Here is a 108,215-nt window from a genome sequence, read left to right on the forward strand (position 1 = left end):
ATAGGCACTTTGAGTCTGGGACGGTCTGGACATAGGCACTTTCCGTCTGGACCTGTCTGGACATATCCACTTTGGGTCTGGGACCTCAACCTGGGAACCCTTTGGGTTAAATTTTAGCATTCAGGACAGTTTCACTTCACAAAGACTATTTGAAATCAAAACTTAAAAATGGCTATATATATATATATATATATATATATATATATATATATATATATAATATATATATATATATATATATATATATTTAATTGCAGTGCCAAAGTTCAATGTGACCAGGGATTTTTTAGTGCATAAAATTGATAATTCTGTAGCATTAGAAACACTGGATGTACACCTCTAGCCAATCCGAGACCGAGAAGACACTATTCTCTTTTATATAGCGCTAATTCCACTAACTGTAGTCAGTCTATTACAGTAGTTGCACGATGTATGTACCTCTTACTCAGGTGTTAACTTCATGATACATCGTTATAATTGAAGTCTATCTTCAGTGTTTTATAGAGTCGGTTAGTCTGAGAGAAATAGATAAATCCACTTCGCGCGTAGAACTAAGTAAACCTATATCTTTACACCTTGAGGATCTAAAAGGAGCCCACATCGGGTCTGCCTTAACTGATGCGACCAGTGAGATAACAAACTCTAACCGTAAATAAAAAATTACTCAAAACACAACCCTTTCTCTCAATAGAGAAACTTATAGCTAACTTTTATATCTATATGGCCACATATACACTTATATTTAAAGAAAAATGAAACCACAATTCCAACAAGACAAAATACAAATTAACGAACTAAAGTAACACCACTAAAATTTAAAAAAAAAATGAGCTGTCACACTGGCCAAAGATCATCTCAATTGGACATGCATTCCAAAAAATTAAAGTTAGGCCTCCTTAAACAACAGAACAAACATGTTCTGAAAGATGTTGAACCTTTTAAAATCGCACAACTTCAAAGCGCGGATGATGAAAACCAATTATTAAAAACAGCGTTACAACTTAAATAACACTTTTTTGGTGTTGACCAACAGCTTTTTTCTCTCTGCCACAAAAGGCTTCACAAGTCTCTCGAATAGCTTTTCTTTCATATCTCACAGAGATTTATGGAAGTCAACTCACAAAAAACACAAATGTCTTGATTTTTGGCCCTCTCGCGGATAGATATACCTCACTTGTTTACGGCACTTTATTTAGTCCTCTATCATACACACTATTTGAATTTCTCAAAGGAGTATACACGGAATTACACATTACTGACCGGAGACGTGCATTTAGAAAATCCTCAATTGAATTTCTAAAACGCTTTGCATCAACACTGAATACCGCTGCTATTAAATCCATAGGGGCCAAGGGCCAGAAAAATGTTACTCAATGATGACAACCAAAAATCTTTAAAACCTGACGGAGATCAGGAACATTCGTTAATAATAAATTGTGTACATGAATTTACGTAAGTATTGACATGAATTTTCGTATTCTCTGTTTCAAGCAACTTTTTAGGTAACAAGGGTAGCAAGATTTTGCTATTAGAAGCATTTTTATTTGATATTAGGTTTGAATTTTAGTGTTGTTCTTTTGAATTAAATGAGTGGAGCCCCAAAATTGACTGATCAAACAGAAGTCAAGCTATCATATAAAATTTTCCTATTAATGTAACTTTTCTGTTAGATTTTTATATGTCTAAGTGCATCCTCTCGTGCGAAATCATTGTCCAAAATACGGTGACGAATTTTCCCCGGGCAAAACACATCATTGATCTGAATCAATAATGGTGAAATCCCAATGGTTGGTTACTGGAATTTTTAATCGACAAAGAACACCCAGGCTGAGGTCCAATTGGTTTTCATCGATAGATCTAAAAAATTTATTTGATATATCGAAAAAATTTCAATAAAAATTTTTTGCACCAATGATTCATGGCAAGCCGAAATTCCGCTAGATAGATTATAGCATAGTGATTAAAGCCGATATTCCCATCGATGGATCATAGCTTTTTCCTTGCAGACGAATTGAGCTTCAATGGATGTTAACGTCTCTTTAGTAGCCAAAATTTTCATCGATGAATCATAGTAATTTCATAGAAGCCGAAATTCCTATCGATGGATCATAGTAATAACATAGAAGCATCTCCTATTGATTGAAAACTTACAAGCATTATGCTAAGCTACACGCAATTCAGTTAAACAATAATTAATAAATTTAGACAAAAAAAGTTTATGGCGTAGTGGAACCATATAGTTGACTCTGTAGCCACCGAGTTCAAGATGGAATAGGAATACAAGAATGGGAGTTTTCAAAAATTGCAAAAGAAGAAAACTAGACTGTGGGAGCAAGAAATTTAAATTCAATGCTGAGATTTAATTTTATTTATCTAAGCAACATCGAGAGACAACCAACCGTTTTCTAAGATCAGAGAAAAAGTGGTAATGATTCATCCATGATCCACTGATGTACTTTCTATGAAACAACGATGGTCTAGCAATGAAAATTTCAACATGGGCTATTCCAAAGAATGTTTGCAAATAAGGTAAGATTATCGATCAAATTTGCTTCCTTTCAGAAAATTAAAGATATTCGCTTACCCCAAGTTCACGATGTCTCTGAGACGAGAATAATTGAGGTTAGCTATTATTTTATATTGGACCTAAAGCGGGTTTTAAAAAATGTGTTTCAGATGTTAACATTAAATGAAAGACTGAGTCAGACAAAAACAACCCTCCGTGTTTTACATGAGATTAGTGTAGGGACCAAGGGCCAGACAATTGTTCGCCAATGATGACAACCAATATCATTCAAATCTGAAGGGGATCGGGAACATTCTGCAAAATTGTCGGATCGGAATGAGGAACTCTGGGTCTGAACGTTCTCAATTCCTGAACTGCATTGAATTTTAGTAGTTCTGGAACCCGCCCGAAGATATCGTATCAATCCAAATTTTCCTATTAATAATTATCAAGAAAAAAATTGGAACGACAACTTAAAACCAAATTAGTGCTATAGAAAAAAACTACGGCTGCAGATGTTTTCTCATAAAATTGAATTATTTGACAGAATAGCAGTTTGCTTCAGAATTAAGTATGCAAGTGAAACTTGATGTAAAACAATTGCAAAAGGAAATAGATTGATTTTTTTCTGTGAGAAGAGTTCAGACCGATGACTTTCCAAAAAAGTGCCTTTAAAAGTGAAAGTAGTCTTTGAGATTCATTTTTCGGTTTGATCTTGAATCTTGCTGTGCTAGCTTAAATAATCCGAGAAAAATGGTAATAGTATGTAATATCATCTAGTACGATTTTGACCGAATCTTACAACAAAAGCATTCGTCTACAAGGTTCTCAGCCTCTTACAGTTTTGTCATAAAAAAGCTTTATATGATACAAGGCAGTCTTAGATCCTAAAAAACTCATAGAAAGCAAAGAATAATTCGCACAAGCGATCCAATGAGTGTGGAGCTCAACTGGAACCAACCTATAGGAGTCTTACAAGACAGTCGTCATTCATCTTTTACGATCGTACGAGATAACATACTTTTTTAAGAAATGTGTGAGATCTTATAAGAAAATCGTCTTTGGCAGGAATCTTGTAAGGTCTTATAAGATAAATGTCCCGTATTGCCCCAAGAATAAACTACAAAAAAATGTTTCGCTTGGAACCCTCATGCAAAAAATTTAACGAAATATTACAATCTCCCCTGTTGTCTTGGTTGCAAAGAGTTTTTGATTAAATAAATGCACCACTAGAAACTTTGCTCCCATTATCATTGACGCATTATCATAATTTTATGTTTTTTTGCTCAGTTGACTGAAACCCCCACCTTTTAATATACATTACATTCAAATGTGTGAGAACATAAAAAATCAAAAACAAACTGTTAATTAAATTTTCTTAGGTTTTGAAGAGCATAATTAAAACTTTTCAATAATATATCAAAAAAATTTCATAAAAAATTTTTTGCACCAATGATTCATGGCAAGCCGAAATTCCGCTAGATAAATCATAGCCTAGTGATTCAAGCCGATATTCCCATCGATGGATCATAGCTTTTTCCTTGCAGACGAATTGAGCTTAAATGGATATTAACGTCTCTCTAGAAGCCAAATTTTTCCTCGATGAATCATAGTAATTTCCTAGAAGCCAAAACTCCTATCGATGGATCATATTAATAAAATAGAAGCATCTCCTATTGATTGAAAATTTACACGCATTATGCTAAGCTACACGCAATTCAGTTAAACAATAAATAATAAATTAAGGCAAAAAAATTTCATGAGAATGTGGCGTAGTGGATCCATATGGTTGACTCTGTGGCCACAGAGTTCAAAATGGACCACAAGAATGGGAGTTTTCAAAAATTGCAAAAGAAGAAAACTAGACTGTGAGAGGTAATGAGCAAGAAATTTAAATTCAATGCTGTGATTTAAATTTTTTGTCCTAGCAATTTAAACTTGCTGTAAAACAATTGCAAAAGGAAATAGATTGATTCTTTCTGCGAGAAGAGTTCAGACCGATGACTTTCCAAAAAAGTGCTTTTAAAAGTGAAAGTAGTCTTTGAGATTCATTTTTCGGTTTGATCTTGAATCTTGCTGTGCTAGCTTGCATAACCCGAGAAAAATGGTAATAGTATCTAGTATCATCTAGTACGATTTTAACCGAATCTTACAACAAAAGCATTCGTCTACAAGGTTCTCAGCTTCTTACAGTTTTGTTATAAAAAAGCTTTATATGGTACAAGGCCGTCTTAAATCCTAAAAAACTCATAGAAAGCAAAGAATAATTCGCACAAGCGATCCAATGAGTGTGGAGCTCAACTGGAACCAACCTACAGGAGTCTTACAAGACATTCGTCATTCATCTTTTACGATAAGTACTCCCAATTTGTGCAAATTTTTCTGTAAAGAATGATTCAAACTTAGTGTGCAAACTTTCTTGAAAAATCAAACGTATATTCTTCTTCGCTATGTATAAAGATTACCCATATCTCCAGGACCAGTTCGCAGCTAAGATGTTTTCTATTAAAATATTGCAAGTACTAGGCCGTAAATGGGAAACTAAGGCTTTTGGGTGACCTCTGAAACACACAGCAACACAGGCAGGAAAATAAAAAAATTTAGAGGACTCTAGCAAAGTTTGAAGAGGCAGAAAAATTCTATATTGAAGGTTGGTTGAAAAAATGTGAGCATTGATTCAGCTGTATATTGCTCATCTAAATAAATCGAAATGAATTAAAGATCTCGGGCCCAAGCTACACAGAAAAGTTTAGTGGAAACTTCCGACCAACTCAAGGAACAGATGTTCTACTCGAAAAGTCCAAAAGCTTTTAGATCTAATTTTGAGAGTTTTGTAACCATCTTCAAATATAGCGAAGAAGAAAAAAATCTAGTCTGCATAAAACGTGACACAAATGATTTTTAATCTGACATGTAAAAAAGAAGAAAATTGGCGCAAGGAGAAGCAACTTTCATGGGTAAAAGCAATTTTTAGCAAGTATTGGTGTGCATTGGGAAATCTTGCGAAAGATTGTCGCAACACTAAGCAACCAAAGCGGTTTCTGCAAACTAGATATGTATTGCGGAAGACAAATGAGATGAAGAAAACAGAATCTGTATTTCGCTATTTCAAGTGGACACAAAAATTAAACAAATGAAGTGGACTTATTACATAGTTGATTCCGGCTGCACTAGCTACATTTTTATCAACCGAAAGTTTTCTGCCATCTTAGATATAAACTGTACCAAAAATTACATGTGCAAACAATACGGAAACAAAAAATGGAGGAAAAAGTAGTAAGCATAACAGCAAAACCAGAAAATTTTACTTTGTCTGAAATGGTTTTGTACCTGGTTTTGGTGAATATTCGGTGTTCGTTACTCTGCTGAAAAAATTTACCAACGAATTTAAGATTAGAAAAAAAGATCGAATGAATACCTTTCAATTTATACACAAACACAACCTTTATAGGTGAAGTGGCAGCTTATGTGAGGACATAAAATTTGCGACTTTGCTGGAAATCAGAAACAGATGAAAACATCAGTTTGAAAAAATTGGCTCGATCGATTCTGACGCAATAGCTACTGTGATCAAGTAAATTGGAAAACAATGGAGATTATTGATACTAAAAATGTTGAAAAGCATTGGTACACTTGCGATAAAGAACGAAGCGTTAATTTTTGCCTAAAGATTGTCGTGTCAGAGCAAACAGCATTCTTGCTATTGACCATTCAGATACTTTTGGTCCTATAACTCCAGTATCTTTTGATGAGAATAAATACGTAATCGACTTCACTGAAAGTTTTCTAGATAATAAAAAGTTAACATCCTGAAAATGCGTGATCAGTACTCTTATTTTATAAGAAAAAAAGTGTTTTGCTCTTGTTGGTGTACCTAAAAGCAAGAGTTTAGCTCAAAAAACTTCTCTAAGAAATTTCTTGAACAAATATTGTAAATTCAGCATCGCGTACGCTCGAGAAATTGATACGCCATGAATTCTGCTTTCTGCACAAAAACTTTTTGCATCAATTATGCAAATAACAAACCCCCTTTATGAAAAAATATATTGTTCAAAGCTTTCGGTCTCTAATGAACCTATTTGGAATACCTATAGTTTTATAGAAGGACAAATTTGTGCGAAAACTGACCCCAGAACAGAACGGTTTTCCAAAAAAATAGAACATCTATAATTGGTTTAACAAATAATTATAGAAATTTTGATGTTAGAATATCGATCAAACTATAGTCTTAAACTTAGTGAGAATTAGAAAGAAAGTTTGACTTACTAGATTAGAAAGACAAGCAATATGACTTCGATCAAAGAAATTATATAAATGAATCGTCAAGAAATGGTGCTGAGAATCAATATTCGGTTCAAATTGGTGAATCTAGATAACTATCATTAGAGTTAGATTAAGTGATGTAAAATCTTCCCAGCATGTATTAAATGATGATGATATCTCCGGAAGTGTGAGTGAATTCTTAGAAAAGTGCAAATGCATTCCATTTATGGTTCCCTTTGCGACTGATTTGCAGAAGCAAACCATATTGGGTAACCTTTGCGACCCCCACTATAAATCAGGGTGCTAAGATTAGTTGTGTATCTTGACTTTTTCAAACTGATAATGGGTATATATACAGCTGATTTTTGAGTCCTTTTTGCATCCCCAAATTCAAATCACCATCTTGATCTAATAATCGGATCTCTCCTGTAAATCTCTAAATTCTACTGTAAAATATCATTTTGTTATTCTCTCATTTTTGAGAAATTAATTCTTTTACTTAGTTAAAAACGCTTTTTCTTCCACTTGCGAAAGTCCATAACCAAACAGGTTATGGGCCCAGCAATTTTCTAAGTCATAAAATTGATTTCAAAAACAAAACCAATTTGTTGTTGACAGTCATAATCCTTTTCTGCTTAGTACCTTTTCTTTTCACAATTGTTTTGCCTGCTCAAACTTCAATGGATCAACAGACAGTGAAGCTACTGACCTACACAGGAAAGGCACAGGACTTTACAATCTGGAGCACAAGATTTGTGGCGATGATGCAGACGAAGGGACTCTACAAATCACCACTGGGGACAGAGGAGCAACCCAATGAGCCTGCGCCACTGGCCAATGGGGCAACCAATGATGAGAAGAAGAACCACAAGGTGCTGAAGGATGCATATGAGAAGGAAGTTGCAGACATCAAGGAGAAACGGAACAATGTGTGGTGCCATCTGGCACTGACTCTAGATGCAACAACCCTCATGCTGATGAGACATGACTGTGTGGGAGATGATGGCATTGGAGATGGAGCAAAGGCTTGGAAGCTTTTGCAAAAGAGATTTCAGAGTGTGGAGACGCCGACAGTGGTGACTTTAGTGGCACAGCTTGCTCGACTGCAACTCGAGGATTCTGAGGATTTGGACAGCTTTTTCATCAGAGGACAGGAGTTGCTCACAAGGCTACAAGATGCAGGGGAAGCAGTCTCGGAGACCCTCTTCAACGCCTTGGTCCTCAATGGTATGCCAATGAGGTATGAAAGTTTTGTTATACAGGAAAGCTTCAACCCGGCAACGAACTTCACAGAGTTGAGGAAAAGGCTGCCGAACTTTCATGAGAGCACGGTGCAGAGACACAAGGGACAAAGTGGTTCAGTGGCACTGGCAGTGAAGCGTGACTTCAAGACGGGACCCGGGAAAGGAAACTGCTTTGTGTGTGGGATCCCTGGACACTTTGCCAAGGACTGCAGGAATAAGGAAACAGCACAATGCAGCAAGTGTGGTGAGAAGGGTCACCTAGACAGGGCATGCAAGAGACAAAAAGATGGAGGCAAACATGAGTCAGTGGCAATGGGTCCAACATTGGCTACACCAGACGAGGAATGCTGGGCAGCTCTTACCCAGTGGAAGACAGCAGGCATGCTAGTGGACAGTGGTTAAACAGATCACATAGTGACGAACATCGATGCGTTTCTGGACTTTGTGCCCATTCAATCAGTGGTCAGAAATCCCAACGGAAGGGGGAGAGGCTTCCAGAGTGGTGGGCAGAGGCTGTGTGAGGATCAGCATACCCTCAAACAAAGGGGAATTCCAATGCGAACTCAAAAATTGTCTGTGTGTGCCGGACTATTCTTCAAACCTCCTATCAGTCTCAAGATGCACGGAGTGGGGACATAGCTTCACTTTTGAGAGAGGAAACAGCTGCATGAAACTCCAGAAGGGAACTCGGGTAAAACTAACACAAGAAAATAATTTGTTTTACTTACCCTGCAGCGTTCTAGAATTCAAGATGCGTTCAAACAGCGTGAAACTTGACAGTGCAAAGAAGTGGCACAGACGATTGGGTCATTTGAATCAATCGGATGTGGTCAGGAATGCACCAGAGACAGTGGGGGAACTCGATGATGTATGCAATGTGTGTGCATTGGCCAGGATCACAAAGACTCCAGTACCAAGAGTGGCAGAGACCCAAGCAGAAGAGAAGCTGGAGAGGATGTTCACAGACGTGATGGGACCTTTCAGAGTACAGTCACTGTCAGGGTTCCGGTTCTGCATTGTGTTTGCAGGCCAGTACACGAAGTTTGTGTTTGTGGACTTGCTGAAGGCAAAGAGTGAAGCACTGGCCAGCCTGAAGAAATTTGTTCTCAGTGTGGGGACGCCCAAGAAGCTGAGGCAAGACAATGCCAAGGAGTTTCTCTCAGAGCAGTTCAAGACGTACTGCTTAGATGCAGGCATTCTACAGGAGAAGACCATACCAGAGACGCCACAACAGAATGGGTTAGCTGAGAGGTGCAACAGGACACTGCTGGAGATGGCAAGATGTTTGCTCATTGACTCAGGACTTCCCAAAATGATGTGGGGAGCAGCAATTCTTCACGCAGCAAGGATCACAAACTTGGTTGTGATACGAGGAGAAGAAAAATGCCCAGCAGAGCTGATGAGAGGTTTAAAACCTAAGCTTCCAATTAGTAAATTATCTATTTTTGGTTGCACAGTCTTCATGAGGAAGAGGGACAGAGAAGTCAGCAAACTTGAACCCAAGGCACTGGAAGGAAAGTTTGTGGGTTACACTGAAGGAGAAAACGGACCTGGTGAACATACCCAACACACGCAAGGTGATGGCAGTTCGAGATGTGATCATCAAGGAGTCTGAAGTGGGCTCAATCCCTGACAACAAAGAAACGGCTGACCTACTAGATGATGGGTCGGAACTGGGAATCTGGCACCCAGATGATGGTCAGCAAGACGATGACAACAGAGAACGACAGGACACATCTACTACAATAAAGGAGGAGTGGCATGACGCAGGGAGCAAGAATACTCTAGAAACAACACTGAGACAAGAGGCCTCGGATGTTGGAGAAACAGCACTAGATGAAGGATCTACTGCAACAAGAGGGAGTCACAGAGACTCAGAGTCACTGGAAGACAGTGATACAGAAGACTTCTCACAGTTAGAGACAGTTGGCTTCAATGAATATGCACTGGAACACGCGGACAGAGCAGAGCCCAGACGAGGGACACGAGCAAAGAATGTTCCGCAATTTTTTTGGAGAAGTCAGGACCCATCTTGTTGTGACTGAGGGCGACTATGTGGAACCCAAAACAGTCTACGAAGCCAAGAAACGAGACTTGGAACCTAGTGAGACCACCCACAGACAGGGACGTCATACCGGGCAAATGCGTCTACAAAGTGAAATTGGGACCCAGTGGTAAAGTGGGCAAATACAAAGCGCGCTATGCGGCAAAAGGCTTCAAACAAGTGGAAGGACTGGACTACTTTGAGACTTTTGCGCCTACCTGTAAGCCGGAGACATTCAGGATTCTACTTCAGCTATTAGCGAAGCAGGGCCATGTGATGCGCCAATTTGATGTCAAGACTGCTTTCCTGCACTCACCAATCGAGGAAGAAGTGTATCTGGAACAGCCACTGGAGTTTGTAAAACGCGGATCAGATGGGGAGAAGTTAGTATGTCGACTAAATAAATCAATTTATGGTTTGAAACAGGCTGCTAACAACTCGTACAAAGAGCTGGCAAACTTCCTACTGAGACAGGGGTTCACCAGAAGCAGGAACGATCACTGCTTGTTTGCAAGATCAGAGGCAGAGGATCACACCTTCATCTTGGTCTGGGTTGACGTCATCATAGTAGCATCAAGAAGTATGACAGTGGTCTCTGATGTCAAGAAGGCACTAGAAGCAACCTTTCACATGGAAGACAGAGGGAGACTACACTGGTTTCTGGGTCTAAGAATCAGACGAGAAGAGGGCAAAGTCACAGTCGACCAAGAACGCTACATAGAAACAATGCTTGAGCGGTTTCAAATGGATCGATGCAAACCCTCAAGAACTCCAGCTGATTTGAATTTGAAACTTCAGACAGCACAGAACGGAGACGAGGAAGTGGACCAGAGGATCTACAGAAGCTTGGTTGGATCACTTCTGTATCTGGCCGAACAGACGAGGCCAGAAATCATGTTCACAGTCAACATTCTGTCCAGAGACATGAATGCACCTACCAATCAACACTGGATGTGCGGAAAACTACTTCTGCGATATCTTCAAGGTTCAAAAGGTTTAAAACTTACTTACACAAAAGAGGCTAGTTATGATTTATTGGGGGAAAGTGATGCAGACTGGTCTGGAGACGTGAACGACAGAAAATCAACTACGGGCTATTACTTCAAGCTCAACGGACGTGGCGCAGCACTCAGCTGGGGTGTCAAGAAGCAGGCCACAGTTGCTCTTTCTTCATCAGAAGCAGAATATCAGGGCATGGCAGCAGCAGTTTAGGAAGCACTCTACCTGAAACAACTTCTAGAGGATTTCGGTATCCAACAGAGACGTCCAATAGCAATTGGAGAGGACAACCAAAGTTGTATCAGACTTTGCCAAAACCCAGTCATGCACAAGAGGAGCAAGCACATCGAGACAAAGTTCCACTTCATTCGTGACAAGACGGAGGATGGGACTATTTCAATTCATTACGTTCCTACAGACAAAATGGCAGCGGACATCTTCACAAAGTCCTTACCCGTTTCCAAAGTGGAAACATTCAGAGCAGTTTTGATGGGAACAGACTCTACGCAATCAGCTCAAGTGTGAGTGAGGGTGTTAGAATATCGATCAAACTATAGTCTTAAACTTAGTGAGAGTTAGAAAGGAAGTTTGACTTACTAGATTAGAAAGACAAGCATTATGATTTCGATCAAAGAAGTTATATATATGAATCGTCAAGAAATGGTGCTGAGAATCAATATTCGGTTCAAATTGGTGAATCTAGATAACTATTATTAGAGTTAGATTAAGTGATGTAAAATCTTCCCAGCATGTATTAAATGATGATGATATCTCCGGAAGTGTGAATGAATTCTTAGAAAAGTGCAAATGCATTCCATTTATGGTTCCCTTTGCGACTGATTTGCAGAAGCAAACCATATTGGGTAACCTTTGCGACCCCCACTATAAATCAAGGTGCTAAGATTAGTTTTGTATCTTGACTTTTTCACACTGATAATGGGTATATATACAGCTGATTTTTGAGTCCTTTTTCATCCCCAAATTCAAATCACCATCTTGATCTAATAATCAGATCTCTCCTGTAAATCTCTAAATTCTACTGTAAAATGTCATTTTGTTATTCTCTCATTTTTGAGAAATTAATTCTTTTACTGAGTTAAAAACGCTTTTTATTCCGCTTGCGAAAGTCCATAACCCAACATTTGACATAAGTAAACTGCGAAACAACAAATTTCACGAAAGTTTTTGTTCTGCAGAGCACAAAAAACTATTGACTTTTAGAGATTCTTCGGCAGTAAAACCTTTTACACCAAAGGATGGATCAGCTCATAACTCTTCTGAAAGGAGGCAAATCCAAAACATGAAGCAGGAGGTTGCCGTGTTTCAACTTTTGTCTATATAGCTTTGAGTTCACTGCTGAGATGAAAGAAATTGTTTCTGATAATACTAGCTTGCCAGAAGCCTTATCTGAAGCATCATCTTTTCCTGATTGTCATGGTTCAATGCAAAAAGAGATTGATATGCTAGTAAAAAATATGTTTGGAAGTTAGCCAAATGGCCGTGTCAAAATAATTGAGGTAGATGGCGTTTTACGAATAAAACGTCAGCAATAGAATTATGTTCAAGCAAAAAAAAACGTCTTGTAGCCAAGGGGTCGATTTTAACGAAGTTTTTCCAACTTCAGCTGGGTTGATCACCTGTTGATTTATCTTTCAAAAATCTGTAAATTGTATACATGCTTCAATCTGAAAGATTCGAGATATGAGTCTAATGGTGAAAAATGATTATGCAATTTAAACAAAACTTTTTTGATCTGAAACAACTGGGTCGAATTTGGCAATTTATCCCTAAGAATAATTTGGAACAAATTGGATTTAGAGCTATTGGATATCGCCATCGTTTTTTCTTTCAAGATATGGAAAAATCTATTGGCCTTAACATATGCCTGTGTTGATTATATAAAAAATTTTCGCCCTGTCACGATTTTTTTGTTTTTGGTCTGAACCGGAGGTTCTATTAAATTCATCTTAGGCAAAAACTCATAACTGAATTGGCAAATATGCATGAAGTTTGACCTGAAAAATGATGAAATAGCGATCATTCAGCAGACCTTTATTGTCAAATTTAAAATTAAATGTGGCGTCTTTGAGTGAAAGGCAGTTTCCACACTGACCGCAGGAAAACAGAAGTTCCAAAATTCTACTGAAATTGATGTTAAAATATTTGGTAGTAATACATATGGTCTCATTGGTAGTCGGGAAGTATTTAGAGATTTCGCCTAGATCAAATTTTGATCAAGCCACTCTGCTTTATGTTTTTTTTGGATTTGCCAATGATTGAACATTGGATACCGGAAAGACAATTATTATGTTACTTAAAGTTCATGGTCTAATGAATATGAATTGACATTTATGAAAGCAGTGGAGAAATACCGTGACTTGATGGGATACAATGATTCTGATTGTGGTGCTCGTCTTGAAAATCTCGAAAGCAATATGGGTTCCGGTTTTCAAATCTGGAATATACCCGGTGCTATAAGTTTGTTTAGTACAATACATGCTACTTGCAAGGTCAACCACTGATTCCGGGGTATATGCGCGTATGTCTGCTGCCCACGAAATGATGTATCTCAAAGGTGTTTTATTGTAGTTAAAAGGTACTGCTAACAGGTACTGAGTTACAAAAAGTACTGATTACTCTTTAACTATTGTCTATTAAAACAACTAGTAGATGACGTGAAGAGCTCGTCGGTGTTCACTCCACAACCCAACCAGACGAGTATTAACCAACTTGATAGAACGTTAAGACATTGCCCATCAGGTACTTCAGGTTACTGCAGACCTTTTTAATTGTCTACTTGGTTCACCATTCCATACTACATGGGTTAACTTAACTTGCCAAGTCTTCTATGAGCAGGCAGGCCTACCCTCAGAGTGGCTTCACTATGCGGTCTCCTGGAAGGAGCTTGGCCGATTAATACTCTGAGAAATCAATCGTCTTGATGTTGTCCTGGACTCGGTGCTGTCCTCCAGTCCGTTAACCTAACTTAACCTAATTATTGATTGGTTGATCACTACTTTACTAGTCACCAAACTAATTTAAATCCAATAAATTGAAGCTAGATTGAGTATGATTTCAGATCCTTAGAGATGCATTGTGAAGTTACTAAAGTTGTACAAGTACGCTTTTGATTAACAGAAAACCGAAAGAAACGATTAAGTTTTACCCAGTCCTAATTATTACAAGACTATGATTCCTTCAAAACAACTAGTTACAAATGCCTATGAGTGCCACGTATCAAAGTGTTTAACAAATATCTACTAGATACCAGTTTAAACTCTACTAATTTATAAGAAAAGGTCCAAAAAGAGAAAGTAGTTGAAAATTTGCTAAGTTAAATTAACGAAAAGTATAATTACCAGGGTATACTAGTTTCAACAATTATTACAAGTTCAGTACCACGACAGAGATCTGTTAACTCACTCCGAAATTTCGATTATCACGCCAATATAACTGTTTTCAGACTGATTTTGGTTACAAAAATTGGCTAAAATTGAGCCGTATATATACTGCTAATCTATGATTGGTTATGATAGTTTAGTCCTATTTTTACCAAATGTTCCGAATCTTTGTGACAAAAATAACTTTTTGGGAAAAGTTTTCAGAAGGTCATTCATGACTTTGATAACTTAGGCCGCTAATTTGGGTTTCTAATCCAATATTACGTGGGTGAGAATTTTGGTGTTCAATCCATGATATAATCTTTATCAGAATCAATATTTACTTATTCAACCATTCTCATCAGTTTAAATTTCTTTACCATTATTATCTTTGTACAGTTTCAAATTTAGAATTCGCTTTTGTGTTGGGAATAATTCAAGGTCAGTATTAATTTGGTTCTTTTCCGAAAAAGGCTTAAGTTTAACTTTCCATTCCTACATCCCACCCATCCGGACTAAACTATTCTCCTGAATAGTACAATAAAGTGAAATTAGAGTATAATTATATGAAAGCACCATCACCATATTTTGGTACGACAGTCTTTTTTCTTTTAATCAGCGCTTGTCTCCTCATTTCGCATTCTCTCAACAAAGTTTAATTTCTCCTCAAACTGCATGTCAGTTCCGATATCTCGTTGATCATCGTTGGGCAAATTATGAGTATGTTTCGTAGTGTTCTTGGACTGGCAACACTTCTTCCCTGTCCAGACAGCCAGAAAGACAAAAGCAAGACACCATAAAGAGAAACCAAGCAGACCAGCCAGCTCTTTAAATGTATGCAGTGTTGACCCATGGCCAAAGGATTTGACGTTGTTTTCGTCAGAAAGTTGTTGATGGATTTTGTCTACCATCTCACTGACTAATTCAGGCGTGACATCAAGCGTAGGGACATCCTTGACTGCCGATCTGATCCTATGCAAGATCAAGTTCCGACTCTCTTCTGTAGGAGTGACCGCTGGAATGCTCGGGATGTCGAAAGCGGTATCCAGTAGTTCGGGAGTTGTGATTGTTGTTATTAGTCCACTGTGTTGAAGACAATATGCTGGATCAGGCAACATGACCAGTCCATTCTGCGGGTGAACCAGTTTTCCATTGCAGGGGGATGCACTAGGCAACTTTTACAGGCTGGTATACGGTTTGAAAACTTTCTGCCCCACTGTACGTTATGTTATAAAGAAATTGTTGATCGTCTGCCGCGTTGAGGAGGTACATAGAGTTCCCAAGGTAGATTGATGTCGGTAAAATTGGCAATTCGGTTACTTCTCGTGTGCAAGTCTTCAAAGCAGCCACCTCGTGATTGTATAGGAGTGAAGTCAAGCAGAGTTGATCTTGCGCGCTCACTAACGCTACTGGCTTAGTGCAAAGTCTAAGCAATTGTGTCCCCCAACAAGACAGATATTCCTCACTCTTCATTTCGGCATAGCTTTCTTCTCGCCTTGATACGATCAAATAGCTCCTTTCTAATTTTAGAGTTGCGGCCGTTGTTGTGTTCTTGATTGGTTTCGGCAGAGGGATTGCTTTGTAGGCATCGTGGATTGGTTCACCACTGTACACTGGCACCTCCATTGTGATTAACAGTCCGTGTGGATTGGAAAAAACATTTCTCACTAAGGGCAGGCTGTAAAGTAAACTTGAGTGGTCGTATGGGATTGAACACTTTTTGTCTCCCAGCGTCAGAGTTGTAATTATTTTCCGTAAATCCTCGTAGGGTACTAGTGCGGTTGGCAGTGTTCCTTTGGATAACACTCCAATGCTTGTAATAAACATGTTTCTCTGTTCCGTCAAATATAGTGTTCTTGGTTTCTATAGTTTTCTTCAAAGTATAGTGTACTTGCAACTCACTGTGCATAGCATTGAGAGTCCACGATACGTTGTTAATTGCACTTTGGGCGCGAAAGGCATACATAAAAACGTCAGACCTTCGATGATCACAGGCTTGGGCTTGTTGTATTTCTTTCATTGTTTTTTGAAGCATCTCCAGGTTTGTTTGCAGAATCTCAAAGTTATCCTTTGAATAGTTTAGCATTTTTCGTGTGTCTTCATGAAGCTTCAAACTACTGCTGGCCATGACTTGAATAGACTCTTTTTCTTCGTTGAGCAGGTGAACCATTCTTGATTCCAAATAGTGCAACCGTCCTTCCAGTTGTTCCATCTTTTGCTTGGAGCTTTCACACAGACCAAAAATTGAGAGTAGCCTGCAGCCTGCTTTTTCCAATAAGGGTTCCAAAGTTATCGCCGTCGCAGCTCCCATTGCAAACAGCATTGGTGATCGTCTCTGTCGCTGAAGAGTGATAGTCTGGTTTACAAACGATGCTACTTCTTTGACAAGCTTTGTCCTTTCTTTCTCTGCTCTTTCGTATTCTGTCTGAATAGATGAGATTATTCCGTCAAAGTGGTGCTGTAATAGTGCGCTTATTTCTGGGTTGTTGCAAAACTGGGAGCTCTTCCATGTTTTCTGTTCCAATTGCTGAAGTTTTGAAGAGAATTTATAAATTGGTCGGAGATCCACGTTCAACAGCTTTGGAAGTGGGACTGCGATACCCACAGTCAGATATGAGTCAGCCAATGAAACTGGAGTTTGAGGTTGGAAGAGAACATGCGCAGTAGTTTGTGCACTCTCCGCTGTTTGCTGTCGTACCGCAAGTATTAATATAAATATCACAGAGTTGTACATCTAAACACTACTATAGTTAATTACTGCGCTAAACCTAGATAGCATTTTTTCTGTACTAGAAAGAGTGCTACATTCTACAAAAATTCCCCCAAATTCCCTGAAATGTATTCGAGCTAATTAGTTCTTTTCATAATACCGGTGTTACAATAACTTGCAAGATAGTTTTTTTTTAATTTGGTGCTATTCAAATATGTTTTACGATTGCCCCCGTCGTTAATAGAAACTTCGGCTCATCTTTTGATCTTTACATTTTTTTTGGCAATGCTATATAGAGAAACTTAATCAAGTTTCTTTTCTTTTTTTAAAAGACATATATATATATATATATATATATATATATATATATAAATATATATAATTTTTTTTTATTCGTCGTCGATTCCGAATCGTTTTGGGTATTTCACTGCGCGTCTTTTTCGGGTTTTAGCGATGGAGTTTACTGTTTCGTCAGTTTTGGTTCCCAAAAGTTCTGCAAATGTTTTTGGTTTGCACATTTCCCTTTTGGCGCTTGCAGGTGTTGACTGTATTTCACTGAGGTCCCTCAAGACATTTTTTGTCTTGTGTGGTCGTTGGGGCAGTGGTGTAGAGTCAATCTCTTTGGCTGGGGTTACAAAAGGAGTCTGGTTCTCTTGGGTTGTTGCTTGTTCCGGAGTGTTCGGTTCTGCTCCTATGTTAGTCTTAGTGGGCCTTTTAGTTGAATGTTCTCGCTCTGCAAAGAGATCGTAGAAAAAATCTTCATCTTCGTCCATCCATTTGAAGGGACTCTCTTGTTTGGGTCGTTTTGATATAACTTCTGGAGTGAAAGTTTGATTGTTTACTTCAATGGGAACTTCCTGGTCATTTGTATTCTGGCGGCTGGGCCATTTCTCCTGATGTGATGATCTCGTTTCCATTGTGGGTAACTCGTCTTCCTCCTTCACAGGCTTCAGTCGATTGTAGTGGACTATCTGCCATTTCTTTGCATTCGCATCCTTTGAAATTTTGTAATTGACCTCTGACGTCTCCTCAATGATGTTGTACGGTCCGTCCCATGGAAGGAAGAATTTTTTTGATTTCGCGTTGTGGGGTGCAAAAAGCCAGACTCTCTCTCCCGGCTTCAATTCCTCTCCAAAAACGTTTTTCTGATACATATCTTTCGGTCTTTCTTGCTTGTAACCAAGTGTCTCTCTAGCATTCATATGTGCTTCTCTGAATTGCTCGTTGAGCCATCTTGCGAATTCGTATTTGGCAATTTCGTGACCAGGTGCTTTCGGGAGTAGCAGGTCAATCGGGTATTTGCATTCTTGTCCAAACACAAGGGAGAATGGAGTCTGTCCTGTTGTTTTGTGTACGGTCGTATTATAGACGAAGTTGAGATAGGGAATCATTTGATCCCAGCTACTTGGAATGTTTGCGCAATATTTGGAAATAACATCCGCAACAACTCTGTTGTGACGTTCTACCATACCATTTCCCTGCGGGTGATATGGAGATGTTCTTGTCTTCTCTATTCCAAAAATTTTGCACACTTCTAGTAGCAGTTCGCTGCAGAAGTTTGATCCTTGGTCGGTGTGTAGGCAATCAGGTGCTCCCAACGTCAAAACCCATTTCTCCACAATTGCTCTAGCAACATCTTCGGCCGTAGTTCTTTCTAAGGGAACGCAAACCACGTATTTTGTGAAATAGTCCGTCAACACGGGTATGTATTTTGCACCGCTTGTCTTCGCTCGGGTAACAGGACCTAGGATATCTGCTGCCACTTTGCTGAATCGGATCCCAACGTTGATGGTCTGGAGAGGGGCTATTCTTTTCTTTCCAGCGGTACTTCGTGCTTGACACAGGGTGCAGTTCTCACATTTTCGTTCAATTTCTTTTCTCATATTGGGCCACCAAAACCTCTGTCTTGCCCTGTCCAAGGTTTTTTGAAAAGCAAAATGGCCTCCACTGAGTTTTGAATCGTGAAGTTGTTCCAAAACTGTCTCTCTGAGTCCCTGCGGTACTACAAGTTGTTTTTGTGTTGTATTGCTTCCTTCTACATGCCACTTCCTGTACAGCACGCCATCAGTCAGTTCTATCTGGTCCCAAAGGCCCCACATCGCTACTGCATCTTCTCCTTGTGCTATTGCGTTTGCCTTCTTGATTTTTAAGTCTCTCAGCGGATTTTGGTCTGGATGTTTCTCAGCGTTTGCCCATTACAAGATGAGACGTAAGCAGGGATCGTTTCTTTGAGCCAGTCTAAGTGAGTTTACGTCTTCTTGAAATTGGATACTCATTGGTTCGTTCGTGTCCTCTGCTGTACCTAAGTTAATTCTTCCGAGGGCGTCTTCCAAAGAGTTAGCTGATGGGCAACTTCCAAACATATCCAGTCTCTCAGCTTCAGTTAGCTCAGGTGTGATGCTGCACTGTCTTGACAGTCCATCTGCATTCCCGTGCTTGTCTCCTGTCTATTTACTACTTGAAAATCAAACTCTTGCAGTCTTTGTAGCATCCTGAATATCATCCCGTCATTGTTTTGTCTAAATAACCACTGTAGCGATGCATGATCTGTTCTGAGCACAAATTGAGTTCCCCAAATGTAAGGCTTGAACCATTTCATCGCCTGAATGACTGCTAATGCTTCTCTTTTTAGTGTTGAGTGACGACATTCTGCTGGGGTCAAAACTCTGCTTGCGAAAGCCACTGGGTATTCTACTCCATCGACAATATTCGAGAGTACTGCCCCAAGACTGTTGTCACTTGCATCCGTGTCCACAATAAAAGGAGAGTTGTAGTCCGGATGCTTGAGTACTGAGCTATCAATCAAAGCCGCTTTCAGTTTTTCGAACGCATTATGGCATTCAGGGTTCCAAGTGAAACGGCTGTTCTTTTTGTTATCTGGTGAAGAGGTTTCGCTATCCCAGCGAAGTCTTTGATGAACCGTCTGTAGTAACTGCAAAATCCAATAAAAGACCTCACTTCGGTAACGTTTTCTGGTCGTTTCCAGTCCCGTACTGCAACGAGTTTGTTTTCATCTGGTGCATTTCCCTCTGGGCTCAGTTTGTATCCCAGATAGGTTACGGATTCTTGAAAGAGGCGGCATTTCTTGGGTTTGAGTTTAAGATTGGCCTGGCGAAGAGCGTGAAAAACAAGGCGCATGTGTTTTTCGTGTTCCTCCACATTCCTACTAAACACCAGAACGTCGTCCAAGAAGATGAGGACGAACGAGAAGAGATATTCATTGAAGATGCTTGTCATAAGTCGCTGGAAGGTTCCCGGTGCATTGCAAAGTCCAAATGGAAGTCTGAGGTACTCATAGTGTCCACCATCGAGAGTGACGAACACAGTTTTTGGTATAGCACTCTCAGCTAATGGGACCTGCCAATATCCAGAGGCTAGGTCGAGGCTTGAGAAAATCGTTGCTCCGTGAAGATGATCCAGTATCTGGTCAATTCGCGGAAGGGGAAAAGCGTCTTTCTTTGTTACTTCGTTTAGTCGTCTGAAGTCTGTGCACATTCGATTGCTCCCATCCCTTTGTGGTAACGAGAACGATTGGTGCACTGTACGGGCTGTTTGATGGTCGGGTAATGTTTCGTGCCAACATGTCCTCAATCTCCTTCTTAACCACAGTGATCTTTCCAGGTGCAAGTCTATGGGGTGCAAGCTTGATGGGCAGCGTATCAGCTGTGTCAATTTCATGCTGAACCAAGTGTGTCTGTCCAAGTTCGTTGTCGTTCATTGCAAACACATCTCTGAACTCTCGTAGCAGTGTTCTTCTGTCGTCAGTTTGTTGGTTCCTGTCTGGAATTGCTAAAGAACAAATCTGTTCCAGCTCTTCATCGCATGATAGGGTTAGGTTTGTTTCTGCAGTTGCCCTGTGCTGTGTTTCTTCCATTGTTTCAATTTGATCAAGACCAGATTCTACTTCCGTCTCACAAAGATGTACGTGCCTGGGAACTTCAGGTTTATAGGCAAATTGCAAATTTACAACATTGCTTTCTTTCTCCATCATGAGCTGCTTAGAATGGAAGTCGATTGATACTTTATTCTCCTCCATCACCTGGGTTCCAAGTATCAAAGGCACGACTGTGTTTGGGGTCACCAGGAGATCGGCTTTTACTTTTACCCCGGTGTCGAACGTTATTTCGCCAGTAAAAACGCCAAGTATTTCGAAAGGATCATTGGTGGCCGAAAGAACTTGTTCTCGGAAAGGTCTGAGTTTGGAACGCTGTTCGTACTGTGAGTAAGCTTTTTCTGATAGATTGTTCACATTGCTCCCAGTATCCACTAACGCTTTGTGTTTATGTCCGTCAAGATCAACCATCACGTAGACTGTAGGTCCAAAGACTGCTTCCGCTTGAACTTTGTTGATACTGCTCACTTGTTCTGGGTTCGCTCTCTGTAAAATGCTTTTTACGATTGGTTGTCTATCGGTGTCCAAGTTTGCGGATATACCCGGTTGTATTGTTCCTTTCTGTGGGCACTGATTGGACAAGTGCCCAAACTCGCGGCAATTATAGCGCTGCATCGCAGACGTTCTGGGTCGAAAGCCTTCCGGTCTTCGCGGACTTCTACTCTGAAATCTGGGTTGACTTGATTCGGATAGAAATCATGTTTGGGTCTCAAGAATCTTCTCCATGATCTGTGTATGTCGCTCTTGCTGCTCCAGCATCTTATTGAAGCTTCTGGTCTGAAACTCGATCATTTGATTGAAACCCGATGACAGACTGGTGTTGAGTGCTCTAAAGTCAGCTGCTACTGACTCATCATGATCTTGTTCATCCTTTGTCCACCTCACATGTCCGTTTCTTTGTCCTCGCAGTCGACTGAATTCCGCTTTACTGATGGCGTCTAGAGCAATGGCCCGTTGTGTAGCTGCATTGAAGCTTCCCGGTTCTTCCTTCAGGAGTGTGTATCTGATTTCGCTGTCCAACAGTCCGGCTACAAAAGCATCTTTGTTAGCTTCCTGTCGTCCCGCAACATCAAGATGAGCATTGGCTGCCTCTCCTAACTTACGAACTCGCCTTGAGAACTCTTGGATTGACTCTGATTCCAATTGTTGAAGATTTTGGAATTCGGTGCGGGCACTCCTTGCGTTGGGAAAGTCGCCGATCCTGTTGTTAAGAGCGTTCAGAACTCTGGTTATGGTTGGGGCTGGTTGTCCTTGCACTTGTTGAAAGTAATGATTGGGGAGATTGTAATACTCATCCAACGCATAACTGTTCAAACACGTGGGCAGGACCTCGCGTTGTCTTTGGTCATCCCAATTATTGGCATTTGACATGGATTCGAAGTGTCGAACCCATCTTTCGAAACTCTCGAAGTCGCGGCTGGGGTATCGGAGGGGTGTGAGAAGGGGTGGTGCTACGACTGTTTGCTGCTGATTGTTCGCTTGGTTCTGTTGTTGCTGTTGCTGGTTGTTTGGTGCGTTGTTCATTTTTGGTAATTGAAGTAATTTTCGATGCAAAACCAAATGACACAAAAATATATATAGATGAGTTTTACCTTTGGAACGTATTCCAAAGATCTAATTCATCGGTTCTCTAAAATTCTAAATTTTTGTTTTTTTTAAAATGCAAAACCGCCTTCTAATCAGAAGAATCCCTCTGTGGTCGCCAATATAGAATCTGAATATTTAGGGTAGAGGTTTTACCCTATTCACAATTCCACAATTAATCCTAGAATCTATCTTAGAGAAAACTACTGGACTGGATAGTAACTTCATAAAATCTACTACTCTTAACTAGACTGAAGGGTTATACCGGGCCCTCCGTTCAAGTCCTAAAGAAAGTATTTTCAGGCGCTATAGAACTGTAGTCCATTGCTAATAATAATGTTATTAAAATATGTTGGTAATGCCTTTCTTTGTTATGTGATATTTTAGCTTCTAAGAAAGGCTTTACAAATTGAAATAAACTGGTGACTCTAAGATTGAGAATTATACCAGGTCCTCAATTCACTTTCTAATTAATCGATCAACCAATATACTTAAAACAACTAGTAGATGACGTGAAGGGCTCGTCGGTGTTCACTCCACAACCCAACCAGACGAGTATTAACCAACTTGATAGAACGTCAAGACATTGCCCATCAGGTACTTCAGGTTACTGCAGACCTTTTTAATTGTCTACTTGGTTCACCATTCCATACTACATGGGTTAAATTAACTTGCCAAGTCTTCTACGAGCAGGCAGGCCTACCCTCAGAGTGGCTTCACTATGCGGTCTCTGGAAGGAGCTTGGCCGATTAATACTCTGAGAAATCAATCGTCTTGATGTTGTCCTGGACTCGGTGCTGTCCTCCAGTCCGTTAACCTAACTTAACCTAATTATTGATTTGTTGATCACTACTTTACTAGTCACCAAACTAATTTAAATTCAATAAATTGAAGCTAGATTGAGTATGATTTCAGATCCTTAGAGATGTATTGTGAAGTTACTAAAGTTGTACAAGTACGCTTTTGATTAACAGAAAACCGAAAGAAACGATTAAGTTTTACCCAGTCCTAATTATTACAAGACTATGATTCCTTCAAAACAACTAGTTACAAATGCCTATGAGTGCCACGTATCAAAGTGTTTAACAAATATCTACTAGATACCAGTTTAAACTCTACTAATTTATAAGAAAAGGTCCAAAAAGAGAAAGTAGTTGAAAATTTGCTAAGTTAAATTAACGAAAAGTATAATTACCAGGGTATACTAGTTTCAACAATTATTACAAGTTCAGTACCACGACAGAGATCTGTTAACTCACTCCGAAATTTCGATTATCACGCCAATATAACTGTTTTCAGACTGATTTTGGTTACAAAAATTGGCTAAAATTGAGCCGTATATATACTGCTAATCTATGTTTGGTTATGATAGTTTAGTCCTTTTTTTACCAAATGTTCCGAATCTTTGTGAGAAAAATACCTTTTTGGGAAAAGTTTTCAGAAGGTCATTCATGACTTTGATAACTTAGGCCCCTAATTTGGGTTTCTAATCCAATATTACGTGGGTGAGAATTTTGGTGTTCAATCCATGATATAATCTTTATCAGAATCAATATTTACTTATTCAACCATTCTCATCAGTTTAAATTTCTTTACCATTATTATCTTTGTACAGTTTCAAATTTAGAATTCGCTTTTGTGTTGGGAATAATTCAAGGTCAGTATTAATTTGGTTCTTTTCCGAAAAAAGCTTAAGTTTAACTTTCCATTCCTACATGCTGCCCACGAAATGATGTATCTCAAAGGTGTTTTATTGTAGTTAAAAGGTACTGCTAACAGGTACTGAGTTACAAAAAGTACTGATTACTCTTTAACTATTGTAGACAATCAAGCTCGTCATGAACTCATTGAGCGCACTTCTCACCATAATAATACCAAGCGTTTTTCCATTAAACTTTACTACTAGCGTGACTTATGTAAAAAAGGGGTGCTTTGAAGTTGAAAAATGTTCGGGTGAAAAGCAAATCGCTGTTATCCTCGCAAAAAGCCGCGTCGAAGTTGAATCACAAGAGTTAACTCATTTTTCCCGGGTAAAGTATCTCATAAGGTTTTCTACGATAAGTGGCTGTATTAGATTTTTTTAAATTCCAGATGTTCTCTTTTAAAGAAAGTCATAAATGCTTTCTGAGTTTTAAATATCAGAGCAGTTTGCTGAAAATAGTTGAGTCGCAAGCAGATACAAAAGTTGATAGCTTGAAATCTTGAATTAATTGCGTTCGATATACGTTATAATCATTAAGTTGTTTTTTCTAAACATTTTCTTTCGCAGATGAATGTCTTGGACCCTACCGTCGAATACGTTTCGAAATTTTTAAACGAGTTTTTTTAAGACACACCTGCACTGCCCCAATTGAAGTGATGAGGGCAATTGTACAAGACAAAACGTTTGAACTTCGTGAACACTTCAAAAACAGTTTGGGATACTCAATAGCTCCCTTCCTTCAATTTTTTTTCGAATTAGGATGAAATCGTACTTTAATTTGAAGTGATTTGATAGCGAAAATCTTCAACAATTTTAGTTTTTCTGGCAATTTCCCCTATACCCGCATTCATTTCCTCTCAGATTTCATACAACTCAACAGCAGATGTTTGATAAAAACTGATTAAAATACACAGAACCGTTTTTTGTTCAAATGAAAAACAGTATAAAAGCTAATGATCTGCTACATTAGTTATATCTTCAACGAAAACTTCGAAGGATATCACTATTTCAGTGATTCTGTTTTGTGAACGCAAACACGGAGGCCCTCTAAGACGCAGGGCAGCTTCGATGTTTTCCGATACAGAAATTTTCATTTAAAATTTGCGCTTTGTGGAAAAAGCAGCCCGGTATCCCTGATATCCCGAGGAGCCAGCTCAAAGACAAAATAATGTCTATTGGGCTCACCATCTGGAGCATAAACTGATAAATCAGCAAGATTTCAGCCGTAATTTTTTTCGGTTTTGTTTGAAGCGAAAGTATACAAACAAGTAGGAGCAATACGAAGAATATATATATATATATATATATATATATATATATATATATATATATATATATATATATATATTTGCCCTAAAGAGTGTAATTTTGATTGAATTTTTTGTCAATATTTCAATCTTTGCATTTGCCAGCTGACACTAAGAACCTTTAAGAACATATATCACATAGATCTCCAAAATTTTTGATGCGCTCATCGTAATCTGTTCCGTTGTCAAATTGTAATAAGTCTTTAAGCATATCGGGGTAGGTATTTCAAACTACCGCCCGTTCATGCATTGACACTCTTTGCATATTTTATTGAATATTGATTGCATTAAACTGATATTCGACGGAAAAGCATATCGTCTCGCGAGAAATCGGTTACTGGTAGTATTGCGGAGGCTACAGCTGGAGAGGGCTTTGAATTTCCACTGAAGTTTTACTCTCTTTCTGACTTTTTACTTGCTGGTATCCAATGGGAGCACTGTGATAGGGCTCGCCGTTTAAGTGGAACGTGCCAATTTTAGATTTGATATTTAGAGCAAGTCGAGACAATGTATACTTGTGCGGATTGTAATGACTGAGTCCTTTTTATGTTTTGTTCACCCCTCCTGAGTCATTCAGCCCCATTTTAATCTCTATAATTAGGGCTAATTAGGACTGATTTATACCTAATTCTCTTCAATAGTCTTAGATTGTGGTGAAACAGTGTAACAGAAGTTACTGCAGTGTTACATAATATAGGGTATAGAAAATTAAGGTTAAATTATATGGTTTTAAAAAATGGGGTTGAAAAAAAGCATCATCAATAAATATCAATAATTTTGCAAATTGAGTGGCATATCCACGAGAATTGTAATTCAGATGAACAGATACAGGGTGTATTTAAAACACATATTTTATCATACAAACTGAAAGGAAACTTCCAAATTCGCATCAGATTTCGAGGGAGATTTCAACAATTTGTCTGGACACCCAGGAAGGTTCTCAACCCAAAACGGGCATGGGCTAGACGGGCTTGGGTACGGGCCAAGGGCGTTCAGACCAAACAGACCCAAGGTTAAGTGCGGGCCAGTTGGCTGTAATAAACGAAATTCAGAGAGATATCAGTTTTGCCAACTCGATTTATTTCTGATGGCTCGCTCCAGTACTTAGCTCATTATTTATGTACTAAGAAGAAGATTGAAAATCACGAAGAAAAAGTTACCTTGGCTCTATGGTTAGTCTCATAAAGTTTTAACGCAAGGCAGGGTCTGAAAACCTCCAGGTATGAAAATGAGCATCGACATGATGATATCTGAAATGTTTGCAGATGTCTTGAGAAGCTAGACCTCTGAAACGTTCGCTACCGCTGCCACCTTATGCGGCTCACCATATTTAGTAGCCAAGAAATGCAGAAATGAGAATGCAATAAAATCATGTGAAAAAAAAACATTTAGAGGTTGATCAAGAGGCGATTGATTTTAAACTGAGATTATCTGACCAGAATTTTGTCCCTCAGTCTCAAGAAAGATGACCGGTTTTAAGGGCTGCTTTACTTGATGACCGATTCAAATATTACCGTAACTTTTTGAAGCATTTGAATTCTTCCCTTGTTCACCTGCAACAAATTTTGCAAAGTTTTGACTTCTTTGATCACTGACGAGAGCTTTCAAGGTTGAGTAAAGTTAATGTCAGCATCATTTGAGGATGCACTTTATAGTTAACTAACAATTCTGGCAAATATGAGTTTTACAAAAGCTAATAAATTAATGAGCACTCGAAGACTGTTTGAACATTGTTTCCATTTATTATAGTTGGTGGAAGAACTGTTTAACCTCTATACGGTCTACATCCATCGAGATATGACTGTTCGACACATACTTTTTATATTTTTCATTTCAACTTTCTTAGATATTGCTTGTAAGTATCCATTATTTAATTTATTTTATTTATTTTGCTATTTTTCCATTATTTTCACTTAATTTTCATTATATTTTGCAATTTTTATTTTTCGGCCGATTGATTCACAATTTGATTTTTAAACCAGTTTAAAAAGAAAAACAAAAATGACTTCATCTTTGTCTTTCAATCTAGAAATTGATTTATGGTTTACATAATCTTCAAATTGAAACCGCAAACTACACTTAACTGCCTCAAAAGTAGGATCCGTTGGCTTAATATATCATCAGTTATAACTTAGCCTCTTCTAATTCCTCACTTGAAGGCCAAAAAATCGAATCACGCAGAATAATACAAACAAGTCTTCCAAAAAATTCTTTCTCGCAATTTATAAGACAAAAATTGAACTTAATTGCTGCGAGAAGCACTGATGGCCATATCTTTTCTATTGCTTTAATAGAGGGTCGAATCAATTTCGCGATAAAATATGATTTTATTTTCGCAACAAAAATAATTGAAGAACGCTCTTTGCTCAATTTGTTCATGCATACATGGTTTTCCGACATTTTTCTCGCCCTTCCGTAGTCAACATTAATTCTGCTTGCAACACTTGTTTGATTTACCCTTATAAGGTTTACACACTATTTATCAGTTGCTGTCCTTTTTAAGTTTAAAAAACTCCCTAGTCAAGAAGACACAAATAGAGTAGAAGGGGGTCGGTCAGCATTGACCAAAATTACACAGTACAGCTTCCTAGTTAAATTCCAGCAAAGGTAGTTTCTTGGGTCGAGCAAAAGTTTGTCGTATGAGATTTTAGGACAAGCATGGTCTTTTCATAGGCTTCTTGGGATAAGCAGAAGAGCTTTTCATAAGTCTGCGTTTTGCAAATTTGGGGAACAAAACAATCTTTTCTGTTTCTTTTGCTGCTACACATACTGAAACAGCAAGAGAGCCGGAGCAAGACTAATCAGCACAGCAGCAACTAGAAATAAAGCTGGTAAACTGCCAAAATACTTCAAAACTTTTTAAATTCTTAAAATAAAGTATTGAGGCTGGAATAAATTGCTGCATTACTTAACTGAATCAAACTAGGCAATTTATTTGTAATGAACTTCTTCCCAAAAACCGTTATGAAAGTGCGGCACTATTCAGTATTTCTCCCTTCCAAAGAATTATCGATTCTTAAAAGAATGCAGATTTTCAACGGATTAATATTTTGTCAGAATCGGAAAAGATGAAAAACCATACATGCTGACTACCTTACAAGCAACAGTGAGCAATATTAATACGCGTAAAATTTATAAAGGAAAAATGCAAATTCACGCAAAGACTTTTGCTTGACCAATGTTTTTACAAAAAAATTGACCTGGTAAAAATAGACCAATGGGAAGAGATTATGTTGATTTCTTGTTGACGCAATTTTTTTTCTCAATATTTTTGGTCCAAGAAAAAATCCAGAGCCCAAATTTAGTCGAAAAAACTCCAGCCTAAATTTTGGGTCAAGCAAGTGTCCAGAGTGACAAAATTTGAGTCGAGCAAAAGTCCAGTTAATTAATAAAGTCTAGCAAAATTTTGTCATGGCTCTCTGGGTCCAGTATGGTCTATTCTTAAACTTTTTTTGTCAAGCATGGTCTTTTCATAGGACAAAGGCATGCGTTCTTAGGTCGCTAGAACAAAACCGTACCAACACCGAAACAAAAAGCGACTTCGATTATAGCTTGGCTGTTTTCTTTTCAAAGTAGAAGGTCTCAACTTTTGCAAACTAATACACGCACCAAATAAATTACCTGTTGCTGATAAAAAGATTAAACAATCTTTAAAATGACTGGGTTTTTATCAACCTTATCCCTCCGTATGTGAATAATTAACTTTTTATCTTCTCCTTTATCGGTTTTGCTTTCATTAGTTTTCCTGACTTTTATATAAGCACATTTCACCTTAAGATTTTTGGCAAGCGTGTTAATAATGATATATCAATCAATTAGTCTAACAAAACACAAAACCATATGAGTATTAAAATAGAGAAGTGTTTTTTTGTTATAGAAGCTTTTATACTTAAACAAATGTTTTTCCAAACTTAATCATTCTTCCAAAGTCATTTTTTTTAATAACTGTCATGTCCGATTTTCTCCCAACATGATCGCCTCTACACTTTATGTGTAGCTAAATTGCATTTTGCGTTTCAAAAAGAGCAGGCATAAAAGTTTGTAAAGAGCAAGATCTCAATTTTTTGAAAGATAAGAAAATATAAGAAAAGAGCTAGGAAAATTCTGCTGATTTTTTATTGTTAGGATTTTGTATCAACACCGAGCTTAGCGTTATTACTCAGTTTACCAACAATTTAAAGAACTTAGATTTCATCTCAATTTTTTGAAACTTTTTTCATATAAAGATTCCGAATTCGATAGACGATCAGAACAATTACCATAGAGCAAAATCAGAGGAACAAAATTCATTTATCTTTCTACTCTTATTACAGTTTGTGTAGTTTCTAAATTAGAGTTTTTTGTTTTGTTATTTATTTGATACCGTCAAAAATAAAACTGTTGCAAAGACCTAAATGTCACCCATTACGGTTAACTGGTAAGATTTTGTTTAGGCACGGATATCTTGTACAAATCTTCAGGAGAACATATATCAGCACATATTTTCTGAGAAAAAACTAATGTGTCAGTTTTTATATAACTACCCAGAAAACTTTGCAGGAATTCCATTCAAATATAATAACGAAAGTGCTATATAGTGGTTTTTCATTCAATTTGCTTGTAAACAACTTTTTGTCAGCAAATGTCTTGTTCTTGTTTTTTTTTACAAAAAATTTTAGAATAAACTATTGAAGAATATGAGAAACCAGTGCTATTATACCAAAAAAATCAATTCTATTTTAAGATTTCTTTCTCTAGTTTTATGGTCCGAGCAAAAAGCAGTTACAGCGAAAGTGAGTTTTTCTAGATAATACTAGCAACTTCTTGGCCCACAAAACATTGATATCAAAATAGAAAAAAAGTACTCTTGAAAATATGTCAGTGGGCATAAAGAGGTTCCTAAATATAAATATAGTTTTTTTGGCCCCAAGCCATCAGTACCAAAAACTTGACTATGAAATAGGTCTCAGATGAAACATTGCAATCTAACTAAGGAAAACAAAAATATTAACTGATTGATTTGCATAACTTTACAAAGTCAATTTCAGTAATTTCAACAATTTCATAAAACTACTAATATAACACTTAGTTGCTTCCAAGAAGTTTTCTGCCTCAAAATATTTTTTTAATGGGTTTTCGTAGTATAATACACAGAATAGCGCATTGAAGAAGTTATCGAACCAATGTCATTATTTCCAAAAAAAATCATTCTTCTTTACTGCATTTCTTTTCATTTTTTCAACGATTCCAATCTTACTTCTGTAGGCCATCTTAAAAGCCAACACCCAGTTAGCACTTTATTCGATATTGCTATGTTTTGCCCAAATATTACTAATTACAAAAATTCATTATGAAAGACTTCAAAAGCTGTCACTGCGGTTTAATAGGAGCAAACGTAATTTCTTAATTGTTTCATCAGACAATAAAATTTTGGTATGAACAAGGTTCAAGAAGAACCATCGCAATTTAACTAAATGATACAAAGAATCTCAACCGATTGATTTTCATTATTAGAATTTTTAATGGGATGAAGTAAATAGTTTACTAATTTTGTATAATTGAAGAAATCTGCGCACATTTTTTTTGTCCTCAAATGCATTGTCTCACTTTTCTGTGGTACGTTACTATATACAGATGAGCTCCTAGGAGAAGATATCGAACCAGTGCCAATATCCCATAACAGCTTTTTTTCGGTTATTTTTCTGTTTGTTTGTGCTGTTGTTTACTTAAGTGTTCAATGCGGCCAAACCTCTTTGGTAAAATTCAAAGTGCGCAGGAAAAACGGTCAACATTATTTATTTTACTGATATAGAAACGTTTTACTGAATGGCTGGCTGGCGGTACTAAACTTCAAGTCAGTTTCAACAGGATAAAAATACTTATTTGCTACTTTTTTTACGTGCATTATTTGCAAACTATGTTTGGTTCCTCGGTATCTTGTCTCTGTTACTATTGTATAAAATAACTCTTAACAGCCTGTTGAAAAAGTTGACTCATTGCCATGATCCTGTGAAAATCACATTTCTGTTCATTTCTAGATGATGATATAACTCAATTATACAAGCCTATTTCTCTTTCTGTACAATTTAAAATGTTACGCTGACTTGTTATAGCTCTGCTTATCGGCTTATAGATAGCACATAAGGTCCCACTCAACCACAATTTTGGCATAATTGTCAACCAAATGAGGAACAGATAGAACACGCCCAAAAATTCAAGTATTTTTTTTTAAAAAAAAGGGGTATGAACAAAAAGATCGCGACTGGGTAACAAGTAGACAAAAAAGACAAAAGGGCAAAACTAAGTAATACTATTTTATTTTTTGAAAAAAATTATTTCCAAAGACACGAAAGCCATTAGCTACAAAATGAAATAATTAAATAGGAACCTTTATTCGTCCAAAGGATGCCGCTGAGACCTGTAATTTTTCAGAAAATGTCACCTCTACAAAAAAGAACGTCAAATAAGAAAAAAGTCAAAAATTAATTTACTTTTTTGTGCAAAAATCCCGTTTCGAAGCCAGTAAAGTCATAACGAAATCCTTAAATTATTAGATGTGACACCAATCTCTTGTGACACCTTCCCGTGACGTCAAACAAAAATTTCATATATGACCTGTAACTAACGAGACTAGGTAACAAATAGACAAAAAAGAAGAACAAAATTGCGAAGTTAAAAATGATTTTTTTAATTTTTGAAAACAATTGTCTTCAGAGTCATGAAAGCCATCAGCTACTAAAATCAGAATATCGGCTCATCTATATTTTTATAAAAAGCCAAAAAAAATTGTCATTATTCAGAAAACTTCATACCACTAAAAAGAAAAATAAAAACGATAGTTAAAAACAAAAGTAAAACATTCAGTCAAATTCTTCGAGAAAGTGGTGTCGAAGCCCTTAAAACAAAAATTTATACATTTAAAGATTTTGACATGTTCAAATGTTTCTTCTTTTGAACACCAATGATGTGATATGTTTACTGCCAATAATGTGATAATGTGACAAAACGAGAAAAAACGTGAAAAATGGGGAAATGCCTTATAATAAAAAAAAAATTGTGAAATCAAGTAGTATCAATGCCAGACAAACATAACTTAACGCGTAAAACCGCAATAAAGATTAAATTTCATTTCAGTAGAAAGAACAAGCATTCTTTTTTTGCTGACACTAAGCTACAAGTTGACATAATTAAGAAAACAAATTGAGGCAACGTTCAAAGAGCCATTGTTTATAAAAAAATCAAATTTTTAAAAAACTCAAATTGACCACAAGCTTTCAAGTAAACAACTATATACATTAATTGGGATTTGCTTAGAAATTTGGTTGTACCTATCAACAGTTAGCTTTGATTTGCGTGGTTCTGTTCTTTAATTAACATAAAAAAGATAAATTTTTTTAAATAAAAAGACGACTGGTTACAAACTGACTCTTTTTGGATAATAACAGTCCAGGATTAGTCCAAAATTAGCCCTGCTAATGCTTTTCTTTCTATAGGACTACTTAAATTTTCAAATATTATGGATATAGATAATTTCTTAGTAAAAAAACCAAAAATAAATGCGTTGTTTTTGATAATCATTGAGTAAAATTGGCAAGAAAAGGCAAATTTTCATTTACAGAGCAGTCTTAATGGAAGTTGAAGTAGAATTAGCTCATTTTGGAGTTTAAAAGGGTTGTGTTTTATGGTTTTTTGGTGGGTAATTCCTGCAAATTAAATCAAAGTGGACTAAAGAAGCTTATTTCGTGCTTTTTTGATGAAAAAGGCTGATTTTTGAAATAATTAGCCAAAATGTTTTGCAACAAAAATTTAAATCAAACAATCAACAATGGTTTCTGTCTTTAAAGATAAAATCAAAAACACTATTTCCAACAATTATAATATTTTTTAGCAAAATGGACGAAATTTATGTAAAAATTCCGGAAAAAGTGAATAAAAATAACGCAAATCTGTCTAATAATCACAAAAATTTAAACGTCCATAACTCGCTCTAGAAGCTACATTTCCAAAAAAATCTTTTTAATTCCATATTTTACTCTGAACGGGCTTCTCAATGGTACCACTCACACCTCTTTACGATGAATATATCGATCGGTCAAAATTGACTGAACAAAAAACCGATTTCAGTATATAGTTCCTCCCCCTTCAAGAGGGGTCGGAACAATTAAATGTAACTCAACAGGTGTTACTGTGGCTTAACCGAACCAAATGTTTTTTTTTAAATTTAGGGGCACCAAATTTTCAGTAGCATACACATGACTATAAAAAGAATCTCTGGAGAAACATCATTATCTATCTAAATAATTCTAAAATATCAACTGATCGATTTGTAGCACTTTAAGTATGATGTAGCCGGAAAAAATTAGCATTTTTAGTTCCTTCAAAAAAGTTGCAAACGTTTTTCTGTCCCTTAAAATCATTTTTTGTTCTTTTGTAAAAAAAAAAGTAATGATAAATGCCTACTGAAAAAGAAATGAAAGCACTGCCATATTTTTCGCTTATTTGTGTACTTGACAACTTGAATTCTAGCTAATAAAAAGTAGCTATCAATGTTATATCTCTTCCTTTTTAAACAAAATCTTACAAGAAAGACTGTTATCTTGTGAAGAAGATAGTAGTATTGCAAGATTCTTGTCAAAAGACTGTTTGCTATGTTGGAAGATCTTGCAAAAATCTGGCGATGCTCTAGTATGATTATGTATAATCTTGCAAGTTTTTCACAGGAGTATTGCTACATATTGCAAGGTAAGCGTTGGTTTTGGACTGGGTAAGGGTCGCAATATTAAGTGCGAACTCACATTGCCGGATCCTCTTCTCGTATTGTAAAAAAAACATCTAAAGAATAAAATTTATGTCAATTGATCTCTAGATTATAGCAAAAATTAAACAATCGAATTTGAAAAATTATGCTACTAAAACTTTAAAATTGTACGTTATATCATGATACTAATGTTGATTTAAATACCAAGAATTTTGACCAAGAAACAGCTTCTTTTTTTTTTAAAAAAAAAACTCCTTTCATTTTTAAAATTATTAACATCTTTATTTAGAACTTTATAAATTCTTAGGTTGAATTGAAGTAGAAGTTTTTTTGAAAAAAAACTAGCGTAACACTTGTTTCTAACTCTGCGTTTTCCATCATTTTAGTTTCATCGCTTTTTGAATATGGTGAGGTGGATAAACCTGCGTGGACATCTCTCATCTTCATCATTCCAAACCACTGGACTTTCTATGGCAGGGATTGCATAATTTTCAGGTAAATTCATTAGCAGACTGTCTTTGAGTATCCTATCTGGTTCCTTTTCACTTCTATAACATAATTCTTGTTAGAAGTGATAAAAATTCGTTCACAAATTAAGCGCATTTTCAACGCAATTCTACCACAAATTTTAACGCAGTTTAAGGGCGCTTCTTTCCTCGTTAGAGCCAATTAATTTTTACAGTCGATTTCCAGTACTTTAAATAAGTTCATGAACTTTTTAAATGAGTTAATAAATTTATGAAAAATTACCTTCTTTAAACAAAAACAAGGTAGACTTTGAATCACTCAGTTGTGCAAAGATTGTGAAAGATGTTAGACCTAATCCAATAGTTCCTGCCTTCAAAGTTTAGGAAATTGTTTGCGTGTCCGGTTTCAAGCGTAGGAAATTGTATGTATGTTTGGTTTAATCGTAGAAAACCGCCGGTATGCTTGGTTTCAAACCACAGCAAATCATCAGAAAACAATTTGTATTTGGTTTCTCGTGATCATATCAAAGCAATGTTAATGTTAACCAGTGAATTGAATGTTCAACAATTCTGCTATATCTTAGACTAAAAAATGCTGATGTAAAAAAAACTCACGGAAATTCTTCGGATAAAATATTTTTACAAATTTTACAAAAGTGACATTTGTAAAAAATATTTTATCCGAAGAATTTCCGTGAGTTTTTTTTACATCAGCATTTTTTAGTCTAAGATATAGCAGAATTGTTGAACATTCAATTCACTGGTTAACATTATGCCCAAATTCTAATCAAAGACAATATGACACTTCAGAGGAACGGCTTGAGACATTCGGCATATTAAAATGTTTCAAGCATTCGAATGGGTTTTTCTTATCTCTATATTACAAATGTTCAAAAAAAATAACAAAACAAAATAATTTTCAAATTATTCCAATATGTTGCTTCCTTCAAATGATTTCACCTTGAATAGAGTGTAACTGATTATTTTTAATTATGAAAAATAAGGCAAAATTGTCCAAGATAATGAAAACGTTATACAAAGTTAATCAGTTTGTATCAAAGATGACGAAAATTGATGACATCTCTTTACTATTCGGTCAAATTGTGGAAACAATTTGTTTATAATACAATTTTCTTAAAAGGAAAAAAAATGTTTTGTGGATGTGAAAAAATTAATCGATACAGGAAAACTCTTGAAAACTAACAGATAAATTTTAAAGATGACAAAAAACTGCAAAAAGTCAGACCTCAAAGAAATAAAACTTTAAAATGGACTGTGGAATAAAAGCCGTTCACGAGCACGCAGCTAGTTTTTTTTTAAAAAAAACCTATATTTTACCATAATGAAAACAAAAACCATAAAACCTAAAAGGTGAAAGAAATGAACTGTATTTAAACGTTTCCAAAAAAATCAACTTCAAAAGAAGTGGTTGAACGGCTATACAGAAAATATAAACCAGTAAAATAGCAATTGGTAGCTCAAAATTAGTCACACTTACATCATATCATTAAGATAACCAAAAAATGAAAGTGAAGAAATTTCGAAAACTACAAGAAAAAACACTTTTGCGGGCCATTTATTTTAGGTCAGTGACAAAATTTACAGTCACTCTATGAGGTTAAAAACAATAGTTTGCAATGAGCAAAAAAAAATGTTGAACATCATTTCATTATTTTGTTTCACCTAGACTCAATTCAAAATAAGCATAGCATCAAAACTCATTGAATTAATTTTTTGCAGCAAAATTTACACAAGCTAAATGTCGCCATCAATTGCAGTTTAGATAAATACAATAATCAACGTAAAATGCAAAAAAAATGAAGAAAACAAAGGTTTTTCACAAAAAAAAATTATTATTGATGAACCCAAACGGCTAATAGTGACAATTGAAATCTCAGAATTTTAACTTGAATCCTTCCTCTCAACAATTTCTATTTTTGCTCTGGCCATTTGACACTAACAGATTTTCTGATGACAGTTGTGTAAAAAAGGCAATGCGCAGTCATCGAACATCTGTACAACTTTTAAACAGATTCATTTCTACCATGCAATAAGCAAAATGACTGAAAAGAACCCTAAGAAATCAGTTCCTCTTAAAATTTAAAACAAAATGTTTGGTGAAATTTTTCGTCATTTGTTTTTGAAAAGACTATTTCTGGAGAAGTTCATGTCAAAAAAGAAACCAGTAGCTAAAAGAACTGAAAAATTGGCCTAAAAAAATCTTCAGGGGAATAAAAATTGACAGAACAGCTCGCAGAGGCTGAACAAAGAAGGTATAACTGGGTTTTGCAACTAAATTGTACGCATGAACATGTATAAAAGCAAATGATAACAACATGACTTATATCTCGCAACAAAGTAACAAAAGACTTTTGACATTTTAAAAAGTCTCGGCTTTGATAATAATGCTGGAGTTTTTACTAGTGACCTCCGTGTTGCTTGAGTATTAAGAGCGTTGACAGTTTATATCTAATTTTTTGCAGAAATTTTAATTGAAAACAAAATCTTAGCTAATTTTTAAGTCTATTTCTTAAGATATTTAATACCCTTGATCATGTTTAAATTTTTATAGTTTTTGATAGATTAAGTGTCATCTGTTTCTCGTCGGCAAACCCGTCAATTGCAAAATTTTTGACTGGTTTTCACTGCTCGTTGCCGGAAAATAAAATTACAAAATTGCAACAGATAAAAGAAAATTTTCTGTCAAATTCCTCACATTTTATTGAGTTTTCTGAAAACGTTGTGAATTTCGCAATGAGAGAAAAATATTGTAGACAACTTCCATTGTCAGCAAAAAATCAGCTGCATTTCAAACTAGTCCTCTGTGTGTAGGAAATGGAGGTAAAAATAGCTCGCATATCGATTTTGTTATAGTTTTTTTTAAATCAAATAGCAAAAATATTGAGAAATCCGCCTGTGTTTTATTGAAGAAGTGTTTAACAATACATAGTACTCATTTTGGATCATACTTCCTTTTTAAAAAACTAATACAATATTGGAAACTAATTTAAACACACACCAATAAAACATAAACTTTTTGAGTGATAAAATGAAAACAAAGGCAAAGGCAAAAAAGTAAATGCCACAAACTTGCTGACAATTCGAGAGCACAACGAACAATATCTATTAACAGGACAGCAGGCCATAATAAAAAAAAAGTTGGCTAATTCGTACCAGTATTAATTGTCAAACAATGGAGATCAATTTTCTTATTATAGTAAATTTTTAAACACAAATAACTCCTATAAAAGAACGAAATGAAAAATTTCTTTTATGTAAAGTTTCTATCTTGACGGGCTCTCTAATGATACCACTCATGTCATTCTACGTCAAATATATCGATCGGGCAACTTCTAATGAATAAAAAACAGTCGCGCATATAAACCCACGGTCATATAATGTAGTTTTTACCGTTCATGTACTGTAGACAGATAAACGTAAAGAAAAATACTGTAAGAACAAATGTTCAGACTAAGGTGAAAACTTTGGTTTCCACAAACCGGGTCAGCAATCAAACAGCGTTTCTTGTTATCACACATAGCCAGTATTAAATTTTTGTTAATTTTAGTTTTAGTTTCATTTTAATTTTGATTTTAATCATTTAAATTCAAATTGAGTTGCTGAGTTGATGGAATCTGCAACTTGAAAATTAAACTTTCTTATTGAAGAAAGCTTACACACCTTTGCTACAACCTGTTTTTTCGAGGATTGCAATTGGAGTGCAGTTTCTCTGGCTCTACTGGGGTAAGCCGAAGTATTTAATATCAGTTATCCAGTTAGATCGTTCCTATGTTTTCAGGGGTGGACTAACTGTGAGAGTAGCTCAGTCTGCCCCTTCAGTTTTCTGGGGCGGTTTGCCTGTAAAAACAATTGAAACCAATCCCCAACGTCCATTTTTATGCACAAGTCAGAAGTGGGAAAAGAAAGGTACCGAAACAAGTAACCACGCCTCTGATAGTTTTCTCTACGGCTCCTGCAATTTAAACTGCAAAAACTACTGCTTCAACAGATGTGTCACCTGAGAGGTTCATGGCGTTGAATAAAATAAATGGTGCTTTTTGGGCCTGCGTTGCCTGTAGAGAAAACGTCATAGATAATCAAAACAACGAAATCGAAAATTTGCAAAGTGATTTTCAACAAAGATTACTGAGTTTAAAAACGAAATGCTAAACAACATAGAAGAAAATATATTGACGCCTAAAATTCACGACACGAGACTGAATCTCAACAGATAACTGAGAATTTAGGACTCAATGTTGATCTAACTAATCAAGCCATTTTTTTGAGTACAAGAGAAAATAAGCTATGCAATTGAAACGTATTGGACAAAATAAATCATGACAGAAAAACCGTTGAAGAAATTGGAGTCCAGGCATTAAATTCTGAAGACTTTTTTCGTCTTTTAATTTGCCCCAACCCACACCGTCCGCGACCGCTGTTTGTGAAACAAGGATTGCAATATCATATTAATGTCAAATTCAGAATTGAGGGCCGACAATTTTAAAAAAACGGTTTCTATCAAAAATTTGAGTGAGACGAAGACAAAGTCTAGAGATTCGCGTTAAACTTGCCCAATCCATAAGCATCAACCGGTCAGACATTAAAATTAGATCAGCCATTTTTCAAAAACAAAATGATTGATAATAACATCTATAGAAGAAAATAGTCGCCTAGTAGCAAACTCTCCTGATTCCAGTTGACTACCTTTAAGTAGGATTTTGCGTGCACTATGATTGAATTGTTGTTCATGATTAAAATTGGATAGACGAGTTGAGTTGGATACCCTCCTGGAAACTATTAATCCCTACATTGTTTGCCTCACAGAAACTTGGATAGACCGTAATATTGGAAACCAAGAAGTCTCAATTATTCAATCTTATTGAATTCAGTCGCGACCAGATAGAAAAGTTGGAACACATGGAGGCACCCTAATAGCAAATAGAAACACATTATATTTCAAAATGGAAGCTTTGAGAACAAATTCAGATTTTTTTTGTCATTGTTTATATGTCTACAAGGAGGTTACAATCGTTATTCTCACCTTAATAATTTCCCAGCTGACAAATGTGGACTCAGTGCAATCTTGTTACGCAAAACAATTCAGAATATTGCACTAGATGTCCAGGAAGATTGAAACCATTGAATCCTTCACTTTCTTTCGGAGTTTTGACATTCACTTCACTTACACAAATTGGCATACATTAAGTTAAAATTCCTCTTTCGAAAAATCAGACTTGAAGGAATTGAAGGAATCGTGATCTAAGACCTCGTTCTCAAATCACAAATGTTTGTTTGCTTGTCTTTCGATTAAATATGCTGAGCAAAAGTTGTGCCAAAAAAAAACGTTAAAATATTGGCAAAGCTAAAAAATTGGGACGAATTTACGATAAATTTTAATTTTCCGATGTCTTCAATTAACTCAATTGACAAAATTATCAATTCATTTTATCGTAAATTAGAACTGGCGTCTTCGATTAAAAATCCAACAAAAACGTCTAGAAGAATCAATGCGTCTTTTTACATGTCCTCTAACAGTATCCATTTTGAAAATAAAATCAGAACAACTTTTGAAAAGTATACCAAAACGCGGAGAAAATTTCACGACTCAGTGAACAATTATCCATTTCTCTAAATAAAGACAGGAAAAATTTCGTTGAGAAAAGCAAGCAACATACGACGGATATCAAATATGAGACAAACAACAAAAAAAGCAGGTTGTGCCAAACGAAACGGTGTTTTTATACGATATGGTGTTCATAGGAAATGAAGTTTTTGGATATAAGAGCATTGCAGAATCTTTAAGCAAAAACTTTGCTTCTGTTTTTGTTCAAGATGATTCTGAGAATGCCATTTTATTAAATCAAAGTCCAGAAACATTTCTTGGTTGATGATATTAATTTAGCGAAGAGGCTGTGAATGTTGAAATCAAAAACATACGTAGTGGTGCTATTTGATGGAATCAGCCAAAAAAATCTGAAATCTTCTTTTCTGTATTTTTCGTAATCAATTTTCATTTGCTTTCAGTTGTGTCTAATCAAATGTAAGTTTCTCAGTTTGTGGGAAACAGAGGATGTACGACCCCTTTATTTGTTAGATCTTGTTCTTGTACGAGCCCCTTATGATGTCTAAACAGATCTTGATCTTGCAGCAACAAAATTTTGAGTAGAGCAACATGGTTTTAGGAAAAATTGTACAGCCATCACTCAATTGCATCTCTACTGCCACAGGTTGTATGAGTTACGTGTGGCGAGCAGAATGTCGTAACAGTGTATCTCGTTATAGCAGAAGCTTTTAATACCACCAATTTTATTATCCTACATTTAAAATTATGCCGAATGGGATTTGATAGTGCTTTCTTCAGTCTTTTTGCCTGAGATTTGAGTGATCGAGAGCAAAGGGTTTTGATATCTTGGGGAAAATTGGATTTTCGTCCAATCACCAGCGGTAGGCCTCAAGGGTCAATTTTTACAGGGCTTCTTTTTTCCATTTTTATAAATGACCTACCCAAAACAATTGTCAATGAGTGCTATTTATACGCAAATGACACAACAATCATTAGCACTGTGAACAATAAATTCAGCTGGATGATAAAATAGTCATCAGCACTTCTGGACAATAAATTGCAGCTGAAAAAAGGTATAAAAGTTCCTCTTTTAGATTACACATGCGATCTATTCAATTTAGTTGACTTTTAATATTTTAACTGAAAATTTTGGCACCATTCAAAATTTCATGCGCCATAGAGTAAGGACTTCATGAAAATTCTTATAAGTTCAGTCGGTTAATTTAAGATTAAATTACGTTGACCGACTGAATTCATGGGAACTTTTACGAAATGGTGTTCATAGGAGAAGAAGTTTTTGGAAAAAAGGGGCATTGCAGAAAGTTTCAGCAATTATTTTAATTTTTTTTGTCCAAGACGGTTCTGAAATTGTTATTTCATTGAACCAAAAGTCCAGACATTTTTTTTGATGATAATAGGTTTAATGAAGAAGCACTGATGGTTGAAATCAAAAACATTCTTAGTAGTGCTATTTGATGGAATCAGCCCACAGTTTCTGAAGTCTGCTTTGCCGTATATTTCGAATCAAATTTTATTTGTTTTCACTTGCTGTCTTGGCAAAGGTAAATTTTCTAGTTTGTGGAAAAAAATACGAGCCCCTCATGGTGACCGGACAGATCTTGTTCTTGTACGAGCCCCTTATGATGTCTAAACAGATCTTGTTCTTGGAGCAACAAAAGTTTGAGTGGAGCAGCATCGTTTTAAGAAAAATTGTTCAACCATCACTCAAGTGCTTCTCTATTGCAACAGGTTGTATGGGTTACGCGAGGCTAGCAAAATTCCGATAACAGTGTATCTCGACATAGCAGAATCCTTTGATACCATCAGTTTTAATACCGTACTTTTAAAGTTAAGCCGAATGGGATTTGATAGTGCTTTATAAAAGTTGTTTGCATTAGATTTGACTGATTGAAACCAATGAATTTTAATATCTTGGGGAAAAATGGATTTTCGACCAATCACCAGCGGTTGGCCACAAAGGTCAGTTTTTACATTGTTCGTTTTTCCATTTGACTGAAAGCAATGAGTTTTAATATCTTGGGGAAAATTGGATTTTTGACCAATCACCAGCGGTGGGCCTCAAAGGTCAGTTTTTACATTATTCGTTTTTCCATTTATGTAAATGACTTACCCGGAAATAATTGTCAATGAGTGCTACTTATACGCAGATGACACAACAATCATAAGCACTGTGAACAATAAATTCAGCTGGAAAAAGATATGTAAAATTGTTTTTGTTTGGAGCAAGGAGATTTGGCCAATTATCAATATCGAGAAGTTCAAAAAGAATCAAAACACGCAAACTTTGCGTCTTCTCACCATTGGAACCATCTGACAAGAAAGAAACTTGAGAGACCTAGTTATATAATTTTCAGAAATTTTATAGTGGTGTTATATCTTTAGTTTTGCTTTACTGCAAGGTAATCAGAAAATTGCGTATCTAAAGAGATCAATTCAAAGCAAAACAAAATTGTCAGTAAAATGCAAATTAATAAAACTTAGGTTATCGGTTTTTATGGATCAAATATTTGGTATGCCAGTAAAATTATCATCAGGCAAATGGAAAGTCTCAAAAGACGAATTTTAAAATGAATACAATCAAGCAGTCATTTTACAAAAATAAGAACACAATGACTTTCATCGATCAGTAAATTTATTTCCAATCACATATCACATTCATCTTGAATATCGTGGTTTTAAACGAAAAAAACTTGACCAGTAAACTTCCCCTTAAGGCATAGCAATTTTGGCAAATGAAAAATGAACATCCAAAACACGATCTAACAAAAAAAGATTCTTTTTACTCAAACAATTGTAATCCCCAGCGTTGCCGACGTAATTTTTTCTACCGAGTTACAAACTACAACGATTCGATGTCACTGGTGCTGTGATTTTCCCAATTATGATCCATATTCAAGTCCTCCCAATTTTATTAGAGAAGTCAAAGAATAACTATTTGATTTAGCTGAGAAGAATTTTAACTACAAATCATAACCATATGAATACCCAACATCCAAGCCCCGTTAAGGAATTACTAAGCTTGGTGAAACCAAGTTTGCTGAAACTCATATATGACTTTCACGGTTTCGTGGTTGCCATCACGAGATCATGGAACATTTGAGGAAAAACAGTTAAACCAAATTTATTTTCATGTTGCACGTTAAGAGTCCTCATTCAGACTGCACATGCGATCTTTTCAGTTTAGTTGGCGTCTAACCTTCTCTGAAAATTGTGGCACCAGTCAATATTTCATGTGCCATAGAAGAAGGACTTGATATAAATTCTCATAAATTCATTTGGTTAATTTAATACTAAAATACGTTAACCGACTGAAGTTATGGGAATTTATACAAAGTCCTTCCTCTGTAGCACAAGAAATATTGACTGGTGCCACAATTTCCAGTATTTTGTATTAGATATCGACTAAATTGAATAGATTGCATATGCAGTCTAAATGATGGCGCTTAACGTGCACCATGAAGATAAATTTAGTTTTATACCTAATTAGAAATGGTTAAGTGCAGAAACATGTTTTTTTTAATTTAACGTTTATAGGTACAACAATGCTGCATAAATTAAGATAAATTTGGTCATATACATAAATTTATTCTGATATTTAGCATGCATCTTTTCACCACGGGATCTTTTGGTGGATCACATGGTGATGACAGGGAATCACAAAAGCGATGCCTTATGAATATATATGAGAAACTTAAGTTGCTATGGTAAAAAAAGTCAAATAATCAAACTAGGATCATAAGTAGTATACATATCTGCCATGTTACTGGAGGGGGGGTCCGGAACCCCCCCTCCCCCCCCCCCCCCCCCCCCCCCCCCTACAAGAACTCTCACCACCGAAAAACTGATTTTCTCTTAGTGAAAGCAAGTTTTTTTGTTAAGTTTCGCCAGCCTGGGAGAAGTTCTTGGGTTAAGTTGACTGGCCTAACTTAACCAAAAAACTTGTTTTCACTAAGAGAAAATCAGTTTTTCGGTGGTGAGAGTTCTTGTAGGGGGGTGTCCGGACCCCCCCCCCGCCCTCCAGTAACATGGCAGACACCGGCTGCTCCAATGTGTATTTCCGAAGAGAGAATGCGTAGTACGGAGTGCTTAGACTATGGTTATAGCCTGATGCAGTAACCTTAATTTTTTTTTCAATTTGAGACCATGAGAGGCATACTTGAAAAACTTTGAAAAATTTTCAAATTTTTTTTCGAAAAATTTTCAGAGTTTTCCAAAGTCCTAAAATGGTCTGAAATGGATTTGGCGCTATGAAAGAGCACTCAAAAGAGTTTTTTGTTGACTTCAGTTTTTTCACCTATGCAGTATGGGGGTCGAAACATACAAAAATTTCAAAAATTTTTTGAAAATTTTTCAAAGTTTTTCAAAGTCCTAAAATGGTCTGAAATGGATTTTGCGCTATGAAAGAGCACTCAAAAGAGATTTTTTGTTAACTTCAGTTTTTTCACCTATGCAGTATGGGGGTCGAAACATACAAAAATTTCAAATTTTTGAGAAAAAAATTCCAAAATATTTTAAAGTCCTAGAATGGTCTGGAATGGATTTTGCGCTAAGAAATTGCACTCAAAAGTGATTTTTGTGGACTTCATTTTGTTCAACCAAGTAGGACCAAATAACTCAGTTTCTGAAATAGTCTGAAATAAGTCAAAGAGGAGTCAGAAGCAGTTTTTGTTGACAATACATTTGCAAATGTACAGTGTGATAAGGAAAGCTTGTCTTTATTTTTTTATATACATGTGTAACTATGTATGTTTACATCAAAACAAGTCCGTATATTTGCTTGCATGTGTTCAGAAAGGTAATTTTTACCTCTGAATGAATATATGAAAGAAAGAAAAGAATGAAAATTTTAAGTATAAAATCATGCGTATTCATGTGTATAATAATGAAAGTATATATGAAAGTGTATATTTGTTCAAAAATAAGTATAACTGTGCTTAAGTTTAGTAATAGGTTTGTATGAGTATAAGCTGAAATGTATGTTTGGGTGTAGAAATTGTAAATGTGTAAATGTCAAGACGTTCTTGGTTTTATGTATGTATGTTTTTTCTATATGCATACAGTGGAATGTATGTATATATGTCTTAATGTGTTTATGTATTTATGTATTTATATGCTTGTAAGTCAGACGAAAGGAGAGGGAGATAAGTCCCTGGAGGGCAATTTGACTGTTTAGAAGAATGTTGTTACTTGTCTCCACGATCCAATATTATTATATCTTGCAAACAGATTTTGACCTTCAGCGTTGATAAACTCTGTCCTTTAAACATTGGCAAGCAAAATGTCACAACCCAAGACGACAACAATTTTTTGATGTTCTGAGCTTGCTTATTTGAAAATTGATTTTTCGACACCTATCTAGCTACCATATTAAAAACTATCAAGGTTTTTTAGAGAAAAAAAATTAAATTCATGCTCTTTGTCTTTGAATCCTTGGCAAGAAAATAATAAAGTGCAACACAGAAGACAAAAACAACTTTTTGATGTTCTGAGAATGCTTTTTTAAAAACAGATTTTTCTACACTTATTCAGCTACCCGTCTAGGAATGAGCAAGATTATTTATATGAAAAAATATATATGAGATGAATTGTTGGGAGATAAACAATAAATTGAGCTAAATAAAAAGAATAAACTCTGCAAAAAACCGAAAATGTTGGTGGAAAACTATGATATGCAGGAGCAGTTGAACTTTTTAGTTAAATAAAGTAGAATGATAGGACTTCATCAAGAGCTTGAATCAGACAAATAGTGTTATGATGTACAAGAAGAGTAGTTTGTTCTGGAACTGTAAAAAGCGCTAAAATTTTCAAAAGATAATTAGTCACTTTATCAATTAAGCAAGAACAAACACAAACATTGGACAGGTGGGTGGCTGATAGAAACAGCTTCTGAAATGTATAGGTTTTGTTTGCGTTTTGGGAATAGCAATAATGGATATTGCGTGCTGGGACTGAAATATTAAACAATAGCGAAAATCATCGTCAGTAAACGCTTCCGATAAATTCAACCATTGAACACTGCAAGTAAGGTACCAGAGCAACTCAAGCAACCAGAAATCAAACACCTTCATAATAGTGTCTTCTTGGATCAAATTTACTGCGTTCAGTAACCCTGTGTTAAAACTTTGGATTACTTTTTGTTCTGTCCACGTTTTAAAATGAGATTACCGTAACGATATTTCATAGAACATCGGAAAAAGGTAAATCCAAAGGAATCTAAAATTAAAAGGAGCAGATTTTTTATAACATAGAATTGGGCTAAGTAGTCTGGCGAACATATTGGAATTTAACATAACACTACTGCTACCTACTACTGCTACTGCCTACTACTACTACCTACAACTACTATCTACAATTAGTACCTACTACTACTGCTACATACTAGTACTACCTACAATTTCTACTAGATACTATTACTGACTACTAGCACTATTTATTGTTTCTAAGTTACACTAGTACCTACTACTACTTCCTTTTGATACCTTCAAATATTACCTATTGTTTACTAACTATCTACAACAAAGTTTTTTTGTTTTTCTAAAAAATGAAAACAATTCCTATCTCTAGAGACTCGTTGAGCATAAACAACAGAAGCTTGTATCTATCTCAAAGTAATATGCCCTGACTGACACAGACCGATAGAACTTACCCGCGAATATTTACAACAAATCATTAAGTGTTTGAAGTTTTTTCAAAGATATAAAAAACGCTGAAGCTTTGTCGAATACATGAACCCAGTAATTTTCAATTCAATGTTAATTTGTTAATTAACAATTAAAAAATCCATGAATGATATTTAAATAATTAAATCAATGTAGGGTTTTATTGCTTAGTGAACCAGTCTAATTTTTAGAACTTCAAATAAGTTTTATTGCTGTTCATTTTTTGAAAAGCAAATTTTGTACACTTTTTTTCACTTATGAGGGATCAGGCATAAGCCTTTTTGCTCAAATGCTGTTTTTTTGTTAATTCAATGTTTAACGTCTGATTCCATTCGCAATTAATTGATAGATAAGAAACGCAATTTTTTTAAAATTTCTAATATGAAGGATTGTATAGCGCAAACATTGACTGGTTCACAATGGCGTCGCACTATGTCTATTTATAATATCAACTTTATAGAAACAAGCTTGCTTCAAAAACTCCATAGTTTGTACCTTAATAGAAACAAACAATTTACAGGGTACCTATATAATCCAAAAAACAGGTTTTACGCTATATAGTTGTTTTCGTATGTTTATTCAGAGTCACCTGTTGTTTCATTTGTCAGGTAATACACAATTTTTTCTGAATCCTTCCGTTACAAATTTTCTATAGACTGAAAACTGCTGGGATAGCTTGCCAGAAGGACATGTGTTAGTTGAGTTTCATATTAACCTTAGCTTCGGCTCAGTATGTGTTCACAGCTAAGATTGTAATTGTGAACTTTTTATTCATTAAAAGTTTAGCGCTACATGATTTTGCAATTTTTGTTATATTAACTTCTTCCTAATTTTATTAAATTTCATTTGGTCAATGTTTATCTGAAGAAAATTGAAATTAAATCAACCTCATGAAACGTTTCTCAACAAAATTAAGCGAAACAGTCTTGTGATTTTGCAATGATTTTGCAATTTTTGTTATATTAACTTCTTCCTAATTTTATTAAATTTCATTTGGTCATTGTTTATCTGAAGAAAATTGAAATCAAATCAACCTCATGAAACGTTTCTCAACGAAATTAAGCGAAACAGTCTTGTTGGATTTATGAGCTCAAACAAAAACCTTAAATTTAGGTGTTTAATTGAACAAATTGTGTTTGTTTTCAACGTCTGCTTACACCCAATGGTTTCAGAGAAGTACTTTTTGCGGAGTTTGAAACAAAATTCTTCTTTATTAGTGTTCCAAACTCAACAACCGGAGACGGTATGGCTTTGGATATGCATGTATAATATAATTGTGAAACCTGGCCAATCACTTTAACTAAAAGTTGAACCATTGAGTTCGAATTCGAGTTTGTGATCTAAAAATAGTATTCAACGATAATTGACTTTTTAAAAACAAAAAGACCTCTTTTTTAGTATTCAAAACTCAACAATCGGAGGCGGTATGGATTTCGATAAGCAAGTATAACAAAATAGTGATGCTTGGTCAATCACTCTACATAAAAGTGGAAGTTTTGAGTTTCTGTCTCAATTTATGATCTAAAAACACTATTCAAGGATAATTGATTTTGAAAAAAGACTACTTTTAGTACTAAAAACACAATAATCGGCGACCGTGTAACTTCGAATTACCAAATATAATGAAATGTGAAAACTTGACCTATCGCTCTAAATAAAATTCAAAGTTTGAGATTGAGTTTGAGTTTGTGATCTAAAAATAGTATTCAAGGGATATTTATCTCATAATAGTTGAGTTGTGCTATAAAGTTGCGAACGCAAAACAATTGAAACACGTTCTCACAATCTATTTAAACTACAGCTATATATGTGTCAAAAACGCGAAGGAGACCTTTTGGTTTTACTAAGCTTTTCGATATAGTTTACTATTTTATATAGACTATATTCACAAGGTCTATTATGTAATAGTTACTGCACGAGTTCTACAAGCGTTCCTAAAGACTATAATTTTGCATTTATCCGTAGAAAAAAAAACAGAAAAAACGCATGATTTTCCAAAATAGGCACCGTTGACATATTTTACCAGTAATTTTCTGAAGAGAGCGGTCAGTGCAACTTCTTAAATGATTAATTTTCTTTGCAGAATGTTCGGCTAATGAACTCTAAATATACCAAATTAACTAATATGGAGATACTTTTAAGTCATGACCACATTAGGTAACAGTTAACAAAACTAACTGTGATTTTTTGCTACCATAAAAACCGTCAACACATACAGTAGAAGTCACATTAGGCGCTTTGATGCCATCGCTAAACTGACAAGTAAATTTCTACTTTTTTTGGTAAATTTTGAAAAGGTTCCAGTGTTAAAACCTTGGTATCCATAGTACATTAAATTCAAAGTTTAAAGTATTCAAAATTTTCGGAAATTAGTGTTTTAATTTTCAATGTGTTAATAAGTATTCTTGGCTTTGTGTACCTCGTTTTGATGGTATCTTACCGAAAGGGTTTCTATGTTTTCAAAGTTTGTTTGTTATGGATGCTATGAATAGTCGATTTGAGTTCTTTCAACAGAGTCAAAGACAAAAAAAAACAGCAAAACAAACAAATCCTGATTATAGAGGCAATTAGGCTAATTTGATCTTCAGGTTTTTTATTGCAGTATTTTAATTTTCTCTGAGCTTAAACATTGTGAGAAATATGTAAAACTGTCTCTTAGAAAAAAGTTCTAGGTGGAATTTTACTACTATGTGTTTTGCTAGATGCCACTATTGTCAATAAAAACTATTGTAATTTAACATGATTTCTATCTTCATGAAAGTTTGTATCCTCTATAACAATAAATGGTAGAATCATTACATACAAGAAAAAGTTTCTTTTCAATAGTTATCATATAACAAAACCTTAATCTTCATTAAAGCTTTATTGATCTTCAATTTACGCTATGAAAAACGAATCAGCGGTCTCACAGGTAGTATGAAAACAATTTTTTTTCGGCGCTCAAAAAAGGACCCCCTAACGGAACTGCAAAATTAACAAATGTATGAAAAGAAACGTTTTCCACGTTAACTTTGTTTTTTATTTGAAAGACTTAAGGTAAAACAATGCCTAGCTGACATAAAAGAGATTTAGACTATGCAATACAAAGTTTTATAAGACTTTCTTGTCTAACAAATGTTTATGTACAAGCTTATGTTTCATTACTACTTTAACGAATTTGTACTTTTAGGACCTCAATTGTTTGCCTGAAGGAAACTCATAGGAGAACGGACAAGTATTCACTTCTTGCATTTATTGGAAATGTCGTTCTGATAGGTTAAATGCTTAATATTCTTGATACCATAGCTTTATGGAGTAACGAAGTTTTGCGTTTGCGTTAATGAATACTAAGGTTTTTAAAATTTATGAATTATTTAAGTAACATACTGAAATACTTCAAATTGACACATAGCTTTAAAAGCTACTGAGTGAATTCTGTGAAAACCAAATTTTCCATGACAAACAAAAGGTGCCGCACATGTATACAGAAAACACTAGTGCATACTTACGTCTATGGTTCAGGTTGAGCCTTTGAGCAAAACATGTTTGTTACCTACTAAACGAAAACGTGAGCAGAGGGTTTCTTATCGTTCCTCAAAATAAACCACGTCAATACTAAGCAAAAACAATAATATTGTACAAATAACTTGATATTGAACGTACGACTTAGAACAAGTTACTATATAACCTAGAAGCAATTGTAACCATGAAAGTCAAACAATAAGGCCAATAGCTGAATTTAAATAAAGTTGATTTGTCCTGTTTATTCAATTGCTTTATTTAAGTTAACGTTATAATGGAGCACACTATGGGTCGAATTGTATTCCGTAATAAACATTTGCAAGCCTATGTACTTGCTCTCCTTCTATCTCAACGTTTGCTGCAACACAGTAGAGTTTTCTCATATACGCATTCTTGATCACAGACTAAAGAATACTTAACTAAACTAATAAAAGTGCCTTTAGCTGAAAACATTATGAAAGAATTTTGCAGAGCAGACTGAACTTCTCACACGCATAGTGCAATTCTTCTGCTTTATGCCTAGCAATCAGATCAAAACCTTGAAATGTCAATGTCCGAGTAACATAGGAGAAACTTCAATCCATTTTACAATTGAACAAGAATAAAAATTCGTCTAACAGGTTTTACAACTGAGGCCTCCTCAAAATGTTTTAGATATTCATTGGAAACTATTTGGCTAATTAGGCTAATAGAACGAATGCTAACATCCCAGCCAAAATTTTGAATTTAATTTCAACTGAATGACTTGCTTCTCAAAATACCATTTTGGCGTTTTCATTCTTGACTGGTATTCCATTAAGTTAGTGTATGCCAAAACCCGAACTCAACTGCCGGTTTAACACTTATAATGTATCATATCCTAACGCAATTTGAAGGCTCATTTCGGCGCACAATTGTCTATCAAACTCGATATGAAAACAATATTGCCTTTATACAACAAAGGAAGGACAATTCAATTTCAAGCTGGACTACCTTCGGTCATTGCCTCATACCCAAAAAATTTATTGACTTTGTTACTACATTGCCTAATATAACCGAAGAAGAAGACTTTATCAACAACTCAATCCCCTCGGAAACTGAAATAACTTCTCAGCATTTACCCAATCCTTTGACTTCTGACATAGGATCACTTCCCATGGACATCAAGAGCATTTTGCGCAGTTACGATTTCGAAAGTATGCCCCTCTTTAGGAGCCATGAAGAATACTTCGCTGCTTTAGAAGACTTGGAAAATCTGTGGAAAAAGTTCGAATCATGTAGAAATGAAACCAAACTAACCACTATTCACGATAAAATCGATCAAGCAACATCATCCACATCCGATGATAACAGAAAGACTGTGATATCTTCCATCTTAGAACGATTCCCTAGCCTTCTCGAAGAAAACTCAAAAATTGAAGAAAAGTTCCATAAATTTAGCACTGAGCCATCGTCTAACAATGCTCCACAAAAGCGGAGCCATCGTGTAGTTCGAGGATATGTACTTCACTGTGAAAATTTTCCAAAAAGAATGAGATTCGATGAAAATGTGAGGTGTTCATGTGACAATAACCACTAAAACTGAAAAATTCTTGTTGATTAAAGCTGATGAACTAGACGTTGGTTTTCAGTATTGAATTTTTTCCATTTATAACCTGTTAATTTGAAATGCTGTGCATTATTAAACTTCATTGTGTATGCTCATTATCCAAAATTTAGTAGCTGCAAAACCACTCCTTTAAAATACAGTTTGTTGAGTCAACATTATCCACGTCAGAGAAACAGAAAACGCTGTTCGGCCTGTTCAAAGGAATAGAAAGTCAGAAATTTGTTGTAGAGTAGGATCCTCAAACCGTAAATTGTTGTTCTGAAAATGTTGAAACGGATACGCGCAAGAGATTCGACGTTATAAAGAGTTGACGTTAGAAAACACCGCAACTTGTAATGATATAAGTAGAGCCGAAATCAAAAAGTTGCGGTTAATTACCCTAAATTGTTAGTTGATTACTAAGAAAAATACCTGAGTGGGTTAATTGGTCTCATGTTCGGTTATGATAGTTTCATATCAAGTCCCAAGAGCCCCTGAGGCATGGCCATGGCCCGCGATGGTTTCAAGATAATTAATTTTTAATTTGCTTTCAGTGTCTATACTAGGAGATACTAATTTTTTTTCTCAAATACTCGGTTTGTGATTGGTGAAAAATTTATTAGTCTCATTTGTGAAGCCAATTTAATTGGCTACAAAATTTATTTTAAATTATCAACTAATAATTTAAATAAAATGTCGGCTCTATTTTAAATCGGCTCTTTTCACTTCAGCTCTCTTACAAGTCACCGGTTGAAACAAAAATTCAACCAGCAAATTTTTTATGAATAAAAATACCTATTTTGTGACAAGTTCAGTCTGCTCTGCAAAATTCTTGTATAATGCTTTCGGCTAAAGGCACTTTTATTAGTTTGGTTAAGTATTCTTTAGTCTGTGATCAAGAATGCGTATATGAGAAAACTCTACTGTGTTGCAGCAAACGTTGAGATAGAAGGAGAGCAAGTACATAGGCTCGCGATTGTTTATTACGGAATACATTTCGACCCACAGTGTGCTCCAGTATAAATTTAACTTAAATAAAGCAATTGAATAAACAGGACAAATCAACTTTATTTAAATTCACCTATTGGCCTTATTGTTTGACTTTCATGGTTACAATTGCTTCTAGGTTATATAGTAACCTGTTCTAAGTCGAACGTTCAATATCAAGTTATTTGTACAATACTATTGTTTTTGCTTAGTATTGACGTGGTTTATTTTGAGGAACGATAAGAAACCCTCTGCTCACGTTTTCTTTTAGTAGATAACAAACATGTTTTGCTCAAAGGCTCAACCTGAACCATAGACGTAAGTATGCACTAGTGTTTTCTGTATACATGTGCGACAACTTGTGTTTGTTATGGAAAATTTGGCTTTCACAGAATTCACTCAGTAGCTTTTACGCAAACTTTGTTACTCCTTAAAGCTATGGTATCAAGAATAGTAAGCATTTAACCTATCAGAACATTTCCAATAAATGCAAGAAGTGATTACTTGTCCGTTCTCTTATGAGTTTCCTCCAGGCAAACAATTGAGGTCCGAAATATACAAATTGGTTAAAGTGCTAATGAAACATAAGCTTGTACATAAACATTTGTTAGACAAAAAACTCTTATAAAACTTTGTATTGCATAGTCTAAATTTTTTTTATGTCAGCTAGGCATTGTTTTACCTTAAGTCTTTCAAATAAAAAACAAAGTAAACGTGGAAAACGTTTCTTTTCATACCTTTGTTAGTTTTGCAGTTCCGTAAGGGGGTCTTTTTTTGAGCGCCGAGAAAAAATTGTTTTCATACTACCTGTGAGACCGCTGATTCGTTTTTCATAGCGTAAATTGCAGATCAATAAAGTTTTAATGAAGATTAAGGTTTTGCTTTATGATTACTATTGAAAAGAAACCTTTTCTTCTACGTAATTATTCTACCATTTATTGTAATAGAGGATACAAACTTTCATGAGGATAGAAATCATGTTAATTTACAATAGTTTTTATTGACGATAGTGGCATTTAGCAAAACACATAGTAGTAAAATTCCACCTGGAACTTTTTTCTAAGAGACAGTTTTACATATTTCTCACAATGTTTAAGCACAGATAAAAATTAAAATACTGCAATAAAAAACTTGAAAATCAAATTAGCCTAATTGCCTCTATAATCAAGATTTGTTTTTTGCTGTTTTTTTTTGTCTTTGACTCAGTTGAAAGAACTCAAATCGACTCTTCATAGCATCCATAACAAACAAACGGTTGAAAACATAGAAACATTTTCGGTAAGATACCATCAAAACGAGGTACACAAAACCAAGAACACTTTTTAAGACAATGAAAAGTAAAACACTAATTTCCGAAAATTTTGAATACTTTAAACTTTGAACTTAATGTACTATGGATACCAAGGTTTTAACACTGGGACCTTTTCCAAATTGACCAAAAGAAAGTTTGAATGTACTTGTCAGTTTAGCGATGGCCTCAAAGCGCCTAATCTGTTTTCTACTGTCTGTGTTGACGGTTTTTATGGTAGCAAAAAATCACACTTAGTTGTGTTAACTGTTACCTAATGTGGTCATGACTTAAAAGTATCTCCATATTAGTTATTTTGGTATATTTAGAGTTCATTAGCCGAACATTTTTCAAAGAAAATTAATCATTTAAGAAATTGCACTGACCGATCGTTTCAAAAAAATTACTGGTAAAATATGTCAACGCTGCCTATTTTGGAAAATCATGCGTTTTTTCTGTTCTTTTCTACGGAAAAATGCAAAATTATAGTCTTTAGGAACGCTTGTAGAACTCGTGCAGTAAAGATTACATAATAGACCATGTGAATATAGTCTATATATAATAGTAAACTATATCGAAAAGCTTAGTAAAACAATAAGGTCTCCTTCGCTTTTTTGACACATATATAGCTGTAGTTTAAATAGATTGTGAGAACGTGTTTCAATTGTTTTGCGTTCGCAGCTTTATAAAACAACTCAACTATTATGACGTAATTATCCCTTGAATACTATTTTTAGACCACAAACTCAAACTCAAACTCAAACTTTGACTTTTATTTAGAGCGATAGGTCAAGTTGTCACATTTCATTATATTTGGTAATTCAAAGTTACACGGTCGCCGATTATTGTGTTTTTAGTACTAAAAGTAGTCTTTTTTCAAAGTCAATTGTCCTTGAATAGTGTTTTAAGATCATAAATTGAGACAGAAACTCAAAACTTCCATTTTTATGTAGAGTGATTGACCAAGCATCACCATTTTGTTATACTTGCATATCGAAATCCATACCGCCTCCGATTGTTGAGTATTGAATACTAAAAAAGAGGTCTTTTTGTTCTTAAAAAGTCAATTATCGTTGAATACTATTTTTAGATCACAAACTCGAATTTGAACTCAATGGTTCAACTTTTAGTTAAACTGATTGGCCAGGTTTCACAATTATATTATACATGCATATCCAAAGCCATACCGTCTCCGGTTGTTGAGTTTTGAACATTAATAAAGAAGAATTTTGTTTCAAATTCCGCAAAAGTTACTTCTCTTAAACCATTGGGTGTAAGCAGACGTTGAAAACAAACACAATTTGTTCACCTAAACAAATAGGTGTAAGGTTTTTGTTTGAGCTCATAAATCCAACAAGAATGTTTCACTTAATTTTGTTGAGAAACGTTTCATGAGGTTGATTTAATTTTAATTTTCTTCAGATAAACAATGACCAAATGAAATTTAATAAAATTAGGAAGAAGTTAATATAACAAAAATTGCAAAATCATATAGCGCTAAACTTTTAATGAATAAAAAGTTCACAATTACAATTTAGCTCTGAACACATACTGAGCCGAAGCTAAGGTTAACATGAAACTCAACTAACACATGTCCTTCTGGCAAGCTATCCCAGCAGTTTTCAGTCTATAGAAAATTTGTAACGGAAGGATTCAGAAAAAATTGTGTATTACCTGACAAATGAAACAACAGGTGACTCTGAATAAACATACGAAAACAACTATATAGCGTAAAACCTGTTTTTTGGATTATATAGGTACCCTGTAAATTGTTTGTTTCTATTAAGGTACAAACTATGGAGTTTTTGAAGCAAGCTTGTTTCTATAAAGTTGATATTATAAATAGACATAGTGCGACGCCATTGTGAACCAGTCAATGTTTGCGCTATACAATCCTTCATATTAGAAATTTTAAAAAAATTGCGTTTCTTATCTATCAATTAATTGCAAATGGAATCAGAGGTCAAACATTGAATTAACAAAAAAACAGCATTTGAACAAAAAAAGGTTATGACTGATCCCTCATAAGTGAAAAAAAGTGTACAGAATTTGCTTTTAAAAAAAAGAACATAGCAATAAAACTTATTTGAAGTTCTAAAAATTAGGCTGGTTCACTAAGCAATAAAACCCTACATTCATTTAATTAATTAAATATCATTCATGGATTTTTTATTTGTTAATTAACAAATTAACATTGAGTTGAAAATTACTGGGTTAATGTATTCGACAAAGCTTCAGCGTTTTTTATATCTTTGAAAAACCTTCAAACACTTAATGATTTGTTGTAAATATTTGCGGGTAAATTCTATCGGTCTGTGTCAGTCAGGGTATATTACTTTGAGATAGATAAAATCTTCTGTTGTTTACGCTCAACGAGTCTCTAGAGATAGGAATTGATTTCATTTTTTAGAAAAACAAAAACACTTTGTTGTAGATAGTTAGTAAACAATAGGTAATATTTGAAGGTATTAAAAGGAAGTAGTAGTAGGTACTAGTGTAACTTAGAACCAATAAATAGTACTAGTAGTTAGTAATAGTATCTCTTAGAAGTTGTAGGTAGTACTAGTATGTAGCAGTAGTAGTAGGTACTAATTGTAGATAGTAGTTGTAGGTAGTAGTAGTAGGCAGTAGCAGTAGTAGGTAGCAGTAGTGTTATGTTAAATTCCAATATGTTCGCCAGACTGCTTAGCCCAATTATATGTTATAAAGAATCTGCTCCTTTTAATTTTAGATTCCTTTGGATTTACCTCTTTCCGATGCTCTATGAAATATCGTTACGGTAATCTCATTTTAAAACGTGGACAGAACAAAAAGTAATCCAAAGTTTTAACACAGGGTTACTGAACGCAGTAAATTTGATCCAAGAAGACACTATTATGAAGGTGTTTGATTTCTGGTCGCTTGAGTTGCTCTGGTACCTTACTTGCAGTGTTCAATGGTTGAATTTATCGGAAGCGTTTACTGACGATGTTTTTCGGATTTTCGCTATTGTTTAATATTTCAGTCCCAGCACGCAATATCCATTATTGCTATTCCCAATACGCAAACAAAACCTATACATTTCTGAAGCTGTTTCTATCAACCACCCACGGATCTATAGTTTGTGTCTGTTCTTGCTAAATCGATAAAGTGACTATTTATCTTTTGAAAATTTTAGCGCTCTTTACAGTTCCAGTACAAACTACTCTTCTTGTACATCATAACACTATTTGTCTGATTCAAGCTCTTGATGAATTCCTATCATTCTACTTTATTTAACTAAAAAGTTCAACTGCTCCTGCATATCATAGTTTTCCACCAACATTTTCGGTTTTTTGCAGAGTTTATTCTTTTTATTTAGCTCTATTTATTGATTATCTCTCAACAATTCATCTCATATATATTTTTTCATATAAATAATCTTGCTCATTCCTAGACGGTTAGTTGAATAAGTGTAGAAAAATCTGTTTTTAAAAAAGCATTCTCAGAACAGAAAAAGTTGTTTTTGTCTTCTGTGTTGCAACACTTTATCATTTTCTTGCCAAGGATTAAAAGACAAAGAGCATGAATTTAATTTTTTTTCTCTAAAAAACCTTGATAGTTTCCAATATGGTAGCTAGATAGCTGTCGAAAAATCAATTTTCAAAAAAGCATGCTCAGAACATCAAAAAATTGTTGTCGTCTTCGGTTGTGACATTTTGCTTGCCAATGTTTAAAGGACAGAGTTTATCAACGCTGAAGGTCAAAATCTGTTTGCAAAATATAATATTATTGGATCGTGGAGACAAATAAAAACATTCTTCTAAACAATCAAATTGCCCTCCAGGGATTTATCTCCCTCTCTCTCCTGTCTGACTCACAAGCATATAAATACATAAATACATAAACACATTCAGACATATATACATACATTCCACTGTATGCATATAGAAAAAACATACATACATAAAACCAAGAACGTCTTGACATATACACACATTTACAATTTCTACACCCAAACATACACTTCAGCTTATACTCATACAAACATATTACTAAACTTAAGCACAGTTATACTTATTTTTGAACAAATAAACACTTTCATATATACTTTCATTATTATACACATGAATACGCATGATTTTATACTTAAAATTTTCATTCTTTCCTTTCTTTCATATATTCATTCAGAGGTAAAAATTACCTTTCTGAACACATGCAAGCAAATATACGGACTTGTTTTGATGTAAACATACATAGTTACACATGTATATAAAAAAAATAAAGACAAGCTTTCCTTATCACACTGTACATTTGCAAATGTATTGTCAACAAAAACTGCTTCTGACTCCTCTTTGACTTATTTCAGACTATTTCAGAAACTGAGTTATTTGGTCCTACTTGGTTGAACAAAATGAAGTCCACAAAAATCACTTTTGAGTGCATTTTCTTAGCGCAAAATCCATTCCAGACCATTCTAGGACTTTAAAATTTTTTGGAATTTTTTTCTCAAAAATTTGAAATTTTTTTTTATGTTTCGACCCCTAAACAGCATGGGGGAGAAAGTGAACTCAAAAAAATCACATTTGAGTACTCTTTCATAGCGCAAAATCCATTTCAGACCATTTTAGGACTTTGAAAAACTTTGAAAAATTCTCAAAAAAATTTTTGAAATTTTTGTGTTTCGACCCCCATACTTCATAGGTGAAAAAAGTGAAATCAACAAAAAATCACTTTTGAGTGCTCTTTCATAGCGCAAAATCCATTTCAGACCATTTTAGGACTTTGAAAAACTTTGAAAATTTTTCGAAAAAAGAATTTGAAAATTTTTCAAAGTTTTTCAAGTATGCCTCTCATGGTCTCAAAGATTAAAAAAATATTAAAGTTACTACAACAGGCTATAACCATAGTCTAAGCACTCCGTACTACGCATTCTTTCTTCTGAAATACACATTGGAGCAGCCGGTGTCTGCCATGTTACTGGAGGGCGGGGGGTCCGGACACCCCCCCCCCCCCCCTACAAGAACTCTCACCACCGAAAAACTGATTTTCTCTTAGTGAAAGCAAGTTTTTTGGTTAAGTTTCGCCAGTCAACTTAACCCAAGAACTTCTCTCAGGCTGGCGAAACTTAACAACAAAAACTTGCTTTCACTAAGAGAAAATCAGTTTTTCGGTGGTGAGAGTTCTTGTAGGGGGGGGGTCTGGACCCCCCCCCCCCCCCTCCAGTAACATGGCAGATATGTATACTACTGGTAAAAAAGTCAAATAATCAAACTAGGATCATAAGTGTTCCTTTGTTAACCAAACAATGAGTATACATGATTTCCTGGTACTCAGACAAAGATCATACATGATTGATTTGTTTCTTAGTTAGATCAGATCGATTATGGTGGGATTAATTAAAAATCACTACTGCGCAGTTTGAAATCATATCTGATGCTTGTTTGAGCTCAACGATAGTTCAACCAGGGAAGACAATTATTATTACTGAGCGTTAACTAGACGCACTTTTGCAACCCGATAAGTTCCACATATTTAGATCTGTGGTAAAAACAATTTAGGCTAGCATTTTCACACCAGACGGAAAAATTCATTAGTAGGTTTTCAAAACATTTAAGCATCTACTAGGTTAAGGATGCGAGATTTTGGAAATTAGCACCGCTCAGGATATCCGGATATCATTCTTGTAATAAAAGTTTATTTACGATTTTGAAACGCTGACAAATTTATGATACAACCTCGATTGTTTCGTTCTAAGTAATCGAATAGTTTGTATAATGTTTGTTGTATTTGAGTTGAAGACATTTCTTATAGTTTTTCTTTTAGGTTCTTAGACATTTGTTTTAGATTTTTAGAAGCCAGCGAAAAGTATCCTGATTAGCTTTTGCCAAAGTGGAAAGAATTTTGGTTAAACCCCAACTCAAAACAATTGTCTTTTTGCAGTAATATTTTATCTCAAAAAAATTTAACCGAAATAGGTATTTCCATACCAGTTGCCAAAGAAATTGTGGGAAAAAATTTTGTAACCTAGCAACCATTGACTATTTTTTAAAGCAAAAACTTTTGAAAAAATTCCACAGTTTTGTTAAACAGCAGTTGAAAGCTCGTTGCTCAGTTGAAAATCATGCTACTTGAGTATAAGTACGAAACATGGTTTTGGCGTAGATTTTACTGGAATAAAACATCAAAATTTTACCTACCGTGATAACTCCCTTACGGAACTCGAATGCAAATTTTAGTAAATTATGAAACTGGAATGCAAATTTCATTCACAACCAATGAACAGTATATGAGGATTTTTAATCTTTTCCAACACAATTTCCTCTGTTTCTATCTGGGCTATTATTAAATAAAGATAAACATTTGCAAAGAAGTTTAAAAACTACATCAAACTGCTGTAAAAGCTACTTTGTAAAAATAGACTGTGTCGCCAGCGTTGGTGACTGAAATCTGTTGCGTGCATAAAAATTTCATATTTAGACAATTTCAGTGTGAGCTTTTTTCTGAAATTTTTGTCGAAATGTACACTCCCGGATCTAACGTCAATTCAATTTCAGTACTGGGCAAGTCTAAATACAAGTCTCATTTCATTACTGATTCAGACCTATGATTGTAACGGCTGCTCTCCTATCAAAGTCAAGGAAAACTTTACACCGCCCAGTTCGTTTCAGCGGTTTCAAATCTGTCCGGATATTGTGTTTTTGCAGTTAACTTTTGTGAACTGTATTATCCGCTATACTGTAGATTACCGTTGCATTACTTGTTGCGCAATTAGTCCTGATAACTAACTGCTCAGCTTTGCTGTATAACAAACTTGTTTCTCTAAGAATAACAAAATAATTCAATATGAGACCACCAATTTTTTGTTGAGTTTTGGTAAATAACTCATTTTATAAGTCGAAATTGCAAATTCTGCTCCTAACGAATTGTTGAGGGTGACCTCGAGTAATTGTCAACCAAATTTCAAGTTTGTAGCGAACCTCCTTGTTAAGGGGGGCGCTTTTAAAGCAACTCAGATATTATAAATCTAATTCAATATAATAAACAACTTTCTGTTTCTCAATTGGCTTCAATAACCACCAATATCAAAACTATGCTAGGCTTCGCTAAAGCCAGTAAGAGAAACTGCATTTATGCTTTGCACAAAGTTTCTCTTACTTAGGAACTTTGTTCCTCAGAAAGAAAGTTTTGAGAATATCAAAGTTAATTCTCTTTTCAACAAGTCAAAGTAAAGTTAAAGCTGTACAATCACTAATATGATCTACAGAAACAAGACACGATAACAAGTAATTTACCGCTCAAGGAAGTGTGCTTCAAAACGCACTGTATGTCAGTTTAATATAACCAAAATTGCAAATTTTAACTGATTTTTGGTAGTTTTTCAAGCTCTATTTATGCTGCTGGTGACGTGAATTTACATGTCAAATTCAACTGTTGATTGGTTGTAGATAATGATGTCGACAGAATGCAAACACTTTTCCATAACGTCACTTTTTCAGTGTAAATTTGTTGTCATGGGAAATTTGTTAACCATGTAGAAGTTTTGTCGAATATTCTGTATCAATAGCAGGTTGATTCGCAATCCAATCGCAAAGAATCTGTTGCAATACTGTTAAGTCATAGTATTGTTTTGCTGGTTGTTGAGGCAGTTCGAGTTTGAGTTATAGTTTGACTTCATGAATGACGATTGTGTACTAATAATAGTTGCTAAATATAAATGTTGAACAAAATGAACAAATCCGTTTGGCTTCGATAGAATGTAGCATTAAATTTCGATTGTCACACTATCTTAGCTTTAAGACTTGATATGGCCTTGAAGCGCTATTCAATTTAATTTCTGAGTTGTTAAGTTCAGCCGCAATATCGCCGGCCCTGTTTTCCATCGCGAAAACATCTTTTCCAGGTAGTACTGGGGCGAGCTTCACTACTGGTCTCTTGTACACTCCGTCGTTCGTTCGAACTATAGCTGATCGAATCACACCGTCAGACCCATCGATGGTCTCCGTAACTCGACCTAGGTTGTAATATCCACGTTTATCACTATCTTCGATCAACTAAACGAGATTGCCTTCTTTGAGGGTTTCGTTCGCCGTAGATCGCCATTTTTGCCGATTATTCAGAGTTGGCAGATATTCTTTACGAAATCTGTCCCATATGAGATTTGCATAGGCTTGAGTTTGTCGAAAGAGCTTTCGATGATCGACGAATTCCTCCGCGCATGGTAGGTAGGGTAAGCAAAAGTTCTTGTTGCCAAGCAAGAAGTGATTGGGGGTCAATGCTTCTAAGTCGTTAACATCAGAACTGACTGGAGTCAAAGGTCTTGCATTCAGTGTCTGCTCAACAATACACATCGTTGTTGAAAGAACGTCCTCGGTGACTGATCTGTTCCCCAACACTGCAAATATTGCTTTCTTGCAACTTCTAACCAACCGTTCCCATACTCCTTCAAAGTGAGGTGCTGCGGGTGGGTTGAACTTCCACCGGATTCCTCGTTGAATCAGATGTTCTTCGATCCCTTCTTTGTTCCATGCCGCAACGTACTCTGCAAACTCTCTTCCAGCTCCAACAAAGTTTGTCCCGTTGTCGCTGATGATTGTACTGGGCTTGCCTCTCCGTGCAACAAATCTCATGATTGCATTGAGACAACTATCTGTGTCCAACTTGGGTACTACTTCTATATGCACCGCTCTCATAGTTAGACAAGTAAAGAGACAACACCATCGCTTTTCATTTCTTCGCCCAATCTTCACAATGAAAGGACCAAAGTAGTCAACTCCAACATTGGCAAAGACTGTTGAAGCATCTAACCGCTCTTCGGGTAGACCTGCCATTACTGGTGCTATCGTTTGCGCTCTGCCCTTTCTGCAGGTAACGCACTTGTTCTTAATTGATCTTAAGGCGTTCCGTATGCCTAGGATCCGCATCTTCTGCTGAACAATGTGTCTTAAATGCTCAGTGCCTTCGTGTTGATTGTCCTTGTGCTCTTTTCGCAAGAATAATTCAACCGCATGATGTTTCCAATGTAGCAATATTGGATGCTTTGCATTGAAGTCTAGTTGACTTTTGCCTATTCTGCCTTTGGCTCGAATAAGTCCTTCTTCATCTATAAAGGGTGAGAATTGTAGAATTTTGCTGCCTTTTGGAAATTCCTTTTCAGCTTTGAGAGATTTCATCTCTTCACCGAACTGTTCTTGTTGGAGTAGCTTCAAGATTGTTGCTTTTGCTTTTTCTCTTTCTTCAATGCTAACTACAAGTGTTGCTGGTTTGTATTTGTTCAATGCTCGCTGTACGTATGCCACTGTATTTACTAGTCTATTAAAATTACTGAATCGTTCCCACTGAATAACAGCTTTCTTCTCTTCAGCCTGTATCATGAATACTGATGAGGGTATATTCTCTTCATCTGATGCAAAGATTAGGTTCACCTGCTCCGGCCAATCACTTTTTGGTCGTTTTAACCAAGCCGGCCCAGTGAGCCACTCACTTCTCTTGAGTTCTTCAATGTTGATTGCTCTCGTGCCAATGTCAGCTGGGTTGTTGATACCGCTCACATGTTTCCACTTCGAAACATCGGTTGTAACTAGTATCTCAGCCACTCGATTGGCCAAAAACACTTGTTGTTTACGGTGGGAACTGTATATCCACTGCAATACCGTAGTTGAGTCTGGCCAAAAACCGCAACTATTTATCTTCATTTCATGTTCCTTGATTATCTGTTCTTTCAACCTCACTGCCATGACTGCCGCTTGCAATTCCAATCGTGGTATTGAAAGATGCCTCATCGGTGCCACTCTGCATTTTCCAATGACAAATGCTAAGTCAGCTGAGTATTCTTTTGGTTGTGAACGTAGATAGGCCACTGCACACATCGTGTCTTCAGATGCGTCAGCAAACACATGAAGCTCAGTTTTATCCCTCTCTCTGTTGAAGTATCTTCTATCGATGCTGGTTTCAGCCACTATTGGAAGCTGTTCTTTCCATCTCAGGAATTTTTCTTCTTCACTAGGCTCCACTTCGTTGTCCCAATGTTGTATATTCTTAGTCCAGATGCCTTTCAGAAGTCGTCTCATATGAACACTGAACGGAGCAAACAATCCGATCGGGTCGAATACTGAAGATACCAGTGACAGAATCTTCCTCTGGGTTATAGGTGCTTCAACTTCCTTGTTTGTACCTCTGCATACTTGAAGGCTATCATCAGTAACGGTCCATTGTAGTCCTAGCACTGAGGATCCCTCCGTACTGGGTTCCACTTCGACTTGCTTTGTGTTGCTGATTGACTTCAAGTCCTCTGGGATTGCTTCGGTAACCTCATCGTTGTTGCTTATCCACTTCTTCAGCTCGAATCCGTGTTGTGAGAGAAGAGGTTGTAGCTGATTGAAGACTTGAATTGCTTCTTCAGGGGTTTCTACCGATTGGATGAAATCGTCCATGTAGAAGTTGTTTTGTATTGCCTTTGTTGCTATTGGATACTCTTTTTCGTTGTCCAGTCCCACTCGCTTGAGAGCATAGTTCGCGCAAGATAGAGAACTCTTAGCTCCAAAAACATGACGCTGATATTCGTATATCTGAACAGGTTCGTCTGTTCTAGGACGCCATAAGAACCTCAAGCAACTTTTGTCCTGTTCGGGGACTTGCACTTGTAGAAACATCGATTCGATGTCAGCTGTCAGGGCTATTGGTCCTTCACGGAATCTGAATATTGTTCCAATCAACCCATGCAGCAGATCAGGTCCTGCTAGTAGCATATCATTAAGGCATACTTCTTTGTACTTTGAGGCAGCGTTGCAAACACGTCTTACTTTGCCAGGTTTGTTCGGGTTTAGCACCGGATGGTGTGGCAAATACCATTCTTTCCCGAAGGTGCCTTTCACTTCGAACTCGTCCAATATCTTTACGAATCATTTTTCTACATCTGTATCTATTGACTGTTGATACAAATTCTTCAGGTTTGGGTCCCTTTGGAATCTTCGCTCCAGTGAGTAAAGCTGACCCAAGGCTGAGCTGTAGTTGTTCGGTAGGTTTGGCTCTGGTTCACTCCACAGCATTCCCACTTCGTACCGCTCGCCTGTGAACTTTGTCGTACTCTCTAGCATCTTTTGTGCCTGCAGTTCCTTTTTTGATTGACTGACGACGTTGATTTTGGAAGCATAGGTTTCTATGTCCCACCAGGTTTGGATATTCTTAGCCACTTTCACATCTTCAGTGAAGGCGAAATGACAAACATTTTGACTTCTTTTGCCCGTCATGGGTCCACTGACTACCCATCCTAGCTCTGTTAGAACGGCGAAAGGTTCACTTCGTGTACTTATCTTATAGTCCAATGGGCGTTGTAGCTCATAAGCATCTTGACCAAGGATGATGCCAACTTCCATCAAGCTGAAGCTTTTGTTGGGTAAAACACTCAAGTGATTGAAGCTTTGCTTCAGCAGGTTGTAGTTGTAGTTAGTGTTTCCCAAGGAGATTGACGGGTGTGCAAACGCTTCGATTGAATGCACCTTTGAATGTACTCCCTTTATTTTTAGAGGAACCTTTTCTGTCTTCAGATCCTTCGTTCCGTGTATGCCAGCTATGTTGAGCGTCACATCGGTGCCTTGGGCTCGTAACTTCTCTTGCACACTTTGATCGATGAATGAAACCATTGATCCACTATCGAGGAAAGCATATGTGTTCAGCCTGTTGCCACCGCTCTGTATTGAGACAGGAACTATCTGAAGAAAGCTAGTATTTTCGTTACTCTGGTTGATTGTTGCTGCGCTTACGTTGACTGCGTGATTGCCCTCATCCATTTGGTTTTCTGAGTGCAGCAATCCGTTTTGCTTCCTGATGCATCCATTGATGCCGCACGCATTGACTTTACAATCTTTGATTGCATGTCCTTTGCCCAGACATCCGTAACATAAGCGTTGCTTCCTCACTGCTGCGTACCGATCATTCACACTCATGTTCCTGAATAGTGGACAGTTCCATATTTTATGAGTGCCATCAGCTAGTGGACAGTGATCACTTTGCGTTTGCTTCGTTTCTTTCACGTTGGAACTTGCACTGAAGTTCGACGTTTTCGAGAACCGTTTGTCTCTATTTGTGCTTCTTCGGTCTTCTTCTCTTCGCTCTCCCTTGAAAGCTGAAAACCCTTCGTGCACGAATGCTATCTTTGATAGCCATTTTTCAAACATAATCAGATCAGGCCAATCTTCATCTTTATCATCAACATAGAACCACCACTTCTCTTTGAGAACTTGGGGTAGTTTATCTACTGCCATATACAATGTCGAGCTTGATTGCAGATCACCAATCTGCTTGTACTCTTTGAGCACATTCACAAAGTTCGATACAATAATTGAGAAACTGATCAGACCTGTTGAGTCGTGTGGTTTCACCTGACTTGCTTTGCGAAGACTCTCCAGTTGTGCATCAATGATCACATGAGGCCTTCCAAATTTCCTCTCCAGAATGCTCCAAGCAGCACCATAGAACTGTCCAGAATAGACCATTCCAGATATTGCTGACCTTGCTTTGCCTGTCAGTAGAGTCTTTAGATGGCTCATCTTCTCTGAGTCTGGTATTGGTTGTTGATCCACTGTAGCAATGAACATACTAGACCGCTCCGGCCATTCGAGAGGGTTTCCGTCGAAGTTGTTCAACTTCAGCTTTGGTAGGTTACTGCTACCTGCATACCCACTGTTGTATCGTAGTAGAACAGCTCTGGGGGAAACGTCCTGGCCTTCAACACTTTAGGATCGGTCTCGTGAACTGCGATATTGTGAGAAGTGACTATGCCTGTTCACTTCAGGGGTCACTTCGAAGCGAGCTGTTGATCGATCTGGTGTTAGAAGGTTGTCGATTCTGCTGGCCCAGTCAGAGACATCTCTCTTCTTGGGTGTCCAGTTGAAGGGTGATTTGTCTCGAGCATTGGTTGATTGGGAACGAGCATCATCGTTCTCTACTGCTGTTCTCTTCACCTCTTCACTTTGCGCTCTAGCTCACGCTCTTCCTCCAGCAGTTGATGCTTGGTTTCCAGTTCCTTCATTTGCATTTCCAGCTCTAGCCTCCTCCGCTCGAACCGTGCTTGTTCGAGTCGCATCTTGGTTTCGAATTCGATATCAAATTTCTTCATCCTTTCCTCTCGCCTTTGTTTTGCTGAAGATGTTTCCGAAACATTCTCCGTCTCTTGGCCACTTGCTGTTGCTCCATTTTGCACTGTTTGAGCAGCTGGGTTGTCTGTTTGGTAGTTGTTGCTCTCACTGTTGTTCACTGCTTGGGTTGCGTTGCTTTGCTCTGCATTCATTTCTGGTTGCGTGCCTTTGCTTATATATGCAAGCCAATGATAGTCCAAACTTGCTTTGCACTTTCTTGCTTCTTTCAGATGCTCTTCAAAGAAATTTGCTTGGTAGGGAACAAGCTTGTTTCGACGCTGCAGTTGCTTGGGTACTTCTTCCTCTAGGAGGTGGACAATCTGTTGGTAGAGGACCTTTAGTTTGTTGGGTCGATCTGAGTCTTCAATTTTTTTGTAGCCAATCGCTGTTTTAGTGTTGACTTCTTCCAATAAATCTTGGAATTTCTTGTCGTACCTTTGAGCTGCTGATTGAAGCTCCTCTCTGCTGGTTGTGCAGGAATTGCCTGGTTGCCTTTTGCTTTGCTTGTTCCTTTTAAGCGAGGTTAATTCTTCAACGTGTTTTGTGAATTGCACTCGCAACTTTCGCTCTGCCTCACAGGCGTTGCGCTGTTGATTTGTTTGATTCTCTTTGGGGGGTGCCTTCGGCACTCTCTTCATCAGATTGGACAGCAGTTTGCCTTCCAATGTCCGGGTCGGCGGACCAAATGTAACGGCTGCTCTCCTATCAAAGTCAAGGAAAACTTTACACCGCCCAGTTCGTTTCAGCGGTTTCAAATCTGTCCGGATATTGTGTTTTTGCAGTTAATTTTTGTGAACTGTATTATGCGCTATACTGTAGATTACCGTTGCATTACTTGTTCCTCAATTAGTTCTGATAACTAACTGCTCAGCTTTGCTGTATAACAAACGTGTTTCTCTCAGAATAACAAAATAATTCAATGTGAAACCATCAATTTTTTGTTGAGTTTTGGTAAATAACTCAAATTATAAGTCGAAATTGCAAATTCTGCTCCTAACGAATTGTTGAGGTGACCTCGAGTAATTGTCAACCAAAATTCAAGTTTGTAGCGAACCTCCTTGTTAAGGGGGGCGCTTTTAAAGCAACTCAGATATTATAAATCTAATTCAATTTAATAAACAACTTTCTGTTTCTCAATTGGCTTCAATAACCACCAATACCAAAACTATGCTAGGCTTCGCTAAAGCCAGTAAGAGAAACTGCCTTTATGCTTTGCACAAAGTTTCTCTTACTTAGGAACTTTGTTCCTCAGAAAGAAAGTTTTGAGAATATCAAAGTTAATTCTCTTTTCAACAAGTCAAAGTAAAGTTAAAGCTGTACAATCACTAATATGATCTACGGAAACAAGACACGATAACAATTAATTTACCGCTCAAGGAAGTGTGCTTCAATACGCACTGTATGTCAATTTAATATAACCAAAATTGCAAATTTCAACTAATTTTTTGGTAGTTTTTCAAGCTCTATTTATGCTGCTGGTCACGTGGATTTACATGTCAAATTCAACTGTTGATTGGTTGTAGATAATGATGTCGACAGAATGTGAACACTTTTCCATAACGTCACTTTTTCAGTGTAAATTTGATGTCATGGGAAATTTGTTAACCATGTAGAAGTTTTGTCGAATATTCTGTATCAATAACAGGTTGATTCGCAATCCAATCGCAAAGAATCTGATGCAATACTGTTAAGTCGTAGTAATGTTTTGCTGGTTGTTGAGGTAGTTCGAGTTTGAGTTATAGTTTGACTTCATGAATGAAGATTGTGTACTAATAATAGTTGCTAAATATAAATGTTGAACAAAATGAACAGTCCGTTTGGCTTCGATAGTATGTAGCATTAAATTTCGATTGTCACACTATCTTAGCTTTAAGGCTTGATATGGCCTTGAAGCGCTATTCAATTTGATTTCTGAGTTGTTAAGCTCAGCCGCAATAATGATTATGTCACTTTTTACACGTGGCAGTCATTCAAATCTGGGCTGAGACTTGGCAAGTCAAAATCCAAGTCTGATCTAAAACTTGGCGGATTTTTTCCGTTTGTGTCCCTCCTCTCCTCCCCCCACCTTGCTGGAATTTTTGAATTCGAGACTTCTTTGAAGCAAAAAGAAAACACATGAACGAGATGTCAAACCAAAATAACTCATCTGGTGTTACAAATAAATAAATCAGAATCTCTAGTTTCAAGTCTTTTCGTGGACCTAATTAGCGGAGTTATTTTATCCGAGGAAATCTTAAAATTGAAAATCTGCAAGCTAAATAGGGCTTTTTATCCATGTCAAAAATCGGATTCACTTTTTAGCAAATACTACTGTCTACATTCTTACGAAGGTCGTCGGAAAACTGAGCACTTGGATGGTTTTTTGAACCAAGCATTCATGGAATCATCCATGCCAGATCTGCACTCAATGAGCTGGGATGACAAAAAAGCTTACTACGATGATATTGAGAGGAGATTTGACAATTTGGTCAGACCCAACTGGCAGAGAGTCAATTTCTTCCCCGAGTCTGACGATATGGGTTAGCATGAAATTTATCACATTAACAGTTTATAATTACCTGATGTTTCACAGTCACACAGTAGCAACAGCTTTTGACTTAATCTAACAAAAGATTGACATCAAACTTTTGCTCCATCTTCCAAGTTTAATTGTGGGTTTGGAACCTAAAACCGCGTGACTTTTTCGTTGAGCCAATTTTGGCTAATTTTCAATGGAAAGCCAAAATAGTTCTTCAAAGTTAAATGAAGTGCAATCTGCAGTGTGGGGGAAGGAACTATATACTCAAATGGGTTTTTTTTTGTTCAGTCAATTTTGGCCGATCGATATATTCATTGTAGAGGAATGTGAGTGGTATCATTAAACAGCTCGTCCAGCCTAGAATTTGAAATTGAAAAGATTTTTTGATTTTCGTATTTTTCGAGGAGTTATCGAGGATTGAAGTTTTGTGTGAACACGTGATATTTGGTATGATTTCGTTCACTTTTTTTTGTTTACGTGTAATTTTTCTTCAAATTATGATTTTTTCTTTAAAAAATTTTTCTTCAAAATTATATTTCACGCCGCAAAATGAATCAATTTTGTATTCCTAATACACGAAAGGAGACAAAAAGACTAGTTCTGGTCTCATAGGGAAGTTTACCATAAAAAAAATTCGAAATCTATTTGAGAGCTGCTTTTTTAGAAAACTTCATAATTTTTTAGTCTGGTCATTTCAGAGACTGGTCACTTTTCATATCAAGGTTTCATTAATGATAATCCTGATTTACAATAAAATGACGCCGAATGAACAAAAAACATGTTTTCAAGGAATCGCACAAGTTTTTTATGGCTTCGACTCTGAGCATTTGTAATTTTTAATGAATGTTCTATTTTCTTTATGAAATTTTACTGCATTTTTGGAGCGCTTTGGCATAGAATTATTGACTAAAAGTGCCATGGGTTTCCTACTGAGCATTAATGAAGCTATTCAGTGCTTTGATTGGACAGCTAATGGCTGTTAAAACTTTATAAATAATTTTTCGAAACTTTTTTTAAAGATTAACCGATCACAAGTTTATTTTTGTAAACTGTAAGTCAGCCTCAGTACTGACAGGATCCCCTTCATTTCTACAGCAACCAAAATTAATCTATTTAGTGGTGTTATCTTCTAACTATTGGTTTTATGACTTCGATGCCACCAGATTTGAAAAAAAAAACTTTAGAATTTGCGGATACTTTCGTATTCTTGAATCCGTTTGAAATTTTATCACATTATCCTAATTTGGATAGTTCCCGTTGGTTTCGGGAAGACTTTCAATGGATCATTGAAAAAATTTTCAGAGAACAGCTTATACTTTGAATGGCTTCGACACTTTCTTCTCGCACTTGTCTACTGATTTTTTGGTTTTTGCCTTTATTTGTTGTTGTTTTCATAGTCATAAGACCTATTGTGATATCTTATTGATTACCCATGCATGAAAAACTTTAATGTCTTTCTATCGAGTCATGACTTAGCTTATTTGTTAACTTCTGTTGAAAGCTATTGAATTTAACGTCTGTTAAGTCTTCAAAAATAATTTTTCGAAAAAATTCATTGAACATTAACCAATCGTAAACGTATTTTTGTATACTGTAAGTCAGCCTCAGTACTGAGAAGATCCCTTTCTCTACTGCAACCAACACGAATCTGTTTAGTGGTTTTATCTTCTAACTACTGGTTTTATGACTTCGATGCCACAAGATTACAAAACCAATTTGAAAATTTTTGGATATTTTCGTATTTTTGAAACATTTTGAAATGTTATCACCTTATCCCAAATTTGATAGCTCCCATTGTTTTTAAGAATACGCTCAGTGGATCGCAGGTAAATTTTTCAGATAAAAGGATATTGTTTGAATGGCAGCCACAATTTTTTCTCGCACTATTCTAATTAATTATTTGTTTCTGTATTTGTTTTTGTTCTGATAGTCATAAGACCTATTGTGATGTCTTAGTGACTACGGATGCATGATAAACCTCTTTATCTTCCTATTTAGTATTGACTGAGCGTATTTAGAGACTTCTGTTGAAAGCAATTGAACTTATTGTCTTTTGAGCCTTTAAGAATAGTTTTTTAGAAAAATACTTTAACCAGTTTTAAACTTATTTTCATGATTTGTAAGAAGTTCTCAGTGATGACAAGAACCCACTCCCTTCTTTCTACAGCAATCAAAAATCTTTCGCTTACCGATTTTTTTAATTCTTGGTTTTATGGCTTCGATGCCACAAGATTTAAAAAAGTTTTAAATTTTCGGATATTTTTGTATCTTTATTCCTGTTGAAATCTTATCAAGTTATCCTATTATTGATAGCTCCTGTTGGTTTTGAGAAGACGTTCAATGGATTGCAGGTAAATTTTTAAGGTGAAAAGATATGATTTAAATGGCTGCCACACTTTCTTCTCGCACTTTTCTAATGAAATTTTAATTTCTGAATTTATTTTTGTCTCATAGTCACAAGACCTATTGTGATATCTTATTGATTAACCATGCATGAAAAACTTTAATGTCTTTCTATCGAGTCATGACTTAGCTTATTTGTTAACTTCTGTTGAAAGCTATTGAATTTAACGTCTGTTAAGTCTTCAAAAATAATTTTTCGAAAAAATTCATTGAACATTAACCAATCGTAAACGTATTTTTGTAAACTGTAAGTCAGCCTCAGTACTGAGAAGATCCCTTTCTCTACTGCAACCAACACGAATCTGTTTAGTGGTTTTATCTTCTAACTACTGGTTTTATGACTTCGATGCCACAAGATTACAAAACCAATTTGAAAATTTTTGGATATTTTCGTGTTTTTGAAACATTTTGAAATGTTATCACCTCATCCCAAATTTGATAGCTCCCATTGTTTTTAAGAATACGCTCAGTGGATTGCAGGTAAATTTTTCAGATAAAAGGATATTGTTTGAATGGCAGCCACAATTTTTTCTCGCACTATTCTAATTAATTATTTGTTTCTGTATTTGTTTTTGTTCTGATAGTCATAAGACCTATTGTGATGTCTTAGTGACTACGGATGCATGATAAACCTCTTTGTCTTCCTATTTAGTTTTGACTGAGCGTATTTAGAGACTTCTGTTGAAAGCAATTGAACTTACTGTCTTTTGAGCCTTTAAGAATAGTTTTTTAGAAAAATACTTTAACCAGTTTTAAACTTATTTTCATGATTTGTAAGAAGTTCTCAGTGATGACAAGAACCCACTCCCTTCTTTCTACAGCAATCAAAAATCTTTCGCTTACCGATTTTTTTAATTCTTGGTTTTATGGCTTCGATGCCACAAGATTTAAAAAAGTTTTAAATTTTCGGATATTTTTGTATCTTTATTCCTGTTGAAATCTTATCAAGTTATCCTATTATTGATAGCTCCTGTTGGTTTTGAGAAGACGTTCAATGGATTGCAGGTAAATTTTTAAGGTGAAAAGATATGATTTAAATGGCTGCCACACTTTCTTCTCGCACTTTTCTAATGAAATTTTAATTTCTGAATTTATTTTTGTCTCATAGTCACAAGACCTTTTGTGATATCTTATTGATTACCCATGCATGAAAAACTTTAATGTCTTTCTATCGAGTCATGACTTAGCTTATTTGTTAACTTCTGTTGAAAGCTATTGAATTTAACGTCTGTTAAGTCTTCAAAAATAATTTTTCGAAAAAATTCATTGAACATTAACCAATCGTAAACGTATTTTTGTAAACTGTAAGTCAGCCTCAGTACTGAGAAGATCCCTTTCTCTACTGCAACCAACACGAATCTGTTTAGTGGTTTTATCTTCTAACTACTGGTTTTATGACTTCGATGCCACAAGATTACAAAACCAATTTGAAAATTTTTGGATAGTTTCGTATTTTTTAAACATTTTGAAATGTTATCACCTTATCCCAAATTTGATAGCTCCCATTGTTTTTAAGAATACGCTCAGTGGATCGCAGGTAAATTTTTCAGATAAAAGGATATTGTTTGAATGGCAGCCACAATTTTTTCTCGCACTATTCTAATTAATTATTTGTTTCTGTATTTGTTTTTGTTCTGATAGTCATAAGACCTATTGTGATGTCTTAGTGACTACGGATGCATGATAAACCTCTTTGTCTTCCTATTTAGTATTGACTGAGCGTATTTAGAGACTTCTGTTGAAAACAATTGAACTTATTGTCTTTTGAGCCTTTAAGAATAGTTTTTTAGAAAAATACTTTAACCAGTTTTAAACTTATTTTCATGATTTGTAAGAAGTTCTCGGTGATGACAAGAACCCACTCCCTTCTTTCTACAGCAATCAAAAATCTTTTGCTTACCGATTTTTTTAATTCTTGGTTTTATGGCTTCGATGCCACAAGATTTAAAAAAGTTTTAAATTTTCGGATATTTTTGTATCTTTATTCCTGTTGAAATCTTATCAAGTTATCCTATTATTGATAGCTCCTGTTGGTTTTGAGAAGACGTTCAAAGGATTGCAGGTAAATTTTTAAGGTGAAAAGATATGATTTAAATGGCTGCCACACTTTCTTCTCGCACTTTTCTAATGAAATTTTAATTTCTGAATTTATTTTTGTCTCATAGTCACAAGACCTATTGTGATATCTTATTGATTACCCATGCATGAAAAACTTTAATGTCTTTCTATCGAGTCATGACTTAGCTTATTTGTTAACTTCTGTTGAAAGCTATTGAATTTAACGTCTGTTAAGTCTTCCAAAATAATTTTTCGAAAAAATTCATTGAACATTAACCAATCGTAAACGTATTTTTGTAAACTGTAAGGCAGCCTCAGTACTGAGAAGATCCCTTTCTCTACTGCAACCAACACGAATCTGTTTAGTGGTTTTATCTTCTAACTACTGGTTTTATGACTTCGATGCCACAAGATTACAAAACCAATTTGAAAATTTTTGGATAGTTTCGTATTTTTTAAACATTTTGAAATGTTATCACCTTATCCCAAATTTGATAGCTCCCATTGTTTTTAAGAATACGCTCAGTGGATCGCAGGTAAATTTTTCAGATAAAAGGATATTGTTTGAATGGCAGCCACAATTTTTTCTCGCACTATTCTAATTAATTATTTGTTTCTGTATTTGTTTTTGTTCTGATAGTCATAAGACCTATTGTGATGTCTTAGTGACTACGGATGCATGATAAACCTCTTTGTCTTCCTATTTAGTATTAAGTGAGCGTATTTAGAGACTTCTGTTGAAAGCAATTGAACTTATTGTCTTTTGAGCCTTTAAGAATAGTTTTTTAGAAAAATACTTTAACCAGTTTTAAACTTATTTTCATGATTTGTAAGAAGTTCTCAGTGATGACAAGAACCCACTCCCTTCTTTCTACAGCAATCAAAAATCTTTCGCTTACTGATTTTTTTAATTCTTGGTTTTATGGCTTCGATGCCACAAGATTTAAAAAAGTTTTAAATTTTCGGATATTTTTGTATCTTTATTCCTGTTGAAATCTTATCAAGTTATCCTATTATTGATAGCTCCTGTTGGTTTTGAGAAGACGTTCAATGGATTGCAGGTAAATTTTTAAGGTGAAAAGATATGATTTAAATGGCTGCCACACTTTCTTCTCGCACTTTTCTAATGAAATTTTAATTTCTGAATTTATTTTTGTCTCATAGTCACAAGACCTATTGTGATATCTTATTGAATACCCATTCACGACGAACGTTTTTGTCTTTCCATCGCGTCATTATTGAGCGTATTTCTTGACTTCTGTTGAAAGCTATTGAATTAAATAGCTGTTAAGACTTCAAAAATTTTTTTTCGAAAAAATTTTCTGAACATTAACCAATCGTAAACTTATCTTCGTGAGCTCTAGGAATGTCGGAGTAATTATCGGAATTCCTTCCTTCCTAATTCATCAAAAATATTTTAATTTGTGGTTTTATCTTCTAACTATTAGTTTGATAAATTCGATGCGCGAGTTTTCATAAATTTTTGGAAAATTTTTGGATGTTTTTGGTTCTTCCGAAATCCCATCACGTTATCCTATTAGTGTTAGTTCCAATTGGCTTAGAATGGAAGTTCAATGGATCATAGATAAAGTTTTCAACGAAAAGCTAATGGTTTAAATGACTTCGACACTTTGTTCTCGCACTTTTCTACTGAATTTTTCGTTTTCGCCTGTATTTGTTGTTGTTTTCTTAGTCAAAGACTTATTGTAATGTCTGGTCGTATCGATGACTTGTCAATGAAACAAATTCTTGTTTTTCTATTGAAGCATTGAAACCCTTATGCTCCCATCGGGCGCTTTTTGTCCCCATTCGCTGAAAGCAATTGAGTTTAATGGCGTTGATTTTAGCGGTTTTCTCAGAAATTTCGTATGTGTTCATATTTTTGTTGATATTTTGAAGTCTTGTTGAATCAAGAAATCTCCTGCTGCTAAAAATAATGGATGATAGAAAATTCGATACCGAAAAGTTATCTTTTAATGGTCTCGACACTTTTCTCGATCAATTTTTTTTTTGAATTAGCGGTTTTTGCCTATTTTTTTATCTTTAGGTAGGCGTAAAATGCTAACCGGTCTCAAAAGCTTGTAATTGAGTATTCAAGTATTGATGTTACCCAAGGCAGTCATTTTGTAGCGAATAGTCTCAAAGTTAATGATATTATACATTTTCAATAATTTTTTAAACTTTTCAGTTTATGTGGTTTTCTTGCCAACTTGTAGCTTATTCTCATCATTGGGAGGTCTCATTCAATTTCTTGTATTCGAAATATTTAATATTCCAGTGATATCATGTCGTACCTGATGTTTTGTATGCGGACAATATGCGTTTAAATAAAAGTTTTAGTGGTGTACTTGTGTTTCTTTTTCTCGTCAATTAGCACAATCGCGTAATAACAGATCCCAATGATTTTCAAATGTGGCCCAAATGCACTTATTTAGTCTTTCATTATAATTTTAGTTGCATTAGTTTGAATGAAAATAGAAGGGAGAAATCATAGTTTTCAGATAATAGCTAATGATTTTAATGGCTTTAAAAATTTGTGTTTTCCCAAATTGTTTAAATTTTGAGTTTTCTGCTTCTGTATTCCGTTCCTATGGCTTAATATAACCAACAACAGTTATTATTGGTTTCTTAATGAATGTTTAGTAAATTTATTAAGAATCATTTTGTTAAAACTATTGATTTTTAGGACTTTAGAAATTATTTGGTATAAAAATGTTGACTTATTTATCAATTTCGCCTTATTATTTCCTTTTGTCGACTTTGTTACCTAGTCTGATTAAGGAAAACTTCCATCTGCTGTATAGTATGAACAATTAAATTTGCGCAGTTGAGGTTTTATACGATTGCATTTTGGCGTTATTACTAGGTGCGTTCAAAATTAGATATTTAATTTTTGCCGTGATATTTTTGTTTTTGCTTCTTCTGTTGTTTGTTATTTTCTGTAGTTTTTTCAATGGAAGCTCTCGTCAGCGCTGTAATGAGGCATTGCATTATGTAATTCAATAAGTAGTTAGGTTTTTAATTTTTTTTTAAACTCAAACATCTATTTTTATTATATTTTCATTTGGTTGACAATTAAGTCAAAAGTGTAGATGAGCTCGGGTGGGAACATCATGTGCGAACGCACATTAACGAGCATCCTTGATAGAATTTTAGGCTCTTTTAAGTCTTTGGCTCGGTTTATGATCAGACTTTACCTCGTGTACTTTTGAACTCACCGCACCCCTCGATGCATTTTCTGAATTAACAAGTAAGTTACTTTTATAACCAGTTTGGAATAATATATAAATTTGATTCTCCAGTACAACTATTTATATCAAAATTAAGGATTCCGTTTGCTGTAAAGCATAAAAATAAATTTTGAAGTAAATAATTATTCTTCCGAATGGTAACATTTTAAATTGCTGAAGCAGGTGCAGTTTTGGCAATTTTTTAAAATTTATTTTAGAGATTTTACTATTCGGTATTCAAGCAGTATTTTTATTCCATTTTAGAATATAATTTTTTTGAAAAGAACGGTTACTTGCTTTAAATGTGATCAATTGTTCTGTGCTGCAATTTTTTCTTCAACAAAACATTACCCCTCCCTCCCCTCTTCCCCCCTCGGCAAAACTTATCTGTACGAAATGTTTTTCTGAAAACAGTATCGCCTTTTAATATCGAGACAGTCAATTGAGTGATGAGCCATTTTACTGGTAAAATTTCTGATTTCTTTAAAAGACCACTTGACCTTTCAAGTTTTTTCCAATGCAGCATGCTTGAATTCCCCCATTTCATCCGCGTGTTTAACCGTTGTAAGGATGAAAATCTATGAATTTAAAAAAAATAACTCATTTAAATATGAAAGTACTAGGAAAATGAACAACAATAATCGTGCTCGAAGTGGTATTTGACGACAAACAATATGTATTGATCGTATGGCTATCACAACTTTTGAGAGAAACTTATTGAGTTAAATTTGAAAACTCAATTCTGAACCAACATAAAAGCCTAAATATTTGCAGTGTTCTTCTGTTTTTATCTATTCTCGAGGACATCGAACGGGGTAGGTACCTTTTTTTCTTCTCTTACATTTGCAGGCTAACGATGCACAATACAATTTTTCAAATTCAGCCTTTTTCCACTGATTACTGCACATTTCAATGATAAAACGAAAAAAAATGTTTAAAAATGTTTGTTTTTTATAAGTCTTTTTAAGGTTTTCATAAGTTATCTTCTGTTTCAAATACAAGTTTTTCAAATGGAACTTGCTTCACGCCCAACAAATAACTAAAAAAGAAGAAGGAAGATGGTATTTTTTTCTCAAAACATCGAGTAGACTGTGGAAGAAAATTCGCACTTTTTATGTAGCCATGAAATTCCTTGTCAAACTCCGTATCCATTTTATCTCTAATACGTGAAATTGAAATCAAAATTTTGTTTCGAAAAAGGCGAATTTCGAATATCAATTTAATATTTGTTTCCCTATTTCACCATCAAGCTAATAATTTTCTGAAATTCTTGTTGTTTTGATAGGTATGTGTATGTTTGTTTGTATTTTTATTTTAATTAGGGTAAATTACGGAGGTGAAAACATCTGTCTAAAGTTTCCCAATGTCTTTAAATCTTTTTTAAGAACACCACAGACAAATTTATTGTTGTTTTGAGCCTATGTGAAAAAGTTTTATTTAACGTGGCAAAGAAGAGTGCCATTGCTGATTGTTTTCCAAAAAAATTATTTTCATTTGGTACATATCTGTAGTTCTTTCTCTCCACGTTAGCCACTTCTACTCCAGATAAACAAAGTTGTTTGTGCTGGAAAGAATAATTAACCTTAGCAAAACTTAAAAAAATTTTTAGATAGTTGCATTTCGAAAGTTTGCCGTTCGGCCAATCTCAAATTTTTTTCTTAAAAAACTATCTAGAAAATTCAAGTCTGAAAAGCATCATTACTCAAACAATAGAACAATAAAAAGGCTCTTTTCTTCAGTAACTCTCATAGTTGAAGGAAGATAACACTGTTCATATAATTTAAAAAATTCCGTCATTAGTTGGCAAAAGGTTTAATTACTTCCGAAATCTCACTTATGTCTTTTTGAGCAAAAGTTTTCCTGATCAGGAAAACAATTTTTCAAGCAAAGAAATTGGAGCAAGAATATGGCCGTAATGTGAATGAAGCTTTCCAATGTTAGTAATCTGTGGCCAGTTAAATCTGACACGTTTCTCGTCAGACTCCTAAATCAGACTTCAAGTAGTTTAATTAATTTTCGAAATTTAAACTAATAGTTAAATAGCTTCAGCATGACAATAAACACAGTTGGTCGCTTTATTCAGCTTTAAAAAAATCTAATCTGCTGCTATATCATTAAAAGCTCTTCAGAAAATTTGTTTCATATTCATTTACTTCAATATCATCCCCTTTTTCACATGAGCTAACTTTTTATAATTTATAAACTGTCAACAATTGTTTTTCCACAAATGAACAATTTTTTATGCTTAAAATCGAGATTATTTTTGAAAATCGACGTTTTAAACTGAGCAAAAAGGACAAAACCAAGAAAAAATTTCGCACAACAATTTTTCTTTATTTTGCACAACTGCAAGCCATTGAGACTGAGGATTTTCAACTTTCAAAATTAATTAAATTTATTATTTTTATTGTTCCGTAAGGTTGTTAGAATGGGCATTACAACCTGAAGAGGAACTTTGAAAGTTATCTTGCAAAATTGCGAAGCGGTCTTACAATATATCAGGTGCTATTGCAGATATAACGATAAGACTTTTGCAAGAAAAGCATCTTATCTTGACAACGCAGTAACTTTCAAAGTAACCATTTTTTTCCTCAAACAAAAAAGAAGTTAATTTTGGTTTGTCTCTATGGCTCGTCTTGCTGATTTCGTTTTCCGCGGATAAAGGCCCTTCGGGTGTTGATGTAAATTCTTTTAGAAGTTTTATAATAGACCATCACTGGTGATCACAGAAACTGATGAAGCACAAAAAACAGACAAGACCACTATTCACGACGGTTCTCTCAATAGCAAGTATTATATAGTTATCTCTTCCAATTTAACAAGCTTATTTTCCCCTGAAGCTAATTTTCCCTTAAAGTTTTTGCCTAAGAAGAAAGGTGGGATATTTCCAAAGTTTTCCAAGAAAAAGGTGGATTATATTGCAAATTTAGCACAAATGTTTGCAAATATATGCTATTTTTAGAATTTTTTCTGAAGATCTTTAGTAGTGTTTGCAAGATAATCGTCGATATTTGTTTGAAATAACAAAATTCGTTGTGGTTTCAATGGAAAGAATTTATTCTAACATTATTCAAAATAATAAATGCACTTCCTGGTTTCAGAGCATTGTTGCACATCTCAAATACAAACTTATGTTCACCTTGGCCATGACATCCTGAAAATGTCACCTGAGGATTATTGGAGAAAACTGACTGATTACCCGAACGAAGACAACAAACCACTCAACTACATAAGGGTACATATCTTAGTTTTGCTTTAATGCACTAAAGGTGGCTACTATTCCGGGGCAAAAAATGATTAGGCTCTTTGTGAATGAAGCTTTCCAATGTTAATGAAGCTTTCCAAGCTTTCAATGTGAATGAAGCTTTCCAATGTTAGTAATCTGTGGCCAGTTAAATCTGACACGTTTCTCGTCAGACTCCTAAATCAGACTTAAAGTAGTTTAATTAATTTTCGAAATTTAAACTAATAGTTAAATAGCTTCAGCATGACAATAAACACAGTTGGTCGCTTTATTCAGCTTAAAAAAAATCTAATCTGCTGCTATATCATTAAAAGCTCTTCAGAAAATTTGTTTCATATTCATTTACTTCAATATCATCCCCTTTTTCACATGAGCTAACTTTTTATAATTTATAAACTGTCAACAATTGTTTTTCCACAAATGAACAATTTTTTATGCTTAAAATCGAGATTATTTTTGAAAATCGACGTTTTAAACTGAGCAAAAAGGACAAAACCAAGAAAAAATTTCGCACAACAATTTTTCTTTATTTTGCACAACTGCAAGCCATTGAGACTGAGGATTTTCAACTTTCAAAATTAATTAAATTTATTATTTTTATTGTTCCGTAAGGTTGTTAGAATGGGCATTACAACCTGAAGAGGAACTTTGAAAGTTATCTTGCAAAATTGCGAAGCGGTCTTACAATATATCAGGTGCTATTGCAGATATAACGATAAGACTTTTGCAAGAAAAGCATCTTATCTTGACAACGCAGTAACTTTCAAAGTAACCATTTTTTTCCTCAAACAAAAAAGAAGTTAATTTTGATTTGTCTCTATGGCTCGTCTTGCTGATTTCGTTTTCCGCGGATAAAGGCCCTTCGGGTGTTGATGTAAATTCTTTTAGAAGTTTTATAATAGACCATCACTGGTGATCACAGAAACTGATGAAGCACAAAAAACAGACAAGACCACTATTCACGACGGTTCTCTCAATAGCAATATTATATAGTTATCTCTTCCAATTTAACAAGCTTATTTTCCCCTGAAGCTAATTTTCCCTTAAAGTTTTTGCCTAAGAAGAAAGGTGGGATATTTCCAAAGTGTTCCAAGAAAAAGGTGGATTATATTGCAAATTTAGCACAAATGTTTGCAAATATATGCTATTTTTAGAATTTTTTCTGAAGATCTTTAGTAGTGTTTGCAAGATAATCGTCGATATTTGTTTGAAATAACAAAATTCGTTGTGGTTTCAATGGAAAGAATTTATTCTAACATTATTCAAAATAATAAATGCACTTCCTGGTTTCAGAGCATTGTTGCACATCTCAAATACAAACTTATGTTCACCTTGGCCATGACATCCTGAAAATGTCACCTGAGGATTATTGGAGAAAACTGACTGATTACCCGAACGAAGACAACAAACCACTCAACTACATAAGGGTACATATCTTAGTTTTGCTTTAATGCACTAAAGGTGGCTACTATTCCGGGGCAAAAAATGATTAGGCTCTTTTCTGTTATTGCCCCCCAGCCTTATATAGCCTGTCTATTTGCACCCCCCAAATATGTTCTTTTTGGTCCTTAGAAATCCTTTATTTTAGTCATAATAAATTGCCGGTACCGGTAGATGAATGGATAAATTTTTGATTCCGGTTGTCAAAAAAATTAGTACCATAGAGCTATTCTTGCGGAAGAAAAGCGAAAAATATTAAAAACACGATTATTCCTTGTCTGCTTGCATTATAAGCAAAGTTTGATTACCATATACATCTTAATTTTAAACCTTCGCTGCATAATTAAATTGTAAATGCCGTTTCTATATTGTATATGTAAGTGTACGAAATGCAACCAATATGCTATAACTTGTATAAGTGGGGGGTGCAAACGGACGTGGGGGGCAAAAACAGAAAAGAGCCGTTAACTTGTCAGTACTTGCAACTTTGTTGCTTGCAGGAGATAGTTAACTTGTAAGAACTTGAAAGTGGAATAACATCTAGAAAGCTTCTTGTGAGCTCGTTCCAGTCGAGCCCAATTTTAAATATTTCTTTCAGTTTAATACTCTATCATTTACTGTAGAAGGAGCGTGGGAAATAGTTACACAGTTTGTTTAACATAACACAATAACATAATGCGACCTAAGTTGATAAAACGGTTTTTATTACATGACCTACACCTGTGTCACTTGCAAGAAAAAATTAAGCTTACACGATCAATTTCCTGTTGTTGATATTTTTATTCTGCGGATGCCATGAATATGTGTACATTCACATGCAGCGACGTTTTATTGTTTTGTCGTACAGATTGCTAGATTGGTTAGATTGTAAGAAATTGCATGGTTTTGACAGATAAATTTGCAGTCCGATGCATCGGCTTGTAACTTTCTGGCAAGTAATTGCAAATGCATACAGGATAACCATTCTGAAAAATATAATAAAAAGTTTTCAAGTGTTCCGTAGCGAAATTCGCATTGCGATCAATCGCCTTGTAAGATGTTGCAAGAGACTTACAAGTTTTAACGCGATTAAAAAAGTTATTTGTTTATTAATATTCGCAGTTCATGTGTAATTAAAATCAACATTTTGTTTTTGCACACTATACCAAAATTAACCATTTCAAATTTAAGACAAAAAATAGTTGAAGGTAAGCCGAGTCAAAAAAGAAGAATAAAAATGCATAGATAAATCTCAAAGAGGAATTGGTTCTCAAAAGTTTCAAATTACGTTAAATATAATAAAATATCTGGCACTGTCTCGGGCATTGTTCCGAACTAACTCAAAAATGGATCTGCAGATATAAATTGTTTTCTCTACTGGAACAATTTTTTGCAACAGAAGAGGTTTCACCACACAAGCAAAATTGGATTCTTTTTGAGAGAGATATGCAAGACTTTAATGTGCTCGTCAAGAAAGTTGGCATACCTAATCATTATATTGCTAGGATAATTTGTTGAGACATCTTGACATATAAAATTAGATTTTGCTAAAAAAAATCCGCATTCTTGAAAAGCATCTTTCAACTGAGTAAATTGGCGTTTTCTTGGCAACAAACTATTACTGATTTTTTATTTTATCTTTCTTTTCATTTCGCTCACTTTTTGCTACAAAAAATTGCAAGAGAACAATTTACTATATTGACGTAGAAACTGAAAGATTGTTCAAATTATTTTTCTATTACAAACCAAACGGGGTTAATTTTGAACAATTGCCAATAGAACTTAGGTTGAAAGCAAACCCATTTCATGGATCAAAACTGAATGTTTATTATTTGTCTAACTTACCTTAATTTTTGAACGAATTAGTTTCTGGTTAAAAATAGCTTTATAGACATTTTTTTGACAAACACTGCATAATTATCAAATGTTGAAAATTTCATTACAAATTTTTAAAATTTTTCTACATAAAAATCTATGCAAGAACTAACTGATATAAAATTTACAAACATTACTCTTTTGTAAGGCAATAAAACAGTCCACTATTCATTTTTGAATTTCTCTAATTATTATTTGAATTAGCAATAAAAGAGTAAAGACCAAAAAACACAATAATTACTTCAGTCCATGATCAACGCAGATGACGATGAAAAACAAAAAAATCAGTTATTGTAGCGTTGAAGCTTTTGATCGCAAAGTGGTCCGGGAACTCAAATGTCTTTCAGCTAATCAGATTTTAAATAATTATTGCTGGAGTCTTAGATGTTCATCTAAAGATAAAACTTATTGTTAGTTTCCATCGTGCACTTTAAAAAATGGAATGAACGTTAAATTTTATTAACATTTTTCTCTGGAAAATATCAGACTGTTGGATTCCGCGGAACAATATTCAAAATTGATTAAAAAATTTGATTCCCGTTGCGTAGTTTGCGCTTTCAAAAACTTAATTTTCCGGAAAAAAACATTTGTAGGTTGTAGCTTTTTCATCAATAAATGACAAATTCTTACTGTAATTTACTGCGTAAAGTTCTCTTTCAGTTCATATGTTTTAGAGGAAGAGTTAAATTATTCATTCCAATTAAAACACATTAAACTTTATGTATCTCAGTGCTGAGAAGCAGTCGGAACATTTCAAAAAAAAATATCACTTGATTTTAAGCACAAAGCTCAACTATTGAAATTAGTGTTCCGACCCAACTAAATTCTTGAAAGAGAAGTTAAAAAAGCAAAAACTGCATCACATCTTTGATCCGCTTGCAAGGGTCTAGTCATTTTTGTTCAGCTTGCAAGGGTCTATTTCGAAACGGCCATCAGAAAACGTGTCAATAGAATTTTGTTCCAGGCAGTGTATGATACGGCTTTATGTCTCAATTTCATTGTCGAAGTCGGTTTCGGTTCCGGAGGTCTGGCTCCAATCACTGGAGCTATCCGACCACTTTACAGATTCGCATTTCCTGCAATGGAGGGGGTGGCACCTCGAATTTTTCCACATCAGCGGTTGGAAAGCGAGCTGACTTTTTCATGGTTCAAGCACAACATAATGTGCAAAAGTCAGCCTTGGATTTGCGCTGAACATCCGATTAGTCATCCGATTGAAGAACTTGAGGAAGAGCATGAACAGGAGGACATAGGGAACTGTTTCCTTCAATTCCCTGATGTCGAACTTTTAACCCCAAAATGAGATGCAGCATTTACTCCCAAAAATATGATTCCAAAAATAGGGACAAATCCCCCAAAATAATTTGTAAATCCTTTGGGGGGGGGGGGGAGGGTAATGTGGGAGATGGGGGGGGGGGTAGTTTTGGTTGGGTTATTTGATGAGTGGAGGGTGACGGGGGCAATTCGATGTAAGAGTTTAAGAGTTAACATCCCTGTGGACAAAAATCCTAATGAGCTTATATGAACAAAATGAAGCATATTTTACGCAAGGTTTATTTATACTCTATGCCTAACCATTCTTTTTAGTTATACAATGACTACGAACTTTGATGACAACCAGGAAATAGTACAAATCCTATATGACCTTGTACATCTACTACGAAAAATGTATAATGGGAGACGCGGTCTCTTATTAGCTAATAAGATACTTTCAGAGAAATTAATACTCAAACGGGGTCGGGGTGCTTGATATAAGTATAAGAGCTGCTAAATCATTATTAAATATGATATATTCTCTCGTATAGAAAGGAAACAATTCCCATAGTTGAAGAGCTCGGCCAAGATCAAAGTGAAGCGGCGCGTGGGAGTCACGAAAAGCTGCCAATTTTTGAACGCACACATGAAAGTTTTGAAGGTCAACAATCCCACGAAGCAGGAGAAAGCAGCTCCGGATACCACAGAACATATGATGGGCCACAAAGTTCTCATTATCAGAGTTCTTCCAGTTCCTCTAGTTCTAGTCAAAGTTTTGTGTCACCTCAAAGTGGGGGACCAAGCTATAATTTTGAATTTAGTCCAGGAAATGAAGACATTCAAAGCCGCGGAGAAGGTGGAACCTTTGATAGTCCTCTTTTTCTCAATCTTTCAAGAATACAAAACCCACAAACTTCTGAGTATCCTGGATTTCCAGAAGTGCCACAAGTTTATAGCCGCAGTGAGGTTTCTGAGGATAATCGAAGCCCGGAAACTCGCTCAGGCTCGGGCATCCTTAGCGATGAATCTGAGATCTCGTCTGAGCGCTATATTTTTGAAGCCCTTCCCACTCCAGAAGATCGTGAATCAAGAGATTTTCTTGATGGAGGAAACTCCCATTCCTCCAATTACAATCGAGATCCTGAGGTTGATTCTGATAACGATAGATCAGAATCATTTGAAGACCATAGCGGGCAAAGAGATCTTGGAGATAGATTTTTCAACCCCCGCCAGCTCGAGCCTCGATTTTTTGAAGATAGCATTCCATATACTTCAGATGGACGAGGTTCCGGAGAACGTCGCAGACATGATCACCTTGAAGTTTCTGAAGGTCGCCAGAGTTCAGAGGGACGCCGCAGTCATGATCACCCTGAAGTTTCTGAAGGTCGCCAGAGTTCACAGGGACGCCGCAGTCATGATGACCTTGAATTATCTGAAGGTCGCCATAACTCAGGCGAAAGTAGCCGCTATTATGACATTCAAGTTACTCAAGATGCACACAGTTCTGAAGTACATCTGTCGGGTGATTACCAGGAGTGTTTGGGTTCAAGAGGAGGAGATGAAGTTTCAGACAGCCGTCAAAATTTGGAAGAACGCTTTAATTTGGAGGACCGTCTTCCTCAAATTAATCCTGATCCAGGAAATCCTGAGACCTCAGAGCAACTTGAAGGTTTTGATCTTCATCACAGCCCTGAAAATTTTCCAATTTGGGAGCCACAATCTGAAACCGGAGCTGGTCGCCGTTCAGATCACCGCTCTCGAAGCCAAGATGATTCTCATGTCTTTCACCGCCTTCCTGATAATCAGGAATTTCGTCGAAGTTTTGAAATTCCTAGAAGATGGGAACAACGTTACAGCCTCGATAACCGGAGTCCATTAGAAGGGCGTCGTCGATCACATGAATTGCGTAGAACCCATGAGCTACCTGGTGGTTCCTTCTATCATCAAAACTATGAGCTTCGTCGCAGTCATGAAGATACTCGAACATCCGATACTTACCAAAGTTTCACAGCTCCTCGAGTTCCAGAAGACCCCCAAGATCAAGGGGTTCCTGAAAATTGGGAAGATTTGTTCAGTCTGGAACCCATTCGTAGCCAGGAAGATATTTCAAATCTGGATGCCGATCAAAACGACGATTTGCCACACAGTAATGATGCCCAACTTGCAGATGATTCAGAAAACAGTGAACCCTTTCGAACAGTTGAAAATAGCCCAGATTTAGAAGCTTTTGAAGGTCTCGATGAAAGGTTAATGTCGGAAGATCAGGTAAATTTTGGCTCCCCTAACTCAAGTAATCAGCAAGAGACTAGAGGAACCCCCGAAAATACGCCAGATCGTCAAAATCACGACAATTTTCGAAGTCTTGCCGATCATCGACTTCATACAAGTCAACCCGGAATGGCTTATCAAGTAACGTCTGTGAAAGATCAAGGTAGCAGCGCAGGTTCTGAAGCAAGAAGTTCTATGCAAAGTAGTTATGATGGTTCTTATAGTCTTGCTGGAATGCTAAGCCACGTTGGAAGTGAAGAACACCTTGACAGTTACGATCGAAGTCAGAATGACTTCATTAGCCAACAAAATGATAATATACCTTCGCAGTTTACATTCCCCGATATTTCTGGATCTCAACGGCTCGATGAGGATCAGACGGAAAATCAGCAAACGCAGACCCTGGATGAAGATCAGGACGACGAAGATTATTTTTATCTTAATTTCGATGATGAAATCTGAAAACGTATAGCTTTGTTTTCATTAGAAATTGATAGATATTGCAACTAAAAACTGTTAAAAAGAACTTGATAATCTTTAGAAAATGCACTACTGTTCCCCTCTGAGCTTGGGTAGTTCTGATAAAAACGCCATACTTTTAATTATTTTAAGAAATACAAAACCAAACAATAATGAAGAAAATACACTTTTTCTACGAAAACTCCAATTCAAAGCTGCACAAAAATATCATTTCTGCTCTCATAGTCTTTGAATAGGGGATTCAATTCAATTTTGCTATTCAAATCAAACACTTTCACGCACCGATAGATATTTTAATCATTAAAAAGATAGCAAATGCTTCACAAATCCGAATTAAGAAAGGATTTGCTGTCTTCTACAAAGTATAATGAAAAACTAGAAACTCCTAGTTAAAAACAAGAATGGAAGAAAGTTGGCAGTGAAAATCGTTTCTTTTCAACTCCCACTCAACTTCTTTTTGTCTCTTATTTCAGCAAAAAGAATTTTGCTGAGAACTTGAAAGGAGGCATGCCCAAGTTGAGGTGCCACACTGAATTGACCTCTGATCAGACCCAAGACCAACGCACACGGTGTGTCTCCAGGCCAAGATTACGGGGTCTGGCATTTGGTTCGGGCGCACAATAGTTTGATCAGTTGTCACTTCGGGCTGGGGAAGGTCTGATCAGAGGTCACTTCCGGATGGTAATGGCCCAATCAGAAGCGGATTCCAGCGCACATTAGTCTGATCAAAGATTTTGAGCGCAATTGGATCTGATCAGAGACCATTTAGATCGCATTGTTTTCCTTTCGATTTTTTGTATATTTTTACTGAGAGATGTTAGCTCGGCCAAAAGGCAACAAAAAAGCAGCTTTCTGATCAGAGACACGTTTAGAGTTTGATGCCTATGATCAGAACCTGTCGTACTTATTCTATTTAGCGTAGTGATTTGCGGTGCAAGTATGCGGAAAGAATATTAATTGTCGATTCGCGGTTCGAGATCCAAATTCAATTTTCTCTTGCGTTTACTCGCGGAGCGGGAGTTCAAAAGAAGATTTGCAGAACTGATTTGAATTGCAGAATATCAAGAGAATGAAATTGGAAAACATAAAGCACTCAAGAGCAACGTGAATCCGTGATCAGACATGTCTGATCACGGAGCGGGAAACTAAGCAGACAGTTGACGAAAGATCATAAGATACAAATTGAACAAATTATTGAAGGTTAAAATAAATGAACTAAATTCAGGACATCGTATAAGATTTACTGCATCAATGAAATTAAGGAAATAAATATACGTCAGGTATCACATACCCTTTGCATCAAGAAAAAAAGTAGAATACAATTTTCGAAATATAAATAATAACAATATTTTTAAATTAATACAAGATCCCCGGTTAAATAGATAATATCAATATATGTACTGGTTATCATAGCTAAAAATACGGTAATTAATAAAATATGAAGTGTTTTGCAGTTTTAGACTAGTTTATATATTCCACTCTTCATTAGCTGAGTTCTGTTCCTCCGCATCCAGTGCCGTCGTCGATCGTACCAGCGTTGGGGTATCCATGTAGAGTAGAGGTGTATTTCGAGGTGCGGGTGGTGATACCTGGCCAATACAAGGAGATACGTTTAATTCCTCTGTTTGGTTTTCAGCGATTTGTTGCACTGACTCTACGATAGTATCTGGTGGTGCGAAACTTTCCACATCTCCCGCTCGGCGGGGTCGCTTTGGTGGAGGCAGGATATCCGAATTTGGCGGGGAAGTTTCGAATGCATAATAGGATGGGCTTCGACGAGTGCGATCTGATGTTCGCGTATCTTGAGGTGCTGGTGCCGGAGCAGTAGATGTCGATGCGTGTTGTTCGCTAAGTGAAAATGTTGTTTGCTGATTTCGCATCGCGGAAAAGTTTGGTTTTTTCGGGATTCGTCCCCGCATTGCGCGTGATATATTGGATTTCGTAGACGAAACCCCGCTGCCCGGTTCTCTCCTTCGATGTTTCAGTTTTTTATCAACCTTTTGTTTTCGGGTGAATTCTTTTATATGGCTGTGAATCAGCTCCTCCGCAGTTTTCTCGCCGGATCTAGGTCCTCTGCGATCGGCGAGGTCTTTGTTGTTCTTTGTTTACATATTCGCAATTGGTGAATTAATATCTTTAATGCATGCTTTACATGAAAGGCGCGTGTAGATAATTTCTCTTCTTTAATACATGCAAGTCTATTCTTAATTGTTTGAATCAGTCGTTCCACCAACCCGATAGCACGATGATTATTTACAGGTGTTTCGATGATTTCAATGTTGTTTTTGTTACAAAAAGTCTTTACTTGATTTCCAACTAAACATTTTGCTTGGTCTAAACGGATAGATCTTGGGATTCCATGAGTTTTAATATACATGTCCAAAATATTCAGAACGTTCGGTCCATTAGCTTTTTCAAAAATATATGCAGTTGGGTATTTAGAGAAACGATCAATTACTGCCAAAAAGTACACTTCATTGCCCTTTTCATCAAAAATTGGTCCCCCAAAATCAATTTGAATTTCTTGATTTGGTTCTACACATGGTATGTGGGGAGTGAATTGCTTGGCGGGAATAACTGATTTAAGGTTCTTACCGATTGCCGTTCAGGGTTTGCACTCAGTGGCCTTGACGATTAACTCACGGTGCATGTAAAGCCACCAGCAATGTATAGCCATACAGATCATGCCCCAGGTGCCCGGGTGGCTTAAATGAATGTCATCAATGAGCGCTTCGCGTAGCACATTCGGAATAGCCACTCGTTCGTCTATGCAAACGCACCGGGAACGCACGTGGAGGTCCCTCCAATATGAGTGGATATAGAGATTGATTGCTTTTAAACGGCTTTCGTCGTTGGTCAAAATACAATCTCTGACCTCTTTTAATACCGCGTCATTACTGGTTAGCGAAGCTATTAGGGACTAAATATTTTCGACACTAAATACTCGAAGGTAGGTACATGCGGGCTAGGGGTTAAGGGGGTGCGGGCGTTCGATGAATGGGTTGGGGATGTTGGGGTAGTATTAAGTGGCGTACTTGCTTCGCGGGATGTACTTGAGTTTTGCGTCGTTTGATTCGCCGTGCGAGAGTTGTTTGACAAATTGGATCGCGTACTTGCGGGGCGAGTTGTATTTCCACTTGTGGATTGTTGATCCGCTGCACGGGAGGCATCGTTAAATCTAACTCGGGTTATACTCTTTTTAGAAGGCATTTTACTATTTATTGAGTTAACGTATTGAGATACAGATAGTGATTGATTAAATTTTTTGAGTTTAGGAGGATGCAGCTGATTTCTAGAGTTACAAGGGGCAGAAAGCACTGATTTTAATTTTGGTTGATGACTTTTAGAGCTATTTGTGGAATGTGATTTAATTGGCGGGATTTGTGATTGAGTAATTTGATGCTCGCGCTGCGCGAATGTCACTTTATTCCTAATTTGGAGTAATTGTTTGCTGTTGCTGGTGTTTTGCAGAGCGAGAGAGGTGCAAAGTGGATTTTGTGACGCGGGTGTTACAGAATCTAAATTGTTTAATCGACAAATACTATTTGAGGCTTGATCTCGCGGGGCGAGTGAATTGCTAATTACATGTTCGCTTACTCGGATAGCATGAGTGCTGATTGACATTATTGAATTGGTATTGGACTCAAATTTAGGTGTAATTTGCGATGCGTCTTCATGTATCTTAGTTTTAGATGTGTTCTGCCTAGCGAGAGTATGATGTGTTAATAACTGGTGTAAATGTGATGCGGAATATTTGGTATTTAACTCTAATGCGTTAAATGATTCCGAGATTAATTTAAGTTTTGCAACAATAAATTCTTCGTCATATGAGGAAATCTTTTTAGCTTTTTGGGACTGATTTCGGGAGATATAATCTACCAAACCCATTTTTGCCCCAGGAAGGTGTTCAATATCAAATTGAAATGGAAGGAGGCGATCGACCCAGCGGGTCAATCTACTGTTATATGACTTATTTGATCTATGTTCTTTCATAATTGAGAGAAGTGCGCGATGATCTGTAATCACTTTAAAATGTTATCCATATAGGTAATTTTTGAAATATTCTGTTGACCAGACTACACCCAAAAGTTCAAGTTTATTTACGCTATAGCGTTCCTCACAAGAATTTAAAAATCAAGACGCAAATGCAATTGGTTTCCACCCATCTACCGTTAAATGTTCAAGAGCAGCGCCAAAGGCCAGAGCGGGACGCGTCACATTTTACGCGTGTTTCGAGTTGCGGATTGTAGTGACTATTTGCAGTGGCGTTCGCTATGCGAGTTTTAATTTCTTAAAAACAGTTCTCATGTTCTGCTGTCCAAATGAATTTCGAAGACTTTCGCAGTAACGGACGGAGAAGATGACTTATTTGAGCGAGATTAGGGATGAATTTTCCAATGTAATGAACAGATCCCAAAAATGAACGGAGTTTCTTTAAAATTTTCGGGGCTTCAAGAGCCAAAATCGCAGCGGTTTTAGATTCGAGAGGCGAGATACCCAATTGTGAAATATGATAACCAAGCCAATCAATTTCTAATTTACCAAAATGACATTTAGGAAGATTTATCCTAAGATTTTCGTCGTCTAAACGTTAGAGACATTTCATTACATAATTTTTGTGTTCATCCAAAGAACCTTTGCTAACTATCAGGATATCATCCAAAAAGCAATATGTATTTTCCAAACCAATTAGAGTGTAGTCCATAGCTTTTTGAAATTCAGCTGGCATATCTGTAAGTCCGTAGAATCCTGTTTGATATCTATAAGTGCCAGTCATATCTCCACTAATGATATTAAAGTTGCGATGATTAGCGGTATTAGTGTCCAAATTTAATTGGCTGTATGCGTATTTCAAATCGATCGTAGAAAAGTACGTGATGTTTTGCGACGCAGGAGCACTTATTTGTTGAGATATTGATTGGATTAGCGTATCAATGTTTGGCACCTGATATTTGTTCTTGTGAATAGATTTATTTAAAACTTTTGAATCCAGTGCAAGCTTTATCGTTCAGTCTTTTTTAACCGTAACTTCAATGGGTGATATAAAATAATTATCCGGACAGCTTGAAAGTTTTATAATATGTTTTTCAGCTAGCAATTTTCTAAGTTCCGCATTAACTTTGTCTTGGAGATTGATGGGAATACGTCTACCTTTTTAGTGTCTAGGTTGAAAATCTTTATGAAATTTAGATTTTGCTACATGACTTTTAGATCTTCCAATACGTGATACCAAACCAGGAAAAATTTTGGCTATCTGTTCTTTAAATTCAGGAGATGCAATGTTGTTGATACTGTTACCTTTTAGAAATGTAGACTGAGTTACAGCAACTCCAAGTTGGTCGAACAAATCACGACCCATTAAGGACTTTATACCGTCGGCTACGACTGTGAAGTTGGCTGTATCACATACCCAGCCTTTGCTTGTAACAGGGGCTTGAATTTTCCCCTCTACTTGTATGGGTTCATTCAAAAAGTTCCGTAGTTGTGGTGGTGTTGATTCATGAATCCAGAAAGCATGGGGGCTGCTTTGTACCACTTCTAACGCGAGTAAATGGATAAGTATACTGCATGCACTCCCGGAGTCCACGAGTAGAGTTGTATTGACATTGCCGATCTTGAGGGGCATATTGAGTGGTTCGACTTTTTCTGCCGCCGTTTCAATCCTTGCGACCGTGTTATCCTCTTCTCCACTGCTGTAGTCTGATTCGTAGAGTTTTGCTGGTTGAACGAAATTTACAGAGTCCTCCGGGTGTGGCTCTTCGTCTACCACACGAACCATCTTTTCCTTAGAGTCTTGTGGCTTTGTGTTTGTGTTCTTCAGTTGTTTACGACAACACCTTCGCAAAGTGGTTTAGTAACCCCCAATTATTGCACGTTATCACTTTAGCAATGCATTTTTCACGATGATTTGGGAGCTAAACTCAACCACAATTGGAACAATAGAGTGTTGATCGATTATTTTGTTTTGAGACAATGTTATTGTTCTGCCAATACGGTTTTCGTGAGTTATTATTGAACTGAACGGCTTTAACATTTGCCGGAACAACGTTTTTATTATGTTGCTGTATCTGATGTTGATTCCGCATCCCGAGTTCCATATTAATTGCGAGTTCTAACGTATGTCGCGGTTTGACCGTTTGTTTTAAGAGTTCCTTTTGGATTTCAGGGTCAATCAGATTGGTGATGAAAACATCTCGAATTAGAGTCTCCTCTTTTTTTTTCAAAATCGCAGTTTTCCGCCAATTCTTTTAGTTTACCGTAGAAATGTTCAACTCTTTCTCCCCTAAGCTGTTTTGTAATTAAAAAAACATGTCGGTCAAACGTTATGTTGCGTGAGCGGATGAACGCTTCCTCCACGATCTTCCAAAAGTTAATAGTAGATAGAGTGTCAATCATGATGAGCGGGTTCTTACAGTTAAGGATGCGACGTCCCTCTATCCCGATGCTCAGATAGAGGAGAGAGACTGTTTTGCGGTCTGCCAACGACCACGGTTTGTCGCCGCACATGATGCCCACCTCAATTAAGCGTTGACATTTGTTTTGCCAGTTCATCTTTTGCTGCGCGTTGCGCGCGTTCCTTTCCCTCTCTGATGGTGCAGATGCACCCACTATTGTCTCTTCGTAGATTGGCTCTAGAGGTAGCTCTACCATTTCTGGTTTTGGACCGAGTAGCGTGTCCAAAATGATGTTTTCTTTGGCCAAGAGTGCCAGTTTGTACTGTACCCTTCACTTCTCCCAGCGAAGGGGGGATCCGGTGTTGGTTTGTCCCAGAAAGGGTCAATTCCAAGGGGTGTTCTTTTGGTTGCTGACTGCGCCATGTTGTATTTATTCCATTTAGCCTAGTGATTTGCGGTGCAAGTATAGGGAAAGAAAAAGAATATTAATTGTCGATTCGCGGAGCGAGATCCAAATTCAATTTTCTTGCGTTTACTCGCAGAGCGGGATTTCAAAAGAAGATTTGCAGAACTGATTTGAATTGCAGAATATCAAGAGAATGAAATTGGAAAACATAAAGCACTCAAGAGCAATGTGAATCCGTGATCAGACATGTCTGATCACGGAGCGGGAAACTAAGCAGACAGTTGACGAAAGATCATAAGATACAAATTGAACAAATTATTGAAGGTTAAAATAAATGAACTAAATTTAGGACATCGTATAAGATTTACTGCATCAATGAAATTAAGGAAATAAATATACGTCAGGTATCACAGAACCAAAGGGGTCCAGCTGACATCGAACGCCGTTCCCTTTAAGAGGTATTTTATGTAAAACTGTCTAAATGCATCAAATTGAGTCAGGAATATGCACTAATGGCATACTTAATTTTTTTTCTCAGCAGTTGGTTTTCTTTTCATTGGGAAAACTTTTGGAATCGACTTTTCCTTGATGAATTTGAGACTACAAACATCAATTTTTGTCAAATGAATATATTATAGCAAAATAATTAGATTCGTTCATAGTGAAAACCATTCACTGATCAGACTATTTCGAGAGCAATTGAGTCTGATCAGAGGCGATCTCAAGCGCACAATAGTCTGATCAGAAGTCATTTTGAGTGCACAATCGTCTGGACAATTGTCTGATTTCAGTCTGATCAGATGTCATTTCCGTCCGGCAACTTCTGATCAGACAACTTTGAAAGCGCTCCGAGCGCGCACGGTGTTTTGAGTGCCTTTCACTCTGATCAGTTGACACTTTGTTCCGTTATGGTCTCATCAGAGGTTATTTGCGTCTGGCACGGTCTGATCAGAGCTCACTTCCAGATGGCACCTTAACCTGTCTGATCTTTATCTGCTAACTTTTTTCATTCTGTTTTGTTTATGTTATTACAAAATATCTAGAAATGCGACCTACCAAAGAGTAATATAACTAGCAATATAATTTTTAATAACTGCGTGCGAAATAGGAATTCCAGACGTTCATTTTCTACGATGTTGTTTCATTTAGTCTTTTGCATTTGACTAAGAATAATTCTGTACGAGGGATACTCAATTAGGTTTGTTTTATCTGGTGTTTGCAACTGACGATAACCTGATGAAGGTTTATTTGAACTTGTTCCCATGTTAAAACACGTCTGTTTATTTTTTTGGTTTAAGTGGACGAATGTGGTCTAAAAGTTAGTTTTCAATGTAATAATCTGGAGGAAGCTCGCTGTCAACATCAGCTAAAAGTAAACCGAATTAAAAAATTTGCACCTCTTTTAGTAACTTTGATCCTTGGTAACTACAGGAAAGCTAAATTTTGATTTTAATATCTTTTAGTTTTCAAAAAGTCACCTCAACAAGATTTAACTGAGAGTACTTTTGTTGTTCCAAATATGTTTTCTCAACTGTATTATCGTCAGATAGATCCCTTTTTTCTCCAATCTCCTTTATTTTAGAAACCTAGCTTTTTGATTCAAAGACTTATTAGCTAAAGTTTTATCTATCTCCGCAAAATATGATGATACAACAAACAATATTTCATTCTTCTTCATCAAAATGTAGTTTGTTGCAGTCTGTGGTATTCATACTTCTCGTATATCAGAGGATCAGCTGTATTAAAGTCACTAATGAAAATTATTTTTGAGAAAACGACTCAACATGGAGGACAATCAGGGTAACTCTTTGCTATTACAAATTTCTAACCTAATTTGAAGATTATAAAATTGTTTGGTATGATGCTGCCAACATAACGATGAGTCGCAGAACACAGAATGAGTCACAAAATATACAATATATTACACATCGAAGTGAAGCCTGGTCAAATTTGACAGATCGTGGAACTAAATTTTTCATTTTGCTGTGTTAAAACATGGGACTTACAATTTGCGGAATTTGGTAACAATAAAGAATCAGAAAGAATGAATTAATTTCGTAAAGAATAAAGAAGTCGTTTTATTTCTGCTTTTGCGGTGCAATGTGATTATAGGCCTCGATCATTATCAGATGGATAGCTTCATTCTGGGATAGTTTATTTAAAAAAATGAGCAGAACATTTTGTTCTGACCCCTCTTGAGGGGTGAGGAACTATATACTCAAATGGGTTTTTTTGTTCAGTCAATTTTGGCCGATCGATATATTCATCGTAGAGAGTTGAGACTGGTATCGTTAGAAAGCTTGTCCAGCGTAGAATAGGGAATTTAGAGATTTTTTTGATTTTCGTTTTTTTACAGGGAGATACCGAGGTTTAAACTTTCGAGAAAATAGAGTGAATTCCGTTGATTTTATTCTTTTTTTTCGGAATTTTTGACTAAAACTTCGCCAATGTTGCAAAAATTTGAAAAAACTTTCAAGAAAATGTTGTTGATTTTGTTTTAAACTGTCGGTTGTTTTTATTGAATTTTTTTTGTCACAAATTCCGGCTAAATATTTCACAAAATTCAGACTTTATCATCAAAAACACCAAAAAATAAGTGTCTTTAGTCCACTCTGAGTAATTTTGCTGGAAGTGCACACCCAAACACCACAAACACAATCTTTGTAGACTGAAAAGGGGGCTGATTCTACTTCAACTTCCGTTGAGAGTGCTCTGTAATTAAAACTTTGCCGATTTTTGCTGACTTTTTTCATTGATTATAAAAAAAAGCAGCATTTATTTTTCGATTTTATAACTAACAAAATATCTATAACTATGACATTCGAAAAACTAAATATTACTGATGTACAATCAGTTTTTAGTACCAAATTTGAATAGTTTTGTACCAATCTTGGACCGTTACAATACAAAAAAAATTCGGATTGTCATCAGTCGGTTTTTTATATAAAAAATTCAATCTAATTTATATTAACTAAATAACAGAACATCTCAAATCAAAACTCACTAGTGATAGGTCATATTGGCTTCCTATTTAGCTCCAATTTAATTTATCTAGTTGATTGCTTGAAAGCTTCTTGTCGCTTTGACTTTTAAAATATTTGGTTTTTAATCAAAAATGGCTTATTGAAATTTGCCTCCATTTTTCTCTTAATTTAGTAAATTTGTAGCTTAGTGTAAGCAACCATAGAGTGCTCCTTCTTTCTACTGAACTCAAAATTGGTCTTTATTGCGATTTTACGCTTTAAGTTATGGTGTTCCGGCTTTGATACTACTAGATTAGCATTTTTTTTTTTATTTTTAGGTAATTGCCCATTTTCATGTTTTCTAGTTTTGTCAAGTTATCGCGATATTGGCAGTTCATATATCACATTAAACCAGTTCAAATTAACGCACAATTGATAATATTTAAATCCTTAAAGATATAGATTGGGTTCTTTACCGCTTCGACAATACTTTCTCGAAGAATTTAAATGAATTTTGTAATTTTGTCTTCAGCTGTGTCTTTGTCTTTTTAGTCTATATAATTTCCTGTTTAAGGATCCGTTTTGATTGGCTTTTCATGGAAAAGCAGATGAGCCCATTTTTTGATATTAGTAGATGGCTGATGGCTTTCATAACTTTGAAAACAGTTTTTTGCCAAAATGAAAAAAAAACACTTTAACGTCGCATTTTTGATCCTTTTATTGTCTGTTTGTCACCTGGTCTCGTTAATTAAAGTTTAAAGATGACATTTTTTTGTCAGAGGAAGGTGTCAAAAGGGTTTGATGTAACAAAATCTAATGTTTTTAAAGAATTGGTTATGACTTTACTGGCTTCGACACGGATTTTTTACAAAAAAAAGTAAATTAATTTTTGATCTTTGTCATATTTGACGTTCTTTTTGTAGACGTAAGACATATTCTGGATAATTGCACGTCCCACGGGCTTTTTTTGGAAGAATGAACGAACCTATTCAAATTTTTATATTTGTAATTAATGGCTTTCATCTCTTTGGAAATAAATTTTTTCCAAAAAAATGTAAGTGTTACTTAATCTTTCCTTTTTCTTTTTTGATCTTATTGTTACCTAGTTTCATTAATGAGAGGCCATATAATACATTTCAAGTGAAGGTGTCCAAAACGACTGGTGTCACGAAATCTAATGTTTTTAAAGAAGTCGTTATGACTTTACTGGCTTCGACACGGGTTTTTTTACAAAAAAAAGTAATTGAATTTTCGACTTTTGTCATATTTGACGTTCTTTTTGTAGACGAAAGACAAATTGTGAATAATTGCAGGTCTCAGTGGCTTCCTTTGGAAGAATAAATGAACCTACTCATTTCTTTCATTGTGTAATTAATGGCTTTCGTGTCTTTGGAAGTAAATTTTTTTCGAAAAAAATAAGTGTTACTTAATCTTTCCTTTTTCTTTTTTGGTCTTATTGTTAACTAGTTTCCTTAATGATAGGCCATATATTACATTTCAAGGGTTGGTGTCAAATGGGATTGGTGTCACGAAATCTAATGTTTTTAAAGAATTCGATATGACTTTACTGGCTTCGACACGCGTTTTTTACAAAAAAAAAAGTAAATTAATTTTTGTTTTTTGTCATATTTGACGTTCTTTTTGTAGACGTAAGACATATTCTGGATAATTGCACGTCCCACGGGCTTTTTTTGAAAGAACGAACGAACCTATTCAAATTTTTATTTTTGTAATCAATGGCTTTCATCTCTTTGGAAATAAATTTTTTCCAAAAAAAAAATAAGTGTTACTTAACCTTTCCTTTTTCTTTTTTGGTCTTATTGTTACCTAATTTCATTAATGAGAGGCCATATAATACATTTCAAGCGAAGGTGTCCAAAATGATTGGTGTCACGAAATCTAATGTTTTTAAAGAAGTCGTTAAGACTTTACTGGCTTCGACACGGGTTTTTTACAAAAAAAAAAGTAAATTAATTTTCGATTTTTGTCATATTTGACGTTCTTTTTGTAGACGTAAGACATGTTCTGAATAATTGCAGGTCTCAGGGGCTGCCTTTGGAAGAATAAATGAACCTATTCAATTTTTTCATTTTGTAATTAATGGCTTTCAAGTCTTTGGAAGTAATTTTTTTTCGAAAAAAATAAGTGTTACTTAATCTTTCCTTTTCCTTTTTTGGTCTTATTGTTAACTAGTTTCCTTAATGAGAGGCCAAATAATACATTTCAAGGGAAGGTGTCAAATGGGATTGGTGTCACGAAATCTAATGTTTTTAAAGAATTCGTTATGACTTTACTGGCTTCGACATGCGTTTTTTACAAAAAAAAAAAGTAAATTAATTTTCGATTTTTGTCATATTTGACGTTCTTTTTGTAGACGTAAGACATGTTCTGAATAATTGCAGGTCTCAGGGGCTGCCTTTGGAAGGATAAATGAACCTATTCAATTTTTTCATTTTGTAATTAATGGCTTTCAAATCTTTGGAAATAAATTTTTTTCGAAAAAACCAAGTGTTTTTTCTTCTTTCCTTTTTCTTTTTTGGTCTAAATGTTACCTAGTCTCCCTAATGAGAGGCCACGTAATACATTTCAAGTGAAGGTGTGAAAAGGGATTGGTGTCACGAAATCTAATTTTTTTAAAGAAGTCGTTATGACTTTACTGGCTTCGACACGCGTTTTTTACAAAAAAAATGTAAAATTAGTTTTCGATTTTTGTCATATTTGACGTTTTTTGTAGACGTAAGACATGTTCTGAATAATTGCAGGTCTCAGGGGCTGCCTTTGGAAGAATAAACGAACCTATTCAATTTTTTCATTTTGTAATTAACGGCTTTCAAGTCTTTGGAAATAAATTTTTTTCGAAAAAACCAAGTGTTTTTTCTTCTTTCCTTTTTCTTTTTCGGTCTAAATGTTACCTAGTTTCCCTAATGAGAGGCCACGTAATGAATTTCAAGTGAAGGTGTGTAAAGGGATTGGTGTCACGAAATCTAATGTTTTTAAAGAAATCGTTATGACTTTACTGGCTTCGACACGCGTTTTTTACAAAAAAAAATGTAAATTAATTTTCGATTTTTGTCATATTTGACGTTTTTTTGTAGACGTAAGACATTTTCTGAATAATTGCAGGTCTCAGGGGCTGCCTTTGGAAAACTAAATGAACGTATTCATTTTTTCATTTTGTAATTAATGGCTTTCTTGTCTTTGGAATTAATTTTTTTTCGAAAAAAGTAAGTGTTACCTAATCTTTCCTTTCTCTTTTTTGGTCTTATTGTTACCTAGTTTTATTAATGAGAGGCCATATAATACATTTCAAGGGAAGGTGAAAAAAAGGATTGGTGTCCCGAAATCTAATGTTTTTAAAGAATTCGTTATGACTTTACTGGCTTCGACACGCGTTTTTTACAAAAAAAAAGTAAATTAATTTTCGATTTTTGTCATATTTGACGTTCTTTTTGTAGACGTAAGACATGTTCTGAATAATTGCATGTCTCAGCGGCTTCTTCTGGACAAATAAAAGAACTTATCCATTTTTTTCATTTTGTAGTGAAAATGGCTTTCATGTCTTTGGAAATAAATTTTTTTTCGAAAAAAAAACAAGTATCAAGTGATCTTGACTTTTTTCTTTTTGTCTAATTGTTACCTAGTATCATTAATGAGAGGCCTTATAATACATTTCAAGGGAAGGTGTAAAAAAGGATTGGTGTCCCGAAATCTAATGTTTTTAAAGAATTCGTTATGACTTTACTGGCTTCGACACGCGTTTTTTACAAAAAAAAAAGTAAATTAATTTTCGATTTTTGTTATTTTTGACGTTCTTTTTGTAGACGTAAGACATGTTCTGAATAATTGCAGGTCTCAGGGGCTGCCTTTGGAAGAATAAATGAACCTATTCAATTTTTTCATTTTGTAATTAACGGCTTTCAAATCTTTGGAAATAAATTTTTTTCGAAGAAACCAAGTGTTTTTTCTTCTTTCCTTTTTCTTTTTTGGTCTAAATGTTACCTAATTTCCCTAATGAGAGGCCACGTAATACATTTCAAGAGAAGGTGTCAAAAGGGATTGGTGTCACGAAATCTAATTTTTTAAAGAATTCGTTATGACTTTACTGGCTTCCACAAGTGTTTTTCACAAAAAAAAGTAAATGAATTTTTGATTTTTGACGTTCTTTTTGTAGACGTAAGACATGTTCTGAATAATTGCAGGTCTCAGGGGCTGCCTTTGGAAAAATAAATGAACCTATTCATTTTTTCATTTTGTAATTAATGGCTTTCATGTCTTTGGAATTAATTTTTTTTCGAAAAAATTAAGTGTTACCTAATCTTTCCTTTCTCTTTTTTGGTCTTATTTTTACCTAGTTTCATTAATGAGAGGCCATATAATACTTTTCAAAGGAAGGTGTGAAAAGGAATTGGTGTCCCGAAATCTAATGTTTTTAAAGAATTCGTTATGACTTTACTGGCTTCGACACGGGTTTTTCACAAAAAAAAGTAAATGAATTTTTGATTTTTGTCATATTTGACGTTCTTTTTGTAGACGTAAGACATATTCCGGATAATTGCAGGTCCCAAGGGCTTCCTTTAGAAGAATGGACGAACATATTCAAATTTTTAATTTTGTAATTTATGGCTTTCATGTCTTTGGAAATAATTTTTTTTTGAAAAAAAAAAAACAAGTATATAAGTTTGCATTTTCTGCTTTTTTGTGTAATTGTTACCTAGTTTCATTAACGAGCGGTCACATATTACATTATTGTTGTTCGACGAAGGTACAATCGAACATAATTTGAGGGCCAAAGTGAGGCTTTACGTCTTCGAAGACATTTTCTGGCAACTTTTAATTGATTTTTTGTTAGTTGTCTATTTGTTGTTCTTTTTGAAACTTAAAAAAAAAATGAATACCGACAGTTCTTATTTCCCTACTATAGAAGTGTTGGTAATTTTAAACCTATCTGATTTTTTAGTTGATTCCTAATGGTTTTCGTTGATTTGAAATTAAGTTTTTTTAAAAAAAAATCAGCGATTTTTCAAACTTTAAAGTTTCTGTTCTTTTTTGTCCAATTGTTACCACGCCTTATTATGAACTGGTGAAAAACCATTTTCTTCTGGTTAATTACAATTTATTTTGTTTAGTTTCAGTTTTATCTGACGCTATTTTGACTTTGTTATTAAGTTTTGTTTTTTAAAACGGACATAATTTTTTTGATGTAATTAATGTTTGTTGTTGTTGTTGTTTGATTTTGCCGTTCGTCTTCGCTCTCGTTCTTAATATCGACATATCGCATCATTCTAAAGCATCATTTTTTTCTCCAGCGAGTTATTTGCTTTGGAGGCTATCTTTTCGTTCATACACCAGTTTTTTTTGAAAATTACTTGAATTTTTGTGTTTTTCTATCTGTTCCTCATTTGGTAGACAATTATGCCAAAATTGTGAATGAGCGGGGTCGGAACCTTATGTGCGATCGCACATTACCGAGCCTCCTTGTTTATCCTATACACCGTTCTTTCATTCCATTGGTACAGTGAACTCAGAGAGATGATTGTGTTTATGCTCTGTCAAACATTTTATTTTACTTCTGATCTGCTTCTGAACAGAAATTACGTTTTAATAAGATTTCTCGGAACTGTTAGATGTTTAGAATACCACTCATGAACATTTCTCGCAACAACGCAACAATCATTTGAACCTCATTTTTATCATGAACCGTATTTTCTTCCTAATTGGTTCAACTTGCATTAGATATTCCTTAAAAAACGGCTGTTGTCATTGATGATTTCAGATTTTATCCACAACGGCTGATAAATCTTTTTCCTTTAAAAATGATTTTAACAACTCGCGTACAGATGATGTTTGTAGACTCCAATTTTTCTTGGTTTAGAAAACAAACTCAACGCTTTATTTTTAATCAGCTCCAATTAGAACCATAAATGGCTTTACCGAAAAGTAAGGTTTTTGTCGGATTATCTCCGAGCCATATAGATCAAAATTTTGATTGAAATAGTCGCTACATTTTAAGTTTCCATTTTGGCTACAGTTTCATTTTTGGTTAGAAAACATTCCAGTTTTGGGTACACCAGAGCACGCAAATTCATTGTACTTATGGCAACAAATTAATCCGCAGATAAAATCATTGCAAACTGAATGGCAAACATTTTTCAGACAAACTTCTGAACCTTTAGTAAAATTAAAACGTGAAAAGTAAAACAAAAATCGATATCTCTTTCATGTTTTAACTTTGACAAGAATCCAGCCTTTATTTTGACAGATTCATTAGAGAATTTTTAAAATGGAGAAACTCAAAATGATAACATGATCACAATGAAAAGTGACATTAAGAGCTGCATCATTAAAACTTATCAGAAGTTTATCACGATTCCTCATTTTTCGCTTAGATGTGTTTAACAAGATATGAATTTCAGATGGGATGCTCCTTCAAAAAGATTGTTAAGTTCAAATTGTGGAAAATTTCACCAAGGTCATTTCAATCACATTGAGCAGAATTCATAGTTATTCAGAACATTGGGAAATTGGATCTTTTCCGTTCGTGACCCCAGTAGGTTTTTCTCCCCCCAATTACAGACCACGTGTCCTTACATAGTAAATCATAATGTTAAAATATGACATGTGCTTCTGGGGGTGCAAATAATATCAACCCATTAAGCTGGGGGGGGGGGGGGGGGGCACAAACGGAAAAGATCCGAAAAATTTTACATCAAAAACAAGTCATTAACAACTAGACACAACTGTACAGTGTCCTATCATACTGCTGATCTGAGATTCAATCTAAACTCAATTTAACAAGAATTTTAAAGAAAATGAATTTTGAAGAATATAAAGAAATTTTTATTCTGTTTTGGTAAGAAAATGAGCCAAAAAATTTTGAAATATTCACTGTTTTTGCTTGGAGTCTCACCAACCGCCCAGTGCTGGTTTCCGCCAGCCCTAGCCATGCTGTCATTACATAATAAATTTTTGTGTGATATAGCATGATGTACTTTCAAATATGAAGGAAGGCACAAACGGAAAACCGAAAAAATCCAAAAACTTCTTTACTTTGTCGCACAATTTTAAAACAATCCAAACTACGCTTTTTTTCGGATCCCTATCCCCACTTTTCCTTCTTTTTCAACAACAAATCGGATTTTTTCCGTTTGTGCCCCCCGCTTAGTGGGTGCACATTATTTGCACCCCCAGACGCTCGTGCCATATTTTTTACGTAATGATTTTCTGTGTAATGACACGTGCTCCGTAACTGGGGATGCAAAACGTACTGGGGGGCACAAACGGAAAAGATCCCTGTTGTTACATGTCACTGTTCAGTTTTCTAAGAATAGTCAGCGATCACGTGCAAAAGCACGCAATCGAAAGAAATTCACGAGTTGCGCTTATTTTTCAACAATCAGCATAACAAAAAAGTGACGTCGTTGCCAACCAAGCGCTGCTTCGAAGGTTCCAACCAATTGTTCTATAGTTATCCCTAGTGATCAGAATGAACTATAACGGCTTTTTCATATTTCTTCCCACCATATTTTCAGCCATCTATTGTGCAGATTTCAAGGTGACTGTGCATACAGCCGACGTCTACTTAGCAGGCACAGACGGCGAAATTGGCATTCAATTTGTAAACGGACTGTTAGTTTCGAGTTTCTACAACCTCGACAAGCCTCAGACATACAAAGACTGCGAAAGAAATAAAACGGACGTTTTCATGATACACGGGCCAGCTTTTGACCAGATAACCGGAATTACACTGGCCTTTTTCCCTAGAGGTCCTACTCCGGAATGGTTGGTGGATTATGTACATGTTGAGATGCCTAGAGGAAGGATATACAGGTTCAAACTGAACCAGTGGTTCAACGTCACAACAAAGCAACATTTCCCGGTTCGAAACTAAGTGATGGAAATAGATTTGATAACTGGAATCCTCTCCACCGCACGATTCGGAACCTGTACGTTATGCCACCCCCACAAAAAAATGATTTGGATCTATTCTGTTTCGGTCCCCCAGTTTTTTTATGACCTCAGTTACAAATTATATGTTGTTATATAGCACGTTACTATGTAAGAAAATAGCACGTGCGCCTGGGGGTCATAAAAGATTTATGCTCACTAAGCTGGGGGGGGGGGGGGGGGGGAGAATTGATCCAATGATTTTTCGGGTGTTATCTGCCTCTGCAGTGATTCTGGAACTATTATCGTGCTATCAGGAAGTGTATTGCCTGACTATGACTTCGTTACGCGTCTTCCATAATTGTTCTTACCAATTCATTACAAAAATATAAACTTGTCAGATCTCATTCGATAAAAGTTCTGCCTCACAGAAAAAAAGTCGGATTAATTCGGAAATCCCTATTGATTAATTCTGAAACATTTTTTGTCAACCACCTTGTGCAAATTATGTGTTGTGATGCGGCAAACTGCACCGCAGACATTGAATTACGCTATGTATCCTAGAAGATATTATACGATAATAATGTGGAATACAATTACAAGAACTAATAAAAATTTTCAGTTCATTTCAATTCATCGAAGATGAAACTTCAATTGAGGCCAAATTTTATCGAGTTAGAACTGATTCGATCCGCTATCCCTCTTTTAGCGCATACAACTTTAGTCCCTCGTGGGCGTCTTCTACTTTCTTAAATAACGTTCCGATCTATTCTGTTTCGTCCACCATGTGTTTTTATGCACCCCAATACAAATTATGTGTAATATAGCACGTTACCGTGTCAAAAATTATAGCACTTGTTCCTGGGGGCGTAAAAGATATTTGCCCAAGGATGTGGGGGGGGGGGGGGGACAGATCAGATCCTAACTTTCTGCACACAATTTGTTAGTTCGCACTATAAAAGACACTGAGCCATGACAGCATCGGCCTGCTTTGGTCAAAAAGATCATTGATCGAGTTCTAAACCTTAGAACTAATTTTTTTACCCGATAAATTGGTTATCACCTTAAATATTTAAAATATTTAAAATATCACTCAACTTTGAAATATTTACAATTGCTCTATAAATTGTAACAGATATCCCCAGCTCTTACTAGGCGAAAAAAACAGTCATTAGTGCAAAATTGAGTATTAGGTTATTCTCACATAACATTAACACGATTGAGACTTAATTTTAATGCCTAATCTATACACCGCTTCCTAGTTTAACTATTTTTTAGTCTCCATACAATTTCACATCAGTTTCGGATAATATTTTTCTTGGATTACCTAACGCAAAAGTAGCAAAAAGCAGCAAAAAAGCTAATCATTAACTTGATGCCGCTGAAGGTAACTATATATAAGTTACGTTAAAACGCCCACGTGCAAATTTCAAAATGCTGAAAGTATGCAGTGCCAGAAGTTAAAATGCCAGAAGTTCCTACTGACCCAGAAGTTGCGTTCCCTTGACTTGACATTTTAAAACGTACGCGTTTCGTGTTTTAACCATGATTACGTAACTCTTGTAGAAATCACTTTGAAATTTTGAGGTATTATCTCGAACCGCTTCGCGGTTCTCGATGAACGCCAGAAGTTCTCAGTGATTTCAAGCAGAGTCACGTGACCATTACGTTCAGCTGCATGCACAAATAGACACCCAGTATTTTATGCAGCCCCCAGTTACAGAGCACAAAATTAGATAGTAATTCACTACGTATAAGTAAGACATGTGCGTCTGAGTTTGCAAACCATATACACCCATTAAGCTGCGCGTGCAAACGGAAAAGATTCATGTTATATATAACGACTGATTTCCAACTCAAGACACTTAGGAAAGCCTTAAGCCACCTATTTCGTTTCAGCGGTTTCAAATCAATCATGATATTGGTTTTGCTGTCAGCTGCTGTTAACCTACATATCCGCTATACTGTAGAATACCATTGCGTTACTTGTGAATGAACTGGTTCCAGTAACTAATCGTTCAGGTTTGCTGATTACCAAACTTGTTTCACTTGAATGAATCAATCAATTTCAACGAAATGACCAAATGTGTTTCGTTAACGACTCCAAATTAATGAGACAGAAATCGAGAATTTCAACATAACACCACTTTTTGGTGTAATTTTGATATCATTTTGAAAGCTCTTAACCGTATAAAACTTTTCACTGCTCTAACTGTACTGTTTGTTTGCTCTTGAATCGTCTACTGGTTCATTTATTTATCATGGCTCCAGCATCGCCAACACTGTTTGTCATCGCGAAATCA

At 35.6% G+C, this 108,215-nt stretch overlaps 1 protein-coding gene across 1 annotated transcript; it reads left to right on the plus strand.

The window, feature by feature from the left end:
• Positions 1-27,319: 27,319 nt before the first annotated feature.
• LOC142347949 (uncharacterized) lies at positions 27,320-85,565 on the plus strand. The gene is made up of 7 exons (XM_075399114.1): positions 27,320-27,486; positions 34,755-34,863; positions 69,817-70,034; positions 80,826-80,959; positions 81,857-81,935; positions 82,262-82,395; positions 85,227-85,565. Exons 1-7 carry the CDS (start codon positions 27,429-27,431, stop codon positions 85,563-85,565), a joined length of 1,071 nt encoding a protein of 356 aa, XP_075255229.1. The 5' UTR covers positions 27,320-27,428.
• Positions 85,566-108,215: the final 22,650 nt, after the last annotated feature.

This window comes from Convolutriloba macropyga, chromosome 10, assembly GCF_964194025.1.
Source record: "Convolutriloba macropyga chromosome 10, txConMacr16.3, whole genome shotgun sequence".
Lineage (NCBI taxonomy): Eukaryota > Metazoa > Xenacoelomorpha > Acoela > Convolutidae > Convolutriloba > Convolutriloba macropyga.

Bases quoted from the DNA above. Each gene is read 5' to 3' on its own strand.
- LOC142347949 (XM_075399114.1), top strand. From the start codon at position 27,429: ATGACTGTTCGACACATACTTTTTATATTTTTCATTTCAACTTTCTTA. The intron at 27,487-34,754 runs GTAAGTATCCAT...CCATCATTTTAG, and splicing joins AACTTTCTTAGATATTGCTT to TTTCATCGCTTTTTGAATAT. The intron at 80,960-81,856 runs GTACATATCTTA...AAATTCTTTTAG, and splicing joins AACCACTCAACTACATAAGG to AAGTTTTATAATAGACCATC.